At 47.0% G+C, this 114,129-nt stretch overlaps 2 protein-coding genes and 1 long non-coding RNA gene across 5 annotated transcripts in view; all 3 read right to left on the reverse strand.

Moving 5' to 3' along the window:
- The window catches only part of LOC120939715 (uncharacterized threonine-rich GPI-anchored glycoprotein PJ4664.02-like), a 25,511-nt gene extending 17,128 nt beyond the window's left edge, over positions 1-8,383 (reverse strand). Inside the window, exons 1-3 of the mRNA XM_040352044.1 lie at positions 8,323-8,383; positions 4,662-4,901; positions 1-370 (exon numbers count right to left, since the gene is read on the reverse strand). The exon at positions 1-370 is cut by the window's left edge and continues 11,903 nt beyond it. Coding sequence (XP_040207978.1) covers positions 1-370; positions 4,662-4,901; positions 8,323-8,383 — 671 coding nt within the window. The remainder of the gene's footprint in view (positions 371-4,661; positions 4,902-8,322) is intronic.
- Positions 8,384-31,883: 23,500 nt separating this feature from the next.
- Positions 31,884-33,217, reverse strand: LOC120939742. The gene is made up of 3 exons (XR_005749365.1): positions 33,188-33,217; positions 32,758-32,853; positions 31,884-32,423 (listed from the first exon to the last, which is right to left on the reverse strand). It is a non-coding gene; the product is annotated as an uncharacterized LOC120939742 (long non-coding RNA).
- Positions 33,218-35,247: 2,030 nt separating this feature from the next.
- LOC120939743 (mucin-22-like) lies at positions 35,248-107,069 on the reverse strand. 3 transcript variants are annotated; one of them, XM_040352076.1, is made up of 5 exons: positions 106,876-107,069; positions 54,451-54,539; positions 40,398-40,970; positions 37,654-37,727; positions 35,248-36,193 (listed from the first exon to the last, which is right to left on the reverse strand). In XM_040352076.1, exons 2-5 carry the CDS (start codon positions 54,509-54,511, stop codon positions 36,107-36,109), a joined length of 795 nt encoding a protein of 264 aa, XP_040208010.1. In that variant the 5' UTR covers positions 54,512-54,539; positions 106,876-107,069; the 3' UTR covers positions 35,248-36,106. The 3 variants fall into 3 exon arrangements, with proteins under 3 accessions (XP_040208010.1, XP_040208011.1, XP_040208009.1); XM_040352077.1 differs by lacking the exon at positions 106,876-107,069 and adding an exon at positions 103,355-103,450; XM_040352075.1 differs by lacking the exon at positions 106,876-107,069 and adding an exon at positions 63,844-64,083 and having other exon boundaries at positions 35,249-36,193.
- Between the last annotated feature and the right edge of the window lie 7,060 nt (positions 107,070-114,129).

Genomic DNA, 114,129 nt, shown 5'->3' on the forward strand with positions numbered 1-114,129 from the left:
GATCCAGTCTCTGTTGTCCCAGTGGTACTGGTATTAGATTCACTCTCTGGTGTCCCAGTGGTACTGGTATCAGATCCAGTCTCTGTTGTCCCAGTGGTAATGGTATTAGATGCCGTCATTACAGGCCCTGCGACACCTTCTCTGGCACTATCGTTGGGTTCTGTTGCCCCGATGGAAATGCTGGTTTCCATTTTATCGGCACCAATAGCGTTCCCGAGGTCGGAGGAGGTATTTGGTATCTCGGCAACTCCGTCTCCCGATGAAGTGATCGCCATCTCCAGTTCTGCAATGTTATCGGGGACAACTAATGGTAAAGTGGTTGGAAATTCCGATGTGACGCCGTTGTTCTGAGCGAGTGTCGGCCCAAAACCTGCAAGAGAAGACAAAGACATCTTACTCTCTTATTTACCAGATCTTCAATATGTATCTTTGTGAATCTTGCCAATTTTTTGGAAAAATCGGGTTACACGTAGTAAGAAAAATTTGATCTTTTTAAAAAAAAATCTTTCAAAATTTAATTACATTTCAAAACTGTAATTTCAATTTTTCATTTAATAATAAAAAAAAAATCTCCACATTTAATTTCATTTTAAAAAAATTCTTTGATTTCTGTTTTTGTTTAATAAACTGTATCTAAATCTAATTAGATTGTCTAAAACCTAATAAAAATATCTTTAACAAAAAAAATAATCTAATTAGATGATAAGAAGTGGGGAAGAAAGGTGTAACGAACCCCGGGACTTTAACGGTGTTCCGGGTAGAAACAGGGTAAAGACACAATTACAGCATCAATAAAATTTTAATATTTTATTACAAAAGTAAAAAAAAAACATGAGGAAATTAGACCATCCACATCAAGGTTATACGTTCCGCTAGGAAGCATATAGACAAACAGTACCACTCAACATGTTTCGCTTTTTTAAGCTTCTTCAGGAGTTTCTATCCCCTCTACACCCCAGATATCTCCCCAGCACTCTGACCCCTCTACACCCCAGATATCCCCCCCAGCACTCTGACCCCTCTACACCCCAGATATCCCCCCCCAGCACTCTGACCCCTCTATACCCCAGATATCCCCCCAGCACTCTGACCCCTCTACACCCCAGATATCCCCCCCAGCACTCTGACCCCTCTACACCCCAGATATCTCCCCAGCACTCTGACCCCTCTACACCCCAGATATCCCCCCCCAGCACTCTGACCCCTCTACACCCCAGATACCCCCTACCTCCTACCTACTTGATTTCTGTTTACCTGCACTGTCTCCATTGTAGGGGCCCCAGAGCATTACTTTGCCCAGGGGCCCATGATGCTATTAAGATGGCCCTGACTCGAGTGTCTCCACCTGAGTACCGTATATACTCGAGTATAAGCCCAGTCTTTCAGCACATTTTTTTGTGCTGAAAATGCCCCCCTCGGCTTATACTCGAGTCACCTTTTTGCGCCTGATCTCCCAGATTTTAGGGACCCGGTACCGGCCGGTCATAGGTCCCCTAAACCCCAAACTTGGAACACATGTAGCCCCACTCTTCCTTTACAAGTGTGCAAAGTTTGTTGTCCGGAGGACCTAAGGGCAGGGAGCCTTCTATAGACTCCCATGTTAAATGGTAATTTCTCTGGTAAATTCGGGGACCCGGTACTGGCCGGTCGTAGGTCCCCTGGACCCTGAACTTGGCACACATGTAGCCCTATTTCTCCTCTACAAGTGTGCAAAGTGTTTTGTCTAGGGGATCTATAGCTGGGGAGCACCAATTTAATAAACCCAGGCACCCCTTCCATAGACTTCCATGTTAAACGTCAGTCTAGTCATGGACACAGTGAGGCATGGGCACAGGGAGGAATGGGCACAGTGAGACATGGGCACAGTGAGGCATGGACACAGTGAGGCATGTACACAGTGAGGCATGGGCATAGTGAGGCATGGGCACAGTGAGGCATGGGCACAGTGAGGCACAGTGAGGCATGGACACAGTGAGGCATGGACACAGTGAGGCATGGGCACAGTGAGGCATGGGCACAGTGAGGCATGGGCACAGTGAGGCACAGTGAGGCATGGACACAGTGAGGCATGGACACAGTGAGGCATGGGCATAGTGAGGCATGGGCACAGTGAGGCATGGGCACAATGAGGCACAGTGAGGCATGGACACAGTGAGGCATGGGCACAGTGAGGCACAGTGAGGCATGGACACAGTGAGGCATGGGCACAGTGAGGCACCCTAGGCTTATACTTTTTGGTTTGCGCATTAGTTCCCCCATAAAATAATGCATTACAGTTACATAGTTACATAGTTAGTCAGGTTGAAAAAAGTCCATCCAGTTCAACCACAAAAAATAAAAAACAAAATAAAAAACACAATACAATCCCATACACCCAACTCCATACCCACAGTTGATCCAGAGAAAGGCAAAAAACCCCAGCAGAGCATGATCCAATTTGCTACAGCAGGGGAAAAAATTCCTTCCTGATCCCCCGAGAGGCAATCGGATTTCCCCGGATCAACTTTACCTACAAATCTTAGTACTCAGTTATATTCTGTACATTTAGGAAAGAATCCAGACCTTTCTTATAGCAATCTATTCATAAAAAAGTTATCTCCTGAAGAAGTATTATTTTTTAGCGAAACATGTTGGGTAAAACTGGATCAACTGCTTGAATATATGTTAAAACTTTTTATTTATGTTTTACTTATTTTTGTACAAATAAAGTTTATCATTTTTTTATATTATCATTGTCTTCTGTACAGTGCACATAAAAAAAAACAGGGGTGTGGTGCTAAAGACTTCAGCCACTCAGTTAAAACATTTTGCAAATAAAAAATAAACACTATTGTCTTTCTCCTCACAAAAGATACAAGAGCAGAAGGGGAGGGGTTGACTTCTTCATTCTTTATAGGTTCTTTCCTGTAATGCCCCGTACACACCATCACTTTATGTGATGAAAAAAAAAGACATTTTCTGTGAAGTAAAAAACAACGTTTTTGAAACTTCAATTTTCAAAGACGAAGTTGCCTACACACCATCGTTTTTCTCACAATGTTCTAGCAAAGCGAGGTTACATTCCACCACGTTTTTCCATTGAAGCTCGCTTCATAAGTAGCTTCTGGACATGCGCGGGTATAAAAACATCGTTTTAAACAACGTTTTTGCTACACACGGTCAATTTCTGTGAAGTAAAAGTTGACGTTTTGAAAAACGACACATAAAATTGAAGCATGCTTCAATTTTTTTTGGTCGTTTTTTAGAAGACATAAAACGACGTTTTCCCCCACACACAGTCAATTAAAGTGACGTTTTTAAAAACGTTGTTTTTTTTCATCACATAAAACAACCGTGTGTACGCGGCATAAGAGCTGTAAAAATGTGATTATCCTCGGTAAATGAAAAGGGTTCTTTACTTTGACGGGAAAACTGCGATGGAGCTTTTGGCCGGAAATCCCCGGCGTGTGTCTGCTCCTCGCAGTTTTTCTGGTGGGAAAACTGCCCAAAAACCGGGCGTTTTTGGGCAGTTTTCCTATGGGATGTAGCATACACACGCCCGGGATTCCCGGCCAAAAGCTCTCCTCACAGTTTTCCCGTCACAATAAAGAACCCTTTTCATTTACTGAGGATAATCACATTTTTACAGCTCTTACAGTAAAGAACCTATAAAGAATGAAGAAGTAAACCCCTCCCCTTCTGCTCTTGTATCTTTCCTGTCGGGAAAACCGGACGTGTGTAAGGGAAAGACTGAACCAAGCCGGTTCTCGGCTTTCCCCTCGGGAACTTTTCCCGTCGGAAATCCGGTACGTGTGTACGAGGCATAAGAGCTGTAAAAATTATCATCAGTAAATAAAAAGGGTTCTTTACTGTAAGAGCTGTGAGAATGAGAAATGACCTTCCCCCGGGTTATGGGTTGAAGCTCAGACTCCGTAGACTTTTTTAGATTATAATCCTGGGGCTAGATTCAGGTAGCTGCGCGCAATATTACGGCGGCGCAGCGTATCGTGTTTACGCTGCGCCGCCGTAAGTTAGAGAGGCAAGTGCTGTATTCACAAATTCAAATGATGATGAGGGGGGCGTGTTGTATTTAAATTAATGGTGACCCTGCGTATTTTACGTTTTTTTACGGCATGCGCCGTTCATGAAAGAATCCCAGTGCGCATGCTCGAAATTCCGCCGCAAATCGTCATTGCTTTCGACGTGAACGTAAATTACGTCCGGCCCTATTCGCGAACGACTTACGCAAACGACGTAAAAAAAAATCAAATTTCGAAGCGGGAACGACGTCCATACTTAACATTGGCTGCGCCTCCTAATAGCAGGAGTAACCTTACGCCGAAAAAGCCTAACGTAAACGTCGTAAAAAAATTGCGCCGGGCGTACGTACGTTTGTGAATCGGCGTATCTAGGTCATTTGCATATTCTACGCCGAAAACAACGGAAGCGCCCCCTAGCGGCCAGCGTAAGAATGCACACAATTATACGCCGCCGTATTTTCAAGTTACGTCGGCGGAGGAAGTCTATTTTTTCTACGTATCTGCCTTTGAGAATCGGCGTAAAGATACGACGGCGCAGATTTGAAATTCTCCAGATACGCCGCCGTAACTTGTTCCTGAATCTAGCCCCTGTACCCCCGTCAGGTTTAAGGTTTCCAGCAGTAGAAGAGGGTTTATACTCACCTTTCTGGCGGCCCCAGTTTTTTCCCTTCCCCCTTCTCCGGCTGTACGGTTTCTGTGAGCCGTTTGGGCATTTGACGCGTCTGAAAGCGTGGCCGTTGATGGGGTAGTCCAGGCAAGGCCCCTGTACTGGGCCCAGATCCTGCTGGGACAACAGAGGGTCCCCGTCCCCGCTGTTCTCCTCCTCCTCCTGTTGCGGCGGTTCCCAGCTGTCATCCTCAAAATGCGCCAATATTCTTTCCGCTACAATGTAACAAGAAGGTGATGAGATGGGGGGGGGAAGAGGAGAGCGCGTCCCCCCACTACGCCCTGGTCAGGAGGGTGCCAGGGTCACGGCTCCTCCCCACCTGAAAACAAGAGGGTTAAACACATATATACACACAATGCCACGGCTAGTGATAGAGAAAGAGCGCCCCCCCACCAGCAGCGGAAAATTACCGTTTGATCCTGGGGGGGGGGGGGGGGGGGGCTGGTGAAGCTTAGATACCCCAGGAGGCCACAGAGCATCATCACAGCCCCCCCCCCATCGCCCACTAACAGGGCCGCCATCAGGGGGGTACAGGCAGTACACCTGTAAGGGGCCCAGAGGTCCCCAGGGGCCCGGATGGCAACCCCCCCTTTTTTTATTTATTTTTTTATAAAAAAAAATGTTTTATATATTTTTTTATTTATATATATATATATATATATATATATATATATATGTATATATATATTATATTATTTTATTATTATTATTATTATTATTATTATTAAAGGGCCCAGAGGTCCCCAGGGCCCCCAGATGGCACCCCCCCCCCTTTTTATAAAAAAAAAAAATATATATATATATATATATATATATATATATATATATATTTTTTTTTTTTTTTTTACTCAGAGGTCCCCAGGGCCCAATGTGGCAACCCCCCCTTTTTTTTTTTTTTTCATAAATGTTTATTTTTTTGTTTATATTTTTTTTATTTTTGTTTTTTGTTTTTTTTATTAAAAGGCCCAGAGATCCCTAGGGCCCCCTCTTTTTTATAATTTTTTTTTTAATTTATATATATATATATATATATATATATATATATATATATATATATATATATATATATATATATTTATTTATTTATTTATTTTTTTATATATATATATATATTTTTTTTTTTTTTACTCAGAAGTCCCCAGGGCCCCATGTGGCAACCCCCCCATTTTTTTTATAAATGTTTATTTTTTTGTTTATATTTTTTTATTTTTTATTTTTGTTTTTTTTTATTAAAAGGCCCAGAGATCCCCCTCTTTTTTATAAAAAAAAAATAAATTTATATATATATATATATATTTTTTTTTTTTTTACTCAGAGGTCCCCAGGGCCCCATGTGGCAACCCCCCCCCCCCCCCCTGCCCCATTTTTTTTTTATATAAATGTTTATTTTTTTATTTTTGTTTATATTTTTTATTTTTTATTAAAAGGCCCAGAGGTAGCCAAGGCCCCCGGATGGCAACCCCCCCTTTTTTTATATAAAAAAAATGACATTTACATTGGCCACCTGGAGGCGCTGTGTACACAGATGGTATAAAGAACGTCCCCTAGAAATATAATTTCCTGCTTTTGTGATTAGCTCCCCGAAGTCTGCACTAAGATACGGAAAGTCGGATTTTGGGTATCCCCTGCAACACAAATGTCATTGGCCCGGATTCAAAGACATTTGCGCTTTAATTGCGGAGGCGCAGGGCAACGATTTTGCCCTGCGCCCCCGCAAATTTGCTCCGCTGCCCTCGATTCACGGAGTAGTAGCTCCGTAAATTGCGAGGGCGCGCCGGCAAAATTGCCCGGCGCTAGAGAACGCAATTTAAATGATCCCGTAGGGGGCGGGAAAAATTTAAATTAGACGCGCTGCCGCGCCGAGCGTAGAGCGCATGCTCCATCGGGAAACTTTCCCGACGTGCATTGCGGCCAATGACGTCGCAAGGACGTCATTTGCTTCAAAGTGAACGTGAATGGCGTCCAGCGCCATTCACGATTCACTTACGCAAACGACGTAGATTTTAAATATCGCGACGCGGGAACGTGGGTATCCTATAGCATTGGCTGCGCCTGCTATTAGGATGTGTAACCTTACGCGAAACCCGACGTACGCAAACTACGTAATTTGCGTACGCAGGGCTCGCGCAACGTTGTGAATCGGTGTTAGTATGCAATTTGCATACTATACACTGATCACAATGGGAGCGCCCCCTAGCGGGCAACGCAAGAATGCAGCCTAAAATCTGCGTGGCATAAGAGCCTTATGCCACGCAGATTTTAGGCTGCAGTCGGCGTAGCGAGGTTCCTGAATCAGGAGCATTCGCTACGCCGGAGCAAGTAAGCAATTGCGCCGTGTAACCTATGGTTACACAGGCGCAATTGCTTCTTGAATCTGGCCCATTGTTGGTGAGATACTCCCAAAGGGAAATCACGTCCAAAGGGATGCAGAGCCAGCAGCTTTCCTCATTTAGAATCCTGCAGGTGCAGCAGCTGATTGATAATTATAGAAGAAGGGAGTAACCGCTCAGGTGTAATTGATGAACCTCTTCGCTGGATCCAAAGCCACGGGTGCTGGCAATGCAGAGTCAGGACGCTCTCTATGTTGCAGATAGAGAAAGGAGCTGTGTGTTAGTGGGCGTCCTGACTCTCCTGTGGTCCAAGGGAGGGGGCGAGCACGACACTCCACACCAGGAAGAAAGCCTCACATTACTGTGTGGAGTTACAGACAGAAGAACAGGAAGTGAGGATTTCTCAGAAGAAATAAGGACATTAAAAAGCAAAATGGAAGGATGAGGTAAGTGAAGGAGGACGGCACTATGGTAAAGGAAGATATTTAGGGGGGGGGGGGGATTTGTACCTTTACATCCCCTTTAAGTCAGAAAATATATACCTGTACATCAATTTCTAGCAAAAAATAAAGATATTTACAAGAAAAAATAATAATTTCCGCGGTAGACAAGTGGTTGGGTATAATTCTCTACTGTATGTTTTTTTGCATTAAATTAAAAAAAAATAAAAAAAAAATTCCCCCAAAAATTCCTTTTAACCACTTAAGCCCCCGGACCATATTGCTGGTCAAAGACCAGAGCACTTTTTGCGATTCGGCACTGCGTCGCTTTAACTGACAATTGCGCAGTCGTGCGACGTGGCTCCCAAACAAAATTGGCGTCCTTTTTTCCCCACACAAATAGAGCTTTCTTTTGGTGGTGTTTGATCACCTCTGCGGTTTTTAGTTTTTTTTGTTTATAGCGCAAAAAATAAAAACCGCAGAGGTGATCAAATACCACCAAAAGAAAGATCTATTTGTGGGGAAAAAAGGACGCCAATTTTGTTTGGGAGCCACGTCGCACGACCGCGCAATTGTCATTTAAAGCGACGCAGTGCCGAATCGCAAAAACTGGCCGGGTCCTTTAGCTGCCTAAAGGTCCGGGTCTTAAGTGGTTAAATAAAAATGCATTTGAAAAATTGCTGTGAAAATACCATGAGAGATAAAAAGATGCAACGACCGCCATTTTATTCTCTAGGGCCTCTGCTAAAAAAAAAAAAAAAAACATATATAATATTTGGGAGCTCTGTGTAATTTTCTAGCAAAAAAATAAATAAATAGGAAGGAAATTGGGGGGGAAATCACTGCGCACCTCTTTTGGAACTTACGGTAGAATATTGGAAAGACGAGGGCGACGCAGAGGAGGGTCCAGGGCGTTCTGCGACCCATCATCCCGATCTTCTAGGTGCGGAGTCCGGGAATCCTGCGGAGAAGATGGAGGGACATCAGGATGGGGGATATGAAGAGCCGCTCCTCGCTCGCTCGCGCCTCGCACAGACTGAACACACCTCACATCTGAGACCTCATACAAAAGACACAGACAAAGCCGATCAGTGGCGTGCAGTGCTGACACCTCCTGAAAATAGACACCATTGTTTTCATAGAGCGTCTCGGTGAACGATCCTACCTGCCGATGAACAATGAGAGGGATCAGGACAATGTACACAGCGTGCGAAAAGGGCGAATTTTTTTACAAAGTATCGGAAATTGTAAAGGTTTTTTTTTTTTTAAATATCAAACATGTCATACTTACCTACTCTGTGTAATGGTTTTACACAGAGCAGCCCCGATCCTCCTTTTCTGGGGTCCCCCACTGGCGCTCCTGGTCTACTCCCCCCCTGCAAGCCTCTTGCTATACGGTCACTCATGCAGGCTTGCTCTCAATCTGCGCTTTGTGTGCCCATTGACACACACAGTGCAGCTCGGACCTGCCCCCTTTCCTCACTGACTGTGAGTGACAGCGGAAGAAGCCAATAGCCCCCCGCTGATGCCTCAGAGCCAATGAGGAGAGAGAGAGAGGAGCGGTGCTGCTCTTGCGCACAGTGGTGGAGCGACATTGGGCTCAGGTAGGTATAGAGGGCCAGATTCACAGCGGAGATACGCCGTCGTATCTCTCAGAGTATCTATGCGACGGATTCATAGAACCAGTTACGCAAAGATATCCCTAAGATCCGACAGGTGCAATTGTTTTACACTGTCGGATCTTAGGATGCAATACCGCGGCCGCCGCTGGGGGGAGTTTGCGTCGTAAACCAGCGTCGGGTATGCAAATTAGGAGTTACGGTGATCCACGACGGTTTTTCGCGTTCGCTACGTCGCCGCTAGTCTAGTTTCCCGTCGCAAAGTTAGTCGTCGTTTTGGGTGCCCTAACTTTACACAGCAAATGTATGTGCTGTATAAAGTATGGCCGTCGTTCCCGCGTCAAAATTTAAAAATCAACGTCGTTTGCGTAAGACGTCCGGGAATACGGAAGTACGCTACGCACGTCGCTGTTCGAAAAAATTACGTCACGGCGCGCAAAGCACGGCGGGAGTTACGAAATGGAGCATGCGCAGTAGGTCCGGCGCGGGAGCGCACCTAATTTAAATGGCACACGCCCATTTAAATTACGAGGGCTTGCGCCGGAGGCCGCCGGCGTAGTTTTCATCGCAAGTGCTTTGTGAATCAGGCACTTGCGATGAAAACTTGCGGCGGTGTAACGTGTCTACGATACGTTACGCCGCCGCACTTCTACCTGAATCTGGCCCAGAATGCATTAAGGTTAGATCCATCTTAATACTTTGATAAGTAAACTTCATGCTAAGCAAAAAAAAAAAACACTTTATACTGTATATATACATATATATATTAAAATGTAAACTTAACTATACCTTTGTTTCAGTTATTTGAACTTCACTTTCGTGGAAAAAATATAGCAAATAAAAAAAATTTTATAAAAAAAAATATTAATAATTAGTAATACAGTAAAACCTTGGTTTGAGAGTAACTTGGTTTGAGAGCGTTTTGCAAGACAAGCAACATTTTGAAATACATTTTGGACTTGATATACAAGTAGTGTCTCGTTACAAGCAGGGCCGCCATCAGGGGGGTACAGGCAGTACACCTTTTCTTTAGGGGTCCGGAGGGCCCCAGATGGCAACCCCCCTTTTTTTTTATTTATTTTTTATAAGAAAAAAAAATATTCTTTTTAATATATTTTTATTAAATTTTTTATTAAAGGGACAACTTTGTTTTTTAGAGGTCCGAGGGACCCCAGGGCCACAGATGGAAACCCCCCCCTTTTTTTTATTTATTTAAAAAAAATATATATATTTTTTTATTTATTTTATTTTAAATATATATATATATATATATATATATATATATATATATATATATAATTATTATTAAAGGGCTCAGGAGGTCCCCAGGGCCCTGGATGGCAACCCCCCTTTTCTTATAATTTTTTTTTTTATATTATTTTATTTTATTTTTTATATATATATATATATATATATATATATATATATATATATATATATATATATATATATATATATATATATATATATATATATATTAAAAGGCTCAGAGGTCCCCAGGGCCCCATGTGGCAAACGCCCTTTTTTTTATAAATGTTTATTTTTTTTTATTTTTGTGTATATATTTTTTTGGCAACCCCCCCTTTTTTTTATAAATGTTTATTTTTATTTTTTTATATATTTTTTTATTTATTTTTTATTAAAAGGCCCAGAGGTCCCGAAAGGCAACCCCCCTTTTCTTTTATAAATGTTTATATATTTATTTTTTATATATATTTTTTTATTTATTTTTTATTAAAGGGCCCAGAGGTCCCGAATGGCAACCCCCCTTTTTTTGTAATTCTTTTTATAAAAAATATATATATATATATGTATATGTTTATTAAAGGGCCCAGAGGTCCCTAGGGCCCCAGATGGCAACCCCCCTTTTTAAAAAAAAAAAAATATATATATTTTTTACATATATTTTTATTTCTTTTTTTCTTCTTATTAAAGGGCCCAGAGGTCCCCAGGGCCCCCGGATAGCTACCCACCTTTTTTTATATATATAGTTTTCTCAATTCGCAGCAGCCCCCCCCTTTTTTTAATTTCAGGCTGCAGAACCCCCCCCCCCCCCCGGTTCTCTGCTCCAGGGGGCCCATGCCTGAAGCTGTGTAAGGGGCCCCATAACTCCTGATGGCGGCCCTGGTTACAAGCGAGTGTAAAAGTGTAGCAATATGGTTACATTTAATGAAGGGACAACATTTAGCAACTCACATGGTTGATGATTAAAAGAGGCACATCTAAGAATGAAGGCATCCGGGGGAAAAGCGGTCTGCATGAATCGTCCTCCGCACCGCCATTGATCCCTTCCACGAGCGGTTTAAGCCTCTCTTTCAGATCGGTCTACTGCAGGGTAGTCTTCCCGGTCACGATTGCAGACGGCTTTACCCCGGATCCCTGCATACGTAGATGTGCCTCTTTTATTCATCAACCACGTGAGTTTCTAAATGTTGTCCCTTCATTAAATGTAACCATATTGCTACACTTAGAGGCGCCTCTCTTCTCTTTTATACTCTGGAGCTCCTGCTGGATTTTGCTCCTAATCCCCTTATGGAAACTTTAATTTGTGGATGGACAATTTATAGTTACACAATTTATTACATTGCTATTATATTTTTATATGGACTATAGATGAAGCACTAATGAATAAATGGTTGTGGTACGAATCATTTGAGTTTCCATTATTTCTTATGGGGAAATTCGCTTTGATATAAGAGTGCTTTGGATTACAAGCATGTTTCTGGAACAAATTATGCTTGCAATCCAAGTTTTTGACTGTAAAAATAATAATAATATTATAAATAATATTAATAATACCAACAATATATATATACACACACCGTATATATATATATTCAAATTGAAACATAAATATATCTTTATTTTAGTTATTTGAACGTCACTTTCATGTAAAAAATATAGCAATTAAAAACATTTAAAAAAAATGTTTTAATAATAATAAGTATTAATAAAAATAATAATAATAATAATATTATTAATAATATATTACCAATAATAATAATAATAATAATAATATAACATATACAACATTATATATATATATATATATATATATATATATATATATATATATATATATATATAAACATATACACAGTATATATATTTTAAATGGAGACATAAATATACCTTTACAGCAGTTATTTGAACTTCACTTTCCTGGAAAAAATATAGCAAATGAACAAATTAAGCATAAAGAAATATAATAATAAGTATTAATAAAAATAATAATAATATTAATAATACCAATAATATTAATATAACATATACAATATATAAATATATATATATATATATATATATATATATATTAAAATAGAAACGTAAATATACCTTTATACCAGTTATTTGAACTCCACTTTCATGGAAAAAATCTAGCAAAAAAATAATAATTTAATTAAAGAAAAATAATAATAAGTATTAATAAAAACAATAATAATATTATAAATAATATTAATAATACCAACAATATATATATATATATATATATATATATACACACACACACACGCACCGTATATATATATATATATATATATATATATATATATATATATATATATATATATATATATATATATATATATATATATATATATATTAAATGGAGACATAAATATACCTTTACAGCAGTTATTTGAACTTAACTTTCATGGAAAAAATATAGCAAATAAACAAATTAAGCATAAAGAAATATAATAATAAGTATTAATAAAAATAATAATAATATTAATAATACCAACATAATAATATAATATATATATATATATAGCTTTATACCAGTTATTTTAACTCCACTTTCATGGAAAAAATCTAGCAAATAAAAAATAAAAAATAAAGAAAAATAATAATAAGTATTATTAAAAATAATAATAAGTATTAATAAAAATAATAATAATATCATTATAAATAATATGAATAATACAAACAATATTAATAATATAATATATACAATTGTGAGACACGTCATATTGTAATTGAATGTTCTCTAAAATTACCTTTCTTTTTCAATCGTCAACCGCTGTAATTTTATGTAAAATTAAATGCAATATGGCCACTTGGAGGCGCTCTGTACACAGATGGTATACAGAACACCCCCCAGAAATGTAATTTCCTGCTTGTGTGATTGGCTCACTGATTTTCCCAGAAGTCTGCACTAAGATACAAGTCGGATTTTGGGCATCCCCTGCAACAAAAATCTAATTCTTGGTGAGATACTCCCAAAGGGAAATCATGTCTACAGGGATGCAGACCCAGCCCCTTCCCTCATTAGAACCCTGCAGGTGTAGCAGTTAATGATCAAATCACTTCCATTCCACATTCACATGGACACAGAGAAACAAACAGCATTTTTTTTTTTTAGAATAACAAAAGGTCGGAATCTGCTACAAAGTTTGTTACACTCCCTGAAATGTACACAGCTAACCACTTGATTACCCCAGACGTTACCCCCTTCCCAGCCAGTGTCATTAGTACAGTGACAGTGCATATTAGTAGCACTGATCACTGTATTAGTGTCACTGGTGGTGTCAGAGCTGAAGTGGTTAAAAAATGTAAGTCACTACCACCCCCCACCCCCTGCGATTCCACGCGCGTGTGCAATTTTAAGGTCTGACGTGTTTGGTATTTGTTAACTCTATGTCTTTTACATTTTAGTGGGTATTATATTGTGTTTCCACTAGGGTTGTCCCGATACCGATACTAGTATCGGTATCGGGACCGATTCCGAGTATTTGCGGGAGTACTTGTACTCCCGCAAATACCCCCGATGCCTCATCCGATAACAACCCCCCCCCCCCCCCCGCCGCCGCCGTTACGCCGCATCCCGCCGCATCGACGCTGCCTGGTTAATACGGGCGGGGAACATTACAGCTTTCATTTGAATGTTTCCCGCCACGCCACTTATAGACACTCCCCCTTGCTCGGGTGAACTGTCCAATCCCGAGCAAGGGGGAGTGTCTATACGCAGCGCAGCGCGAATCACTACAGCTATTCAAATGAAAGCTGTAATGTTCCCCGCCCGTATTAACCAGGCGGCGGCAGCGGGGATGCAGGTAAGGGGGACATGGCTGCATATGGGGGGACATGGCTGGATATGGGGGGGACATGGCTGGATATGGGGGGGACATGGCTGCATATGGGGGACATGGCTGGATATGGGGGGGGACATGGCTGCATATGGGGGGACATGGCTGGATATGGGGGGAGACATGGCTGCATATGGGGGGACATGGCTGGATATGGGGGGGACATGGCTGGATATGGGGGGGACATGGCTGCATATGGGGGACATGGCTGGATATGGGGGGGGACATGGCTGCATATGGGGGGACATGGCTGGATATGGGGGGAGACATGGCTGGATATGGGGGGAGACATGGCTGGATATGGGGGGGACATGGCTGGATATGGGGGGGGACATGGCTGGATATGGGGGGGGACATGGCTGGATATGGGGGGATATGGCTGCATCTGTGGGGGGGAGACATGGCTGGATATGGGGGGATATGGCTGCATTTGTGGGGGGACATGGCTGCATTTGGGGACACATTTAAAAAAAGTATCGGTATTCGGTATCGGCGAGTACTTGAAAAAAAGTATCGGTACTCGTACTCAGCCCTAAAAAAGTGGTATCAGGACAACCCTACTTTCCACTAACATTTATTTTAGTGTATTTTAACATAAAAATATGCATTTGATAAATAACTCTGAAAATACCACATAACATAAAAAAATGTGCAACTAACATCATTTTATTCTCCAGGGCCTCTGCTTTCAGAAAATATATACTGTTTTTTTAGGGGGGTTACGGTAAAATTAAAAAATTGCCCCAGTGAATTAAAGTGGTTAAATGACAATATAGCTAAAGCCCAAACTATTTTTTATGCCTACATCCTATTGGAGAGATTTCCTTCACGTCCTTTCCCATAGACACAACAGAAAGTGGGAAAAAATCTCTCCAAAGTGAGGGGAATTACCTACTTAGTTGTCACTGGAACAGGTGTCCCCATTGGAAGATTTTTCCTTCAATTCCTGTTCTGGTGACAACTCAAAGTTTTGAATTCCGCCTCACTTTCAGTCCTCATGTTTGGTCCCAGTTGGGCACATATCGTTTGAGTTCTGCTTTATGGATACTTGCCCAGACATTTGCTGTGTTTTCTGAGATTGTCTTCTGGGATGGTGGCCTCTGGTAGTCAGGGTCTTCTGGAGGAATGCTGGTTTCTGGTAGTCGGGGTCTTCTGGAGGAATGCTGGTTTCTGGTAGTCGGGGTCTTCTGGAGGGATGGTGGTCTCTGGTAGTCGGGGTCTTCTGGAGGGATGGTGGTCTTTGGTAGTCAGGGTTTTCGAAAGTTATAGTGGTCCCTGGTAGTTGTTTTTTTTTGTTTAATAAATAGCGGTCTCTTGTAGTTGGGGTCTTCTGGAGATATGGTGGTCTTAGTTAGTCATGGTTTTCCGAAGTGATGTGGTCTTTGGTAGTCAGGTTTTTTTGGAGCAATAGTGGTCTCTGGTAGTTTGGATCTTCTGGAGGGGTAGTCGTCTCTGATAGTCGGGGTCCTCTGGAGGGATGGTGATCACTGGTAGTTGGGGTCTTCTGGAGATATGATGGCCTCTTGTAGTTGGAGTCTTCTGGAGGGATTGTGGTCTCTGGTAGTTTGGATCTTCTGGAGGGGTAGTAGTCTCCGATAGTTGGGGTCCTCTGGAGAGATGGTGGTTACTGGTGGTCAAGTTCTTCTGGAGGGATGGTGGTCACTGGGGTCTTCTGGAGGGATGGTGATCACTGGTAGTTGGGGTCTTCTGGAGGTATGATGGCCTCTTGTAGTTGGGGTCTTCTGGAGGGGTTGTGGTCTCTGGTAGTTGGGGACTTCTGAAGTGATAGTGGTCCCTGGTATTTTTATTTTTTTTAAGAAATAGGGGTCTCTGTTAGTTGGGGTCTTCTGGAGGCATGGTAGTCCCAGATAGTCAGTCAGGGTTTTCCGGAGTGATGGTGGTCTTTGGTAGTCTGTTTTTTTTTTTTGGAGCAATAGCGGGCTCTTGTAGTTGGGGTCTTCTGGAGATATGGTGGTCTCAGGAAGTCATGGTTTTCTGAAGTGATGTGGTCTCTGGTAGTCTGAGTTTTTTGGAGCAATAGTGGTCTCTGGTAGTTGGGATCTTCTGGAGTGATGGTGGTCACTGGTAGTTGGGGTCTTCTGGAGGTATGGTGATCTCTGGTAGTTGGGGACTTCTGTAGGGATGGTGGTCTTTGGTTGTTGGCTTCTTCTGGCGGGTGGTGGCCTCTGGTAGTTGGGGTCTTCTAGTTGGATGGAGGTTTTTGGTGGTTGGGGACTTCTGGAGAGATGGTGGTCTTTAGTAGTTCTGGTCTTCTGGCGGGGTGGTGGCCTCTGATAGTTGGGGTCTTCTAGTTGGTTGGTGGTCTCTGGCAGTTGGGGTCTTCTGGCGGGGTGGTGGCCTCTGGTAGTTGGGGTTTTCTAGTTGGATGGTGGTCTCTGGTAGTTGGGGTCTTCTGGCGGGGTGGTGGCCTCTGGTAGTTGGGGGTCTTCTAGTTGGATGGTGGTCTCTGGTAGTTGGGGTCTTCTGGATGGTGGTCTCTGGTAGCTGGGGTCTTCTCAAGTGATGGTGGCCACTGGAAGTTGGAGCCTTCTGGAGGGGGGGGTCTCTGGTAATTGGGGTCTTCTGGAGGGGTAGTGGTCTCTTGTAGTCAGGGTCTTCTTCTCCAATGGTCTCCTGAAAAGTAAACTGTCACTTGTACTCGTCGAGGTCTAATGGTCTCTTTTGTTTCTCCTGGTCTGCGGGATAACAGGTGAGACCCCTCCCAGCTGACTGTTCCTGAATTGGATAGGCAAGGTGACTTCCTGGGGATTATCCGAGTCTACGATGGGATGGTAATTGGGATGTTGGGCGATTCCTGGACATGAGCTGATCTGCAGACTGATAGGATTACATGAAGATAAACACTGACACTATCTGGATTATAATTGGTCTTGGGATTTATTATGGACTGATAAGCATTAATGTTTTTTAAATAATCAGTTTACATTTACAAGAACAAACCCAATGAATGTTTCATCAAACCCTCAATGTGAAATGTGATATACAGCCGCATACTGCGGGACTTACCATGTTGGCTCTTTGCTTTCTGCAGTCTGTCACTTGGTGCCTTCTACCTTTATCGGGAACATTGTACCAGCCATCAGGCGCATGCATCTAAGTTTGGACATAGAAGGCTTACTGCTAGTGCATGTCTACTGCCACCAAACGTGGGCTACTAAACCCTGAACTCTGCGCCAGCTCCTTCCAGAATGGTCTTCAGTCTCGCTCCTGTCTTCCTGATCCTCATCCTGATCCTCATCCTGATCCTGATCCTCATCCTGATCCTGATCCTGTTACTGACCCGGCTTCCTCCTGACCTGCTCTTGCTGGTTATGTTTGCTGTCTATCTCTGCTGCCACCATCGGCCTTGACTATTGACCAAGATTCTACCCAGTGGAAGGTAGAAGGAGGGCTGCCTGGTTCCAAGAATAAAATGCTGCCCCCCCCCCCAAAAAAAATCAAGCCCACTAAAAGGCCCCCACATCCATTATAATTTATGATAAATAAAACAGGAATTACAGTGTAAATTAATCAGGAAGTCAGATTTACATGCAACAGCACCTTGTCTATATGCAAAATTATATGGCATACCATCAGTGGCGGTTCGTCCATAGAGGGCGCTGGAGCGCCGCCCCCTCTGGCTCTCACCGCCACTGAGTGAAATAACATACATTCATGCATTGCACGAATCTATGTTATTATCGCCGCTGTTATTCAGATGGTCGGCGCTCAATGTCCGGCCATCTGAATAACGCCAGCTGGTTGGCTGTACGGAAATGTCTATCAAAGCCAACAGCTCTGATAGGCTTTCCCAATACAGCCCTAGGGTCCCGGAAGCTTATTCTTGGAGCGCACAGACTGTACGCCCCTTGAATAAGATGACAGGCGTCTCAGCCAATCACGTTGGCCGGTTCTGGCTACCTGTAACCTGATTGGCTGAGACGCCTGTCAGTCATCGAGGGCGGGAGAAGACATCGTGGGACGTGGATGCCTGACTCCAGTAAAGTTAAGTGCCGGGCGGGGGGGAGAACGCAATTTACAGGGCACAGTGGCTGCGTTTAATGGCATGGCACAGTGGTGACAATGGCATGGCACAGTGGTGACAATGGATGGCACAGTGGTGACGATGGATGGCACAGTGGCTGCGTTTAATGGCATGGCACAGTGGTGACAATGGATGGCACAGTGGCTGCGTTTAATGGCATGGCACAGTGGTGACAATGTATGGCACAGTGGCTGCGTTTAATGGCATGGCACAGTGGTGACAATGGATGGCACAGTGACTGCGTTTAATGGCATGGCACAGTGGTGACAATGGATGGCACAGTGACTGCGTTTAATGGCATGGCACAGTGGTGACAATGGATGGCACAGTGACTGCGTTTAATGGCATGGCACAGTGGTGACAATGTATGGCACAGTGGCTGCGTTTAATGGCATGGCACAGTGGTGACAATGTATGGCACAGTGGTGACAATGGATGGCACAGTGGCTGCGTTTAATGGCATGGCACAGTGGTGACAATGTATGGCACAGTGGTGACAATGGATGGCACAGTGGCTGCGTTTAATGGCATGGCACAGCGGTGACAATGGATGGCACAGTGACTGCGTTTAATGGCATGGCACAGTGGTGCGAATTGATGGCACAGTGACTGCATTTGATGGCATGTAACAGTGGCTGCGTTTGGGCACAGTGAGACTGCAATTTTTTTTTTCCTTTGCGCCCCCCCAAAAATTTTGAGCACCAGCCGCCACTGCATACCATTATGTTCAATTCCAGGGGGCGGGCTAGGACAGTATATAGATGGGCTAGGGTAGTATATGGACAGGCTATGGTAGTATATGGACAGGCTAGGGTAGTATACGGACAGGCTAGGGCAGTATAGGGACAGTCTAGGGCAGTATATGAACAGGCTAGGGTAGTATATGGACAGGATAGGGTAGTATATGAACAGGCTGGGGTAGTATATGGACAGGATAGGGTAGTATATGAACAGGCTGGGGTAGTATATGGACAGGCTAGGGTAGTATATGGGCAGGCTAGGGCAATATAGGGACAGTCTGGGGTAGCATATGGACAGGCTAGGGTAGTATATGAACAGGCTAGGGTAGTATACGGACAGGCTAGGGAAGTATATAGACAGGCTAGGGCAGTATAGGGGCAGGCTAGGGTAGTATATAGACAGGCTAGGGTAGTATATAGACGAATAAGATAGTATATAGACAGGCTAGGGCAGTATAGGGGCAGGCTAGGGTAGTATATAGACAGGCTAGGGTAGTATATAGACAGGCTAAGATAGTATATAGACAGGCTAGGGTAGTATATGGATAGGCTAGGGTAGTATATAGACAGGCTAGGGCAGTATATAGACAGGCTAGGGTAGTATATGGACAGGCTAGGGTAGTATATAGACAGGATAGGGCAGTATATTGACAGGCTAGGGTAGTATATAGACAGAATAGGGTAGTATATTGACAGGCTAGGGTAGTATATAGACATAATAGGGTAGTATTTAGACAGGCTAGGGCAGTATATAGACAGGCTAGGGTAGTAAAATGGGCACGCTAGGGTAGTGTATGGATAGGCTAGGGTAGTATATAGACAGGCTAGTGTAGTATTTGGGCAGGCTAGGGTAGTATACGGACAGTCTGGGGCAGTATAGGGACAGTCTGGGGTAGTATAGGGGCAGGGCAGTCTTAATGAGAGGGCACACCTGGGCACTGTCCAGGGGCCCCAGCTGCATGGGGGGCCCCTGCACTTTCCCCAAAGCAGCTGGTCCTTGAGCCCACGATGCCCCAAAATTGGGGGCCCCACGATGGCACTGAGAGTGATAGATACACAGGGGGGCAGTCTGCCTCCTGCTCTCTTTGTGAGTAGGACTTTTGCTTTTATTCATTCAATAAAACCTTTTTATGGTAACGCACTTGGTCGGTGCGCCCTCCCCTCTTCTTTTCTTTCTTTTTTAGCCACATGAACGCCCGTGGTTCTGAGGGGGGCTGCAAGACTCTAGACCTTGCCCTAGGATTGGACAACATCACCCTTTAGCGAAAACACCAGGAGATTTTTGTATCGTGTACCTGCGCTGTCATAATTTTAGGGGCCCCAGAGCATTACTTTGCCCAGGGGCCTGTGATGCCATTAAGACGGCCCTAGGGCATCAGTAGTATAGGGGCAGGTGGAGTGGCCCGGGGGGCAGTTGTCATCATGACACACAAAACTGCTGGGAAACAAAATCTCGGTCGTCAATTTTCTGGGTAAATAGAAGAGGCGGCGAGGCGGCCGTGGTTCAATTTGCTGCCCCTCTCAATGTTCTGCCTGGGTCCAATGGACCACTGGGACCCATGGTAGGGGCCGGCCCTGGGTAGAGGTTGTAGGTATCTTCTAACAATGTCTTCCTCTTCTTTTCTAGGTGCCCTGGGGCTGTGAAATGGAGAGTTAGAAGCCATGGAGTACATTAAGAAGGTGAGGAAAGGAATACAACGTAGCAGGAAAAACCCATCCACACACACCAGGGCCGCCATCAGGGGGGTACAGGCAGTACACCTGTAAGGGTCCCGGATGGCAACCCCCCCCCCCCTTTTTTTATTAAAAAAAAATTATATATTTATATATATATAAAAAGAATGTATAATTTTTTTTTTTTATAAAAAAATAAATAAATAAAGGGGCGGTTGCCATATATATATATATATATATATATATATATATATATATATATATATATATATATATATATTGTATTATTATTATTAAAGGGCCCAGAGGTCCCCTGGGCCCCCGGATGGCAACCCCCCCCCCCCTCTTTTTATAAAGAAATTTACATCTTTTATATATATATATATTTCTTTTTATTAAAGGGCTCAGAGGTCCCCAGGGCCCCAGATGGCAACCCCCCCCCCTTTTTTATTGATTTTTTTTATAAAAAAAATTATATATATATATTTTATATATATATATATATATATATATATATATATATATATATATTATTAAAGGGCCCAGAGGTCCCCAGGGCCCCCGGATGGCAACCCCCCCTTTTTTTATAAAATATATATTTTTATATATATTTTTTTATTAAAGGGCTCAGAGGTCCCCATGGCCCCATGTGGCAACCCCCCCCTTTTTTTTATAAATGTATTTATTTTTATTAAAAGGCCCAGAGGTCCCCAGGGCCCCGGATGGCAACCCCCCTTTTTTTTATGTATTTTTTTATAAATGTTTCTTTTTTTCTTTTTTTATTAAAAGGCCCAGAGGTTTATTTTTTATTTTTATTAAAGGGCCCAGAGGTCCCCAGGGCCCCGGATGGCAACCCCCCCTTTTCTATATATATATATATTTATATATATATTCTTCTTTATTTCTTCTTTCTTTCTTCTCAATTTGCGGCAGCCCCCCCCGCTTCTCAATTTCAGGCGGCAGCCCCCCCCCGGTTCTCAGCTCCAGGGGGGCCCATGCCTGAAGCTGTGTAAGGGGCCCCAAAATTAGTGATGGCGGCCAGATTGCAGTGAATGGAGCATCATATGGTTCCCTCCATAATACAGAGCCCAGTATATCTGTATTATGTCTGTGAGGCTGGGCAGCGAAACGAGGCACGTGGTGGGTGGTTCTGATCCTCGTCATGCCCCTCCTAAACATTCCGACAGAGAAAGTCCACTGTAGATCGCTTTTCAGAGGGGCGGTGAACACATCCTCAAGTATTAATGACTTTTCCAACCTCCTGTGATAGGACAAAGGGATGCCGTATAGTACAGAATATTTCGACAATAGATTCCCCAGCAGCCAGTTCCTCTAGCACACTCCAGCACTCCTTGCCATTGCATACATTCCGTTCTGGAGGTGCCGGAAGTGCGTTCCCCCTGTGTTCCCCCTACGTCCCTCCTGGCTTCCCCCTGCATTCCCCCTGCGTTCCCCCTGCATTCCTCCTGCGTTTCCCCTGCGTTTCCCCAGCGTTCCTCCTGCGTTCCCCCTGCGTTCCCCTTGCGTTCCTCCTGCATTCCCCCTGCGTTTCCCCAGCGTTCCTCCTGCGTTTCCCCTGCATTCCTCCTGCGTTCCCCCTGCATTCCTCCTGCGTTTCCCCTGCGTTTCCCCTGCGTTCCTCCTGCGTTCCCCCTGCGTTCCCCTTGCGTTCCCCCTGCATTCCTCCTGCGTTTCCCCTGCGTTTCCCCTGCGTTCCTCCTGCGTTCCCCCTGCGTTCCCCTTGCGTTCCACCTGCGTTCCTCCTGCGTTCCCCCTGCGTTCCTCCTGCGTTCCCCCTGCGTTCCTCCTGCGTTTCCCCTGCGTTTCCCCTGCGTTCCTCCTGCGTTCCTCCTGCGTTCACCCTGCGTTCCACCTGCGTTCCTCCTGCGTTCCCCCTGCGTTCCTCCTACGTTCCCCCTGCGTTCCCCCTGCGTTCCCCCTACGTTCCTCCTACGTTCCCCCTGCGTTCCTCCTGCGTTCCCCCTGCGTTCCTCCTGCGTTCCCCCTGCGTTCCTCCTGCGTTACCCCTGCGTTCCTCCTGCGTTCCTCCTGCGTTACCCCTGCGTTCCTCCTGCGTTCCCCCTGCGTTCCCCCTGCGTTTCCCCTGCGTTTCCCCTGCGTTTCCCCTGCGTTCCCCTTGCGTTCCTCCTGCGTTCCTCCTGCGTTCCCCCTGCGTTTCCCCTGCGTTCCTCCTGCGTTCCTCCTGCGTTCCCCCTGCGTTCCCCCTGCGTTCCCCCTGCGTTCCTCCTGCGTTCCCCTTGCGTTCCTCCTGCGTTCCCCCTGCTTTCCCCCTGCGTTCCCCCTGCGTTCCTCCTGCGTTCCTCCTGCGTTTCCCCTGCGTTCCTCCTGCGTTCCCCTTGCGTTCCTCCTGCGTTCCCCCTGCTTTCCCCCTGCGTTCCCCCTGCGTTCCTCCTGCGTTCCTCCTGCGTTCCTCCTGCGTTCCCCCTGCGTTTCCCCTGCGTTCCCCCTGCTTTCCCCCTGCGTTCCCCCTGCGTTCCTCCTGCGTTCCCCCTGCGTTCCTCCTGCGTTTCCCCCTGCGTTCCCCCTGCGTTCCTCCTGCGTTCCCCCTGCGTTCCCCCTGCGTTCCCCCTGCGTTTCCCCTGCGTTCCTCCTGCGTTCCCCTTGCGTTCCTCCTGCGTTCCCCCTGCTTTCCCCCTGCGTTTCCCCTGCGTTCCTCCTGCGTTCCCCTTGCGTTCCTCCTGCGTTCCCCCTGCTTTCCCCCTGCGTTTCCCCTGCGTTCCTCCTGCGTTCCTCCTGCGTTTCCCCTGCGTTCCTCCTGCGTTCCCCCTGCTTTCCCCCTGCGTTCCCCCTGCGTTCCTCCTGCGTTCCTCCTGCGTTTCCCCTGCGTTCCTCCTGCGTTTCCCCTGCGTTCCTCCTGCTTTCCCCCTGCTTTCCCCCTGCGTTCCCCCTGCGTTCCTCCTGCGTTCCTCCTGCGTTTCCCCTGCGTTCCTCCTGCGTTCCCCTTGCGTTCCTCCTGCGTTCCCCCTGCTTTCCCCCTGCGTTCCCCCTGCGTTCCTCCTGCGTTCCTCCTGCGTTCCTCCTGCGTTCCCCCTGCGTTTCCCCTGCGTTCCCCCTGCTTTCCCCCTGCGTTCCCCCTGCGTTCCTCCTGCGTTCCCCCTGCGTTCCTCCTGCGTTTCCCCCTGCGTTCCCCCTGCGTTCCTCCTGCGTTCCCCCTGCGTTCCCCCTGCGTTCCCCCTGCGTTTCCCCTGCGTTCCTCCTGCGTTCCCCTTGCGTTCCTCCTGCGTTCCCCCTGCTTTCCCCCTGCGTTTCCCCTGCGTTCCTCCTGCGTTCCCCTTGCGTTCCTCCTGCGTTCCCCCTGCGTTTCCCCTGCGTTCCCCCTGCGTTCCTCCTGCGTTCCTCCTGCGTTCCTCCTGCGTTCCCCCTGCGTTCCTCCTGCGTTTCCCCTGCGTTCCCCCTGCGTTCCTCCTGCGTTTCCCCTGCGTTCCCCTTGCGTTCCTCCTGCGTTCCCCCTGCGTTCCCCCTGCGTTCCTCCTGCGTTCCTCCTGCGTTCCCCCTGCGTTCCTCCTGCGTTTCCCCTGCGTTCCTCCTGCGTTCCCCTTGCGTTCCTCCTGCGTTCACCCTGCGTTCCACCTGCGTTCCTCCTGCGTTCCCCCTGCGTTCCTCCTGCGTTCCTCCTGCGTTCCTCCTGCGTTCCCCCTGCGTTCCCCCTGCGTTCTCCCTGCGTTCCCCCTGCGTTCCACCTGCATTACCCCTGCGTTCCTCCTGCGTTACCCCTGCAATACTACTACGTTCCCCTGCAATACTCCCTGTGTTCCTCCTGCGTTACCCCTGCAATACTACTACGTTCCACCTGCGTTCTCCCTGCCTTCACCCTGCGTTCCTCCTGCGTTCCCCTGCATTCCTCCTGTGTTCCCCTGCGTTCCCCCTGCGTTCCTCCTGCGTTCCCCTGCGTTCCTCCTGCGTTCCCCCTGCGTTCCCCCTGCGTTCCTCCTGCGTTCCCCCTGCGTTCCTCCTGCGTTCCCCCTGCGTTCCTCCTGCGTTCCCCCTGCATTCCTCCTGCGTTACCCCTGCAATACTACTACGTTCCACCTGCATTCTCCCTGCCTTCCCCTGCGTTCCCCTGCGTACCTCCTGCGTTCCCCTGCGTTCCTCCTGCGCTCCCCTGCGTTCCTCCTGCGTTCCCCCTGCGTTCCTCCTGCGTTCCCCCTGCGTTCCTCCTGCGTTCCCCCTGCGTTCCCCCTGCGTTCCTCCTGCGTTTCCTCCTTCATTCCCCCTGCGTTCCTCCTGCGTTCCCCCTGCGTTCCTCCTGTGTTCCTCCTGCGTTCCCCCTGCGCACACCTATGGCGAATCGGATGATCCAATTCACAATATCAGGAGATATCTATGGAGCTCTGCACTGAACCGACCGGCGACATAAACAAATCATCCCTCTAATCCTGGGATCTGTGTATAATGAGCCCCGCCCCCGCCCCTCCCTTGTGTCGGTGAATGGCCGGGATTAAAGTGCTGATGTGGTCACTGCCGGGTCCCTTCACACTCCACTGAGAGCGCAGACTTTGGGTGAGTGACGTCATCCCAACCTGCACAATGGGCCCCGGGGCCCTCCCCGCAGACACAGACTATTATGGAGGATGAGCTGGGAGGGTGCAAGACGACTCTATCGCCTTTCACAATCTGTGACCTGCAAATCCCCAATCACGAGCCCCGGAAGACGGCTTATCCCAGAAGACGGAACCCGGACACGGCTAGAGAGTCATTATGAGGGACCAGACGGTTCTACTAACCCCTTCATGACCAGAGACAAGAAAAACAACCAGCCGGGGAGATTTACTAAGAGAGCAACCAATCAGCAGGATTATAAACAATGTTACTTTGTATCTCTTTATCTCCCATCTGATCAATGTTTATAAACAATGTTACTTTGTATCTCTATCTCCCGTCTGATCAATGTTTATAAACAATGTTACTTTGTATCTCTCTATCTCCCGTCTGATCAATGTTTATAAACAATGTTACTTTGTATCTCTCTATCTCCCGTCTGATCAATGTTTATAAACAATGTTACTTTGTATCTCTCTATCTCCCGTCTGATCAATGTTTATAAACAATGTTACTTTGTATCTCTCTATCTCCCGTCTGATCAATGTTTATAAACAATGTTACTTTGTATCTCTGTATCTCCCGTCTGATCAATGTTTATAAACAATGTTACTTTGTATCTCTCTATCTCCCGCCTGATCAATGTCTATAAACAATGTTACTTTGTATCTCTCTATCTCCTGTCTGATCAATGTTTATAAACAATGTTACTTTGTATCTCTCTATCTCCCGCATGATCAATGTTTATAAACAATGTTACTTTGTATCTCTCTATCTCCTGTCTGATCAATGTTTATAAACAATGTTACTTTGTATCTCTCTATCTCCCGTCTGATCAATGTTTATAAACAATGTTACTTTGTATCTCTCTATCTCCCATCTAATCAATGTTTATAAACAATGTTACTTTGTATCTCTCTATCTCCTGTCTGATCAATGTTTATAAACAATGTTACTTTGTATCTCTCCATCTCCCGTCTGATCAATGTTTATAAACAATGTTACTTTGTATCTCTCTATCTCCCGTCTGATCAATGTTTATAAACAATGTTACTTTGTATCTCTCTATCTCCTGTCTGATCAATGTTTATAAACAATGTTACTTTGTATCTCTCTATCTCCCATCTGATCAATGTTTTCAAACTTAGGGCCAGATTCAGAAAGAACTGCGGCGGCGTAACGTATCGTAGATACGTTACACCGCCGCAAGTTTTCATCGCACGTGCCTGATTCACCAAGCACTTGCGATGAAAACCTACGCCGGCGGCCTCCGGCGCAAGACGGGCCAATTCAAATGGGCGTGTGCCATTTAAATTAGGCGCGCTCCCGCGCAGGACCTACTGCGCATGCTCAGTTGCGCAATTCCCATTGTGCTTTGTGCGCCGTGACGTAATTTTTTCGAACGGCGACACGCGTAGCGTAATTCCGTATTCCCGGACGGCTTACGCAAACGACGTTCATTTTTAAATTTCGACGCGGGAACGACGGCCATACTTTAGACAGCAATACGTTTGCTGACTAAAGTTAGGGCACCCAAAACGACGACTAACTTTGCGACGGGAAACTAGACTAGCTGCGACGTAGTGAACGCGAAAATCCGTCGGGGATCGCCGTAACTCCTAATTTGCATACCCGACGCTGGTTTACGACGCGAACTCCCCCCAGCGGCGGCCGCGGTACTGCATCTTAAGATCCGACAGTGTAAAACAATTACACCTGTCGGATCTTCTGGCTATCTATGCGTAACTGATTCTATGAACCATCCGCATAGATACTCTGAGAGATACGACGGCGTATCTCTGCTGTAAATCTGGCCCAATGTTACTTTGTATCTCTATCTCCCGTCTGATCAATGTTTTCTCAAATACACTGATTAGTTTCTATGCGGAGCTGCACCAGATTCTGAGAGCTCCAGTATTAGTAAATCCCCTCCCCCATTGTCACCCTCTACTGCCTTGGTGCCCAACCTGTGGCCCCTTGGCACTTACCTGGCACTCCTCTCTGTATTTATTACAATGACTTTTAGAGGACAAGCAATTTATTACTTCATAACATTGTCTGCGCCGTTCCATTCCTGGATCTGACAGAGAGAATTACTATACATTGTGACCCCGAAATGTGGAATCATTGATCAGAAATGACACCGTGATTGGCGGGATCCTCCTCCAGTCTGTAGTGGGTACAGGGAGGGTAAGTGTTAGGGTGACCCCCCTGTAACCCCAACACTAATCCTCCATGAACCCCAACACTAACCCTCCCTGTAATCCCAACACTAACCCTCCCTGTAACCCCAACACTAACCCTCCCTGTAACCCCAACACTACCCCTCCCTGTAACCTCAACACTAACCCTCCCTGTAATCCCAACACTAACCCTCCCTGTAACCCCAACACTAACCCTCCCTGTAATCCCAACACTAACCCTCCCTGTAATCCCAACACTAACCTTCCCTGTAATCCCAACACTAACCTTCCCTGTAATCCCAACACTAACCTTCCCTGTAATCCCAACACTAACCCTCCCTGTAATCCCAACACTAACCCTCCCTGTAACCCCAACACTAACCCTCCCTGTTATCCCAACACTAACCCTCCCTGTAACCCCAACATTAACCCTCCCTGTAACCCCAACACTAACCCTCCCTGTAACCCCAACACTAACCCTCCCTGTAATCCCAACACTAACCCTCCCTGTAATCCCAACACTAACCCTCCCTGTAACCCCAACACTAACCCTCCCTGTAACCCCAACACTAACCCTCCCTGTAATCCCAACACTAACCTTCCCTGTAATCCCAACACTAACCTTCCCTGTAATCCCAACACTAACCCTCCCTGTAATCCCAACACTAACCCTCCCTGTAACCCCAACATTAACCCTCCCTGTAACCTCAACACTAACCCTCCCTGTAACCCCAACACTAACCCTCCCTGTAATCCCAACACTAACCCTCCCTGTAATCCCAACACTAACCCTCCCTGTAACCCCAACACTAACCCTCCCTGTAACCCCAACACTAACCCTCCCTGTAATCCCAACACTAACCCTCCCTGTAATCCCAACACTAACCTTCCCTGTAACCCCAACACTAACCCTCCCTGTAATCCCAACACTAACCCTCCCTGTAACCTCAACACTAACCCTCTCTGTAATCCCAACACTAACCCTCCCTGTAATCCCAACACTAACCCTCCCTGTAATCCCAACACTAACCCTCCCTGTAACCCCAACACCAACCCTCCCTGTAATCCCAACACTAACCCTCCCTGTAACCCCAACACTAACCTTCCCTGTAATCCCAACACTAACCTTCCCTGTAACCCCAACACTAACCCTCCCTGTAATCCCAACACTAACCCTTCCTGTAATCCCAACACTAACCCTCCCTGTAACCCCAACACTAACCCTCCCTGTAACCCCAACACTACCCCTCCCTGTAACCCCAACACTACCCCTCCCTGTAATCCCAACACTAACCCTCCCTGTAACCCCAACACTAACCATCCCTGTAACCCCAACACTAACCCTCCCTGTAACCCCAACACTAACCCCCCCTGTAATCCCAACACTAACCTTCCCTGTAACCCCAACACTAACCCTCCCTGTAATCCCAACACTAACCCTCCCTGTAACCTCAACACTAACCCTCCCTGTAATCCCAACACTAACCCTCCCTGTAATCCCAAAACTGACCCTCCCTGTAATCCCAACACTACCCCTCCCTGTAACCCAACACTAACCCTCCCTGTAATCCCAACACTAACCCTCCCTGTAACCCCAACACTAACCCTCCCTGTAACCCCAACACTAACCCTCCCTGTAACCCCAACACTAACCCTCCCTGTAACCCCAACACTAACCCTCCCTGTAATCCCAACACTAACCCTCCCTGTAATCCCAACACTAACCCTCCCTGTAATCCCAACACTAATCCTCCCTGTAATCCCAACACTAACCCTCCCTGTAACCTCAACACTAACCCTCCCTGTAACCCCAACACTAACCTTCCCTGTAATCCCAACACTAACCCTCCCTGTAATCCCAACACTAACCTTCCCTGTAATCCCAACACTACCCCTCCCTGTAACCCCAACACTAACCCTCCCTGTAACCCCAACACTAACCCTCCCTGTAATCCCAACACTAACCCTCCCTGTAATCCCAACACTAACCCTCCCTGTAATCCCAACACTAATCCTCCCTGTAATCCCAACACTAACCCTCCCTGTAACCTCAACACTAACCCTCCCTGTAATCCCAACACTAACCCTCCCTGTAACCCCAACACTAACCCTCCCTGTAACCCCAACACTAATCCTCCCTGTAATCCCAACACTAACCCTCCCTGTAACCTCAACACTAACCCTCCCTGTAATCCCAACACTAACCCTCCCTGTAACCCCAACACTAACCCTCCCTGTAACCCCAACACTAACCCTCCCTGTAACCCCAACACTAACCCTCCCTGTAATCCCAACACTAACCCTCCCTGTAACCCCAACACTAAACCTCCCTGTAACCCCAACACTAACCCTCCCTGTAACCCCAACACTAACCCTTCCTGTAACCCCAACACTAACCCTTCCTGTAACCCCAACACTAACCCTCCCTGTAACCCCAACACTACCCCTCCCTGTAATCCCCAACACTAACCCTCCCTGTAATCCCAACACTAACCCTCCCTGTAACCCCAACACTAACCTTCCCTGTAATCCCAACACTAACCCTCCCTGTAACCAACACTAACCCTCCCTGTAACCTGAACACAAACCATCCCTGTAACCCCAACACTAACCCTCCCTGTAACCTCAACACTAACCCTCCCTGTAATCCCAACACTAACCCTCCCTGTAACCCCAACACTAACCTTCCCTGTAACCCCAACACTAACCCTCCCTGTAACCCCAACACTAACCCTCCCTGTAACCAACACTAACCCTCCCTGTAATCCCAACACTAACCCTCCCTGTAACCCCAACACTAACCCTCCCTGTAACCCCAACACTAACCCTCCCTGTAACCCCAACACTAACCCTCCCTGTAACCCCAACATTAACCCTCCCTGTAACCCCAACTCTAACCCTCCCTGTAACCCCAACACTAACCCTCCCTGTAACCCTAACACTAACCCTCCCTGTAACCCCAACACTAACCCTCCCTGTAACCCTAACACTAACCCTCCCTGTAATCCCAACACTAACCCTCCCTGTAATCCCAACACTAACCCTCCCTGTAACCCCAACACTAACCTTCCCTGTAATCCCAACACTAACCCTCCCTGTAATCCCAACACTAACCCTCCCTGTAACCCCAACACTAACCTTCCCTGTAACCCCAACACTAACCTTCCCTGTAATCCCAACACAACCCCTCCCTGTAATCCCAACACTGACCCTCCCTGTAATCCCAACACTAACCTTCCCTGTAATCCCAACACTAACCCTCCCTGTAACCCCAACACTAACCCTCCATGTAACCCCAACACTAACCCTCCCTGTAATCCCAACACTATCCTTCTCTATTCCTGTGTCTTGACCATCCTTGATATAAATGGTGAAGTTGATAAAAGTTTTGTGGAAGAAAAATAAAACCACACAAAGGGCCTTTTTGGAATAAGGTTTAATAAAACACACAATGTAACAATCGCACACAATATGTGACCAGTAGTGCTTCTCAAAATGCGTAAAATAACACTGGACATGCGCGGCGTTGTGTATATACAAGAAGTGAATTCCCTGCGAGACAACTTCCTTCAATGAGAGGAAAAAAGAATTCCTAAATCGGTGTCAGGAATGGAAATTGAGGCTCCTCACCACTGCTAGGAGGCCCAGATACGACTTTATTCCGGTAGAAGTCACCGGGAACAATCCAAAGACTACCCAACGCGTTTCGGCGGCCTAAAACACCCCCTTCATCAGGGCTTGCCAACCCAGCTGCTGACAAGACCTGAGCTTGTGATCACACTGGAAGGTCACTTCTCGTCCATTCACATTGGCCCGGATTCAGTAACAATTGCGCTTTTTTTACGGAGGCGCAGGGCAACGTTTTTGCCCTGCGCCCCCGCAATTTTTTTGCACTGCCCTCGATTCACAGAGCAGAAGCTCTGTAAATTGCGCGGCGCGCTGGCGTAAGCGCGCGCAATTTAAATGATCCCGTAGGGGGCGGGAATCATTTAAATTAGGCGCGTTCCCGCCCGATCGTAGAGCGCATGCTCCGTCGGGAAACTTTCCCAACGTGCATTGCGGCAAATGACGTCATTTGCTTCAAAGTGAACGTCCAGCGCCATTCACGAATCACTTACGCAAAGTACGTAAATTTCTAATTTCGCGACGCGGGAACGACGGGTATACGTAACATTGGCTGCGCCTGCTAATAGCAGGGGCAGTCTTACGCAAAAACCAGTGTACGGAAACGACGTAAATTGCGTACGCAGGGCTCGCGCAACGTTGTGAATCGGCGTTAGTATGCAATTTGCATACTATACGCTGAGCACAATGGGAGCGCCCCCTAGCGGCCAACGCAAGAATGCAGCCTAAGATATGCGGGCATAAGAGCCTTATGCCGGGTAGATCTTAGGCTGCAGTCGACGTAACGAGGTTCCTGAATCAGGAGCATTCGTTACGCCGGGGCAAGTAAGCAATTGCGCTGTGTTACCTATGGTTACACAGGCGCAATTGCTTCTTGAATCCAGGCCATTGTCTTCAGTCAAGCCCTGATGAAGGGGGGCGTGTTTGCACCCTGAAATGTGTTGGAAATATTTTGGATTGTCCCCCCTGACATCTTCTGGAATAAAGTCATTTCAGCAGTAGAGTGGTGCTTCCATTTATATTTTTGATAAATTTCATCCATCCTTGATATGGTGTTCCAACAGTTGGCGCTCGTCCTCCAGCATTCCTCTTCATTCTAAACGCTGTGCATGCGCAGGGCGCTCTCTATCTCCCACTCCCACAGCACAGCGGCTTAGTTTGGGGGAGACTTCCCCTCACTTCCTGACCCAGCAATACAGCCAGGAAGTAGGAGGAGATCTCTCCAAAGCAAGAGGATGTCCCCTCCTAGACTAGCTTGGCTTTACATACTTTATCCCAACACTGAAACCTCACCCAGCGCTAAACCCGAAACCTCACCCAGCGCTAAACCCAAAACCTCACCCAGCGCTAAACCCGAAACCTCACCCAGCGCTAAACCCGAAACCTCACCCAACGCTAAACCCGAAACCTCACCCAACGCTAAACCCGAAACCTGACCCAACTCTAAAGCCGAAATGTAACCCAACACTAAACCCGAAACCTCACCCAACCCTTAACCCGAAACGTAACCCAACACTAAACCCAAAACGTAACCCAACGCTAAACCTGAAATGTAACCCAACACTAAACCCGAAACCTCACCCAACCCTTAACCCGAAACGTAACCCAACACTAAACCCAAAACGTAACCCAACGCTAAACCTGAAATGTAACCCAACACTAAACCCGAGAACTCTCCAAATCAAGAAGATGTCCCCTCCTAGACTAGCTTGGCTTTACATACTTTATCCCAACACTGAAACCAAACCCAACGCTAAACCCGAAACCTCACCCAGCGCTAAACCCGAAACCTCACCCAGCGCTAAACCCGAAACCTCACCCAGCGCTAAACCCGAAACCTCACCCAACGCTAAACCCGAAACCTCACCCAACGCTAAAGCCGAAATGTAACCCAACACTAAACCCGAAATCTCACCCAACCCTTAACCCGAAACGTAACCCAACACTAAACCCAAAACGTAACCCAACACTAAACCTGAAATGTAACCCAACACTAAACCCGAAACCTCACCCAACCCTTAACCCAAAACGTAACCCAACACTAAACCCAAAACGTAACCCAACGCTAAACCTGAAATGTAACCCAACACTAAACCCGAGAACTCTCCAAAGCAAGAGGATGTCCCCTCCTAGACTAGCTTGGCTTTACATACTTTATCCCAACACTGAAACCAAACCCAACCCTAAACCCGAAACCTCACCCAGCGCTAAACCCGAAACCTCACCCAACACGATAAACCCGAAACCTCACCCAACACGATAAACCCGAAACCTCACCCAACACGATAAACCCGAAACCTCACCCAACGCTAAACCCGAAACCTCACCCAACGCTAAACCCGAAACCTCACCCAACGCTAAACCCGAAATGTAACCCAACACTAAACCCGAAACCTCACCCAACCCTTAACCCGAAACGTAACCCAACACTAAACCCAAAACGTAACCCAACGCTAAACCTGAAATGTAACCCAACACTAAACCCGAAACCTCACCCAACCCTTAACCCGAAACGTAACCCAACACTAAACCCAAAACGTAACCCAACGCTAAACCTGAAATGTAACCCAACACTAAACCCGAGAACTCTCCAAAGCAAGAGGATGTCCCCTCCTAGACTAGCTTGGCTTTACATACTTTATCCCAACACTGAAACCAAACCCAACCCTAAACCCGAAACCTCACCCAGCGCTAAACCCGAAACCTCACCCAACATGATAAACCCGAAACCTCACCCAACACTAAACCCGAAATCTCACCCAACGCTAAACCCGAAACCTCACCCAACGCTAAACCCGAAACCTCACCCAACGCTAAACCCGAAACCTCACCCAACGCTAAACCCGAAACCTCACCCAACGCTAAACCCGAAACCTCACCCAACACTAAACCCGAAACCTCACCCAACGCTAAACCCGAAAACCTCACCCAACGCTAAACCCCGAAAACCTCACCCAACGCTAAACCCGAAACCTCACCCAACGCTAAACCCAAAACCGAAATGTAACCCAACACTAAACCCGAAACCTCCCCCAACCCTTAACCCGAAACGTAACCCAACACTAAACCCGAAACGTAACCCAACGCTAAACCGGAAACCTCACCCAACGCTAAACCCGAAACCTCACCCAACCCGAAACCTCACCCAACACTAAACCCGAAACCTCACCCAATGCTAAACCCGAAACCTGACCCAACGCTAAACCCGAAATGTAACCCAACACTAAACCCGAAACCTGACCCAACGCTAAACCCGAAACGTAACCCAACACTAAACCTGAAACGTAACCCAACGCTAAACCCGAAACCTCACCCAATGCTAAACCCGAAACCTCACCCAAGCCTAAACCCGAAACCTCACCCAATGCTAAACCCGAAACCTCACCCAAGCCTAAACCCGAAACCTCACCCAACGCTAAACCCGAAACCTCACCCAACACTAAACCCAAAACCTCACCCTAAAGGGTCCATTTATAAATAGAAGATTTCATAGCCAATCATCCGGTGAATTTGCCATCTGTGTGTATTGGGCAAAACAAATGTTCTCTATTTTCTCTTCTGATCGGACGTTCTATTATAGGCAAGTAGCAAAATGCAGTGAGGGGGGAAAACAGTATTTGATCGGCTGGGTGGCTTCCTGGCTCCTCTAGGCGGAGCCGAGAAGCAGAGGAAGTGCACACATCTTAGTAACAAGAGATACAATGTAACAATAATGGAGAACGCTGGAGGGAATTACTATATAAATGTAACCAATGGTTATCTGCAGGATACTGCGGGGGGATAGCTCTAGCGTGTACATGAGTATTGCAGGCCAAGCTGTTTTTATTATTTTTTAGACAGCCTGGGTGCCCAGTTTATCATTAATAAAATAATGCCTGAAGTTGGGCTTCAAGCTAAACCTACAAACTAGCCTTAGCACATCACCATAACTTTAAAACCCGACACCTAACCCCCAAAAATTCACCCTAACCCAACCCCCCTCAACCACCCTTACCTTACCCCCAAAACTCCGCCCTAACCCAATCCGCCCCAACCACCTTCACCTTACCCCTAAAACCCCACCCTAACCCAATCGCCACCACCTTCACCTTACCCCTAAAACCCCACCCTAACCCAACCCCCCCCCAAACCGCCTTCACCTTACCCATAAAGCTCCGCCCTAACCCAATCCCCCACCTTCATCTGACCCAACCCCCACCCCCCAACCACCTTCACCTTACCCATAAAGCTCTGCCCTAACCCAACCACCCACCTTCATCTGACCCCTAACTTGCCCAATCTTATCAGTGTTGGAAGTAACAGTGCTGAATCTTTAAAATGCTACATCAGATCCAGAGATGCTTTTTTTATATTTTTTTACTGGGCCTCTGTGCTTTTCTATTCAACACAGGCAGATTGTGGGAGGGGCAAGCAGGGCACCGCACCCTCCCTCAGTACTCCTCTGAAGAGTCCTAAGTCCTGATGTAAGCAGTGGGCGGGCTCTTGGGTGGAGTTATGCAAATATCAAAATTCCTGTGATGGTGGGCGTCAGCCTGGAGGAGTGGGCGTTCCTAGGCAGGCTGTATTTGTAAGCTTTGATTTGAAGTTAGGTAACACACACATGTGGTGCTGAGCCTCAATGAGTGACAGAATTGAAATCCAATGAATGTAAAGGGTAGATGGGTAACAGGATGGGGAGGAGAGAGCTGGATGATGCTGGATGTCCTCCAGCCAGGAAATGGGGCGGAGCTCTGTCTGACTTGCTGCAGCTTCTAATATGCTCTTATGGTCCAAAGTCACACCATTGTTCTGTATCTGTGGACCGATCTCAATGTGTTCGAAGTCTCCGCCCCTATAATAGATTATTTATCTGATATCTCCCGTCATCAGAGGTCGTCCTCTGTGTTCTGGAATCTTCCGGAATGTAGAGATTCTGGTCCATCAGGGGAAGAGGAGACCCAGCAGGACATGATACTTCCCGTGACCCGGATCCAGGGGGGGGGGTACAGAGGACCGTTCTTATTACAATTCCCGAGGATCGATCTCTATGAAGATTCTCTTGTTTCAGCTCAGAGTCCGGAGAGAAGAGGGAAGGGGTAATATCTCCGAGTCATTGCAGAGCATGGAAGGCGGCGGCTATGTGCAGCGCAGGGGTGTGAGCCCCGGGGCCCCGCAGATGGAGATGTCCTTCAGGTGAAGGTTCTGGATGATCACACTGCACACCTACAAGAGGACACAAGACCATGGATAAGGATTAGAGACCCTGGCAGGTAGTTATTGAAGTCTGGGGAAAGAAAGAAAGAAAGAAAGAAAGAAAGAAAGAAAGAAAGAAAGAGAAAAGAAAGAGAAAAGAAAGAGAAAAGAAAGAAAGAAAGGAGAGTCAAAAGAAGATAGATAGATAGATAGATAGATAGATAGATAGATAGATAGATAGAAAGAAAAAGAAAGAATGGGAGAGAGAGAGAAAAGAAAGAAAGGAAGAAAGAAAGAAAAAGGAAGAAAGAAAGAGAAAGAGAGAGAGAAAGAACGAGAGAGAGAAAGAAAAGGAAGGAAGGAAGGAAGGAAGGAAGGAAGAAAGAAAGAAAGAAAGAAAGAAAGAAAGAAAGAAAGAAAGAAAAGAAAGAAAGAAAGAAAGAAAAGGGAAGAAAGAGAGAGAGATGGAAGAAAGAAAGAAAAGGGGGAAAAAATGGAAGAAACAAAGAGAGAGAGAAAAGAAATAATGAAAAAGGAAGGAAGAAAGAAAGAGAGAATAAAAAAGGAAGAAAGATAAAGAGAGAGAGAAAGAAAGAGAAAGAAAGAAAGAATAAAAGGGAGAGAAAGAAAAAAAAGAAAGAGAGCGACAAAGAAAGATAGAAAGGGAAAAACAGAGGGAGAAAGAAAGAACGAGAGAGAGAAAAAAGAAAGAAAAATTAAGAAAGAAAGAGAGAAAGAAAAAGAAATAAAAGAGAAGAGAGAGAAGAAAGAAAGAAAGAGAGAGAGAGAGAGAAAGAAAGAAAGAAAGAAAGAAAGAAAGAAAGAAAGAAAAAAGTAATAAAAAAAGAGAGAAAGAAAGAAAGAAAGAATAAAAGGGAGAGAAAAAAAAGAAAGAGAGAGAGCAAGAAAGAAAGATAGAAAGAGAAAAGGAGAGGGAGAAAAAGAACGAGAGAGAGAAAAAAGTAAGAAAATGAAAGAAAGATACAAAGAGAAAAAGAGAGGGAGAAAGAAAGAACGAGAAAAAAGAAAGAAAAATGAAGAAAGAAAGAGAGAGAGAAAAAGAAAGAGGGAGAGGAAGAAAGAGAGAGAAGACAGAAAGAAAAAGGAAGAAGAAAAAAGAAGAAGAAAAAAAGAGAGAAGAAAGAAAGAGAAAGGAAGGAAGAAAGAAATAGAGAGAGAGAGAGAAAAGGAAAGAAAGAGGGAGAGAAAAAGAAAAAAAAGAAAAGGGAAGGAAGAAAGAGAGAAGAAAGAAAGAAAAATGAAGAAAGAAAAAGGAAGAAAAAAGAGAGAGAGAAATAAAGAGAAAGGAAGAGAGAGAGAGAGAGAGAGAGAGAGAGAGAGAGAGAGAATATATAAAAAAGAAAGAAAGAGAGAGAAAAAGATAATATAACAAAAAGCAAGAAAGAGAGGGAGCGAGAAAGAAAGAAAGAAAGAAATTCAAATCCGGAGGATCCCCTGCCAGCCGGGCACTCCGAGCTTCTCTCTGTTACCTTCTCATAGAATGTGCGCACAGCGTCTTCCCGGGACAGACTGCTCTGCAGCTTCACCCTCCATGTCAGCTTTCCTGGAATAGAGAAATGATTGATTATTGATTACTAATAGATTTCCAATCAGTTTTATCTCTGCAGAGAGAGAATTAGAAAAAGAAAGATTAAGAGAGAGAGAGAATAAAGAATAAACAAAGGAAGAAAGAACAGACAGAGAGAGAGAGAGAAGAAAGAGTAAAAAAAGAAAAGAGAGAGAGCGAAAGAAATAGAGAGAAATTTTAAAATAGAAGAAAGAAGAAATAGAAAACGAGAAAGAAAGAGAGAGAGAAAAATGAAAAATAGAGAGAAAGAAAAAGAAAGAGAGAGATGGAGGGAGGGAGAGAGAGAGATAGAATAAGAAAAAGAGGGAGAGAGAAAAAAAGAAAAAGAGAGAGTAAAAAAGAAAGAGAGAGGGAGAGAGAGATAGAATAAGAAAGAGCGGGAGAGAGAAAAAAAGAAAAGGAGAGAGTAAAAAAGAAAGAGAGAATGAATAAAAAAGGAAGAGAGAGAGCGAGTGCAAAAGGAAGAAAAATAGAGAGAGTAAAGAGAGAGAGAGAGAGAGAGAGAGAGAGAGAGAGAGAATAAAAAAGGAGAAAAGAAAGAGAGAGAGTGAATAAAAAAGGAAGAAAGAGAGTGGGAGAGAGACTAAAAAAAGGGAGAGAGCGAGAGAAAGAAAAAGAGAAAAATAAAATAAAAAAAGGAAGAAAGAAAGAGAGAGAGAGAAGGAAAAAAGAAAGATGAATTAGAGTGGAGACTGCGAGCCAGACCTTCTCCTCCAACATCAGTGCCTGACCTCACAAATACTCTTCTGGAAGAATGGTCAAACATTCCCATAGACAGTATTAGGTAGACTCCTGCGCTGTATGGGATATGGGTGAGGAGGAATGGGCCAGAAGGGTGGCAGTGGGGTGGGTGGGCGTGAATACTGCAGCAAACAACAGGGGTGTTGTCCTCTCAAGACAAAAAATAATAATGTGTAAAATGTGGAAGTGTCTGCGCTGTAAGAAACCTGGAATGGGGAAGGGACAGGGGAAGGGGTGAGTGGATGGAAATCCGTGGACCAGTGGGATAATGGGTGTATAGACACAGTGGAAGCGACCCACAATAGAAAATAAAATAGGTGTGGTCTGGCCTAAATTGTGTGGCAGAAAACACATGGAAAAGTCTTCAGAATATCAATGATAAGTGAACACTTCAAACAAGCAACCTCGCTGAGTCCTCCCGTCTCGCCCTCGCTGAGTCCTCCCTTCTTGCCCTCGCTGAGTCCTCCCATCTCAGCCAAAAGCCCCTAAAATTCCGTCCAGACCTGCGACTTGAATGGGAATCGGATTCATTTCAATAAGTATTATTTCTCCCGGAGGAAAACCACATTCACTAAGAATTTCGTTATTTCAAGAAAATTTGTCACTGGTCCATGGAAAGGAATCCAAATGATGTGCCCACTGGGTGGGTGGGTTGGGGGTCAGTGCCTCCTGAATTGAGCAGTGCTACCTGGTCTGGATGGGGTCTGGAAAAGCAGAGAGCCCCGCCATGTCCACCCCCCAGAGATTGGCCACCCAGGAGTGCCAGAGTAACACTAGGGGTTTGGGACCCCACTGTGTGAGACTACACTAGGCCACTACACCACGTGTCTTTACATTGGATTGTAGACATTGTAATCACTCCATGGATGGTTGGGTGGGGGTCTTTGGGCCTAACCTAAAGTCTAGGGGGAGAATGTTTGGCCCTTAGGTTCCTTCCTCCCCTGCCTTGGGGGGTCTTTCTTTGGGAGATCACCTAACCTAGTAGTTCACAGTCGCTTCAGTTGGCCATGAGGAGAGGGGTCCACCAGGCCTTCTCAGTTGGTGGACCAGAGTGCGCTGTCCCTGTCAGGAGCCTTGTACCCCAAGGAGGACAGGGGGGTCCTTCCACTTCAGGAGCCTTGTGCCCCAGGGAGGACAGGGGGGTCCTTCCACTTCAGGAGCCTTGTGCCCCAGGGAAGACAAGGGGGTCCTTCCACTTCAGGAGCCTTGTGCCCCAGGGAGGACGGGGGAGGGTCCTTCCACTTCAGGAGCCTTGTGCCCCAGGGAGGACAGGGGGGTCCTTCCACTTCAGGAGCCTTGTGCCCCAGGGAGGACAGGGGGGTCCTTCCACTTCAGGAGCCTTGTGCCCTAGGGAGGACGGGGGAGGGTCCTTCCACTTCAGGAGCCTTGTGCCCTAGGGAGGACAGGGGGGTCCTTCAACTTCAGGAGCCTTGTGCCCTAGGGAGGACGGGGGAGGGTACTTCCACTTCAGGAGCCTTGTGCCCTAGGGAGGACAGGGGTGTCCTTCCACTTCAGGAGCCGTGTGCCCTCGGGAGGACAGGGGGGCCTTCCACTTCAGGAGCCTTGTGCCCTAGGGAGGGTGGGGGAGGGTTTTTCCACTTCAGGAGCCTTGTGCCCCAGGGAGGACGGGGGGGTCCTTCCACTTCAGGAGCCTTGTGCCCCAGGGAGGACAAGGGGGTCCTTCCACTTCAGGAGCCTTGTGCCCTAGGGAGGACAGGGGGGGTCCTTCCACTTCAGGAGCCTTGTGCCCCAGGGAGGAGGACAGGGGGGTTCACATGCATTTTTTTGTTTGTAGGGTGTTTAGGTTTTTTGTCAGACATTGTGGGCTCGCCAGCGCCATCTGCCCATCTCTCAGAAATTCCTCTGATGATGCACAATAAATAATACACAGATTTAATGGCTCACCACCGGTGGAGGTCTTCTCCAATGTCTTCTCCAATGTCTTCTCCATGGCCCTCAGTGGGGCAGATACATTTCTGGTCACACGGACTCCAGCACTGGTTGCAGCGGCGTCTGTGGTACCCCCGGCCATGGTGGTTCCAGTTGATACTTTGTTGCCGTTTTCACTTACAGAAGATGAGATTTCTAGCTCGGTGGTGCTCCTCTGTCTCTCGGTCAGAGTACTGACCTCAGTGTTGGTAGTTGTGACCATTGGAGCCTCAGTGCTGCCTACAGCGCTCATAAGCTCATCGTCTGTAGTGGTCTCTGTGCCACCCGTGGTCACCGTGGTGGAAGGACTCTCCATGGTAGATGACGATGGGATGGTGATATTGTCCTCGGCTGTAGTCTTGTGTATAGCAAGGCTGCTCTGAGTACTGACTACAGGAGGCTCCGTGGTACTCTCCCATGGGGCCACCGTCACCGAAAAGTTCCCACCGGACAGAAGCTTCACCCTAGGTGTGGAAAACGGTGTGCTAAGATCCTCAAAGGTTGTCGTGGTGTCAAGGGCCACATTCTGTGTCCACACCAACATAAAGCCTGGAAGGACAAACAGGAAAGACCTATTATCTTGTAGAATCAATACACTTGTATACAGTATATAGACCCTGATTGATAGCTAGTGTCTAATGGTTTGAGGTCCAATATTTTACATTTAACAATTATAGAGAGGTGGCCAAAAAGCAGGCAGTGTGCGTTTTGGCACAAATACCCCCCTAGCAAAAATCTTGCCCTTCTAGCACAAACCACCCCCGGGAAATGATCCTTCCCAGCATAACTGTACCCCCTAATCCCTCACCCAGCACACATCACCTCAATGCCCCCTCCTAGCACTAATCTTCCCCCAATCCCCCCTTCTAGCACCAATCCCAACCTCACAATCCCCCCCTCCTAGCACAAACCCTCTGCCCCCAAATCCCCCCCTTCAATACAAATCTTCCCCCAATTCCCGCTCTCAGCATAAATCTACCCCAAAGCCACCTCCTAGCATAAATAACCCCCCCCCCACTAGCACAAACTGCCCCCCCATCTAGCAAAAACCACCCCCTCCCCAGAAATTATCATTCCTAGCACAAAGTCGCCCCCCCCCCCCAATTCCCCCTCCTAGCATATATCACCCCAATGTCCCTTCCTGGCATACATCCTTCCCCATTCCTCCCTCCTAGCACATATCCCCCCCCCTCTATCAATAGCACAAATCCTATCCTCTCAAAATTTACCCTTTTAGCATAAATCCCCCTTCCTATCACAAATCCTGTTCCCCCTTCCCCCTCCAAATCCCCCCTTACTAGCTCAACTCCTCTCATCTCCAGCACAAATAACCCATAATCCCCCCATTGGGCTCTCTGCTGTCTAGCCTCCCCCAAACCTCCCACCACCCCCATAACCCCCCCAATTGGTTTCTATCCTGTCTAGCATCCCACAAACCTCCCACCACCCCCATAACCTGCCCTTTGGTCTCGATCTTCTGTAGCCTCCCCAAAACCTCCCATTAGCCCCCCCATTTGGCTCTCTCCTGTCTTGCCTCCCCCAAATCTCCCCCCACCCCCCATAATCCCCCCCATTGGGCTCTCTCCTGTCTAGCCTCCCCCAAACCTCCCACCACCCCCATAACACACTCTCTGGCGAGTATCACCCGGGTGCGGTCCGCACCCCCCATAGCGACGCCATTGAATTGAAGATAGCGGCACCAGCATAGGCGTGCGCACACCCTAATCACCCTGTGGTGCGCAGATTTCCCCTGCTGCTTGGCTGCAAGGAAAAGGGACCGGAGAATCTCTGTCCTCAGTCCCTTTCTTTTTCTCCAAAGTGAGACATCATGGACCTGTTTAGACTCCTGGTATTTCACCAAAGTCCCCCCCAATGGGGCCCAGAAAAAAAAATTGTAAAAAAAATAATAATAATAATAATAATAATAATATTATTATTATTATTATTATTAATTTTATTAATAATACATTTAAAAATAATAATAATAATAATAATAATAATAATAATAATAAATAAAAACAATTTTAAAAATCAATAATCAATAATAATAATAATAATAATAATAATATTATTATTATTATTTTATTATTATTATTTTATTATTATTATTATTATTTTATTAATAATAATACATTTAAAAATAATAATAATAATAATAATAATAATAATAATAATAATAATAAAAACAATTTTAAAAATCAATAATCAATAATAATAATAATAATAAAAATAATAATAATAATACATTTAAAAATAATAATAATAATAATAATAATAAATGTAAAAATAAATATTAATAATAATAATAATAATAATAATAATACTAATACTACTACTAATAATAATAATAATAAATCATGTAAAAATAAATAATTAATAATAATAATAATAATAATAATAATAATAATAATAATAATAAAATTAAAAAAATTATAATATTAATAATAATACATTTACAAAAAAAAATAATAATAATAATAATAATAATAATAACAACAACAATAATAAAAAATGTAAAAAATAAATAATACAAAAAAATAATAATAATTATACAATGTAAAAATAATAATAATAATAATAATAATAATTATAAAATTGCACACCTATGGGCACCAGAGAGGAGCAGTGCAGGAAAAACTTTCCCTACAAGACAACGCCGGACTCCATGGACTAATATGTTTTTTTTTTTTTTTTTTTCTTCTATACAGAGACAAGTTTTAAGATTTAAAAAACATATTTTATTTTTGATAGTAAGGGTGGAGTTCCTCTTTCAGGTAAGAGTGTCATAGAATGGGGAATAGAACAGAATGACTCCCTATGGAGATACTGATTGTTGGCCGCTCTCCATAGCGCCTCTCACAGAACACTTGATGATATGATCTCCCATTTACTTTATTACTCCAATTCTTCTTCCATTTACAGGAGGAGGAAATAAGAATCTGCCAGAAGAGGACTCGGCACAGAGGGGATGAAGTGAGGATTTCCTGACAACGTGCGGCCAACCGGAGGAAGAGAATCTCAGAGCAATACGCATCACGCTGACAGCGCACAACATGAGCCATCCCAACTTCTGAGCGGAAACCTTCCAGACTACAAGGAGATCAGATACAGAGGGGGGGCCACACTGTGACATGACTACAGTCAGATACAGAGGGGCCACACTGTGACATGACTACAATCAGATACAGAGGGGGGGGGGGGGCACACTGTGACATGACTACAATCAGATACAGAGGGGGGGCCACACTGTGACATGACTACAATCAGATACAGAGGGGCCACACTGTGACATGACTACAATCAGATACAGAGGGGCCACACTGTGACATGACTACAATCAGATACAGAGGGGGGGCCACACTGTGACATGACTACAATCAGATACAGAGGGGCCACACTGTGACATGACTACAATCAGATACAGAGGGGCCACACTGTGACATGACTACAATCAGATACAGAGGGGGGGGCACACTGTGACATGACTACAATCAGATACAGAGGGGGGGGCACACTGTGACATGACTACAATCAGATACAGAGGGGCCACACTGTGACATGACTACAATCAGATACAGAGGGGCCACACTGTGACATGACTACAATCAGATACAGAGGGGCCACACTGTGACATGACTACAATCAGATACAGAGGGGGGGCCACACTGTGACATGACTACAATCAGATACAGAGGGGCCACACTGTGACATGACTACAATCAGATACAGAGGGGGGGCCACACTGTGACATGACTACAATCAGATACACAGGGGCCACACTGTGACATGACTACAATCAGATACAGAGGGGGGGCCACACTGTGACATGACTACAATCAGATACAGAGGGGGGGCCACACTGTGACATGACTACAGTCAGATACAGGGGGGCCACACTGTGACATGACTACAATCAGATACAGAGGGGGGGGGGGCACACTGTGACATGACTACAATCAGATACAGAGGGGCCACACTGTGACATGACTACAATCAGATACAGAGGGGGGGCCACACTGTGACATGACTACAATCAGATACAGAGGGGCCACACTGTGACATGACTACAATCAGATACAGAGGGGGGGCCACACTGTGACATGACTACAATCAGATACAGAGGGGGGGCCACACTGTGACATGACTACAATCAGATACAGAGGGGCCACACTGTGACATGACTACAATCAGATACAGAGGGGGGGCCACACTGTGACATGACTACAATCAGATACAGAGGGGGGCCACACTGTGACATGACTACAATCAGATACAGAGGGGGGGCCACACTGTGACATGACTACAATCAGATACAGAGGGGGGCCACACTGTGACATGACTACAATCAGATACAGAGGGGGGCCACACTGTGACATGACTACAATCAGATACAGAGGGGGGCCACACTGTGACATGACTACAATCAGATACAGAGGGGGGGGGCACACTGTGACAACAATGTACTCAGAGCCCAGAGGATACATTGTAACCATTTATTATCCTGAATGTATCACTGGGAGGGAAAATGGCAAAATATCACTTATTTGGAGCAGAGCTGAGCAACTCTGCTGAATTCAGCGTCAAATTCACCAAACCCGAGCTTAGTGACCAATCGCATTGAAGTCAATGGGCGGGGGGCAATCTTGTAATTAACCACTTAAGGACCAAGCCTCTTTTTTAGATGTGGTGTCTGCAAGTTAAAAACTATTTTTTTTTGCTAGAAAATTACTTAGAACCCCAAACATTATAAAAAAAAAATTCTAACACCCTAGAGAATAAAATGGCGGTCATTGCAATACTTTCTGTCACACCGTATTTGCGCAGCGGTCTTACAAGCGCACTTGTTTTGGAAAAAATACACTTTTTTGAATTACAAAATAAGACAACAGTAAAGTTAGCCTAATTTTTTTTTTATATTATGAAAGATAATGTTACGCTGAGTAAATTGATACCCAACACGTCACGCTTCAAAGTTGCGCCCGCTTGTGGAATGGCGACAAACGTTTACCCATAAAAATCTCCATAGGCAACGTTTAAAAAATTCTACAGGTTGCATGTTTCGAGTTACAGAGGAGGTCTAGGGCTAGAATTATCGCTCTCGTTCACTTTATGTGATGAAAAAAAACGTCATTTTCTGTGAAGTAAAAAATGACGTTTTTGAAACTTCAATTTTCAAAGACGAAGTTGCCTACACACCATCGTTTTTCTCACAATGTTCTAGCAAAGTGAGGTTACGTTCTCACCACTTTTTCCATTGAAGCTCGCTTCATAAGTAGCTTCTGGGCATGCGCGGGTGAAAAAACGTCGTTTTAAACTAAGTTTTTTACTACACACGGTCAATTTCTGTGAAGTAAAAAATTAAGTTTTGAAAAACGACACATAAAATTGAAGCATGCTTCAATTTTTTTTGGTCGTTTTTTACAAGACATAAAATGACGTTTTCCCCCACACACAGTCAATTAAAGTGACGTTTTTAAAAACGTAGTTTTTTTTCATCACATAAAGTGATGGTGTGTACGGGGCATTACGATCGCGGCTATACTTCACTTGTGTGGTTTGAACACCGTTTTCATATGTGGGCGCTACTCACGTAAGCGGTCGCTTCTGCACGTGAGCTCGTCGGGACGGGCCGCTTTAAAAAACAAAAAAATATCATTCATTTTGCTTTATTTTATTTATTTTTACACTGTTTAAAAAAAAAAATGGTGTCACTTTTATTTCTATTACATGGAATGTAAACATCCCTTGTAATAGAAAGAAGCATGACAGGTCCTCTTAAATATGAGATCTGGGGGGTCAAAAAGACGTCACGCCTCATATTTACACTAAAATGAAAAAAAATAAAATAAATTGTCATTTGAAAAAATGACAAAAAAATGTTTTCCCTTTATGAGCTATGGGCGGAAGTGATGTTTTGACGTCGCTTCCGCCCTGCCATGGTATGGAGACGGGGGGGGGGGGGGGGGGCATCTTCCCCTCACTCGTATCCAAACCCAGGAAGGAGAAGAACCCGATTGCCTCTGCCGCTACCGATGGCTCTGGTAAGCGGCAGAGGGAGCGGAAGAGCGGCGGGAGGGGGGCCCCCTCATCCGCCGCCGATAACGGTGATCTTGCGGCGAATCCGCCGCAGAGACCACCGTTATCCTAAACAGGACAGACGTCTGAAGAGATGGATACCGGGGTTATGATAGAAGCTGCTGTCATTACCGAGATATCTCTTTTCAAGGTGCGGACGGTGCGGAAGTGGTTAATATCTGATCATTTTTAGGGATGATAGGCCAACTACTGTCAAAAAAGGGTATGGGGGGGGGGGGCTGGGTACTGCCATGGGGACCAATGCAAATATAAAAAAAAACTACCATACAACAGGGGGGGGGGTTCTTACAACTTCAGGGGCAACATTGATGTACCGCTATCCCCAAAGGAGCCACTGGTTAAGATGGGTTCTCTGTTCTTGACCTCAACCTTCTCAAAGACCTCAGCCCCTGGGACACACCAGGCCAGGGTTGCTGTTAGAAATGATGGGGTCCCATACAGCCCACCTGAGAGAGCCCCCCCCCCCCGCCTTACCAGCCAAAAGTAACACATATAGCTAGATTCAGAGAGAGTTAGGCCGGCGTATCAGTAGATACGCCGACCTAACACGGAATCTGTGCCGTCGTAAGTTTAAGTGTATGCTCAAACTGAGATACACTTAAACCTATCTAAGATACGACAGCCTGCGCCGTCCTATCTTAGGGTGCAATATTGAGGCTGGCCGCAAGGTGCCGCTTCCGTTGAGTTCGGCGTAGAATATGTAAATCACTAGATACGCCGATTCACGAACGTACGCCCGGCCGTCGCAGTAAAGATACGCCGTTTACATAAGGCGTTTTCAGGCGTAAAGTTATTCCATCAAATAGCTGGACTAGCCAATGTTAAGTATGGCCGTCGTTCCCGCGCGAAATTTGAAATTTTACGTTGTTTGTATAAGTCGTCCGTGAATAGGCCTGGACGGTATTTGCGTCCACGTCGAAACCAATACGTCCTTGCGGCGTACTTTGGAGCAATGCACACTGGGATATGTACACGGACTGCGCATGCGCCGTTCGTAAAAAAAAACGTCAATCACATCGGGTCACAGTTAATATACATAAAACACGCCCCCCACATCCTCATTTGAATTCGGCGCGCTTACGCCGGCCAATTCACGTTACGCCGCCGTAACTTAGGAGGCAAGTACTTTGTGAATACAGTACTTGCCTAGCTAACTTACGGCGGCGTATCGTAAATACGATACGCTACGCCGCCGCCACAAAGATGCGCGCCCTACTTGAATCCAGCTAATAGATTCATCAGTCCTTTTCTCTACAGACTCAACTGCACAGATGAATGAATAGGAAGACCTCTGAGGCATCCTGCTCATTCACAGAGTGAAGCATAGTATACACAGATTACTATGCTTCAGTGAAGAATGGACACAGGAGTGTTTGGTACCGATCGCTCACTTGTTCATTCATCAAAGGAAGTGGCCAGTGAATGACATCCCCCTTTATGCCCGCAGCAGCTGCCAGCGGGAGAGGAGGGAAGCCAGAAGCGCTGTGGGGGGAAAGGGGCACATAGGGGGGCACAGACAGCAGTTGGAAGGGGTGCATGTGCTAGAACCAATCCCTTTGCAGTGCAGCTAGGGGGAGGGAGAGGAGGAGAAGCTGTTAGTGCTGCAGGGGGAGGGAGAGGAGGAGAAGCTGTTAGTGCTGCAGGGGGAGGGAGAGGAGGAGAAGCTGTTAGTGCTGCAGGGGGAGGGAGAGGAGGAGCGGTGTCTTCAATAAGACAGAACAATGGTCCCAAAAATGTGTCTAATGTGTCCGCCATAATGTCGCAGTCACGAAAAAAAAAAAACGCTGATCGCCGCCATTAGTAGTAAAAAAAAAATATTAATAAAAATGCAATAAAACTATCCCCTATTTTGTAGACGCTATAACTTTTGCGCAAACCAATAAACGCTTATTGCGATTTTTTTTACCAAAAATAAGTAGAAGAATACGTATCGGCCTAAACTGAGGAAAAAAATCGTTTTTTTAATATATTTTTGGGGGATATTTATTATAGAAAAAAGTAAAAAATATTGAATTTTATTCAAAATTGTCGCTCCATTTTTGTTTATAGCGCAAAAAATAAAAACCGCAGAGGTGATCAAATACCATCAAAAGAAAGCTCTATTTGTGGGGAAAAAAGGACGCCAATTTTGTTTGGGAGCCACGTCGCACGACCGCGCAATTGTCAGTTAAAGCGATGCAGTGCCGAATCGCAAAAAGGGGCCAGGTCCTTTACCTGCATATTGGTCCGGGTCTTAAAGCGGAGGTTCACCCAAATAACATTTATATAAGACCAAATTCTTTATACTACCAGCATGTACAGTCGGCACTTTTATTTTTATTTTTAGGCTGTACATACCTTATGATCTATATTTGCAATCCGGCTTCCGGGTACTTCTCCCGCGGGAGTAGGCGTTTCGAAGCTGAGCCGCAATGCAATCTGGGCGTTCGCCTAGATGATTGATGTCTATCAGAAAATGTTCCCCCTGGCGGATAAGGCCCCGCCCCCCGTATTGCGTAGGCGCGTCACGGAGTTTCCGAAAGGAGCCGAACATGTAAAGGGGCGAGTCGGCTCTACACGGCGCCTGCGCAGTCAGCTCTACGCGGCTCCTAGTCGGTGCGCAGACGCCGTGTAGAGCCGACTCGCCCCTTTACCTGTTCGGCTCCTTTCGGAAACTCCGTGACGCGCCTACGCAATACGGGGGGCGGGGCCTTATACGCCGGGGGGAACATTTTCTGATAGACGTCAATCATCTAGGCGAACGCCCAGATTACATTGCGGCTCAGCTTGGAAACGCCAGTTGGAGCTCATTGAATTACAGTGGAACCTCGGATTACGAGCATAATCCGTTCCAGGAGAATACTTGTAATCCAAAGCACTCGCATATCAAAGCGAGTTTCCCCATAGAAGTCAATGGAAACGAAAATAATTTGTTCCGCATTGACTTCAATGGGATGCAATACTGAATGCGGCCAGAGAGCGCCAAAAACTTCCGAAAAGGCCTGAGGACACGTTGGCTCGTTTCCTGCGCCCCCGTACCTCATGCCAAATGAGGTACCGCAGGCCTATTTTCGTCTCTGCTCGGCTTCTGCACCCCCTGTACCTCTGGGCAAATGAGATACTGCAGGCCTATTTTCAGCTCTGTTCGGCTTCTGCGCCCCCGCACCTCAGGCCAAACGAGGTACTGCAGGCCTATTTTCGTCTCTGCTTGACTTCTGCGCCCCCGTACCTCAGGCCAAATGAGGTACCGCAGGCCTATTTTCGTCTCTGCTTGGCTTCTGCGCCCCCGTACCTGAGGCCAAATGAGGTACCGCAGGCCTATTTTCAGCTCTGTTCGGCTTCTGCGCCCCCGTACCTCAGGCCAAATTAGATACTGCAGGCCTATTTTCAGCTCTGCTCGGCTTCTGCACCCCCGTACCTCAGGCCAAATGAGGTACCGCAGGCCTATTTTCGTCTCTGTTCGGCTTCTGCGCCCCTGTACCTCAGGCCAAATTAGATACTGCAGGCCTATTTTCAGCTCTGCTCGGCTTCTGCACCCCCGTACTTTAGGCCAAATGAGGTACCGCAGGCCTATTTTCGTCTCTGCTCGGCTTCTGCGCCCCCCGTACCTCAGGCCAAATGAGGTACCGCAGGCCTATTTTCGTCTCTGCTCGGCTTCTGCGCCCCCGTACCTCAGGCCAAATGAGGTACTGCAGGCCTATTTTCGTCTCTGCTCGGCTTCTGCGCCCCCGTACCTCAGGCCAAATGAGGTACCGCAGGCCTATTTTTGTCTCTGCTTGGCTTCTGCGCCCCCGTACCTCAGGCCAAATGAAGTACCGCAGGCCTATTTTTGTCTCTGCTCGGCTTCTGCGCCCCCATACCTCAGGCCAAATGAAGCACCGCAGGCCTATTTTCATCTCTGCTCGGCTTCTGCGCCCCCGTACCTTAGGCCAAATGAGGTACTGCAGGCCTATTTTCGTCTCTTCTCGGCTTCTGCGCCCCCATACCTCAGGCCAAATGAGGTACTGCAGGCCTATTTTCAGCTCTGCTCGGCTTCTGCGCCCCCGTACCTCATGCCAAATGAGATACCGCAGGCCTATTTTCGTCTCTGCTCGGCTTCTGCGCCCCCGTACCTCAGGCCAAATGAAGTACCGCAGGCCTATTTTTGTCTCTGCTCGGCTTCTGCGCCCCCGTACCTCAGGCCAAATGAGGTACCGCAGGCCTATTTTCGTCTCTGCTCGGCTTCTGCGCCCCCGTACCTCAGGCCAAATGAAGTACCGCAGGCCTATTTTTGTCTCTGCTTGGCTTCTGCGCCCCCATACCTCAGGCCAAATGAAGCACCGCAGGCCTATTTTCATCTCTGCTCGGCTTCTGCGCCCCCATACCTCAGGCCAAATGAAGCACCGCAGGCCTATTTTCATCTCTGCTCGGCTTCTGCGCCCCCGTACCTCAGGCCACATGAGGAACTGCAGGCCTATTTAGCTTGAATTTTACTTGTCTTGCAAGTCAACACTCTCAAACCGAGTCAGAATAAAAAATAAAAAAAAGTTGCTCGCAAATCAAAACACTCTCAAACCAAGTTACTCTTAACCATTTAAGGACCCCTGTAAGCAGATATACGTCGGCAGAATGGCACGGCTGGGCACATCCACGTACATGTACGTGGCTCTTTAAGCCCAGCTGTGGGGTGGCGCGCTCCCGCAACCTGGTCCGAAGCTCTGTGACCACGGCCGCGGGACTTGCGGACCTGATCGCCGCTGGAGTCCTGCGATCGGTCCCTGGAGCTGAAGAACGGGGAGAGCCGTGTGTAAATACAGCTTCCCCGTTCTTCACAGTGGCGGCGTCATCGATCGTGTGATCCCTTTTATAGTGGGACACAATCGATGGCATCACACCTACAGCCACACCCCCTTACAGTTGTAAAAACACACTTCAGGTCACACATAACCCCATCAGCGCCCCCTTGTGGTTAACTCCCAAACTGCAACTGTCATTTTCACAGTAATCAGTGCATTTTTATAGCATTTTTTGCTGTGAAAATAAAAAATGTCTCAAAATTATCCGAAGTGTCCACCGTAATGTCGCAGTCACGAAAAAAAACGCTGATCGCCGCCATTAGTAGTAAAAAAAAAAATAATAATAAAAATGCCATAAAACTATCCTCTATTTTGTAAACGCTATAAATTTTGCGCAAACCAACCGATAAACGCTTATTGCGTTTTTTTAACAAAAAAATGTAGAAGAATACGTATCGGCCTTAACTGAGGAAAAAATAAAACAATTTATATATTTTTGGGGGATATTTATTATAGCAAAAAGTAAAAAAAATTGCATTTTTTTCAAAATAGTCGCTCTATTTTTGTTTATAGCGCAAAAAATAAAAATACCACCAAAAGAAAGATCTATTTGTGGGAAAAAAAGGACACCAATTTTGTTTGGGAGCCACGTCGCACGACCGCGCAATTGTCAGTTAAAGCGACGCAGTGCCGAACCGCAAAAACTGGCCGGGTCCTTTAGCTGCATTTTGGTCCGGGGCTTAAGTGGTTAAACCGAGGTTCCACTGTATATCCAAAATATGGCACAGTGATGTGATAGTAGGCAGGACAGCTTAAACAGGCTAGTGATATTCCATAGAGTAGTTTAGGATATGGATGTCTACGTACAGTGTCCTATGTAATGCAATAAAGTGTTTCCATGGGCAAGGTGTCTGTACACAGTGTTCAAACAAGATAACCAGGTAAGGATTGTGAATGATAGGCGACTGCAGAGCCGGATAGGAACCTCCTGAACAGCGGTCCTGGATTAGATGTCCTTCTGGGAGATGAACGGAGGTTACCCACCAGCTGCTGGACACGGGCGGTCATTGGATCCGTCTGATGAAGCGGTGGCGGGGGGATCTCTCGCAAACATCAAGCAGAGTTGGGCCCTCCGGGGGCCGGGCTGGACTCACTCGATCACCACGTGGTAGGCTGCACCCCTCTCGCCTGGCAGCAGAGAGGCGCTCACTCAATCAGGCCCAAGAAGAAGAGAGCGCGGGGTGAATCTTCTGGCCCCTTCATAGTTCCTCCCAGAGGTCCGTTTGTGTTGCAGAGGGACCTCTGGGATGTGTAGTCCAGGGGTAATATCACAACATCAGAATGGCTGCTCAGGAGACTACTAGCCCCACAATCCGCCCTGCTTGGCTCAAAGAGATGATGTCAGTTACTGGAGCCCAGCACTAGAGGGACATTGGAATAGATGAAAAATAACAGGGGGTGGTCTGCAGAATAAGGTAACTGTAGTCCACTGTTGGCTGTTTAACCATTCTTCCAGTCGCGCATTTGTGAGGTCAGGCACTGATGTTGGATGAGAAGGCCTGGCTTACAGTCTCCGCTCTAATTATTTCCAAAGGTGTTCTATTGGGTTGAGGTCAGGACAGGAGTTTGGGGTGGAGGAACTTGACTGGCCTGCACAGAGCCCTGACCTCAACCCGATAGAACACCTTTGGGATGAATCAGGGCCGGTGCTACCACTAGGCAAACTAGGCAGGCGCCTAGGGCACCCTGCTCCCTTGGGTGCTTGGCCACTGGTGTTTATACTCTCTTCTCTCTACAGCAAGCAACCAAGTCTCAGTATGCAGGTGGAGGGCTGTGTCTGTGTCCTGACTCCCAAATGAATGGAAGCAAGCAAACATTAATTGATGGGCACTGGAGAGACTGCATTCAATGGGGCGCTGACGAGGCTGCATTCCATGGGGCGCTGACGAGGCTGCATTCAATGGGGCGCTGGCGAGGCTGCATTCAATGGGGCGCTGACGAGGCTGCATTCAATGGGGCGCTGGCGAGGCTGCATTCGATGGGGCGCTGGCGAGGCTGCATTCGATGGGGCGCTGGCGAGGCTGCATTCGATGGGGCGCTGGCGAGGCTGCATTCGATGGGGCGCTGGCGAGGCTGCATTCAATGGGGCGCTGGCGAGACTGCATTCGATGGGGCGCTGGCGAGGCTGCATTCGATGGGGCGCTGGCGAGGCTGCATTCGATGGGGCGCTGGTGAGGCTGCATTCGATGGGGCGCTGGCGAGGCTGCATTCGATGGGGCGCTGGCGAGGCTGCATTCGATGGGGCGCTGACGAGGATGCATTCGATGGGGCGCTGGCGAGGATACATTCGATGGGGCGCTGGCGAGGCTGCATTCCATGGGGTGCTGACGAGGCTGCATTCCATGGGGTGCTGGCGAGGCTGCATTCAATGGGGCGCTGACGAGGCTGCATTCAATGGGGCGCTGGCGAGACTGCATTCGATGGGGGTCTGACAAGGCTGCATTTCATGGGGTGCTGGCCAGACTGCATTCAATGGGGCGCTGGCGAGGATGCATTCAATGGGGCGCTGGCGAGACTGCATTCAATGGGGCGCTGGCGAGACTGCATTCAATGGGGCACTGACGAGGCTGCATTCGATGGGGCGCTGGAGAGGCTGCATTTGATTGGCCCTTCATTTAAAAGGTGGTGTATACATGGGCAGGCAAAAGGGGGTGGAACCAGGGGGGCAGCAAAATTAGGTTTCGCCTAGGGTGTTAAAAATCCTTTCACCAGCCCTGGGATGAATTAGAGCGGAGACTGCGAGCCAGGCCTTCTCATCCAACATCAGTGCCTGACCTCACAAATGCTCTTCTCTGGAAGAATGGTGAAACATCCCCATAGACACACTCCTAAACCTTGTGGACGGCCTTCCCAGAAGAGGTGAAGGTGTTATAGCTGCAAAGGGCGGAGCCAACTCAATATTGAACCCTCCGGACTAAGACTGGGATGTTATTAAAGGTCGTGTGCGTGTAAAGGCCGGCGTCCCAATACTTTTGGTACTATAATATATCTTATATCTGGAGATCAGTGATGTCACTCCTGTATAAAAAAAATCTTATATCTGGAGAGCGGTGATGTCACTCCTGTATAATATAAAAAAGACTTTTCATTGTTAGCGCTGATCAGTAGAATGCACTCACCATAACACAGGAGGGAGGCGAGCAGCAGGGCGAGGGGCGACAGGGCTCTCTGGTGGGTCATGGTGCTCCGGAGTCAGCCGTCCACACACCTGAAGATCAGAAATATCGTTACTCAGGAGAGCGCTGCCTGGAGAATAAACAAGAAGTGGGCGGGGCCCTCCTGCGGGGACATTTCATTCATTGACGAGAACGCAGGAATAATAATAAACATAAAACAATCGGCTCCACACAGAACTCAGAGAGGGAATAACAACTCCGCATGCCAAAGTTTTCCACCAGCACTGGGCACAAGGCATCTTATATAAAATCGTCTAAATACATCTATTACAGGAAGGAATTATATGTAAAATTTCAAGAACGGAAGAGGAATCAGAGGCGCCGACCATCCCTGTGCTGAGTTCCCGGGTCTGTACACCCGCTGTGCCCATTATGAGGGGTTCCCACCATCCCTGTGCTGAGTTCCCTGGTCTGTACACCCGCTGTGCCCATTATGAGGGGTTCCCTCCATCCCTGTGCTGAGTTCCCGGGTCTGTACACCCGCTGTGCCCATTATGAGGAGTTCCCACCATCCCTGTGCTGAGTTCCCGGGTCTGTACACCCGCTGTGCCCATTATGAGGGGTTCCCACCATCCCTGTGCTGAGTTCCCGGGTCTGTACACCCGCTGTGCCCATTATGAGGGGTTCCCACCATCCCTGTGCTGAGTTCCCGGGTCTGTACACCCGCTGTGCCCATTATGAGGGGTTCCCACCACCCCTGTGCTGAGTTCCTGGGTCTGTACACCCGCTGTGCCCATTATGAGGAGTTCCCACCATCCCTGTGCTGAGGTCCCGGGTCTGTACACCTGCTGTGCCCATTATGAGGGGTTCCCACCATCCCTGTGCTGAGTTCCCGGGTCTGTACACCCGCTGTGCCCATTATGAGGGGTTCCCACCATCCCTGTGCTGAGTTCCCGGGTCTGTACACCTGCTGTGCCCATTATGAGGGGTTCCCACCATCCCTGTGCTGAGTTTCCGGGTCTGTACACCCGCTGTGCCCATTATGAGGGGTTCCCACCATCCCTGTGCTGAGGTCCCGGGTCTGTACACCTGCTGTGCCCATTATGAGGGGTTCCCACCATCCCTGTGCTGAGTTCCCGGGTCTGTACACCTGCTGTGCCCATTATGAGGGGTTCCCACCATCCCTGTGCTGAGTTCCCGGGTCTGTACACTCGCTGTGCCCATTATGAGGGATTCCCACCATCCCTGTGCTGAGTTCCCGGGTCTGTACACCCGCTGTGCCCATTATGAGGGGTTCCACCATCCCTGTGCTGAGTTCCCGGGTCTGTACACCCGCTGTGCCCCATTATGAGGGGTTCCCACCATCCCTGTGCTGAGTTCCTGGGTCTGTATACCCGCTGTGCCCCATTATGAGGGGTTCCCACCATCCCTGTGCTGAGTTTCCGGGTCTGTACACCCGCTGTGCCCATTATGAGGGGTTCCCACCATCCCTGTGCTGAGTTCCCGGGTCTGTACACCCGCTGTGCCAATTATGAGGAGTTCCCACCATCCCTGTGCTGAGTTCCCGGGTCTGTACACCCGCTGTGCCCATTATGAGGAGTTCTCACCATCCCTGTGCTGAGTTCCCGGGTCTGTACACCCGCTGTGCCCATTTATGAGGGGTTCCCACCATCCCTGTGCTGAGTTCCCGGGTCTGTACACCTGCTGTGCCCATTATGAGGAGTTCCCACCATCCCTGTGCTGAGTTCCCGGGTCTGTACACCCGCTGTGCCCATTATGAGGGGTTCTCACCATCCCTGTGCTGAGTTCCCGGGTCTGTACACCCGCTGTGCCCATTATAAGGGGTTCCCACCATCCCTGTGCTGAGTTCCCGGGTCTGTACACCCGCTGTGCCCATTATGAGGAGTTCCCACCATCCCTGTGCTGAGTCCCCAGGTCTGTACACCTGCTGTGCCCATTATGAGGGGCTCCCGCCATCCCTGTGCTGAGTTCCCGGGTCTGTACACCCGCTGTGCCCATTATGAGGAGTTCCCACCATCCCTGTGCTGAGGTCCCGGGTCTGTACACCTGCTGTGCCCATTATGAGGGGTTCCCACCATCCCTGTGCTGAGTTTCCGGGTCTGTACATCCGCTGTGCCCATTATGAGGAGTTCCCACCATCCCTGTGCTGAGTTCCCGGGTCTGTACACCCGCTGTGCCCATTATGAGGGGTTCCCACCATCCCTGTGCCGAGTTCCCGGGTCTGTACACCCGCTGTGCCCATTATGAGGGGTTCCCACCATCCCTGTGCTGAGTTCCCGGGTCTGTACACCCGCTGTGCCCATTATGAGGAGTTCCCACCATCCCTGTGCTGAGTTCCCGGGTCTGTACACCCGCTGTGCCCATTATGAGGGGTTCCCACCATCCCTGTGTCCATCACACCAGTCTCCTTATGCTATGGAGACTGTAAGAGAATGATCTGGACCCCAAACTCCCAGGTGGGCAGGAAAAGATCTGGGAGTAATAGCGGGGGAGGTATCACCACTGCAGCCTGCTGGAGACATAAGACAAGCATTGGGGTGCCCACCAGCCGGTCTCCATCTATAAAGTGCTGTACAACCTGAATATATTTGGGTGGAAAGTGTAACCTTTGAAGGCAGCGCTCTCAGCAGTGAATAGATTGTATCTGTTCCTGGCCATGTCCTGGCGTCAATGATTGTGTATAAAATGTCAGATCCAATTTTAGATGCCGTGTGATCCCCCCCATCACCCCCCCCCCCCATTATATTACTTTCCTGCCGAATAACAGATGTCCTTCCCATTGTTCCTCCACATCTGCAGATCAGTGGCACGGGGTGAGATCACGGCATGCATGGTCTATGTCCAGCGTGAATAGTACTTGGTGAACTGCCACCGCGAGCTGTGTGTGAGCACCTCCCTTTGTGTGTAACTAATAATAACGCAAGGCGAGCGCATAACCTCCGACCCATCGCAGTGCCATCGCCTAGACCCACATCGTCACATCTACTGAGGATTCATATGTCATTATATAATACACTATATGGAAAAACATATGTGGACATCTCTCCATGTAATGGGGTTCCCAGTGAAGGGTCCTGGTAATACTCCATCATACAAAGACATTGGAGACAATTGTGCCCCTCTAACCTTGTGGTTTGGTGAAGACCCCTTTCTGTTCCAGCATGACAAAGCCAGCTCCCTAAAGACATGGGTTGACCATTTTGGAACAACTCTATAAAGACCAGTGGCGGCTGGTGCGCAAACAAACGAAAAAAAAAAATTAATTGCAGCCACTGTGCCCATCAAATGCAGCCACTGTGCCATAAAATTGTCGCCACTGTGCCATAAAATTGTCGTCACTGTGCCATGCCATCAAACGCAGCCACTGAGCCCATCAATTATCGCCACTGTGCCATGCCATCAAACGCAGCCACTGTGCCATCAATTGTTGCCACTGTGCCCATCAATTGTCACCACTGTGCCATGCCATCAATTGTCGCCACTGTGCCATCCCATTGTTGCCACTGTGCCCATCAATTGTCGCCACTGTGCCATGCTAAACGCAGCCACTGTGCCATCAATTGTCACCACTGTGCCATGCCAAACGCAACCACTGTGCCATGCCATTGTCGCCACTGTGCCCATCAATTGTCGCCACTGTGTCCATCAATTGTCACCGCTGTGCCATGCCAAACGCAGCCGCTGTGCCATGCCATTGTCGCCACTGTGCCCATCAATTGCCGCCAGTTTGCCCCTAAAATGCCTCCAGATTGCCCCCCCCCCCCCCCCCGCCTGGCACTTACCTTTCTTGGTCAGCCATCCTCAGATTGATCCCTCGAAGTAGTCCCGCCCTCAATGTCGCTTCAGCCAATCAGTTTACCGGTAACCAGAACCAATCAACTTGATTGGCTGAGACGCCTGTCAGTGTTAACCAAGGAACGCACACTCCGTGCGTCCCCTGGTTAACTATTTGGAAGCCGATAACAGCCCTCAGGCTGTAATCGGAAAGCCTATCAGAGCCGCTGGCTCTGATAGACACTTCCACAGCCAACCAGCTGCCGTTATTCAGATGGCCGGCGCTCACCAGGGGGCTGGCCATCTGAATAGTGGGCAGCAGCGGCGACAATACATAGATTCATGCAATGCATGAATCAATGTATTGTATTTTAGTGGCGGTGCAGGAGCGAGATATAAAGAAGAACATGGTTAGTGGATTACATAAAGGAAAACATAGTAGATGGATGACATATAGAAAAACAGGGTGGATGGAGCACATGAAGAAGAACATGGAAAACATGGAGGGTGGCTGAAATGATGAAGAACGTGGTGGATGAATGACATGAAGGAGAACATGATAAATTAATGATATAAAGGAGAACATTTGGGATGGATGGATGGATGACATAAAAGAACATGGTGAACGAATCACATCTAGAACATGGTGAATGGATGATATAAAGGAGAACATGGTTAGAGGATGATATAAAAGAGAACATAATGAATGGATGACATCTAGGAATTTTTGGTGGATGTGTGACATCTATGAGGATATGGTGGATGGATGACATAAAGGAAAACATGGCGGATGATTGACATCTAGGTGATATGGTGGGTGGATGGGTGACATAAAGGAGGATATGGTAGATTGGTGACATCTAGGAGGATATGGTGGATGGGTGACATCTAGGATGATATGGTGGATGGGGGACATAAAGGAGGATATGGTGGATGGGTGATATCTAGGAGGATATGGAGGATGGGGGAAATCTAGGAGGATATGGTGGATGGGGGACATCTAGGAGGATATAGTGGATGGGGGACATCTAGGAGGATATAGTGGATGGGGGACATCTAGGAGGATATGGTGGATGGGTGACATCTAGGAGGATATAGTGGATGGGGGACATCTAGGCGGATATGGTGGATGGGGGACATCTAGGCGGATATGGTAGATGGGTGACATCCAGGAGGATATGGTGGATGGGGGACATCTAGGAGGATATGGTGGATGGGTGACATCTAGGAGGATATGGTGGGTGGATGGGAGACATCTAGGAGGATATGGTGGGTGGATGGGAGACATCTAGGAGGATATGGTGGGTGGATGGGGGACATCTAGGAGGATATGGTGGGTGGATGGGGGACATTTAGGAGGATATGGTGGGTGGGGGACATCTAGGAGGATATGGTGGGTGGATGGGGGACATCTAGGAGGATATGGTGGGTGGATGGGGGACATCTAGGAGGATATGGTGGATGGGGGACATCCAGGAGGATATGGTGGATGGGGGACATCTAGGAGGATATGGTGGGTGGATGGGGGACATCTAGGAGGATATGGTGGATGGAGGACATCTAGGAGGATATGGTGGGTGGATGGGGGACATCTAGGAGGATATGGTGGGTGGATGGGGGACATCTAGGAGGATATGGTGGGTGGATGGGGGACATTTAGGAGGATATGGTGGGTGGGGGACATCTAGGAGGATATGGTGGGTGGATGGGGGACATTTAGGAGGATATGGTGGGTGGGGGACATCTAGGAGGATATGGTGGGTGGATGGGGGACATCTAGGAGGATATGGTGGGTGGATGGGGGACATCTAGGAGGATATGGTGGGTGGATGGGGGACATCTAGGAGGATATGGTGGGTGGATGGGGGACATCTAGGAGGATATGGTGGGTGGATGGGGGACATCTAGGAGGATATGGTGGGTGGATCTAATCCTTCTACACTCCATCCAAAAAGGGATTTTTTTTAGGCTTTATGCATATTTTATACCAGCATTTCTCCTCACACAAGTCCATAAGAAGATCAACATTCACAGAAGTACAATATGTACAATAGTCATTTTATTAGTTAAAATGTCACAGTTGTGAAAGTCCTTGCCCCCTCCCCCAATGTAAACTGCAATGGCCCCCTGAGGACCAGCCGCCTATCATTACGGATGGAGGAATTTACTGCTTTGGCCGACATCTGGGAAAAAGTCAAGCGAGGAAATATGGAAACTTTGTCCCCATTCCAGGACCTTTATAATCTCCGAGTCGGTCCGTCTACAAGCTGGAAGATCTGGACTGGGACAAAAAATTGGCCCTGGACTTCATCCAGACTGGCCCACTTTGTCAGGTCTCTCCTATTGGGGCCGGACAACTTCCGCCCCCCCCCCCCCAGCCACCTACCCAAGCCCCCTCTCCCCCTTCACTTGCCACTAGCAATTCTACTTTATTAGAGTAGAACGGCTGGTACTAGTACTCTTATGGGCAGTACCAGTGGGGAAGCTAGTTTGGTGACCCCCCCCCATGGGACAAGATTAGGCAGAAGTGAAAAACTCCCAGGCCATAGCTGTCTGTCCCCTCCCCCGTGCTCCTTCTGGTCCCCTCCATGCTCCTCGTTCGTCCCCCCTGCTCCTAGGGTCCTCCCCATGCTTCTCTGTTCCCCCCAGGTGAGCACTGCGTGGAGGGAGAGGAGGTGAGTGCTGTGGGGGGGGGAGAGGAGGTGAGAGCTGCAGGGAGGGAGAGACAAAGGAGCGGAGGGGGGCGGCGGTCCGCTGTCACTGAAGCCGGTCCACTGAGCCATCGGCCCACCGGGAAACTCCCTGTAGTCCCAATGACCAGTCCATCCCTGCTGATTAGGATGGAAGATCTGAGGTTGCTAAAGGAGCCGTACATCATGAAACAATCTCCGCAATCTCCATTAAGATTTACTAAAATGAATGTAATGAGAGGAGACCCCGAACTGTCTGTTCAGGGCCGGCCTCAGGAATTATGGGGCCCCTTACACAGCTTCAGGCATGGGCCCTCCTGGAGCAGGAGAGAACTGGGGGGGGGGGGTGCTGACGCCTGGAATTGAGAAGCGGGGGGGGGGGGGGGCATTTACAAAAAAAAAAGAAGAAATATAGATAAATATATATATAAAAAAGGGGGGTAGCCATCCGGGACCCTGGGGACCTCTGGGCTCTTTAATAAAAAGAAATAAAAAAATATATATATATTTTTTTTTTAAAAGGGCAGTTTCCAACTGGGGACCTGGGGACCTCTGGGCCCTTTAATAAAAAAAAAAAAAAGAAACCTCTGGGCCCTTTAATAAACAATAAATAAATAAATATATATATTAAAAAAAAGGGGGGGGGTTCCATCCAGGGTCCTGGGGACCTCTGGGTCCTTTAATAGAAAAATATATATATATATATAAACAAAAAAAATCAAAATAAACATTTATAAAAAAATAAAAAAAAGGGGGTTTGCCACATGGAGCCATGGGGACCTCTGAGCCCTTTAATAAAAAATATATATATATATAAAAATAAAAAATAAAAATAAAAAAAATAAATAAAATAATATAAAAAAAATAAAAAAAATGTTTTAATAAAAAAAGGGGGTTACCATCCGGGGGCCCTGGGGACCTCTGGGCCCTTTAATAATAATAATAATAATAATAAAAAAAAAAAAAAATATATATATATATATATATATATATATATATATACACACACACACATATACATATACATATATATATATATATAAAAAATAAATAAAAAAAAGGGGGGTTGCCATCTGGGGCCCTGTGGGCCTCCGGGAACCTCCGGACCCCTTACAGGTGTACTGCCTGTACCCCCCTGATGGCGGCCCTGCGTCCGTTATATGTGTATCCATTCAGCAGGGCTCTTGTGCTACTATAGGAGAGGCAATCAGATGGTAACATGTATGGGCAGCTTTAGAGATTTCCTCTCATTGATCACCATTTATTTGTGTGTTTGTTCCAGCTCTACCCAACACAATGGAAAACCCGGGCCGGAGTCCCATCTGATATCTTCTGCCTGATTTTAGTCTCACAGCAGAAGGGAAGTCTACCGAAAAACCAACGCCGGAGTTCTACTGATCGCCGCCATTAGTAGTTAAAAAATTTTTTTTTTTTTTATAAAAATGCAATAAAACTATCCCCTATTTTGTAAACGCTATACATTTTGTGCAAACCAATCAATAAACACTTATTGCGATTTTTTTTTAACAAAAATATGTAGAAGAATACGTATCGGCCTAAACTGAGGAAAAAAAAAAAATTATATCTTTTTTAGGTGATACTTGACGTGATTGTAGCCGCATTAGTGCAATTGTGATAGAGAAAATTGAGTACTGTCCGTGATACTTTTTTTATTTGCACTAACATACAATTTTTCAGGACAAGCTTTCGGGGTGTTACCCCTTCTTCAAGGTCCAAGCAGTACTCAATTTTCTCTATCTTTTTTGGGGGATATTTATTATAGCAAAAAGTAAAAAAATATTGATTTTTTTTCAAAATTGACGCTCTAATTTTGTTTATAGCGCAAAAAATAAAAACCGCAGAGGTGATCAAATACCACCAAAAGAAAGCTCTATTTGTGGGAAAAAAAGGACGCAAATTTTGTTTGGGAGCCACGTCGCACGACCCCGCCATTGTCAGTTAAAGCGACGCAGTGCCGAATCGCAAAAAGGGGCGAGGTCCTTAACATGCATAATGGTCCGGGGCTGAAGTGGTTAAAGGACTGTAAAGAAGAGAAGACTGCAGATAAACAGGTGCAACGTCTGTAGGAGGATTTGTTTTTTTATCCCTGTGTATCACCTAAGGCCAATCACTGCACTGGGTATCATGAAGGTTTACAACCACTTTAAAGTTCATTGAAAAACAATCTGCCCATCAAAAGACTGAGCACAGGGTGACAACACTGCTGTGATTTTACCACAGAGCAGACGGCGTTGTCACCCTGCTAAAGGAAGTGGAAAATCAACACATAGGTTGGACTTGATGGACTTGGGTCTTTTTTTAACCTCACCTACAGATTAATTTTATTATTGTCACAAATTAGCTACAGATAATTGTTATTATTATTATTATTATTATTATTGTCACAAATTAGCTACAGATTATTATTGCCAGTAAATTAGCTACAGATTATTATTATTATTATTATTATTGTCACAAATTAGCTACAGATTATTATTGTCAATAAATTAGCTATAGATTATTATTGTCACAAATTAGCTACAGATTATTATTGTCAATAAATTAGCTACAGATTATTATTGTCAATAAATTAGCTATAGATTATTATTATTATTGTCACAAATTAGCTACAGATTATTATTGTCACAAATTAGCTACAGATTATTATTATTATTATTATTGTCACAAATTAGCTACAGATTATTATTATTATTGTCACAAATTAGCTACAGATTATAAAGGTAATAAAACGACGTAACGCGGAGATTCAGAGAAACAAAAACGTTCATTTCTCCGGGGGGGGGGGGGGGGGGGGCGGACTGCTGTGTATCCCATGAAAGTTGATGACAAGGAAGGAGATTCGTACCGGCGGGATCGTTTTCTAAGTAAAATAATAGCAATAAAAACTTACCGAGAACGTGAGCCGTGTCCTGCGTGCAGCCGGCCAGCATGGTGAGCGCTCTGAGCCCCGATGGAAGCTTCCATCCCAGTCTTCTAGATGTAAACAGCCCTCTCCTCCCTCTCCGGGGGGAATTGTTCTTCTATTTGGCACGCAGTCAGAGAAGTCGCTGAATGAGGAGGACGGACAATGTGTATAACGTATGGATCCGGAGCGCGGAGACAAGACACGGGGAACAATGGTTCCGCCAGATGGCCGGATGTGGAGGAAATAACAAGACATGGAGAGACGCGGAGGAGTCACAAGATTCTTCTTCTTATACTATTATATTATTATTATCATCATCACAAATTAGCTACAGATTATTATTATTATTGTCACAAATTAGCTACAGATTATTATTATTATTATTATTATTGTCACAAATTAGCTATAGATTATCATTTAGCTACAGATTATTCTTGTCAATAAATTAGTTACAGATTATTATTATTATTATTATTATTACAAATTAGCTACAGATTATTATTATTATTATTATTATTATTATTATTATTATTAATATTATTGTCACAAATTAGCTACAGATTATTATTATTGACACAAATTAGCTATAGATTATTATTATTATTATTATTATTGTCACAAATTAGCTACAGATTATTATTATTATTATTATTATTGACACAAATTAGCTACAGATTATTATTGTCAATGAATTAGCTACAGATTATTATTATTATTATTATTATTATCACAGATTAGCTACAGATTATTATTGTTGTCACAAATTAGCTACAGATTATTATTATTATTATTATTATTGTCACAAATTAGCTACAGATTATTATTATTATTATTATTATTGACACAAATTAGCTACAGATTATTATTGTCAATGAATTAGCTACAGATTATTATTATTATTATTATTGTTGTCACAAATTAGCTACAGATTATTATTATTATTATTATTATTATTGTCACAAATTAGCTACAGATTATTATTATCACAAATTAGCTACAGATTATTCTTGTCACTAAATTAGCTACAGATTATTATTATTATTATTGTCACAAATTAGTTACAGATTATTCTTGTCAATAAATTAGATACAGATTATTATTATTAGCACAAATTAGATACAGATTCATTTTATTATTGTCACAAATTAGCTATAGATTACTATTATTATTATTATTATTATTGACACAAATTAGCTACAGATTATTATTGTCACAAATTAGCTACAGATTATTATTATCACAAATTAGCTACAGATTATTATTATTATTATTATTATTATTATTATTATTATTATTATTGTCACAAATAAACTACAGATTATTATTATTATTATTATTATTATTGTCACAAATTAGCTACAGATTATTCAGGTCAATAAACTAGCTACAGATTATTTTTATTATTGTCACAAATTAGCTACAGATTATTCTTGTCAATAAATCAGCTACAGATTATTATTATTATTGTCACAAATTAGCTACAGATTATTTGTGTCAATAAATTAGCTACAGATTATTATTATTATTGTCACAAATTAGCTACAGATTATTATTATTATTGTCACAAATTAGCTACAGATTATTATTATTATTGTCGTCAATAAATTAGCTATAGATTATTATTGTCACAAATTAGCTACAGATTATTCGTGTCAATAAATTAGCTACATATTATTATTATTATTGTTGTCACAAATTAGCTACAGATTATTATTATTATTATTATTATTATTATTATTGTCACAAATTAGCTACATATTATTATTGTCAATAAATTAGCTACAGATTATTATTATTATTATTATTATTATTATTGTCACAAATTAGCTACAGATTATTATTGTCACAAATTAGCTACAGATTATTATTGTCACAAATTAGCTACAGATTAATATTATTATTATTATTATTATTATTGTCACAAATTAGCTACAGATTATTATATTTATTGTCACAAATTAGCTACAGATTATTATTATTATTTATTATTATTATTGTCACAATTAGCTACAGATTATTATTGTCAATAAATTAGCTACAGATTATTATTATTATCAATAATATCACCATTATACTATAATGTTGTTGTTATGATTACTGTTCTTTTCCCATATTGTCTACAGAGGGTTCGTATTAACCATTTGCTGACCACACACTATACATATACAGCGACAGTGCAGGCCGGCTGCACAGAATCATATATAGTGCATTCGGAAAGTATTCACAGCGCTTCACTTTTCCCACATTTTGTTATGTTACAGTCCTTATTCAAAAATGGAGTAAATTCATTATTTTCCTCCAAATTCTACAAACAATCCCCCATAATAACGTAAAAAGAAGTTTGTTCGAAATCTTTGCATATTTATAAAAAAATTAAAATTCCCATGTACATAAGTATCACAGGCTCCTCCCACGTACATACGTATCACAGACTCCTCCCACGTACATACGTATCACAGACTCCTCCCACGTACATACGTATCACAGACTCCTACCATGAGTATGGCAGGCTTCTCCCATGTACATAAGTATCACAGGCTTCTCCCATGTACATAAGTATCACAGGCTCCTCCCATGTACATAAGTATCACAGGCTCCTCCCATGTACATAAGTATCACAGGCTCCTCCCGTGTACATAAGTATCACAGACTCCTCCCATGAATATAAGTCTCCCAGACTCCTCCCATACATAAGTATCACAGGCTCCTCCCATGTATATAAGTATCACAGACTCCTCCCATGTACATAAGTATCACAGGCTCCTACCATGTACGTAAGTCTCCCAGACTCCTCCCATGTACATAAGTATCACAGGCTCCTCCCATGCACATAAGTATTACAGGCTCCTCCCACATACATACGCATCACAGACTCCTCCCACGTACATACGTATCACAGACTACTCCCACGTACATACGTATCACAGACTCCTCCCATGTACATAAGTATCACAGGCTCCTACCATGTACGTAAGTCTCCCAGACTCCTCCCATGTACATAAGTATCACAGACTCCTCCCACGTACATACGTATCACAGACTCCTCCCATGAGTATGGCAGGCTTCTCCCATGTACATAAGTATCACAGACTCCTCCCATGTACATAAGTATCACAGGCTCCTCCCGTGTACATAAGTATCACAGGCTCCTCCCATGTACATAAGTCTCCCAGACTCCTCCCATGTACATAAGTATCACAGGCTCCTCCCATGTACATAAGTATCACAGGCTCCTCCCATGTACATAAGTATCACAGGCTCCTCCCATGTACATAAGTATCACAGGCTCCTCCCATGTATATAAGTATCACAGACTCCTCCCATGTACATAAGTATTACAGGCTCCTCTCATGTACATAAGTATCACAGGCTCCTCCCATGTACGTAAGTATCACAGACTCCTCCCATGTACAAAAGTATCACAGACTCCTCCCATGTACAAAAGTATCACAGGCTCCTCCCATGTACATAACTATCACAGACTCCTCCCATGTACAAAAGTATCACAGGCTCCTCCCATGTACATAACTATCACAGACTCCTCCCATGTACATAAGTATCACAGGCTTCTCCCATGTACATAAGTATCACAGGCTCCTCCCATGACATAAGTATCACAGGCTCCTCCCATGTACATAAGTATCACAGGCTCCTCCCATGTACGTAAGTCTCCCAGACTCCTCCCATGTACATAAGTATCACAGGCTCCTCCCATGTACATAAGTATCACAGGCTCCTCCCATGACATAAGTATCACAGGCTCCTCCCATGTACATAAGTATCACAGGCTCCTCCCATGTACATAAGTATCACAGGCTCCTCCCATGTACATAAGTATCACAGGCTCCTCCCATGACATAAGTATCACAGGCTCCTCCCATGTACATAAGTATCACAGGCTTCTCCCATGTACATAAGTATCACAGACTCCTCCCATGTACATAAGTCTCCCAGACTCCTCCCATGTACATAAGTATCACAGGCTCCTCCCATGTACATAAATATCACAGACTCCTCCCATGTATATAAGTATCAGAGGCTCCTCCCATGTATGTAAGTCTCCCAGACTCCTCCCATGTATATAAGTATCACAGGCTCCTCCCATGTACATAAGTATCACAGACTACTCCCATGTACATAAGTATCACAGGCTCCTCCCATGTATATAAGTATCACAGACTCCTCCCATGTACGTAAGTATCACAGGCTCCTCTCATGTACATAAGTATCACAGGCTCCTCCCATGTACGTAAGTATCACAGACTCCTCCCATGTACAAAAGTATCACAGACTCCTCCCATGTACAAAAGTATCACAGGCTCCTCCCATGTACATAACTATCACAGACTCCTCCCATGTACAAAAGTATCACAGGCTCCTCCCATGTACATAACTATCACAGACTCCTCCCATGTACATAAGTATCACAGACTCCTCCCATGTACGTAAGTCTCCCAGACTCCTCCCATGTACATAAGTATCACAGGCTCCTCCCATGCACATAAGTATTACAGGCTCCTCCCACATACATACGTATCACAGACTCCTCCCACGTACATACGTATCACAGACTACTCCCACGTACATACGTATCACAGACTCCTCCCACGTACATACGTATCACAGACTCCTCCCATGAGTATGGCAGGCTTCTCCCATGTACATAAGTATCACAGACTCCTCCCATGTACATAAGTATCACAGGCTCCTACCATGTACGTAAGTCTCCCAGACTCCTCCCATGTACATAAGTATCACAGGCTCCTCCCATGCACATAAGTATTACAGGCTCCTCCCACATACATACGTATCACAGACTCCTCCCACGTACATACGTATCACAGACTACTCCCACGTACATACGTATCACAGACTCCTCCCACGTACATACGTATCACAGACTCCTCCCATGAGTATGGCAGGCTTCTCCCATGTACATAAGTATCACAGACTCCTCCCATGTACATAAGTATCACAGGCTCCTCCCGTGTACATAAGTATCACAGGCTCCTCCCATGTACATAAGTCTCCCAGACTCCTCCCATGTACATAAGTATCACAGGCTCCTCCCATGTACATAAGTATCACAGGCTCCTCCCATGTACATAAGTATCACAGACTCCTCCCACGTACATACGTATCACAGGCTTCTCCCATGTACATAAGTATCACAGGCTCCTCCCATGACATAAGTATCACAGGCTCCTCCCATGTACATAAGTATCACAGGCTCCTCCCATGTACGTAAGTCTCCCAGACTCCTCCCATGTACATAAGTATCACAGGCTCCTCCCATGTACATAAGTATCACAGGCTCCTCCCATGACATAAGTATCACAGGCTCCTCCCATGTACATAAGTATCACAGGCTCCTCCCATGTACATAAGTATCACAGGCTCCTCCCATGTACATAAGTATCACAGACTCCTCCCACGTACATACGTATCACAGACTCCTCCCATGAGTATGGCAGGCTTCTCCCATGTACATAAGTATCACAGACTCCTCCCATGTACATAAGTCTCCCAGACTCCTCCCATGTACATAAGTATCACAGGCTCCTCCCATGTACATAAATATCACAGACTCCTCCCATGTATATAAGTATCAGAGGCTCCTCCCATGTATGTAAGTCTCCCAGACTCCTCCCATGTATATAAGTATCACAGGCTCCTCCCATGTACATAAGTATCACAGACTACTCCCATGTACCTAACTATCAGAGACTCCTCCCACGTACATTTTTTATGGGAAACGCACTATTCACAGCATCTGTGGTGACCTTTTAAAAGAAATGTCTGTATCACTCACGGCCACATCCAGACAGGAATGTAAAAGACTAAAATGCGGTCGCTTTCTTCCCGATTGCAAAATGACGGCCGGGCAGGACTTTCATCATTCGGGGTGGACGTCATATGACGTCCTCCCCGAAACAAGCCACGCTGTTGGCACGATCTGCGCACTGGCCCATTCCCGGGAACCATGTGATTGCTGTGACCAATCACAGCAGATCACATGACAGTTGTAAACAATGCATGGCTTCTTTTCATGCCATCCATTGTGTACAATTGTGTTGCTAGCTGTGATTGGTCACAGCAATCCCATGGTACAGACAGTGCCATTATTTAACCAGTTCCCGACCTCCTCATGTACATTTACGTCGGCAGAATGGCACGGACAGGCACATCAACTTACCTGTACGTCCTCTGCTAAACGTGGGTGGGGGGTCCGATCGGGACCCCCCCCGGTACATGCGGAGGTCGGGTCCGCTCGCGGAGCGATCCGGGACGACGGCGCGGCTATTTGTTTTTAGCCGCTCCGTCGCGATCGCTCCCCGGAGCTGAAGAACGGGGAGAGCCGTATGTAAACACGACTTCCCCGTGCTTCACTGTGGCGGCGCATCGATCGAGTGATCCCTTTTATAGGAAGACTCGATCGATGTCAGTCCTACAGCCACACCCCCCCTACACTAGTAAACACACACTAGGTGAACCCTAAATGTTACAGCGCCCCCTGTGTTTAACTTCCAAACTGCAACTGTCATTTTCACAATAAAGAATGCAATTTAAATGCATTTTTTGCTGTGAAAATGACAATGGTCCCAAAAATGTGTCAAAATTGTCCGAAGTGTCCGCCATAATGTCGCAGTCACGAAAAAAATCGCTGATCGCCGCCATTACTAGTAAAAAAAACTGCAAAAAAAACTGCAAAAAAACTATCCCCTATTTTGTAAACGCTATAAATTTTGCGCAAACCAACCGATAAACGATTATTGCGTTTTTTTTTACCAAAAATAGGTAGAAGAATACGTATCGGCCTAAACTGAGGAAAAAATAAATTTTTATATATGTTTTTGGGGGATATTTATTACAGCAAAAAGTAAAAAATATTGCATTTTTTTCAAAATTGTCGCTCTATTTTTGTTTATAGCGCAAAAAATAAAAACCGCAGAGGTGATCAAATACAACCAAAAGAAAGCTCTATTTGTGGGGAAAAAAGGACGCCAATTTTGTTTGGGAGCCACGTCGCACGACAGCGCAATTGTCTGTTAAAGCGACGCAGTTCCGAACTGTAAAAACCCCTTGGGTCTTTAGCCAGCATATTGGTCCGGGGCTTAAGTGGTTAAATAAAAAAAATATTCATTATTTTTTTTTACATACTGTCAGCGTCCCTGATCACCCCCACACCAGTATATGATAACACTGCACTGGTGACAGTATGTGATAAAACAATTGGGAATTTTTTTTCACCTCATTTTCCCAAAAATTATGACAAAAAATTACAACTTCAAAAAACTCACCGGGTCAGATTCATATACATCCGCGGCGGCGTAACGTATGTCCTTTACGTTACACCGCCGCAAGTTTTCAGCGCAAGTGCTTGATTCACAAAGCACTTGCCTGTAAACTTGCGGCGGCGTAGCATAAAGCCGTCCGGCGCAAGCCCGCCCAATTCAAATGGGGCGTGTACGATTTAAATTAGGCGCGTTCCCGCACCGAACGTTCTGCGCGTGCTCCATTAGGAAATTTCCCGCCGGGCTTTGCGCGAAATTACGGCGCCCCGACGTGTTTTTTGAACGGCGACGTGCGTAAGGTACTTTCATATTCCCGGACGTCTTACGCAAAAAAAAAAAAAAAATTGAAATTCGACGCGGGAATGACGGCCATGCTTTAACATGGCTGGTCTAAATCTAAGCCATGAAATAGCAGGCGACGGGAAAAACCGACTAGTGACGACGTAAGAGAATGCGACGAACGCGCGTACCTTCGTGGATCGCCGTAAACAGCTAATTTGCATACCCGACGCTGGAAAACGACGCAAACTCCACCCAGCGGCCGCCGGAAAATTACACCTACGATCCGAAGGCGTACGAAGCCGTACGCCTGTCGGATCTTAGCCAAAAGCCGTCGTATCTTTGTTTGTGAATTACAAATAAAGATACGACGCGGCAAATTTGAAAGTACGCCGGAGTATCAGCAGATATCAGCAGATACTCCGGCTTACTTATTCTGTGAATCTGGCCCACCATGCCTCTTACTAAATACCCTGGACTTTCTACTTCACAAAAAGGGGTGATTTGGGGGGGTATTTGTACCTTCCCGGTATTTTCAGTCCTCAGGAAATGAGATCGGCCGTCTATACATCAGAATTGATCGATTTTCAGATCTATAGTCTGTGGACTTTCCTACAGAATAAATACGTAATATACACTGATTTCGGGGTTATTTATATATATATATATATATATATATATATAGCAGAAAACATTTTTTGACCTAAATTTATGAAGAAAGATTATTTATTCGCAAATTTTCAAACAGAAATGAAGAAAAATGTGGTGATTAACCACTTCAGTCCCGGAGGATTTGGCTGCTCAATGACCGGCCCATTTTTTTTTTGCGATTCGGCACTGCGTCGCTTTAATTGACAATTGCGCGGTCGTGCAACGTGGCACCCAAACAAAATTGGCGTCCTTTTTTCCCACACAAATAGAGCTTTTTTTTGGTGGTATTTGATCGCCTCTGCGGTTTTTATTTTTTGCGCTATAAACAAAAATAGAGCGACAATTTTGAAAAAAAGCAATATTTTGTACTTTTTTCTGTAATAAATATCCCCCAAAAACATATATAAAAAAAAGCAATTTTTTTCCTCAGTTTAGTCCGATACGTATTCTTCTACTTTGTTTTGGAAATAAAAATTGCAATAAGCGTTTATTGATTGGTTTGTGCAAAAGTTATAGCGTTTACAGCCAGACCTCACCGTGCCCATTGTAGCCAAACCTCATCGTGCCCATTGTAGCCAAACCTCATCGTGCCCATTGTAGCCAAACCTCACCGTGTCCATTGTAGCCAGACCTCATTGTGCCCATTGTAGCCAGACCTCATTGTGCCCATTGTAGCCAGACATCATTGTGCCCATTGTAGCCAAACCTCATCGTGCCCATTGTAGCCAGACATCATTGTGCCCATTGTAGCCAAACCTCATCGTGCCCATTGTAGCCAAACCTCATCGTGCCCATTGTAGCCAGACCTCATTGTGCCCATTGTAGCCAGACCTCATCGTGCCCATTGTAGCCAGACCTCATCGTGCCCATTGTAGCCAGACCTCACCGTGCCCATTGTAGCCAGACCTCATCGTGCCCATTGTAGCCAGACCTCATCGTGTCCATTGTAGCCTGACCTCACTGTGTCCATTGTAGCCAGACCTCATCGTGCCCATTGTAGCCAGACCTCATCGTGCCCATTGCAGCCAGACCTCACTGTGCCCATTACAGCCAGACCTCACTGTGCCCATTGCAGCCAGACCTCACTGTGCCCATTGCAGCCTGACCTCACCATGCCCATTGTAGCCAGACCTCACTGTGTTTATTGCAGTCAGACCTCACTGTGCCCATTGCAGCCTGATCTCACTGTGCCCATTGCAGCCTGATCTCACCGTGTCCATTGCAGTCAGACCTCACTGTGCCCATTGCATTTAGACCTCACTGTGCCCATTGCAGTCAGACCTCACCGTGCCCATTGTAGCCTGATCTCACTGTGCCCATTGTAGCCAGACCTCACGTGCCCATTGCAGCCTGATCTCACCGTGCCCATTGCAGCCTGATCTCACTGTGCCCATTGCAGTCAGACCTCACCGTGCCCATTGTAGCCTGATCTCACTGTGCCCATTGTAGCCAGACCTCACCGTGCCCATTGCAGCCTGATCTCACCGTGCCCATTGCAGCCTGATCTCACTGTGTTTATTGCAGCCAGACCTCACCGTGCCCATTGTAGCCAGACCTCACCGTGCCCATTAGGAAATATCCCGCCGTGCTTTGCGCGAAATTACGGCGCCCCGACGTGTTTTTTGAACGGCGACGTGCCCATTGTAGCCAGACCTCACCGTGCCCACTGCAGCCTGATCTCACTGTGCCCATTGCAGCCTGATCTTACCGTGCCCATTGTAGCCAGACCTTCTCACTGATCACCAATGTAAGGGACATTCTTCTCACTGATCACCAATGTAAGGGACATTCTTCCCTCTGATCACCAATGTAAGGAACATTCTTCTCACTGATCACCAATGTAAGGGACATTCTTCTCACTGATCACCAATGTAAGGGACATTCTTCCCACTGATCACCAATGTAAGGGACATTCTTCCCACTGATCACCAATGTAAGGGACATTCTTCTCACTGATCACCAATGTAAGGGACATTCTTCCCACTGATCACCAATGTAAGGAACATTCTTCTCACTGATCACCAATGTAAGGGACATTCTTCCCACTGATCACCAATGTAAGGGACATTCTTCCCACTGATCACCAATGTAAGGGACATTCTTCTCACTGATCACCAATGTAAGGGACATTCTTCCCACTGATCACCAATGTAAGGGACATTCTTCCCACTGATCACCAATGTAAGGAACATTCTTCCCACTGATCACCAATGTAAGGGACATTCTTCCCACTGATCACCAATGTAAGGGACATTCTTCCCACTGATCACCAATGTAAGGAACATTCTTCCCACTGATCACCAATGTAAGGGACATTCTTCTCACTGATCACCAATGTAAGGGACATTCTTCTCACTGATCACCAATGTAAGGAACATTCTTCTCACTGATCACCAATGTAAGGAACATTCTTCTCACTGATCACCAATGTAAGGGACATTCTTCTCACTGATCACCAATGTAAGGGACATTCTTCTTACTGATCACCAATGTAAGGGACATTCTTCCCACTGATCACCAATGTAAGGGACATTCTTCTCACTGATCACCAATGTAAGGGACATTCTTCTCACTGATCACCAATGTAAGGGACATTCTTCTCACTGATCACCAATGTAAGGGACATTCTTCTCACTGATCACCAATGTAAGGGACATTCTTCTCACTGATCACCAATGTAAGGGACATTATTCTCACTGATCACCAATGTAAGGAACATTCTTCTCACTGATCACCAATGTAAGGAGCATTCTTCCCACTGATCACCAATGTAAGGAACATTCTTCTCACTGATCACCAATGTAAGGGACATTCTTCTCACTGATCACCAATGTAAGGGACATTCTTCTCACTGATCACCAATGTAAGGAGCATTCTTCTCACTGATCACCAATGTAAGGAACATTCTTCTCACTGATCACCAATGTAAGGAACATTCTTCTCACTGATCACCAATGTAAGGGACATTCTTCTCACTGATCACCAATGTAAGGAACATTCTTCTCACTGATCACCAATGTAAGGGACATTCTTCTCACTGATCACCAATGTAAGGAACATTCTTCTCACTGATCACCAATGTAAGGAACATTCTTCCCACTGATCACCAATGTAAGGGACATTCTTCTCACTGATCACCAATGTAAGGGACAGTCTTCTCACTGATCACCAATGTAAGGGACAGTCTTCTCACTGATCACCAATGTAAGGGACAGTCTTCTCACTGATCACCAATGTAAGGGACATTCTTCCCACTGATCACCAATGTAAGGAACATTCTTCTCACTGATCACCAATGTAAGGGACATTCTTCTCACTGATCACCAATGTAAGGAGCATTCTTCTCACTGATCACCAATGTAAGGAACATTCTTCCCACTGATCACCAATGTAAGGAACATTCTTCCCACTGATCACCAATGTAAGGGACATTCTTCTCACTGATCACCAATGTAAGGGACATTCTTCTCACTGATCACCAATGTAAGGAACATTCTTCTCACTGATCACCAATGTAAGGAACATTCTTCTCACTGATCACCAATGTAAGGAACATTCTTCCCACTGATCACCAATGTAAGGGACATTCTTCCCACTGATCACCAATGTAAGGAACATTCTTCCCACTGATCACCAATGTAAGGGACAGTCTTCTCACTGATCACCAATGTAAGGGACATTCTTCCCACTGATCACCAATGTAAGGGACATTCTTCTCACTGATCACCAATGTAAGGGACATTCTTCCCACTGATCACCAATGTAAGGGACATTCTTCCCACTGATCACCAATGTAAGGGACATTCTTCTCACTGATCACCAATGTAAGGGACATTCTTCTCACTGATCACCAATGTAAGGAACATTCTTCTCACTGATCACCAATGTAAGGGACATTCTTCCCACTGATCACCAATGTAAGGGACATTCTTCTCACTGATCACCAATGTAAGGGACATTCTTCTCACTGATCACCAATGTAAGGGACATTCTTCTCACTGATCACCAATGTAAGGGACATTCTTCCCACTGATCACCAATGTAAGGGACATTCTTCCCACTGATCACCAATGTAAGGAACATTCTTCCCAATTTTGTTTATTAAAAGTCTTGCAAACAAAAAGCATAAAATCACTATATATAAAAAATACATAAATATATACATATTTACATAAATGAAAATAAATATAGCAAATCTGCTCTCAAACAAAAGACTTTACAGCAAAGCAAAAATCATGTAACCACTGGTGAAATAAATCCTACTACAACTCACACCACTACACCAGACAAACCTACAAGGTCAAGAAACAAACCCACACCCATTATGCATGCAGCCCTTCTTCAAAAAGATACTAACCAACAAAAGCTAAGGGAGTGAAAGAGACAGAAAGGGAAAAGAACTCCTCACTCAGAGACGGGCAGCTCACCAAAGGCAGGTCTGATATTCCTCCACGCCCTTTTCCAGACCGCCCGAGGTTCCCTGCCCTTCTCAAGACCCCGAATTTTCCCAACCTCACCCAGAATATCGTGCACCACCACCTCGACAGAGAGGACTTTCTTCCGCAGGGTAATCTGACACCGTGCATTCCATGTGAAGTAACGGACAACTATACTAACTAGAAAAAGTGTATTGAAATCAAAATCCCAGTGAGTCGGGAATGCCCCATACACCCACTCCGCATAACTCATGCGATAGAAAAAGGGAATGCCTAGAGCCCTCCCCACCCTTTTATACACCTCTATGTTAAAGGGACACTGCAGCAAAAAGTGGTCCATAGACTCCACTTTACCAACACACTCCGCTCTCGGACAATCCCGATCATCCACAGAGCGATTCTTCAGGTTCCCTCTCACATAGAGCCTTCCATGGAAAGCGAGCCAAGCTTGATCCCTAAACTTCAGAGGGATTCTTTCTAAATTGATTAAACGCAATCCCTCCCTCATTACAGAGCCTGGGCAATCCCTTAAGGCCAGTGACACACTGAAAGCCGAGCTCAAAATTCTCTTCTCCAGAAGCTTCCTGGGGAGGGACTTGATATCCTCCGCTGTCACCTGCCACTGCCGAAGTATTTTCAGACACGGGGCAACATAAGCCGGGAGCTTGCCATGTTGGACTCTCAGACTTTTCACTGGCCCGCCATCTTCCCAGCATCGCAGAAAAGGCCTAAAACAAGACTGAAAAATACCCACCCATCCCGGCGGGTTCTCTGCTAGCATGTTACCAAGATTGTACTTTAAAAAGAGCAGAGAAAAGAAAACTATTGGGTTGACCATTCCTAGGCCACCCTCCCGCCTAGACAGGTAAGTTACATTGCGTTTGATCAGGTTCAGCCTATTTCCCCATAACAGTTGGAAAAAACAGCTGTACACCCTTGCATAGAGAGATGATGGCAAGATACAGACGAATCTGACATATAAAAAGATTGGGACCAGGTACGTTTTGATCAAGTCAACCCTCTCCCTCAAGGAAAGCCTCCATTTCTTCCAGCTTGCTACTTTGGCATTGGCACACACCAACCTGCTTTCCCAATTTCGATGACCATAGTCACCAGGACCAAATTTGATGCCCAACACTTTAATTTCCTGCTGGGGCTCTGGGAAGGCATCCGGAAGTTCGAAGCTTTCACCCTCCTCACCCATCCAGAAAACTTCACTCTTTTCATGGTTGACTTTAGAACCAGAGGCCTCCGTGTACTGCTCTATCATAGAGACCACCTCCTGCGCCTCCTCCGTCCCAGAGACAATAACAGACACATCATCGGCGTAGGCCACGACCTTCAAGGGCGGCACACCAGCAATGCCCAAAGGCACCCCGCACAACGATCCACACTCTAGCCTTTTTATGAAGGGGTCGATTGCGAATACATATAGCAGGGGGCTCAGAGGACATCCCTGGCGCACACCAGAGCCAACCTCAAAAGGCCGTCCAACCCAACCATTAACCAGTGGGAAGCTCTCAGCCCCTCTATATAATGTCTTCAGCCAATCTATAAACCTCCCCTGCAGGCCGTATCTACCAAGTAGCAAATACAGGTACTCGTGATTGACTCTATCAAAAGCCTTCGCCTGATCAAGTGCCAGCAAGTACTTTCTCCATCCAGCAGCCCTGCATCGTTCCAAAGCCTCCCGGACAGCTAAAATCGCTGAAAAGGTGCTTCTACCTTGGACTGAGCAGTGCTGATGACTGGACAACAAATCGCCTGCCACTGACGACAAGCGCCAAAAAAGAATCTTCGCCAAGATCTTTCTATCAACATTGAGAAGACTGATGGGGCGCCAGTTCTCAATCATTGAGGGGTCTTTACCTTTTGACAGAAGAATCACAGCGGATTGCCTCATGGAGGGAGGGAGCGAACCCTCTTCTAGACAGCTGTTATAAACCTCTGCTAAAAAGGGAGCCAGAATGGACTTAAAACACTTGTAGAATTCAGCTGTCAACCCATCTGGCCCAGGGCGAGTTTTTGTTAGCCAGCTTGTCTATAGCATGAACTACCTCATCCGCTGAAATTGGCTTTGATGGATTTGACAGAACCAATGTACCATTTCCCAATCCTGGAGTAGAATCCAGAAAGCTTTCCATCTTGTCCCGACAAAGGTCCTTTCTCCCCAGAAGGTCAGCGTAATATGATCTGAAGATCTCCAGGATCCCTGATCTGGACTTCACCAGGGAACCCGTACCATCCCTCAGGCCTATGACCGTCTTAACTGCTATGCCTTGCTTACAGTTCTGGTAAGGATCAGGCCAGTGGCGGCCCGTCCATAGGGGGCGCCTGGGCGCCGCCCCCCACCCCCCCAAGGCTGCAAAAAAAAAAAATGAAAAAAAAAAAAAAAAAAAGGTCCCTTTAAATTTTTTTTTTTTTTTTAAGTTCTTTAACCAGTTCCCGACCCCCGCATGTACATATACGTCCACAATATGGCACGTACAGGCACATGGGCGTACATGTACGTCCTCGCCTATTAGCGGGTGGGGGGTCCGATCGGGACCCCCCCCCGCTACATGCGGAGGTCGGGTCCGCTCGGGGAGCGATCCGGGACCACGGCGCGGCCATTTGTTTATAGCCGCTCCGTCGCGATCGCTCCCCGGAGCTGAAGAACGGGGAGAGCCGTGTGTAAACACGGCTTCCCCGTGCTTCACTGTGTCGGCGCATCGATCGCGTCATTCCCTTTATAGGGAAGACACGATCGATGACGTCATTCCTACAGCCACACCCCCCTACAGTTGTAAACACACACTAGGTGAACCCTAACTCCTACAGCGCCACCTGTGGTTAACTCCCAAACTGCAACTGTCATTTTCACAATAAAGAATGCAATTTAAATGCATTTTTTGCTGTGAAAATGACAATGGTCCCAAAAATGTGTCAAAATTGTCCGAAGTGTCCGCCATAATGTCGCAGTCATGAAAAAAATTGCTGATCGCCGCCATTAGTAGTAAAAAAAAAAAAAATTATAAAAATGCAATAAAACTATCCCCTATTTTGTAAACGCTATAAATTTTGCGCAAACCAATCGATAAACGCTTATTGCGATTTTTTTTACTAAAAATAGGTAGAAGAATACGTATCGGCCTAAACTGAGGAAAAAAAATGTTTTTATATATGTTTTTGGGGGATATTTATTACAGCAAAAAGTAAAAAATATTGCATTTTTTTCAAAATTGTCGCTCTATTTTTGTTTATAGCGCAAAAACTAAAAACCGCAGATGTGATCAAATACCACCAAAAGAAAGCTCTATTTGTGGGGAAAAAAGGACGCCAATTTTGTTTGGGAGCCACGTCGCACGACCGCGCAATTGTCTGTTAAAGCGACGCAGTCCCGAACTGTAAAAACACCTTGGGTCTTTAGGCTGCATATTGGTCCGGGGCTTAACTGGTTAAGTTTACCCTGCTAGGGCGCTGGCCACTGTGAACTATGGGAGCGTTCATGTCACTGCAATCCCGTGATTGCAGGCGAGACGCTACATTTGCAGGGTTTTGTGTTGATTCGAGGCGCAGCGCTAATAGCCCCAGCACTCTCATTGGTCAGACTTCTGCCTGTCTGTGTGTCTGACCATTAGCAATCACTGTAGGACTTGGGAGGTGCTTCCCCCCCCCCCAGCAGCCGTCTCACTTTCTGTTCTAGTGAAGTCAGGAAGACTGTAGCTGGAGGGACTATTTATTTTTTCCTTTCTGCTCCTATGTGGATGTACACTGGCTGCATTTCCTCCATCCATCTCCATGTGACAGCCAGCAGTGCACACTGAAAACAGAGAAGGTACAGTACTCCCGAGGGTCAGGACTGGGGGAGGGGGGGAGTAAATGTTTCACTGACTCCTGATAACAGCTCACTGCACACCAGGCTCAGCCTTATATATTGCAGGAGATAACGTTCTTCCCCTGTGACACCTTACCCTCAGACTGCTGCTATCTCACTGTTTATTCAACTTGAGGACATAGGTTAACTCTTTACTTCCCTGCATTTGTTTTGTTGGTTTCTCTGATTACCTACTGGAGGTAGGGTATGAGCCCAGGTTCAGACTACTGCGATCTAAGACATGGCATGTGATTTGCACCCGCACTGCGAATCGCATGCGATGTCAGTGAGATGTGAGTTCAGCCATACAGTTGTTTGGCTGAACTCGCATTAGATTCGCAGGGAAAAAAAGTGCAGGGACTTATTTCCCCCCCACACTGAAATTGGATCGCATGGGTGTTCTCACCTATGCCATGCGATTTCTGTGTGAGTTCACACTGCGATCTGTGAACCGATCTGGGGGTGCCATTAACATTGTAATGACACCCGCAGCTGTTGGCAGAGGGCAGTGTGAACTGCCAGCAGGAGAGATGCGATGCGGGAACCAACGCTGAAATCGCACTGGTTCCCGCATCACAATCAGTGTGAGCCCGGGCTGAAGGAGAAGAAGGATCATCTCATAAAACCAGGGCTGGTGCTCCATGCTTCTAGATTACAAGCATCCACTATTTTACAATTCAACTGTTTGTTAAACCCGGGTGTATTACAAGGATGAGGTGTATTATAGAATGATGAGGATCGGTGTATTATACAAGGATGAGGATCGGTGTATTACAAGGATGAGGATCGGTGTATTATACAAGGATGAGGATCGGTGTATTATACAAGGATGAGGATCGGTGTATTATACAAGGATGAGGATCGGTGTATTATACAAGGATGAGGATCGGTGTATTATACAAGGATGAGGATCGGTGTATTATACAAGGATGAGGATCGGTGTATTATACAAGGATGAGGATCGGTGTATTATACAAGGATGAGGATCGGTGTATTATACAAGGATGAGGATCGGTGTATTATACAAGGATGAGGATCGGTGTATTATACAAGGATGAGGATCGGTGTATTATACAAGGATGAGGATCGGTGTATTATACAAGGATGAGGATCGGTGTATTATACAAGGATGAGGATCGGTGTATTATACAAGGATGAGGATCGGTGTATTATACAAGGATGAGGATCGGTGTATTATAGAAGGATGAGGATCGGTGTATTATACAAGGATGAGGATCGGTGTATTATAGAATGATGAGGATCGGTGTATTATACAAGGATGAGGATCGGTGTATTATACAAGGATGAGGATCGGTGTATTATACAAGGATGATGACGGGTGTATTATACAAGGATGATGACGGGTGTATTATACAAGGATGAGGATCGGTGTATTATACAAGGATGAGGATCGGTGTATTATACAAGGATGAGGATCGGTGTATTATACAAGGATGAGGATCGGTGTATTATACAAGGATGAGGATCGGTGTATTATACAAGGATGAGGATCGGTGTATTATACAAGGATGAGGATCGGTGTATTATACAAGGATGAGGATCGGTGTATTATACAAGGATGAGGATCGGTGTATTATAGAAGGATGAGGATCGGTGTATTATACAAGGATGAGGATCGGTGTATTATACAAGGATGAGGATCGGTGTATTATACAAGGATGAGGATCGGTGTATTATACAAGGATGAGGATCGGTGTATTATACAAGGATGAGGATCGGTGTATTATACAAGGATGAGGATCGGTGTATTATACAAGGATGAGGATAAAGATGACGGGTGTATTATACAATGATGAGGAGGATGATAATGATGGGTTTATAATAGGGCTGCGGAAATTAACGATTAATTGTTCGATTAATCGTTAATTTCTTTGATCGACGAAAATTATTTTAATCGACCGACGATCCGCGGAGTGAGCTCCGCGGTCTCGCCCATAGGAAAGGCCGCGGCTTCGGCCTAGCTCCGGAGCCGCGGCCATCTTGGCCCAAGTAGCGGCGCACTGACATCATCATCGCCCGCCCTGCTAGTATTATATTCCCGCGCGCACGTGTCCATCAGCCTCTCTGCCGACGGGTCTGCCTGATGTAGGTAAGAGCGGACGAAGCATTCTTTATATTAGAGCTTGGGGGCAGATGTGTGTATAAGCATGGGGGCAGATGTGTGTGTGTAAAAGCATGGGGGCAGATGTGTGTGTATAAGCATGGGGGCAGATGTGTGTGTATAAGCATGGGGGCAGATGTGTGTATATAAGCATTGGGGCAGATGTGTGTATATTAAAGCATGGGGGCAGATGTGTGTATATTAAAGCATGGGGGCAGATGTGTGTGTATAAGCATGGGGGCAGATGTGTGTATAAGCATGGGGGCAGATGTGTGTATAAGCATTGGGCCGGTGTGTGTGTACAAGCATGGGGGCAGATGTGTGTGTACAAGCATGGGGACAGATGTGTGTGTATAAGCATGGGGGCAGATGTGTGTGTATAAGCATGGGGGCAGATGTGTGTGTACAAGCATGGGGGCAGATGTGTGTGTATAAGCATGGGGGCAGATGTGTGTGTATAAGCATGGGGGCAGATGTGTGTGTATAAGCATGGGGGCAGATGTGTGTGTATAAGCATGGGGGCAGATGTGTGTGTATAAGCATGGGGGCAGATGTGTGTGTATAAGCACGGGGGCAGATGTGTATATAAAAGCACGGGGGCAGATGTGTATATAAAAGCATTGGGGCAGATGTGTGTATATTAAAGCATGGGGGCAGATGTGTGTATAAGCATGGGGGCAGATGTGTGTATAAGCATGGGGGCAGATGTGTGTATAAGCATGGGGGCAGATGTGTGTATAAGCATGGGGGCAGATGTGTGTATAAGCATGGGGGCAGATGTGTGTGTATAAGCATGGGGGCAGATGTGTGTGTATAAGCATGGGGGCAGATGTGTGTGTGTATAAGCATGGGGGCAGATGTGTGTGTATAAGCATGGGGGCAGATGTGTGTGTATAAGCATGGGGGCAGATGTGTGTGTATAAGCATGGGGGCAGATGTGTGTGTGTGTGTGTATAAGCATGGGGGCAGATGTGTGTGTATAAGCATGGGGGCAGATGTGTATATATAAGCATTGGGGCAGATGTGTGTATATTAAAGCATGGGGGCAGATGTGTGTATATTAAAGCATGGGGGCAGATGTGTGTGTATAAGCATGGGGGCAGATGTGTGTATAAGCATGGGGGCAGATGTGTGTATAAGCATTGGGCCGGTGTGTGTGTACAAGCATGGGGGCAGATGTGTGTGTACAAGCATGGGGACAGATGTGTGTGTATAAGCATGGGGGCAGATGTGTGTGTATAAGCATGGGGGCAGATGTGTGTGTACAAGCATGGGGGCAGATGTGTGTGTATAAGCATGGGGGCAGATGTGTGTGTATAAGCATGGGGGCAGATGTGTGTGTATAAGCATGGGGGCAGATGTGTGTGTATAAGCATGGGGGCAGATGTGTGTGTATAAGCATGGGGGCAGATGTGTGTGTATAAGCACGGGGGCAGATGTGTATATAAAAGCACGGGGGCAGATGTGTATATAAAAGCATTGGGGCAGATGTGTGTATATTAAAGCATGGGGGCAGATGTGTGTATAAGCATGGGGGCAGATGTGTGTATAAGCATGGGGGCAGATGTGTGTATAAGCATGGGGGCAGATGTGTGTATAAGCATGGGGGCAGATGTGTGTATAAGCATGGGGGCAGATGTGTGTGTATAAGCATGGGGGCAGATGTGTGTGTATAAGCATGGGGGCAGATGTGTGTGTGTATAAGCATGGGGGCAGATGTGTGTGTATAAGCATGGGGGCAGATGTGTGTGTATAAGCATGGGGGCAGATGTGTGTGTGTGTGTGTATAAGCATGGGGGCAGATGTGTGTGTATAAGCACGGGGGTAGATGTGTGTGTATAAAAGCACGGGGGCAGATGTGTATATAAAAGCATTGGGGCAGATGTGTGTATATAAAAGCATTGGGGCAGATGTGTGTATATTAAAGCATGGGGGCAGATGTGTGTATATTAAAGCATGGGGGCAGATGTGTGTATATTAAAGCATGGGGGCAGATGTGTGTATAAGCATGGGGGCAGATGTGTGTATAAGCATGGGGGCAGATGTGTGTATAAGCATGGGGGCAGATGTGTGTGTATAAGCATGGGGGCAGATGTGTGTATAAGCATGGGGGCAGATGTGTGTATAAGCATGGGGGCAGATGTGTGTGTATAAGCATGGGGGCAGATATGTGTGTATAAGCATGGGGGCAGATGTGTGTGTATAAGCATGGGGGCAGATGTGTGTGTATAAGCATGGGGGCAGATATGTGTGTATAAGCATGGGGGCAGATGTGTGTGTATAAGCATGGGGGCAGATGTGTGTGTATAAGCATGGGGGCAGATGTGTGTGTATAAGCATGGGGGCAGATGTGTGTATATAAAAGCACGGGGGTAGATGTGTGTATATTAAAGTATGGGGGCAGATGTTTATATTAAAGTATATATTAAAGTATGGGGGCAGATGCTGTAATATACACATCTGCCCCCATGCTTTAATATACACATCTGCCCCCATGCTGCAAGAATATACACATCTGCCCCCATGCTGTAATGTACACATCTGCCCCCATGCTTTAATATACACATCTGCCCCCACGCTGCAAGAATATACACATCTGCCCCCATGCTGCAAGAATATACACATCTGCCCCCATGCTGCAAGAATATACACATCTGCCCCCATGCTGTAATGTACACATGGGGGCAGATGTGTATATTCTTGCAGTATGGGGGCAGATGTGTATTTGTATCTGTATGTGCGTTAATTAATCGAAATTAGTCGATTAATCGATTAAAAAAAAAAAACGATTAATCGAACACAAAAATTTTAATCAGTAACAGCCCTAGTTTATAATGATGGGTGTATAATATGGGGATGATGATGATGGGTGTATTATACAATGATGAGGAGTATGATGATGAGTGTATAATATGGGGATGATGATGATGGGTGTATTATACAATGATGAGGAGTATGATGATGATGATGATGATAATGATGGGTGTATAATATGGGGATGACAATGATGGGTGTATTATACAATGATGAGGAGTATGATGATGATGATGATGATAATGATGGGTGTATAATATGGGGATGACAATGATGGGTGTATTATACAATGATGAGGATGATGATAATGATAATGATGGGTGTATAATATGGGGATGATGATGACGGGTGTATTATACAATGATGAGGAGTATGATGACGATGATGGGTGTATAATATGGGGATGATGATGATGGGTGTATTATACAATGATGAGGAGTATGATGACGATGATGGGTGTATAATATGGGGATGATGATGATCGGTGTATTATACAATGATGAGGATGATGATGATGATAATGATGGGTGTATAATATGGGGATGATGATGACGGGTGTATTATACAATGATGAGGAGTATGATGATGATAATGATGGGTGTATAATATGGGGATGACGATGACGGGTGTATTATACAATGATGATGAGGAGGATGATGATGATGATGGGTGTATAATATGGGGATGACGATGACGGGTGTATTATACAATGATGATGAGGAGGATGATGATGATGATGGGTGTATAATATGGGGATGACGATGATGGGTGTATTATACAATGATGAGGAGTAGGATGATGATAATGATGGGTGTATAATATGGGGATGACGATGACGGGTGTATTATACAATGATGAGGAGTATGAGGATGATGATAATGATGGGTGTATAATATGGGGATGATGATGATGGGTGTATTATACAATGATGAGGAGTATGATGATGATGATAATGATGGGTGTATAATATGGGGATGACGATGACGGGTGTATTATACAATGATGAGGAGTATGAGGATGATGATAATGATGGGTGTATAATATGGGGATGACGATGACGGGTGTATTATACAATGATGATGAGGAGGATGATGATGATGATGGGTGTATAATATGGGGATGACGATGACGGGTGTATTATACAATGATGATGAGGAGGATGATGATGATGATGGGTGTATAATATGGGGATGACGATGATGGGTGTATTATACAATGATGAGGAGTAGGATGATGATAATGATGGGTGTATAATATGGGGATGACGATGACGGGTGTATTATACAATGATGAGGAGTATGAGGATGATGATAATGATGGGTGTATAATATGGGGATGATGATGATGGGTGTATTATACAATGATGAGGAGTATGATGATGATGATAATGATGGGTGTATAATATGGGGATGACGATGACGGGTGTATTATACAATGATGAGGAGTATGAGGATGATGATAATGATGGGTGTATAATATGGGGATGACGATGACGGGTGTATTATACAATGATGATGAGGAGGATGATGATGATGATGGGTGTATAATATGGGGATGACGATGACGGGTGTATTATACAATGATGAGGAGTATGATGATGAGGAGGATGATGATAATGATGGGTGTATAATATGGGGATGACGATGACGGGTGTATTATACAATGATGAGGAGTATGATGATGATGATGGGTGTATAATATGGGGATGACGATGACGGGTGTATTATACAATGATGAGGAGTATGATGATGAGGAGGATGATGATAATGATGGGTGTATAATATGGGGATGACGATGACGGGTGTATTATACAATGATGATGAGGAGGATGATGATAATGATGGGTGTATAATATGGGGATGACGATGACGGGTGTATTATACAATGATGAGGATGATGATGATGATGGGTGTATAATATGGGGATGAGGATGACGGGTGTATTATACAATGATGAGGAGTATGATGACGATGATGGGTGTATAATATGGGGATGATGATGACGGGTGTATTATACAATGATGAGGAGTACGATGATGATGATGGGTGTATAATATGGGGATGATGATGATGGGTGTATAATATGGGGATGATGATGATCGGTGTATTATACAATGATGATGATGATGATGATGATGATAATGATGGGTGTATAATATGGGGATGATGGGTGTATTATACAATGATGAGGAGTATGATGATGATGATGATAATGATGGGTGTATAATATGGGGATGATGATGATGGGTGTATTATACAATGATGAGGAGTACGATGATGATGATGGGTGTATAATATGGGGATGACGATGACGGGTGTATTATACAATGATGAGGAGTATGATGATAATGATGATAATGATGAGTGTATAATATGGGGATGATGATGATGGGTGTATTATACAATGATGAGGAGTATGATGATGATGATGATGATGATGATGATGATGGGTGTATTATACAATGATGAGGAGTATGATGATGATGATGATGGGTGTATAATATGGGGATGACGATGACGGGTGTATTATACAATGATGAGGAGTATGATGATGAGGAGTAGGATGATGATAATGATGGGTGTATTATACAATGATGAGGAGTATGAGGATGATGGGTGTATTATACAATGATGAGGAGTATGAGGATGATGGGTGTATTATACAATGATGAGGAGTATGAGGATGATGGGTGTATTATACAATGATGAGGAGTATGATGATGAGGAGTATGATGATGATGATGATGATGATGATGGGTGTATTATACAATGATGAGGAGGATGATGATGATGATGGGTGTATAATATGGGGATGACGATGACGGGTGTATTATACAATGATGAGGAGTATGAGGATGATGGGTGTATTATACAATGATGAGGAGTATGAGGATGATGGGTGTATTATACAATGATGATGATAATGATGGGTGTATAATATGGGGATGATGATGACGGGTGTATTATACAATGATGAGGAGTAAGATGATGATAATGATGGGTGTATAATATGGGGATGATGGGTGTATTATAGAATGATGAGGAGTATGATGATGATGATGATGATGATGATGGGTGTATTATACAATGATGAGGATGATGATAATGATGGGTGTATAATATGGGGATGATGATGATGGGTGTATAATATGGGGATGATGGGTGTATTATACAATGATGAGGAGTATGAGGATGATGGGTGTATAATATGGGGATGATGGGTGTATTATACAATGATGAGGAGTATGAGGATGATGGGTGTATAATATGGGGGTGACGGGTGTATTATACAATGACTGGAGCCTCAGGGGGTCAGACAGTGTCAGTGAGTGGTCACATCATGTCTCGCTGGCTGCTTTGCAATACATGATTTGGGGATTTCTGCCATGTGCTGACTATGTTACACTACATAATAGTCACAAATTGTGAGTACATCTGTCCTGTAATGTATACAGCTATATACACCCATCTGTATATAGAGACCATCCTCCATCATCACTGACTGCAGATATACATCATTATTATTGTATTTATTTTATTTCAGGTACTTCTATAGCGCCGTCAATTTACGCAGCGCTTTACATATACATTGTACAGTCACATTAGTCACTACCCTCAAGGAGCTTACAACCTACGGTCCCTAACACACATTCATACACATACTGGGGCCAATTTACACAGGATCCAATCAACCTCCCAGCATGTCCTGTTACTGTATACATAGCTGTATACAGGACAGATGATGGAGGAAGGTCTCTATATACAGGAAGGAAGGTTGGTGTATATAGCTAGCTGTATACAGGACAGATGATGTATCCCTTCATACCCTGATCTGTGTTATGCTGAGCTATATACCCTGATCTGTGAGGCTGAGCTGTATACTCTGTCCTGTGATGCTGAGCTGTATACACTGTCCTGTGATGCTAGAGCTGTATACACTGTCCTGTGATGCTAGGGCTGTATACTCTGTCCTGTGATGCTAGGGCTGTATACTCTGTCCTGTGATGCTAGGGCTGTATACTCTGTCCTGTGATGCTAGGGCTGTATACACTGTCATGTGATGCTAGAGCTGTATACACTGTCCTGTGATGCTAGAGCTGTATACTCTGTCCTGTGATGCTAGGGCTGTATACACTGTCCTGTGATGCTAGAGCTGTATACTCTGTCCTGTGAGGCTGAGCTGTATACTCTGTCCTGTGATGCTGAGCTGTATACACTGTCCTGTGATGCTAGAGCTGTATACACTGTCCTGTGATGCTAGAGCTGTATACACTGTCCTGTGATGCTAGAGCTGTATACTCTGTCCTGTGATGCTAGGGCTGTATACTCTGTCCTGTGATGCTAGGGCTGTATACTCTGTCCTGTGATGCTAGGGCTGTATACACTGTCCTGTGATGCTAGGGCTGTATACTCTGTCCTGTGATGCTAGAGCTGTATACTCTGTCCTGTGATGCTAGAGCTGTATACACTGTCCTGTGATGCTAGGGCTGTATACTCTGTCCTGTGATGCTAGGGCTGTATACACTGTCCTGTGATGCTAGGGCTATACACTGTCCTGTGATGCTAGAGCTGTATACTCTGTCCTGTGATGCTAGGGCTGTATACTCTGTCCTGTGATGCTAGGGCTGTATACTCTGTCCTGTGATGCTAGGGCTGTATACACTGTCCTGTGATGCTAGAGCTGTATACTCTGTCCTGTGATGCTAGGGCTGTATACTCTGTCCTGTGATGCTAGAGCTGTATACTCTGTCCTGTGATGCTAGAGCTGTATACTCTGTCCTGTGATGCTAGAGCTGTATACACTGTCCTGTGATGCTAGGGCTGTATACACTGTCCTGTGATGCTAGAGCTGTATACTCTGTCCTGTGATGCTAGAGCTGTATACACTGTCCTGTGATGCTAGAGCTGTATACACTGTCCTGTGATACTAGAGCTGTATACTCTGTCCTGTGATGCTAGAGCTGTATACTCTGTCCTGTGATGCTAGGGCTGTATACACTGTCCTGTGATGCTAGAGCTGTATACTCTGTCCTGTGATGCTAGAGCTGTATACACTGTCCTGTGATGCTAGAGCTGTATACACTGTCCTGTGATGCTAGAGCTGTATACACTGTCCTGTGATGCTAGAGCTGTATACTCTGTCCTGTGATGCTAGAGCTGTATACTCTGTCCTGTGATGCTAGGGCTGTATACACTGTCCTGTGATGCTAGGGCTGTATACTCTGTCCTGTGATGCTAGGGCTGTATACACTGTCCTGTGATGCTAGAGCTGTATACTCTGTCCTGTGATGCTAGAGCTGTATACACTGTCCTGTGATGCTAGAGCTGTATACACTGTCCTGTGATGCTAGAGCTGTATACACTGTCCTGTGATGCTAGAGCTGTATACACTGTCCTGTGATACTAGAGCTGTATACTCTGTCCTGTGATGCTAGAGCTGTATACTCTGTCCTGTGATGCTAGGGCTGTATACACTGTCCTGTGATGCTAGAGCTGTATACACTGTCCTGTGATGCTAGAGCTGTATACTCTGTCCTGTGATGCTAGAGCTGTATACACTGTCCTGTGATGCTAGAGCTGTATACACTGTCCTGTGATGCTAGAGCTGTATACACTGTCCTGTGATGCTAGAGCTGTATACACTGCCCTGTGATGCTAGAGCTGTATACACTGTCCTGTGATGCTAGGGCTGTATACACTGTCCTGTGATGCTAGAGCTGTATACACTGTCCTGTGATGCTAGAGCTGTATACTCTGTCCTGTGATGCTAGAGCTGTATACTCTGTCCTGTGATGCTAGAGCTGTATACTCTGTCCTGTGATGCTAGAGCTGTATACTCTGTCCTGTGATGCTAGAGCTGTATACTCTGTCCTGTGATGCTAGGGCTGTATACACTGTCCTGTGATGCTAGAGCTGTATACACTGTCCTGTGATGCTAGAGCTGTATACTCTGTCCTGTGATGCTAGAGCTGTATACTCTGTCCTGTGATGCTAGGGCTGTATACACTGTCCTGTGAGGCTGAGCTGTATACTCTGTCCTGTGATGCTAGAGCTGTATACTCTGTCCTGTGATGCTAGGGCTGTATACACTGTCCTGTGATGCTAGGGCTGTATACACTGTCCTGTGATGCTAGAGCTGTATACACTGTCCTGTGATGCTAGAGCTGTATACTCTGTCCTGTGATGCTAGAGCTGTATACTCTGTCCTGTGATGCTAGAGCTGTATACACTGTCCTGTGATGCTAGAGCTGTATACACTGTCCTGTGATGCTAGAGCTGTATACACTGTCCTGTGATGCTAGAGCTGTATACACTGTCCTGTGATGCTAGGGCTGTATACTCCTGACACTATGGGTGGAATACAGGGGATGGTGTGGGTGGAGTATGTAAGGGGTGGGGCTTATGGGAAGTGGGAGGGGTCAAAGGTGAAGGGCGGAGTCTTGCGCCCCCCCACCAGCCGCCACTGCTCAGACTGTCAGTGGGTGACATTGATTGAAGTAACTGGGAGGATCTACTCAACCTGACCTTTCTAGATCCTAAATTGTTCAGCCTGTGGCAGAGGCCTGTATCCTCCCAGTGACTTTTTGCAAGTGGCGCTTTGGTTGCCAGGCCTGAGATAACTGCCTGTCCGGGGGGCACTTTACCCACCCTGATTGGGTGGCGACGGATTGTTTTGCGTCATTGCTGAGAGCAGGCTTGCTCTCTCCTAACATCCGGAGGCCTGATACTAAAGTTCCTCTACGCTCATCAGCTTTTTTTCCTGGCGTGTGCCTTTTGATGTTGGCCAGTTTGGAATAAAGCTTTGAAACTGAATTTGTGTCTGGACATTAGCTTTTCTCCCACAGAAGTCACCCCTAGACCAAGTCACCAAGGTAACTTAGAAAGCCGATCCTGAATCAAACAGCGGCTCCTGCGGGGGTAGCGCTACAACTGTATTTATCGGCACTGTCTCGGAGGGGACAGGTGGGGGGTGGGGAACGAGTGCTGTCCAATTACATACTGGAGAATCTCCTGTTTACCCGGCGGCACCTGTAATAGGAAGTCTTGTCTCCTGGAATGCCATTGGACGACTCCTCTGTCTATTATAGGAATTATAGAGGCTGCTGTGTAAACAGGAGATTTTCCTGTATGTAATCTGTTGGCGCTCGTCCCGCCCCCCCCCCCCCCCCTCCGAGGCTGCAGATGGGCATCGATCAGAATGCATTCATGGCAATGGAGAGGCTTTATTCATGGGAATGGAGAGGCTGCATTTGGCAATGGTGAGGCTGCATTCATGGCAATGGCGAGGCTACATATGGGCACTGATTGGGCTGCATTGATTGCCCTTATTTTGCTACAGAGTTCTATATTTACATTTATTTTCCTGAAACTTCCCTCCTATAGGGAAGGTGCATGTAATACGCCGATAAATACGGTGGCCCAGATTCAGGTAGATCCGAGCAATATTTGCGTGGGCAAAGAGCAAATATTTTTCTCTGCGCCCACGCAAATATTGCGTTTTGCCCGCGATTCACGGAGCAGTTGCTCCGTAAATTGCGCGGGCGATATGCTAAACAGCCGGGCGTAAGGCTGCCTAATGTAAATGATCCCGCCGGGGGCGGGAATCATTTAAATTAGGCGCGCTCCCGCGCCGAGCGAACAGCGCATGCTCCGTCGGGAAACTTTCCCGACGTGCATTGCGGCAAATGACGTCGCAAGGACGTCATTTGCTTCTAAGTGAACGTGAATGGCGTCCAGCGCCATTCACGGTTCACTTACGTAAACGACGTGAAATTTAAATTTCACGAGCGGGCAGCGCAGCTATACTTTAGCATTGGTTGCGCCTGCTATTAGCAGGAGCAGCCTTATGCTAAAGTCGCCGTACGGAAACTCCGTACCTTGCGTGCGCAGGGCCCGCGCAACTTTTGTGAATCGGTGGTAGTATGCAATTTGAATACTATACACAGATCACAATGACCGCGCCACCTAGCGGCCAACGCAAGAATGCAGCCAAAGATATGAAGACATAAGGAGGCTTATGCCTGTCATATCTTAGGCTGTAGTCGGTGTAACGAGGTTCCTGAATCAGGAGCACTCGTTACACCGGAGCAAGTAAGCACTTGCGCCGCGCTTGCGCCGCGCAACCTATGGTCTAACACACTTAGACCGAATTTTAAAATGGTCGGTCCTCACGCATCTTCACTTCATCAAATCGGCCACTCTTTGAAAAAAGTTTGGACACCCCTGCCTTAAGGCAATGGATTGAGGGAGTTGGGGGGGTTGTTTTGGAAACAACGTGATCATTTTATTCAGTGGATGCACAGCAGTTCCTTGACGTTTTAGGAGTGAGGCCCGGAATGGAAAAGGAAAGAAGAGAATAGTGCAGGGCCGGGCTCGACATTGTGGAAGGCAGTGTTGCCAACCGTCCGTATTTTTACGGACAGTTCGGAAAAACGGGCACTTTTTCCCCCCTTTCGTAAATGTCTGTGGTTGCGAAAATGTGCCAGTAAAAATAGCCGAGATCGGCTCGGCTTGGAACTGCGCATGGAGATTGGAGGCAGGGGGTGATTGGAGGCAGGGGGTGACGGTGGCTGCGGTGGCACCGCAGAGGGGGATGGAGGCAGGGGGTGTTAGTGGCAGGGGGTGATTGGAGGCAGGGGGTGACGGTGGCTGCGGTGGCACCGCAGAGGGGGATGGAGGCAGGGGGTGTTAGTGGCAGGGGGTGATTGGAGGCAGGGGGTGTTGGTGGCACCCCAGAGGGTGGGGGATGGAGACAGGGGTTGTTGGTGGCACCGCAGAGGGGGATGAAGGCAGGGGACGATGAAGGCAGGGGGTGATTGGAGGCAGGGGGTGTTAGTAGCAGGGGGTGATTGGAGGCAGGGGGTGTTGGTGGCACCGCAGAGGGGGATGAAGGCAGGGGACGATGGAGGCAGGGGGAGATTGGAGGCAGGGGGAGATTGGAGGCAGGGGGAATGTGGCACCGCAGAGGGGGATGGAGGCAGGGGGTGTTGGTGGCAGGGGGTGATTGGAGGCAGGGGGTGTTGGTGGCACCCCAGAGGGTGGGGGATGGAGACAGGGGTTGTTGGTGGCACCGCAGAGGGGGATGGAGGCAGGGGGTGATGTGACTAAATAATTTGCCCTTATTATATTGAAAATGACAGAAATATGTTTTTTTACCTTAATATCTACCTTAAATCACATTGCTATTTGCCTGGCGTACTTGTTTGTAGCCTAAATACTGAAATGTAATTTAGTAACTTTTGTGAAATGCCAGTAAAAATGTGGCTGCGCCAGTAAATTTCCGGTGTCGTGCCAGTAAATTTCAATCTGGTAGGTTGGCAACACTGATGGAAGGGGAGACAGCTAAAGTAGGGTGACCAGACATCCCCAGTTTCCAGGGACAGTCCCCGAATTGAGAGCCGTGTCCCCAGAGCCAGTCTGTCCCTGGATTTGTCCCCAGATTGCAGTGGCATGGGAAGGGCATCTGGTACTCTCACCCCCGGGTGCAACATTTAGGGGGTGCAAAATCATTACTGTGCCCTCCTAAGTGTGCTGTGTTACCCCCCCCCCCCCTGCCCAGTGACTTCTGTTGTCCAGCCTGTCCCCCATAATCCCTCTGGTGCGGGTAGTCCGTGTGTGAGAACAGTGGAGGGTCGGTGCAGCATAAGGCGGCTATTGGAGAAGCTCTTGGCAGGGCAGCCCTGCTCTGATGGATTATCATGGAGGCCAGCAAAATCAACCAATCTACACTGTTCATATGGGGGGGGGGGGGGAATAGTGCAGGAATCAGGTAGGTCAGTGTAGTGGTCAGTGTAGGAATCAGGTAGGTCAGTGTAGTGGTCAGTATAGGAATCAGGTAGGTCAGTGTAGGAATCAGGTAGGTCAGTGTGGGAATCAGGTAGGTCAGTGTAGTGGTCAGTATAGGAATCAGGTAGGTCAGTGTAGGAATCAGGTAGGTCAGTGTAGGAATCAGGTAGGTCAGTGTAGGAATCAGGTAGGTCAGTGTAGGAATCTGGTAGGTCAGTGTAGTGGTCAGCGTAGGAATCAGGTAGGTCAGTGTAGTGGTCAGTATAAGAATCAGGTAGGTCAGTGTAGTGGTCAGTGTAGGAATCAGGTAGGTCAGTGTAGTGGTCAGTGTAGGAATCAGGAAACAGGTAGGTCAGTGTAGGAATCAGGTAGGTCAGTGTAAGAATCAGGTAGGTCAGTGTAGGAATCAGGTAGGTCAGTGTAGGAATCAGGTAGGTCAGTGTAAGAATCAGGTAGGTCAGTGTAGTGGTCAGTGTAGGAATCAGGTAGGTCAGTGTAGGAATCAGGTAGGTCAGTGTAGTGGTCAGTGTAGGAATCGGGTAGGTCAGTGTAGGAATCAGGTAGGTCAGTGTAGTGGTCAGTGTAGGAATCAGGTAGGTCAGTGTAGTGGTCAGTGTAGGAATCAGGTAGGTCAGTGTAGTGGTCAGTGTAGGAATCAGGTAGGTCAGTGTAGGAATCAGGTAGGTCAGTGTAGTGGTCAGTGTAGGAATCAGGTAGGTCAGTGTAGTGGTCAGTGTAGGAATCAGGTAGGTCAGTGTAGGAATCAGGTAGGTCAGTGTAGGAATCAGGTAGGTCAGTGTAGTGGTCAGTGTAGGAATCAGGTAGGTTAGTGTAGTGGTCAGTGTAGGAATCAGGTAGGTCAGTACAGGAATGAGGTAGGTCAGTGTAGTGGTCAGTGTAGGAATCAGGTAGGTCAGTGTAGTGGTCAGTGTAGGAATCAGGTAGGTCAGTGTAGGAATCAGGTAGGTCAGTGTAGTGGTCAGTGTAGGAATCAGGTAGGTCAGTGTAGTGGTCAGTGTAGGAATCAGGTAGGTCAGTGTAGGAATCAGGTAGGTCAGTGTAGGAATCAGGTAGGTCAGTGTAGTGGTCAGTGTAGGAATCAGGTAGGTTAGTACAGGAATGAGGTAGGTCAGTGTAGTGGTCAGTGTAGGAATCAGGTAGGTCAGTGTAGGAATCAGGTAGGTCAGTGTAGTGGTCAGTGTAGGAATCGGGTAGGTCAGTGTAGGAATCAGGTAGGTCAGTGCAGTGGTCAGTGTAGGAATCAGGTAGGTCAGTGTAGTGGTAAGTGTAGGAATCAGGTAGGTCAGTGTAGGAATCAGGTAGGTCAGTGTAGGAATCAGGTAGGTCAGTGTAGTGGTCAGTGTAGGAATCAGGTAGGTCAGTGTAGGAATCAGGTAGGTCAGTGGAGGAATCAGGTAGGTCAGTGTACTGGTCAGTGTAGGAATCAGGTAGGTCAGTGTAGGAATCAGGTAGGTCAGTGTAGTGGTCAGTGTAGGAATCAGGTAGGTCAGTGTAGTGGTCAGTGTAGGAATCAGGTAAGTCAGTGTAGTGGTCAGTGTAGGAATCAGGTAGGTCAGCGTAGGAATCAGGTAGGTCAGTGTAGTGGTCAGCGTAGGAATCAGGTAGGTCAGTGTAGGAATCAGGTAGGTCAGTGTAGTGGTCAGTGTAGGAATCAGGTAGGTCAGTGTAGTGGTCAGTGTAGGAATCAGGTAGGTCAGCGTAGGAATCAGGTAGGTCAGTGTAGTGGTCAGCGTAGGAATCAGGTAGGTCAGTGTAGTGGTCAGTGTAGGAATCAGGTAGGTCAGTGTAGTGGTCAGTGTAGGAATCAGGTAGGTCAGTGTAGGCATCAGGTAGGTCAGTGTAGTGGTCAGTGTAGGAATCAGGTAGGTCAGTGTAGTGGTCAGTGTAGGGATAAGGTAGGTCAGTGTAGGAATCAGGAATCAGGTAGGTCAGTGTAGGAATCAGGTAGGTCAGTGTAGGAATCAGGTAGGTCAGTGTAGGAATCAGGTAGGTCAGTGTAGGAATCAGGTAGGTCAGTGTAGGAATCTGGTAGGTCAGTGTAGGAATCTGGTAGGTCAGTGTAGGAATCTGGTAGGTCAGTGTAGTGGTCAGTGTAGGAATTAGGTAGGTCAGTGTAGTGGTCAGCGTAGGAATCAGGTAAGTCTGTATAAGAATCAGGTAGGTCAGTGTAATGGTCAGTGTAAGAATCAGGTAGGTCAGTGTAGTGGTCAGTGTAAGAATCAGGTAGGTCAGTGTGGGAATCAGGTAGGTCAGTGTAGGAATCAGGTAGGTCAGTGTAGGAATCAGGTAGGTCAGTGTAGGAATCAGGTAGGTCAGTGTAGTGGTCAGTGTAGGAATCAGGTAGGTCAGTGTAGGAATCAGGTAGGTCAGTGTAGTGGTCAGTGTAGGAATCAGGTAGGTCAGCGTAGGAATCAGGTAGGTCAGTGTAGTGGTCAGCGTAGGAATCAGGTAGGTCAGTGTAGGAATCAGGTAGGTCAGTGTAGTGGTCAGTGTAGGAATCAGGTAGGTCAGTGTAGTGGTCAGCGTAGGAATCAGGTAGGTCAAAGTAGGAATCAGGTAGGTCAGTGTAGGAATCAGGTAGGTCAGTGTAGGAATCAGGTAGGTCAGCGTAGGAATCAGGTAGGTCAGTGTAGTGGTCAGCGTAGGAATCAGGTAGGTCAGTGTAGGAATCAGGTAGGTCAGTGTAGTGGTCAGTGTAGGAATCAGGTAGGTCAGTGTAGTGGTCAGCGTAGGAATCAGGTAGGTCAAAGTAGGAATCAGGTAGGTCAGTGTAGGAATCAGGTAGGTCAGTGTAGGAATCAGGTAGGTCAGTGTAGGAATCAGGTAGGTCAGTGTAGTGGTCAGTGTAGGAATCAGGTAGGTCAGCGTAGGAATCAGGTAGGTCAGCGTAGGAATCAGGTAGGTCAGCGTAGGAATCAGGTAGGTCAGTGTAGTGGTCAGTGTAGGAATCAGGTAGGTCGGTGTAGGAATCAGGTAGGTCAGTACTACTGTACTAGTGGAAGGGACTCAGGGAGTGCCAGAAGTCTGGCGGGGGGAGGGGTGCAAATTTCTTGCCTTGTCCCGGATGCTGACAACCCCACACTACACCACTGACTGCAGATATCATTTGAGAGAAATAAATGTAGAAAATACCATTTGCAAATTAAAAAAAATATGTCCCCGGATTTAATTTTAAAAATCTAGTCACCTTAAACTAAAGGGTTAATAATATTGGTAACTGAAAAGGTAACAGGGAGGGGCTTTGGGAGGGGCTTTGGGAGGGGCTGTGGGAGGGCCTTTGGGAGGGCCTTTGGGAGGGCCTTTGGGAGGGGCTGTGGGAGGGCCTTTGGGAGGGGCTCTGGGAGGGCCTTTGGGAGGGCCTTTGGGAGGGCCTTTGGGAGGGGCTTTGGGAGGGGCTTTGGGAGGGGCTTAGGGAGGGGCTTCCCTCCCCCTCCCTGTATTTTTGATTCTTTTATTTCAGGTTCAGTGGATGCCGGTTGGTCGCAGCAGCGGTGGTAACGGCGGTGTTATTTGGTCATTGATGGTGGCAGGAGACATACGAGTGTAGGGTCACCACCTTTTCTTCAAGCCAAACCCCAACATTTTAGCGGCATATGAGACCTTTGGGTGCCCCCGAGGAGAGTAGTATTGTGGTGTGCATAGCGTGCCGCTGCGAACAGTGGGTGTGGCCAAATTGATCTTTCTGACATCATCACCCTGCCACCCAGTGATGCCGACCTTGACCCAAAACAGCTGCCCGCAAGAGAGCCTATATATTTGGGTGGAGTCAGGTGATCGCTGTTCTGTGCCACCTGGACGTCTGTCTGGGTCAGGGGCATCTTTAAGGAAGGGCAAAAGGGGGCAGCTGCCCTGGGCCCTGTCATTGTTGTGGGGCCCAAAGCAGCTGCCTTATACTTGCCAATAAGGATGAGCTCCGGCGTGTTGGCATAGAACACGTGCAGAGCCCGCCAGGAAGTGAGCACGGCGCTGCGCTAATCACAGCCAGGGAGACATTGTCCCGATGCTCGGCTGCAGGGATCATGAAATGTCTCCCTGGCTGTGATTAGCGCAGCGCTGTGCTCACTTCCTGGCGGGCTCTGCACGTGTTCTATGCCAACACGCCGGAGCTCATCCTTACTTGCCAACTATCCCAGTTTAAATTCCCTTGTCCCTTGAAGTTTTAGTCCTTTGCTGTGTCCTGATATCTCAGTGTGAAGTGCTGCTACTAATGCTGCCCAGCTCTTCCCTATGGTTGTGTACAGATGACTCACCTGCAGACCCTGTGTTTACATGTAAATAACCATCATTCATATGTGAATAGCTGAGGCCGGTGGCATTCATATGTATATCATGCCAAGGACGTACCTAGAGCATTTGGCACCCGGGGCGGATCCTATATCTGGCACCTCCCCCACCGTAAGGCCCCTTTCACACTGGGGCGTTTTTCAAGCGAAGCCTCATCTGCAATCCCAATGTGCTGGTAAAGCACCGCTAAGACCCTAAAGTTTTTCGGCGTTTTTGCGCGGCGCCTCAGTGTGAAAGGGGAAGGCGTTTTTACAGCGCTTTCAATTCATTTCAATGGAGAGGGGCGTTTTTGGAGCGTTTTTTTTAGCGCCCAAAAGCTGCTCCAATGATGCTGCTTGCAGGACTCGGTGTGAAAGGGTCCATTGAGATGCATGGAGAGCGTTTTATGAGCGTTTTATTGGCGCTATTTTTAACGCTAAAACAATGTAAAAACACTTCAGTGTGAAAGGGGTCCAATATGTAAAAACACCCCACTGTGCCCCCTGCATACCTCTACATCCTTCAATATCTCTTTGTCACTACTGTGTACCCCTCTACACAACTGCACCTCTGGACCCCTTTGCATTACACAGCCCCCTGCACCTCTGGACCCCTTCACATTACACAGCCCCCTGCACCACTGGGCCCCTTACATTACACAGCCCCCGGCATCACTGGGCCCCTTTACATTACACAGCACCCTGCACCTCTGGACCCCTTCACATTACACAGCCCCCTGTATCACTGGACCCCTTACATTACACAGCACCCTGCACCTCTGGACCCCTTCACATTACACAGCACCCTGCACCTCTGGACCCCTTTACATTACACAGCACCCTGCACCACTGGGCCCCTTTACATTACACAGCACCCTGCACCTCTGGACCCCATTTGCATTACACAGCCCCTGCACCTCTGGACCCCTTTACATTACACAGCACCCTGCACCTCTGGGCCCCTTTGCATTACACAGCCCCTGCACCTCTGGACCCCTTCACATTACACAGCCCTTGCACCACTGGACCCCTTTACATTACACAGCCCCCTGCACCTCTGGACCCCTTTGCATTACACAGCACCCTGCACCACTGGACCCCTTTACATTACACAGCCCCCTGCACCTCTGGACCCCTTTACATTACACAGCCCCCTGCACCACTGGACCCCTTTGCATTACACAGCCCCCTTCACCTCTGGACCCCTTCACATTACACAGCCCCCTGCACCTCTGGACCCCTTTACATTACACAGCCCCTGCACCTCTGGGCCCCTTTACATTACACAGCACCCTGCACCTCTGGACCCCTTCACATTACACAGCCCTTGCACCTCTGGACCCCTTTACATTACACAGCCCCCTGCACCACTGGGCCCCTTACATTACACAGCACCCTACACCTCTGGACCCCTTACATTACACAGCCCCCTGCACCTCTGGACCCCTTCACCTTACACAGCCCCCTGCACCACTGGGCCCCTTACATTACACAGCCCCTTCACCTCTGGACCCCTTTACATTACACAGCACCCTGCACCTCTGGGCCCCTTTACATTACACAGCCCCCTGCACCTCTGGACCCCTTTGCATTACACAGCCCTTGCACCTCTGGACCCCTTTACATTACACAGACCCTTGCACCGCTGGACCCCTTTACATTACACAGACCCTTGCACCGCTGGACCCCTTTACATTACACAGCCCTTTCACCTCTGGACCCCTTTACATTCCACAGCCCTTGTACCTCTGGACCCCTTTATATTACACAGCACCCTGCACCTCTGGACCCCTTTACATTACACAGCACCCTGCACCTCTGGACCCCTTTGCATTACACAGCACCCTGCACCTCTGGACCCCTTTACATTACACAGCACCATGTACCTAGGGACCCCTTTACATTACACAGCCCTGGTACCTCTGGACCCCTTTACATTACACAGCACCCTGCACCTCTGGACCCCATTTGCATTACACAGCCCCTGCACCTCTGGACCCCTTTACATTACACAGCACCCTGCACCTCTGGACCCCTTTGCATTACACAGCACCCTGCACCTCTGGACCCCTTTGCATTACACAGCCCCTGCACCTCTGGACCCCTTTACATTACACAGCACTCTGGACCCCTTTACATTACACAGCACCCTGTACCTCTGGACCCCTTTACATTACACAGCCCTTGTACCTCTGGACCCCTTTACATTACACAGCCCTTGTACCTCTGGACCCCTTTACATTACACAGCCCTTGCACCTCTGGACCCCTTTACATTACACAGCACTCTGGACCCCTTTACATTACACAGCACCCTGTACCTCTGGACCCCTTTACATTACACAGCCCTTGCACCTCTGGACCCCTTTACATTACACTGCACCCTGTACCTCTGGACCCCTTTACATTACACAGCCCTTGTACCTCTGGACCCCTTTACATTACATAGCACCCTGCACCTCTGGACCCCTTTACATTACACAGCACCATGTACCTAGGGACCCCTTTACATTACACAGCACCCTGCACCTCTGGACCCCTTTACATTACACAGCACCATGTACCTAGGGACCCCTTTACATTACACAGCCCTTGTACCTCTGGACCCCTTTACATTACACAGCACCCTGCACCTCTGGACCCCTTTGCATTACACATCAGCCTGCATCTCTGGACCCCTTTAAATTACACATCAGCCTGCACCTCTGGACCCCTTTACATTACACAGCCCCCTGTACCACTGGGCCCCTTACATTACACAGCCCCTTGCACCGCTGGACCCCTTTACATTACACAGCCCCCTTCACCTCTGGACCCCTTTACATTACACAGCCCCCTTCACCTCTGGACCCCTTTACATTACACAACACCCTGCACCTCGGGACCCCTTTGCATTACACTGCACCCTGCATCTCTGGACCCCTTTACATTACACAACACCCTGCACCTCTGGACCCCTTTGCATTACACTGCACCCTGCATCTCTGGACCCCTTTACATTACACAGCCCCTTGCACCTCTGGACCCCTTTACATTACACTGCACCCTGCACCTCTAGACCCCTTTACATTACACAGCCCCCCACAGCTCTGGACCCCTTTACATTACACAGTATCCTGCACCTCTAGATGCCTGTATGTTACACAGACACCCCCTTAACAGTTCTGGGCCCCCTGCATGTTACACAGACCCCCCTACCGTGCAGACCCCCTCCCTACAGGTCCCCGCTACAGTACAGGCCCCCCTACAGTGCAGGCCCCCCTACAGTACATGCCCCCTTACAGTGCAGACCCCCGCTACAGTAAAGAACCCCCCTTCCTACAATACAGAACCCCCTTATATCAAGGTCTCCACAGTCCCCCCTTATATCAGGGTCCCCACAGTCCCTCCCCCTTTTTTCAGGGTCCCCACAGTCCCCCCCTTATATCAGGGTCCCCACAGGCCCCCCTTATATCAGGGTCCCCACGCTCCCCCCCTTATATCAGGGTCCCCACAGCCCCCCCTTATATCAGGGTCTCCACAGTCCCCCCCTTATATCAGGGTCCCCACGCTCCCCCCCTTATATCAGGGTCCCCACAGTCCCCCCCTTATATCAGGGTCCCCACAGTCCCCCCCTTATATCAGGGTCTCCACAGCCCCCCCCTTATATCAGGGTCCCCACAGCCCCCCCCCCCTTATATCAGGGTCTCCACAGCCCCACCCCCCCTTATATCAGGGTCCCCACAGTCCCCCCCTTATATCAGGGTCCCCACAGTCCCCCCTTATATCAGGGTCCCCACAGTCCCCCCCTTATATCAGGGTCCCCATAGTCCCGCCTTATATCAGGGTCCCCATAGTCCCCCCCTTATATCAGGGTGCCCACAGTCCCCCCCTTATATCAGGGTCCCCATAGTCCCCCCCTTATATCAGGGTCCCCACAGTCCCCCCTTATATCAGGGTCTGGGCATATGTCACTAACCAATAACAATGACAGTACCGGTGGGAGGAGCCTGGTGTTGCTGGGCGTACACCCTGGACATCCCCCGGTTTCTTTACAAATTGTCCGCTGTCAGTGTGGTGGGCGTAGTGATTGGCGAGGAATGGGCGGGCCCTACCTGCAGGAAGTACACGCCTCTCCTTCCACGAGTAAACACATCCCCAGGTTACCATAGAAACAACAATCAGCACACTCCTGAAACAGCAGCGGCCATGTTCTTGGAGCCACTCTGTGTTTATAAAGAGGCGGCCATTTTCTTGTAGCCACTCTGTGTTTACTTTCTCTTTCATGAATCGTGTAATGATAATCCATGGTGTGATAGTTGTCCATGGACTGTGCAGAGAGTCTCCCCTCCTCCCATACATCATTAGTACTTACAAGCCCCCCCCCCCCCCCCCCCTGCTTGTCCATTTCTGTGATCTCAGAGCCCCAGTGCAGGCACCAGACACATAAAATATATCCAACCTGGTGCCGTTGCCCATAGCATAGTTGCCAACATTTGAAAAAAAATTCCAGGGACACTTTGCAGCACAGCTATGAACATGCCGCCGCGCTCGCGACCAATGGCTCTGCATCTTAAAGGGGACATACCTGGACGCCCATGTGTGCAGCCGTGCCGTCGCCGTACATCGTCGTGCGGCGGTTGGCAAGCCGTTAATCCTTATCAACTGTCATTGCATGCATTTTGTAAACTAAAAAAAATATTTCTTAGGCCCGGTTCACACTGGTGCAATGCGAGAACCCTCCGAATCCACTGTGGGTTCCCGCATCGCACCCGATACGAACTGCTAGGGAGTGTCATAATATGTTACCGCAGGGGTCGACAAATCCCGGACGCCAGGTCGCCATGGCGACTAGAAATAGGGTCCTGGCGACTTGGCTTGGAAGGGGGGCAAAAAAAAAAAAAAAAAAAAAATTTTTTTTTTTGTGAGCTGGCACCATCTGGTGGTGAGCCGTTGGTATTACAAGTTATTACCACCAGATGTGTAAGCTGGCGCCATCTGGTGGTGGCCGTTGGCATTACAAGTTAAACAGCAATTCTAATGTAATTTTTCACTATTTTCACTGCCATCTTCTTCCCTCTAATTAGAACCCCCAAACATTATATATATTTTTTATCCTAACACCCTAGAGAATAAAATGGCGATCGTTGCAATACTTTCTGTCATGCCGTATTTGCGCAGCGGTCTTGCAAGCGCACTTTTTTGGGGAAAAAATTACACTTTTTTTAATTAAAAAATAAGACAACAGTAAAATTATCCCCATTTTTTTTAATATTATGAAAGATAATGTTACGCCGAGTAAATTGATACCCAACATGTCACGCTTCAAAATTACGTCCGCTCGTGGAATGGTGTCAAACTTTTACCCTTTAAAATCTCCATAGGCGACGTTTAAAAAACTCTACAGGTTGCATGTTTTGAGTTAGAGGAGGTCTAGTGCTAGAATTATTGCTCTCGCTCTACCAATCGCGGCGATATCTCACATGTGTGGTTTGAACACCGTTTACATGTGCGGTCGCTGCTCACGTATGTGTTCGCTTCTGCGCGCAAGCTCGTCGCGACGGGGCGCGTTTTCTGGCTCCTAACTTTTTTAGCTGGCTCCTAGATTCCAAGCAAATTTGTCAACCCCTGTGTTACCGACACCCCCAGTTCAGCTGGGGACCCTTACATCAGGGTCCCCTGAGGGCCCCCTTACATCAGGGTCCCCAGACAGTCACACCCCCCCCCCCCCCCCACTTCCAGAGGTTTCCCTGTACCTGGCTAGTCTCCGTTGTGCACCTTGAACACCCAGGACTTCTCCATAGGTGAGATGGGAGGCAGTGATCCACGGGGTCTCCCTGGGGCTTGTAGTTCTCTCTCTGACTGTATCCACTGAAGAGGGGAGGGGCCTCTAACCCAGGCATGTATCATCAAAAGTGTAGAAGCAGAGCTGCCGATCGCGGCCTTCCATGTCCCCCCTTGTTAGGGTGACCACATTTCCAAAACTGCCATTCAGGGACACTTTTGCCAAGGACCGGGGGGGGGGGGGGTTGATTTGTCAGGTGAATGGCTGTTTTAGCACTCATATCATCCCAACACCATGCTTGATATGGTGTCAGGATCATAGGTGTGCGCACAGGGTGTGCCAGGGCCCACCCTAATCACCTCGTGTGCCACAGAATCCCCCTGTTTGGACCCCTGGTATTTCACTGAAGTCCTCTAATGATTCCTAAAAAAAAATTTAAATTCTGTAAAAATAATAAAAAACAAAATAAAAATGAAAAAAATAATCATACCGTCCACTGCTCTACCAGTCAGTCACTTTGAGAGGCAGCTGACCTACCTGTCCACTACGCTGACCTACCTGTCCACTACGCTGACCTACCTGCCCACTAAGGATGAGCTCCGGCGTGTTGGCATAGAACACGTGCGGAACCCGCCAGGAAGTGAGCACAGCGCTGCGCTAATAGCAGCCAGGGAGACATTTCATGATCCCTGCAGCCGAGCATCGGGACAATGTCTCCCTGGCTGTGATTAGCGCAGCGCCGTGCTCACTTCCTGGTGGGTTCCGCACGTGTTCTATGCCAACACGCTGGAACTCATTCTTACTGCCCACTACACCGACCTACCTGCCCACTACACTGACCTACCTGCCCACTACACCGACCTACCTGCCCACTACACCGACCTACCTGCCCACTACACCGACCTACCTGCCCACTACACCGACCTACCTGCCCACTACACTGACCTACCTGCCCACTACACCGACCTACCTGCCCACTACACCGACCTACCTGCCCACTACACCGACCTACCTGCCCACTACACCGACCTACCTGCCCACTACACCGACCTACCTGTCCACTACACCGACCTACCTGTCCACTACACCGACCTACCTGCCCACTACACCGACCTACCTGCCCACTACACCGACCTACCTGCCCACTACACCGACCTACCTGCCCACTACACCGACCTACCTGCCCACTACACCGACCTACCTGCCCACTACACCGACCTACCTGCCCACTACACCGACCTACCTGTCCACTACACCGACCTACCTGCCCACTACACCGACCTACCTGCCCACTACACCGACCTACCTGCCCACTACACCGACCTACCTGTCCACTACACCGACCTACCTGCCCACTACACCGACCTACCTGCCCACTACACCGACCTACCTGCCCACTACACCGACCTACCTGCCCACTACACCGACCTACCTGCCCACTACACCGACCTACCTGCCCACTACACCGACCTACCTGCCCACTACACCGACCTACCTGCCCACTACCCTGACCTACCTGTCCACTACACCGACCTACCTGCCCACTACACCGACCTACCTGTCCACTACGCTGACCTACCTGCCCACTACACCGACCTACCTGCCCACTACACCGACCTACCTGCCCACTACACCGACCTACCTGCCCACTACACCGACCTACCTGCCCACTACACTCTGTCTTGCAGTACTCAGACTACTTCCCCTCAGGTAGATCGGGGGATTTCACTCACCACTCCAGGCCAGGACTCCATCCATAGATAACTGCTATCCACCAGTCCCTTCTTGAGGGTGACATAACTGAGCCATGAGGAAAGGGATAATTTGAGATGGATCACTATTCACTTCAGAGGAAGCACTCCTCCCCCGCACGCCATGTTCTCCACCAGCAGCCTCCACACGCTCGTCTGCACCGAGCACCGCCCCTCCCACTCACACACACGGACCGCCTGAGGAATCATGGGGGACAGGACAGGCTGGACCAGACCACTGGAGTCCCTGGGCGGGGGGGGGGGGGGTGCAGGTGCTGAGGACTGGATTGATTGATTTATTGATTGTGCACAGTGATAATAGGGGCCTGGAGGAAGTCACCCTGGGATAGCAATGACATTCAGTCATTCACAGCAGCGCAGAGGCAGGTTTGGAATGAGCACTGGCTGCTCACCCCCACGCTACACTACTGGGCTGGCCCGGACGGATGACGGTGGAATGACAGGGCCCAGTCCCATCTTCTCCACCCAGTGTGCTTGCCAGAGCACAGCGTGACATGGCTCCCCGCCTCCGCGCGCTGACTACAGAAGTCAACACGCTGAGGCGGGGAGGCGTGTCACGCTGTGCTCTGGGCTCTGGCAAGCACACTGGGTGGAGCAAGATGGCCGCCGCTCCGGAGCTAGGCCAAAGCCGGGGACTTTCCTAGGCTCCGGAGCGCTCCGTGGATCGGTGACGATCCGTTTCACCCCATACTTGCCAACTGTCCCGTTTTTAACGGGACAGTCCCGTGAAATAGGACCTAGTCCCGGCTAATTTAGCCTGCCGGGACTTGTCCCGGTTGTAGGGGTGAAACGGATCGTCACCGATCCACGGAGCGCTCCGGAGCCTAGGAAAGTCCCCGGCTTTGGCCTAGCTCCGGAGCGGCGGCCATCTTGCTCCACCCAGTGTGCTTGCCAGAGCCCAGAGCACAGCGTGACACGCCTCCCCGCCTCAGCGTGTTGACTTCTGTAGTCAGCGCGCGGAGGCGGGGAGCCATGTCACGCTGTGCTCTGGCAAGCACACTGGGTGGAGAAGATGGGACTGGGCCCTGTCATTCCACCGTCATCCGTCCGGGCCAGCCCAGTAGTGTAGCGTGGGGGTGAGCAGCCAGTGCTCATTCCAAACCTGCCTCTGCGCTGCTGTGAATGACTGAATGTCATTGCTATCCCAGGGTGACTTCCTCCAGGCCCCTATTATCACTGTGCACAATCAATAAATCAATCAATCCAGTCCTCAGCACCTGCACCCCCCCCCCCCGCCCAGGGACTCCAGTGGTCTGGTCCAGCCTGTCCTGTCCCCCATGATTCCTCAGGCGGTCCGTGTGTGTGAGTGGGAGGGACGGTGCTCGGTGCAGACGAGCGTGTGGAGGCTGCTGGTGGAGAACATGGCGTGCGGGGGAGGAGTGCTTCCTCTGAAGTGAATAGTGATCCATCTCAAATTATCCCTTTCCTCATGGCTCAGTTATGTCACCCTCAAGAAGGGACTGGTGGATAGCAGTTATCTATGGATGGAGTCCTGGCCTGGAGTGGTGAGTGAAATCCCCCGATCTACCTGAGGGGAAGTAGTCTGAGTGCTGCAAGACAGAGTGTAGTGGGCAGGTAGGTCGGTGTAGTGGGCAGGTAGGTCGGTGTAGTGGGCAGGTAGGTCGGTGTAGTGGGTAGGTCGGTGTAGTGGGCAGGTAGGTCGGTGTAGTGGGCAGGTAGGTCGGTGTAGTGGGCAGGTAGGTCGGTGTAGTGGGCAGGTAGGTCGGTGTAGTGGGCAGGTAGGTCGGTGTAGTGGGCAGGTAGGTCGGTGTAGTGGGCAGGTAGGTCGGTGTAGTGGGCAGGTAGGTCGGTGTAGTGGGCAGGTAGGTCAGTGTAGTGGGCAGGTAGGTCGGTGTAGTGGGTAGGTCGGTGTAGTGGGCAGGTAGGTCGGTGTAGTGGGCAGGTAGGTCGGTGTAGTGGGCAGGTAGGTCGGTGTAGTGGGTAGGTCGGTGTAGTGGGCAGGTAGGTCGGTGTAGTGGGCAGGTAGGTCGGTGTAGTGGGCAGGTAGGTCGGTGTAGTGGGCAGGTAGGTCAGTGTAGTGGGCAGGTAGGTCGGTGTAGTGGGTAGGTCGGTGTAGTGGACAGGTAGGTCGGTGTAGTGGGTAGGTCGGTGTAGTGGGCAGGTAGGTCGGTGTAGTGGGTAGGTCGGTGTAGTGGGCAGGTAGGTCGGTGTAGTGGGTAGGTCGGTGTAGTGGGCAGGTAGGTCGGTGTAGTGGGCAGGTAGGTCGGTGTAGTGGGCAGGTAGGTCGGTGTAGTGGGCAGGTAGGTCGGTGTAGTGGGCAGGTAGGTCGGTGTAGTGGGCAGGTAGGTCGGTGTAGTGGGCAGGTAGGTCGGTGTAGTGGGCAGGTAGGTCAGTGTAGTGGGCAGGTAGGTCGGTGTAGTGGGTAGGTCGGTGTAGTGGACAGGTAGGTCGGTGTAGTGGGTAGGTCGGTGTAGTGGGCAGGTAGGTCGGTGTAGTGGGTAGGTCGGTGTAGTGGGCAGGTAGGTCGATGTAGTGGGCAGGTAGGTCGGTGTAGTGGACAGGTAGGTCGGTGTAGTGGGCAGGTAGGTCGGTGTAGTGGGCAGGTAGGTCGGTGTAGTGGGCAGGTAGGTCGGTGTAGTGGGCAGGTAGGTCGGTGTAGTGGGCAGGTAGGTCGGTGTAGTGGGTAGGTCGGTGTAGTGGGCAGGTAGGTCAGTGTAGTGGGCAGGTAGGTCGGTGTAGTGGGTAGGTCGGTGTAGTGGGCAGGTAGGTCGGTGTAGTGGGCAGGTAGGTCGGTGTAGTGGGCAGGTAGGTCGGTGTAGTGGGTAGGTCGGTGTAGTGGGCAGGTAGGTCGGTGTAGTGGGCAGGTAGGTCGGTGTAGTGGGCAGGTAGGTCGGTGTAGTGGGCAGGTAGGTCAGTGTAGTGGGCAGGTAGGTCGGTGTAGTGGGTAGGTCGGTGTAGTGGACAGGTAGGTCGGTGTAGTGGGTAGGTCGGTGTAGTGGGCAGGTAGGTCGGTGTAGTGGGTAGGTCGGTGTAGTGGGCAGGTAGGTCGGTGTAGTGGGTAGGTCGGTGTAGTGGGCAGGTAGGTCGGTGTAGTGGGCAGGTAGGTCGGTGTAGTGGGCAGGTAGGTCGGTGTAGTGGGCAGGTAGGTCGGTGTAGTGGGCAGGTAGGTCGGTGTAGTGGGCAGGTAGGTCGGTGTAGTGGGCAGGTAGGTCGGTGTAGTGGGCAGGTAGGTCAGGGTAGTGGGCAGGTAGGTCAGTGTAGTGGGCAGGTAGGTCAGTGTAGTGGGCAGGTAGGTCAGTGTAGTGGGCAGTAAGGATGAGCTCCGGCGTGTTGGCATAGAACATGTGCAGAACCCGCCAGGAAGTGAGCACGGCGCTGCGCTAATCACAGCCAGGGAGACATTGTCCCGATGCTCGGCTGCAGGGATCGTGAAATGTCTCCCTGGCTGATATTAGCGCAGCGCCGTGCTCACTTCCTGGCGGGCTCTGCACGTGTTCTATGCCAACACGCCGGAGCTCATCCTTAGTGGGCAGGTAGGTCAGCGTAGTGGACAGGTAGGTCAGCGTAGTGGACAGGTAGGTCAGCTGCCTCTCAAAGTGACTGACTGGTAGAGCAGTGGACGGTATGATTATTTTTTTCATTTTTATTTTGTTTTTTATTATTTTTACAGAATTTTAATTTTTTTTTAGGAATCATTAGAGGACTTCAGTGAAATACCAGGGGTCCAAACAGGGGGATTCTGTGGCACACGAGGTGATTAGGGTGGGCCCTGGCACACCCTGTGCGCACACCTATGATCCTGACACCATATCAAGCATGGTGTTGGGATGATATGAGTGCTAAAACAGCCATTCACCTGACAAATCAACCCCCCCCCCCCCCGGTCCTTGGCAAAAGTGTCCCTGAATGGCAGTTTTGGAAATGTGGTCACCCTAACAAGGGGGGACATGGAAGGCCGCGATCGGCAGCTCTGCTTCTACACTTTTGATGATACATGCCTGGGTTAGAGGCCCCTCCCCTCTTCAGTGGATACAGTCAGAGAGAGAACTACAAGCCCCAGGGAGATCCCGTGGCTTGTTGGCACTATAAAGCCGCCGATCACTGCCTCCCATCTCACCTATGGAGAAGTCCTGGGTGTTCAAGGTGCACAACGGAGACTAGCCAGGTACAGGGAAACCTCTGGAAGTGGGGGGGGGGGGTGTGACTGTCTGGGGACCCTGATGTAAGGGGGCCCTCAGGGGACCCTGATGTAAGGGTCCCCAGCTGAACTGGGGGTGTCGGTAACATATAATGACACTCCCTAGCAGTTCGTATCGGGTGCGATGCGGGAACCCGCAGTGGATTCGGAGGGTTCTCGCATTGCACCAGTGTGAACCGGGCCTAAGAAATATTTTTTTTAGTTTACAAAATGCATGCAATGACAGTTGATAAGGATTAACGGCTTGCCAACCGCCGCACAACGATGTACGGCGACGGCACGGCTGCACACATGGGCGTCCAGGTATGTCCCCTTTAAGATGCAGAGCCATTGGTCGCGAGCGCAGCGGCATGTTCATAGCTGTGCTGCAAAGTGTCCCTGGAATTTTTTTTCAAATGTTGGCAACTATGTCACCCCTACAACCGGGACAAGTCCTGGCAGGCTAAATTAGCCGGGACTAGGTCCTATTTCACGGGACTGTCCCGTTAAAAACGGGACAGTTGGCAAGTATGCCATAGCAACCAATCATCTCTGATTGGCTGAGACACTTTTCATGTGTCCCCTCTCTCCCTCATTGTCTGTAGTGGGACGTCTCCCTTCTGTTGTCTCCATCACCAGACGTGTCCCAGGTCAGTGAGATTGTTATCGTCTGTAGATCAATAATCTCCGTGGTGATAGGAATAAAATTTAAAATAAAAAATTGATATTATTATAAAATAAATGTAATAAAAAATGTTTCTCCTCTTGCCGACGTATACTATATATATATATCCATGGCAGCAAGGCGACTCCCTACATACCTGTATGTGAGTCTGCGCTTCCGGGTCTGGGGCGTGCACGTGCGCTGCTGCCGGCGACCCGCTCCAGCCATGATTGGATACAGCGGGAGCCAATCAGCGGGTCCGACGGACCCGACGATTGTTCCCGAGAGAGACAGAACGGCGGTCTGTCGATGTAAACAAAGCCGATCGGCGTTCTGTGACAAGGGAAGGTAAAGATCCCGCTAAACAGGAACACGGATCTCTGTGTTCCCACCGAACAAGCCCCTCCCCCACAGTTAGTGACCACTCCCAGGGAACACATATAACCCGTTCATCTCCCCTGAAGTCAACCCCTTCCCTGCCAGTGTCATTAATACAGTGACAGTGCATATTTTTAGCACTGATCAATGTATTGGCGTCACTGGTTCCCAAAAAAGGTGTCACATTGGGGTTTATTTACTAAAGCTAGAGAGGGAAAAATGAGTCACATTTCTGTATAGTACCCAATCAGCTTCCAGGTTTTATTGCCAAAGCTTCATTGAACGAGCCGAAGTTAGAAGCTGATTGGTTTCTATGCAGAAACGTGACAAATTTTGCCCTCTCTAGCTTTAGTACATAAACCCCTTAGCCTAGGTTTCCACTATTGTGACCTGAAAGTCGCGCGATTTTGCTGCAATTTTTGCCGCGATTTGAAGCAATGCCTGTGTATTCTTGAGGTCTATGGACCTCAAATCGCATTAAAGCGCCAAAAAGGTGCCGGGACCGCTTTCAACTCGCTGGGACTTGAAGTCGCAGAGATATGATCGGTACTCATTGGAAATCATGGGGGGCATACGACTTGTCATGCAACTTTGCAGACCCAAGTCGCAGGACAAGTCGCACAAGTGGAAACCGAGTCGTAGTGTCCAATTTGTCCGCAATGTCGCAGTCCCGCTATAAGTCGCTGATTGCCACCATTACTGGTAAAAAATAAATAAATAATAAAAAATAAACTGGTAAAAAAAAAAAAAAAAAATAATAAAAAATAAACTTGTGAAAAAAAAAAAAAAATATATATATATATATATAAATGTCATAATGCTATCCCTTATTTTTTAGATGCGATAACTTTTGCGCAAACCAATCAATATACGCTTTTTGCAATCTTCTTATTTTATTTACACAGAGGGAGACCGCAGCATGGAGGGGGCTTTCACACTGGAGCGGTGCGCTAGCAGGACCGCTCCAACAGTCCTGCTAGGCGCATCTTTGGAGCGGTGAAGGAGCGGTGTGTTTACCGCTCCTCCACCGCTCATTCCCATTAAAAGCAACGGGAAACTGCAGCTATACCACCGGCAATACGCCTCTGCAGAGGCGCATTGCAGGCAAAATTAACACTTTTTCAGCCGCTAGCGGGGGTAAAACCGCACCGCTAGCAGCCGAATACCGCCGTAATTCAACCGCAAAAATACCTAATACCACCGCATAATTGGCGGCGCTTTCTGTCGCCGCACCTCCCGCCCCAGTGTGAAAATGGCATGAGGGAACATAACGAATTATTAACCATTATTATAGTTTTTTTAATTATTATTATTTTGTATTCATAATAATAATAATAATAATAAAAAAACTATAATAATAGTTATAAACTATTAAATTATAGGTCTTGGAATGTCCTTTCAAATTTGGCTGTTAGTGAAAGTAATGAATTATTAACCAATATTATAGTGTATTTTATTATTATTATTATTATTATTATTATTATTATTATTTATTATAAATAGTTATAAAAACTATAATAATAGTTATAAATGAATAAATTATAGGTATTGTTTTTTTCTTTCAAACTTGGCAGTTAGTGAACATAACAAATTATTAACAATTATTATAGATTTGTTTTATTATTATTATTATTATTATTATTATTTATTATCAATAAGTAATAATATATTAATAAAAACTATAATAATAGTTAAAAACTATTTAATTATAGGTCTTGGAATTTCCTTTCAAATTTGTCTGTCAGTGAAGGTAATGAATTATTAACCATTATTATATAGTTTATATTATTATTATTATTATTATTATTATTATTATTATTAATACAATTGCTAATAATAATGAAAACTATAATAATAGTTATAAATGAATACATTTTAGGAATTGTTTTTTGTTTCAAACCTGGCAGTTAGTGAACATAACAAATTATTAACAATTATTATATATAATAAAATATTATTATTCTTTATTATTAATAAGTAATAATTAATAAAAACTATAATAGTTATAAATTATTTAATTATAGGTCTTGGAATT

Source organism: Rana temporaria, chromosome 5 (assembly GCF_905171775.1).
Source record: "Rana temporaria chromosome 5, aRanTem1.1, whole genome shotgun sequence".
NCBI lineage: Eukaryota > Metazoa > Chordata > Amphibia > Anura > Ranidae > Rana > Rana temporaria.

Bases quoted from the DNA above. Each gene is read 5' to 3' on its own strand.
- LOC120939743 (XM_040352076.1), bottom strand. From the start codon at position 54,511: ATGACCCACCAGAGAGCCCTGTCGCCCCTCGCCCTGCTGCTCGCCTCC. The intron at 40,971-54,450 runs GTGAGTGCATTC...TTGTCCTTCCAG, and splicing joins CGCCTCCCTCCTGTGTTATG to GCTTTATGTTGGTGTGGACA. The intron at 37,728-40,397 runs GTGAGCCATTAA...TCTCTATTCCAG, and splicing joins GGAGAAGACCTCCACCGGTG to GAAAGCTGACATGGAGGGTG.